Source organism: Akebia trifoliata, chromosome 14 (genome assembly GCF_017979445.1).
Source record: "Akebia trifoliata isolate Shusen 1 chromosome 14, ASM1797944v1, whole genome shotgun sequence".
Classification (NCBI taxonomy): Eukaryota; Viridiplantae; Streptophyta; class Magnoliopsida; order Ranunculales; family Lardizabalaceae; genus Akebia; species Akebia trifoliata.
Genome location: NC_141388.1, coordinates 4,924,071 through 5,066,468, shown reverse-complemented (window position 1 = coordinate 5,066,468; position 142,398 = coordinate 4,924,071). Strand labels below are relative to the sequence as shown.

At 34.6% G+C, this 142,398-nt stretch overlaps 14 protein-coding genes across 34 annotated transcripts in view; 7 read left to right on the top strand and 7 right to left on the bottom strand.

The window, feature by feature from the left end:
* Positions 1–2,645, bottom strand: part of MPK3 (mitogen-activated protein kinase 3) — a 5,719-nt gene extending 3,074 nt beyond the window's left edge. The window contains exons 1-5 of the mRNA XM_086422631.1: positions 2,217–2,645; positions 1,978–2,107; positions 979–1,116; positions 534–866; positions 230–413 (exon numbers count right to left, since the gene is read on the bottom strand). Coding sequence (XP_086278757.1) covers positions 230–413; positions 534–866; positions 979–1,116; positions 1,978–2,107; positions 2,217–2,419 — 988 coding nt within the window. The 5' untranslated portion in view covers positions 2,420–2,645. The remainder of the gene's footprint in view (positions 1–229; positions 414–533; positions 867–978; positions 1,117–1,977; positions 2,108–2,216) is intronic.
* Positions 2,646–11,090: 8,445 nt separating this feature from the next.
* Positions 11,091–15,155, bottom strand: LOC147385727 (APETALA2-like protein 3). Of its 2 annotated transcripts, XM_086424196.1 has the most exons (10): positions 14,255–15,155; positions 14,131–14,156; positions 13,997–14,027; positions 13,402–13,489; positions 13,162–13,307; positions 12,935–12,979; positions 12,718–12,821; positions 12,508–12,620; positions 12,097–12,213; positions 11,091–11,518 (listed from the first exon to the last, which is right to left on the bottom strand). In XM_086424196.1, exons 1-10 carry the CDS (start codon positions 14,770–14,772, stop codon positions 11,264–11,266), a joined length of 1,443 nt encoding a protein of 480 aa, XP_086280322.1. In that variant the 5' UTR covers positions 14,773–15,155; the 3' UTR covers positions 11,091–11,263. The 2 variants fall into 2 exon arrangements, with proteins under 2 accessions (XP_086280322.1, XP_086280323.1); XM_086424197.1 differs by lacking the exon at positions 12,935–12,979.
* A 9,426-nt stretch (positions 15,156–24,581) lies between these two features.
* RAD51B (DNA repair (Rad51) family protein) lies at positions 24,582–31,858 on the bottom strand. Of its 7 annotated transcripts, none has more exons than XM_086424038.1 (13): positions 31,633–31,792; positions 31,012–31,106; positions 30,747–30,899; positions 29,398–29,501; positions 29,223–29,286; positions 29,072–29,127; positions 27,971–28,051; positions 27,138–27,203; positions 26,915–27,003; positions 26,713–26,832; positions 26,162–26,305; positions 25,728–25,781; positions 24,584–25,185 (listed from the first exon to the last, which is right to left on the bottom strand). In XM_086424038.1, the coding sequence occupies exons 2-12, from the start codon at positions 31,093–31,095 to the stop codon at positions 25,741–25,743; spliced, it is 1,002 nt and encodes a 333-aa protein (XP_086280164.1). In that variant the 5' UTR covers positions 31,096–31,106; positions 31,633–31,792; the 3' UTR covers positions 24,584–25,185; positions 25,728–25,740. The 7 variants fall into 7 exon arrangements, with proteins under 7 accessions (XP_086280168.1, XP_086280164.1, XP_086280165.1 ...); XM_086424035.1 differs by having other exon boundaries at positions 24,585–25,185; positions 31,012–31,125; positions 31,633–31,854; XM_086424036.1 differs by having other exon boundaries at positions 24,585–25,179; positions 31,012–31,125; positions 31,633–31,854.
* Positions 31,859–36,287: 4,429 nt separating this feature from the next.
* Positions 36,288–45,957, top strand: LOC147385725 (protein REVEILLE 8-like). 12 transcript variants are annotated; one of them, XM_086423007.1, is made up of 9 exons: positions 36,443–36,943; positions 37,456–37,513; positions 39,489–39,612; positions 39,719–39,880; positions 40,030–40,161; positions 42,780–42,889; positions 44,733–44,792; positions 45,249–45,392; positions 45,749–45,957. In XM_086423007.1, the coding sequence occupies exons 1-8, from the start codon at positions 36,786–36,788 to the stop codon at positions 45,342–45,344; spliced, it is 900 nt and encodes a 299-aa protein (XP_086279133.1). In that variant the 5' UTR covers positions 36,443–36,785; the 3' UTR covers positions 45,345–45,392; positions 45,749–45,957. The 12 variants fall into 12 exon arrangements, with proteins under 12 accessions (XP_086279137.1, XP_086279135.1, XP_086279138.1 ...); XM_086423006.1 differs by having other exon boundaries at positions 36,452–36,943; positions 45,746–45,957; XM_086423011.1 differs by lacking the exon at positions 45,249–45,392 and having other exon boundaries at positions 36,288–36,943.
* A 20,883-nt stretch (positions 45,958–66,840) lies between these two features.
* Positions 66,841–67,873, top strand: LOC147385724 (uncharacterized). Its single transcript, XM_086423799.1, has one exon. The coding sequence runs from the start codon at positions 67,082–67,084 to the stop codon at positions 67,307–67,309; it is 228 nt and encodes a 75-aa protein (XP_086279925.1). The 5' UTR covers positions 66,841–67,081; the 3' UTR covers positions 67,310–67,873.
* A 10,123-nt stretch (positions 67,874–77,996) lies between these two features.
* On the top strand, positions 77,997–80,802 carry LOC147385723 (mitogen-activated protein kinase homolog NTF6-like). Of its 2 annotated transcripts, none has more exons than XM_086422915.1 (6): positions 77,997–78,320; positions 78,727–78,856; positions 78,953–79,090; positions 79,505–79,726; positions 79,999–80,182; positions 80,286–80,802. In XM_086422915.1, exons 1-6 carry the CDS (start codon positions 78,160–78,162, stop codon positions 80,453–80,455), a joined length of 1,005 nt encoding a protein of 334 aa, XP_086279041.1. In that variant the 5' UTR covers positions 77,997–78,159; the 3' UTR covers positions 80,456–80,802. The 2 variants fall into 2 exon arrangements, with proteins under 2 accessions (XP_086279041.1, XP_086279040.1); XM_086422914.1 differs by having other exon boundaries at positions 79,394–79,726.
* Positions 80,803–80,937: 135 nt separating this feature from the next.
* Positions 80,938–86,423, bottom strand: LOC147385722 (zinc finger CCCH domain-containing protein 11-like). Its single transcript, XM_086422916.1, has 8 exons — positions 85,990–86,423; positions 85,802–85,886; positions 85,554–85,694; positions 85,353–85,441; positions 83,821–84,009; positions 83,511–83,641; positions 83,296–83,398; positions 80,938–81,520 (listed from the first exon to the last, which is right to left on the bottom strand). Exons 1-8 carry the CDS (start codon positions 86,158–86,160, stop codon positions 81,359–81,361), a joined length of 1,071 nt encoding a protein of 356 aa, XP_086279042.1. The 5' UTR covers positions 86,161–86,423; the 3' UTR covers positions 80,938–81,358.
* A 3,911-nt stretch (positions 86,424–90,334) lies between these two features.
* RHL2 (Spo11/DNA topoisomerase VI, subunit A protein) lies at positions 90,335–92,001 on the bottom strand. Its single transcript, XM_086423978.1, has one exon. It carries the CDS (start codon positions 91,742–91,744, stop codon positions 90,452–90,454), a length of 1,293 nt encoding a protein of 430 aa, XP_086280104.1. The 5' UTR covers positions 91,745–92,001; the 3' UTR covers positions 90,335–90,451.
* A 294-nt stretch (positions 92,002–92,295) lies between these two features.
* LOC147385720 (Polyketide synthase, enoylreductase family protein) lies at positions 92,296–97,526 on the bottom strand. Its single transcript, XM_086423979.1, has 10 exons — positions 97,342–97,526; positions 97,062–97,159; positions 96,666–96,797; positions 96,433–96,576; positions 96,223–96,325; positions 95,252–95,351; positions 94,966–95,042; positions 94,462–94,540; positions 93,149–93,267; positions 92,296–92,657 (listed from the first exon to the last, which is right to left on the bottom strand). Exons 1-10 carry the CDS (start codon positions 97,524–97,526, stop codon positions 92,564–92,566), a joined length of 1,131 nt encoding a protein of 376 aa, XP_086280105.1. The 3' UTR covers positions 92,296–92,563.
* Positions 97,527–97,718: 192 nt separating this feature from the next.
* Positions 97,719–98,566, top strand: EMB3136 (Ribosomal protein L10 family protein). Its single transcript, XM_086423980.1, has one exon. It carries the CDS (start codon positions 97,719–97,721, stop codon positions 98,403–98,405), a length of 687 nt encoding a protein of 228 aa, XP_086280106.1. The 3' UTR covers positions 98,406–98,566.
* A 3,940-nt stretch (positions 98,567–102,506) lies between these two features.
* Positions 102,507–106,148, bottom strand: LOC147385718 (peptidase M1 family protein). Its single transcript, XM_086423977.1, has 4 exons — positions 104,923–106,148; positions 104,264–104,497; positions 103,855–104,181; positions 102,507–102,945 (listed from the first exon to the last, which is right to left on the bottom strand). Exons 1-4 carry the CDS (start codon positions 105,901–105,903, stop codon positions 102,649–102,651), a joined length of 1,839 nt encoding a protein of 612 aa, XP_086280103.1. The 5' UTR covers positions 105,904–106,148; the 3' UTR covers positions 102,507–102,648.
* Positions 106,149–111,608: 5,460 nt separating this feature from the next.
* Positions 111,609–118,086, top strand: LOC147385717 (protein TONNEAU 1a-like). The gene is made up of 8 exons (XM_086423456.1): positions 111,609–111,878; positions 113,311–113,443; positions 114,462–114,550; positions 114,668–114,790; positions 116,124–116,254; positions 116,426–116,451; positions 116,536–116,692; positions 117,885–118,086. Exons 1-8 carry the CDS (start codon positions 111,792–111,794, stop codon positions 117,934–117,936), a joined length of 798 nt encoding a protein of 265 aa, XP_086279582.1. The 5' UTR covers positions 111,609–111,791; the 3' UTR covers positions 117,937–118,086.
* A 2,416-nt stretch (positions 118,087–120,502) lies between these two features.
* LOC147385716 (putative adenylate kinase 1, chloroplastic) lies at positions 120,503–125,639 on the top strand. Its single transcript, XM_086423521.1, has 4 exons — positions 120,503–120,934; positions 122,636–122,776; positions 124,237–124,491; positions 125,218–125,639. Exons 1-4 carry the CDS (start codon positions 120,617–120,619, stop codon positions 125,359–125,361), a joined length of 858 nt encoding a protein of 285 aa, XP_086279647.1. The 5' UTR covers positions 120,503–120,616; the 3' UTR covers positions 125,362–125,639.
* Positions 125,640–133,957: 8,318 nt separating this feature from the next.
* Positions 133,958–141,590, top strand: LOC147385715 (two-component response regulator-like PRR37). Of its 2 annotated transcripts, none has more exons than XM_086421990.1 (10): positions 133,958–134,181; positions 134,529–134,594; positions 134,742–135,122; positions 137,216–137,377; positions 137,505–137,638; positions 137,986–138,132; positions 139,006–139,192; positions 139,673–139,748; positions 140,083–140,788; positions 141,187–141,590. In XM_086421990.1, exons 3-10 carry the CDS (start codon positions 134,801–134,803, stop codon positions 141,250–141,252), a joined length of 1,800 nt encoding a protein of 599 aa, XP_086278116.1. In that variant the 5' UTR covers positions 133,958–134,181; positions 134,529–134,594; positions 134,742–134,800; the 3' UTR covers positions 141,253–141,590. The 2 variants fall into 2 exon arrangements, with proteins under 2 accessions (XP_086278116.1, XP_086278114.1); XM_086421988.1 differs by having other exon boundaries at positions 139,265–139,748.
* The last annotated feature ends 808 nt before the right edge of the window (positions 141,591–142,398 follow it).

The following is a 142,398-nucleotide window of genomic DNA, read 5'->3' as shown; positions in this document are numbered from 1 at the left end:
CAAGTTTTTCAACTATACAACTAACCATAGTTTGCCCCCACTACAAGAAAATCCTGGCTCCGCCCGAGTACAGACACCTCATATCTATTCACTTAAAGCAAACAAAGAGATCATCATATAAACGATTCACTAATTAAAAAGGTAAACATTTCATAGCACTGCTCAACATCGTACCAAGAAAATAGGAACCATTATTTTAATTTCACTCATGAGAATGTAGAACAATTACCTGTAATTCTTTTCGTGGGGTCAAATGTCAGCATTCTTTCGATGAGATCAATGGCCACTGGATTGACATGTGGGAAAATACTTGCAAAAGGCTGACGAGGATGTTGTGGTAGCTGCTGAATATACCTTCTTGCATCATCACTCCGAACGAATCCAAGTTCAGCCTCATTGGGTGTACCAAGAAGCTATAATGGTGAAAACTATGTGTAAGCATCTTTCCTAAATGGAACACCACTCACAAAATAAAGCAAAATTTTATAAATCAACAAGAAAGTAATGATGAGAATTGTTAATTATGATCTTACCTCTGTCAGTAAACGCATCTGATGTACATGATCTCTACCTGCAAACAACGGTTTCCTATTCATCAGCTCCATAAAGATACAGCCCACTGACCACACGTCAATTGCAGCGGTGTAGTCTGTAGAATTCAACAGCAATTCGGGTGCTCTGTACCATCTTGTGACAACATATTCGGTCATAAATTCATTCTCTGAAGTTGGACGAGCTAGTCCGAAATCACAGATCTTCAGGTCACAGTTTGCATTTAATAACAGGTTGCTTGGTTTTAAGTCTCTATGAATAACATTCGCAGAGTGAATAAATTTCAGCCCACGAAGAATTTGATAAAGGAAATACTGCACAGTAGGCCAAGAAGGAAAAAAATATTAGCATAAGAGAACTCAACATAGCACACAAGATGGTTAATTTGTTGTCATGTATTTGGACTTTGAGAGCAAAAAAGGTTACCTGACAATGTTCCTCTGATAAATCTTGATTGGAACGAATTATTTGATGGAGATCAGTGTCCATTAGTTCCGTGGCAATATAGACGTCAGCAAACGCTCTTCGTATGGGTGGGGGGATCACATCTCTTATACCTACGACCTGTTTTAGGTACAACAAATTCAACCAAGAATAGAATTGAGCATGATGATCTGTATTCAAGATTGAAAGAAAGTTTAATTTTTCTACTCAAAAGCTTTTTGTTTTCTTTCCATCAGCAAGTTAACTTGCTTACAACCAAATAAAAACTTGTTGCCAGTTAAATCTTGAAAGCAGATTGAAAAAAAAATAAAAATATCTACCCGTACTGAAAGCTTATAATGAATATTTGCTTATTGTCGTGGAACAAAAGCGAGAGAACCTCAAACATGGAAAATATATATAAAATACAAACAATCATCAAATCTCTCTGATAGATGAAAAGGGCTAGTAATCAAGTTTATTACAAATCATTACATTTAAAATGTGCCCGGAAGCAAAAATTAAGACCTACCCTTTTGTAGAATTAGTTAACTAAGATTGGGTTTCATAGAAAAGGCTTTTAAATCTGTCCATAGAAGGCATTCATGTTTATTAATCCTATAATTTCCCCTCCACTCCTTTTCCCATTAACAATTTATTGTGGCTCATGTAAAAATCGAATCTTTGATACCAAACAAACTACAAAAACCAAAATCATTAGGCATAGAGACAGACACAGAGGTTATTTACAATCAAAACAAGATTTCTTCTAACGATTGAGAGAAGGGGTGACAAAGATATGGATAAAAAAAAAAAAACTCTCTCACAACCTCTCAACATATATTAAGTTAGATAAAATTGACGAACCAGTCTAGCCAAAATAAGCTCAATTTCAAACAGTAATAAACCCATTCATTATTCATAAATTTCTGTAGCATCGATCAACTAAAAATATAAACTTGAAACAAATAGAGCCATAAAAATCAAATTTCATCCTCTTACATTCTCATGATCTAAATGCCGAAGCAATTTAATCTCACGAAGCGTCCGTTTCGCATCCATATGATTATCAAACGCATTAGCTATCTTCTTGATCGCAACCATCTCACCTGTTTCCGAATTCAAAACCGAACTATAAAACAAAAAAGAGAACTTTTGTCAAAAGAAAGAGAGAGAGAACTTTAATCAGAAAAAAAAAAAAAAAAATCAAACAAAATAAATCAATCGAAACCCTTAATTACCAGACGATCCCATAAGCGCCTCGTCCGATGGGCATTATTGGAGGGAGATACTTAGTTGTGATCTCGAACAGATTACCGAAGATATTATACTGCACGAATCGGCCTCCATGTGTCGCAACAGCTGGAAAATCGGCAGAATGAGAGGCGTTTGTGTTCTGCGGAACATCCGCCATGGCCGAATCGGTTGTAGCTCCTCCTTGCATTTTTTTTCTTTAAAAAAAAAAAATTTATCTGTTTTTTCGATCTTATTTGCGAGAAGAACTGAGAAATCTGTATAAGAAAAGAAATGGAGGAAGCTGTTTATGTATCATAGGCAACTTCTTACAGAGTTCAGAGTAGAAAAAGATAGAGAACGCGTTGAGACGAAATGGACGGTCAAGATTCGCGCCGCCTCTGATCCGACGGATCATATTGATAAGTCGGTTCAACGGTACGTTCGTCAACTGTTTCTGTAATTGTTAGGAAACAGAGTAAATAAAATATAATAAATTATTTCAGAGAGCTTCTATTAACACACCAACTTTTATATACAAGACACCGATTTATATATCTGTACATTGATCAGGGGTGCAACTTGGTTCGGTTTGGACCCAAATCGAAACCGAACCGACCTTGGTCGATTATACTAAACAAGAACCGGAATCAAACTGAATTGCTCGTATAACCGAACCAAACAAAATCAAACTAAATTCGATTTGCTTTATTTTATGATTCCATGGAAACAATATATATGTTTTAATGAAAATAAATAATATAAAATATATTATTTATATTATTTGAGTAAAGAACGATAAATAAATAAAAACAATCAGCCTCTACCTTCCTTCACGCTCCAATTCATGATAATATAAGAGAAATTCTATTATCACTTCAACTTTTACTTATAATATCAATTCTTTTTAAATTTAATAGATCTTTAAATTTTATTTATTTCTTTTATACGAGTGCGATTCTTGATTTGATTTGATTCTGTACATGTCTTGAATCGAGAATCAAAGAAAACTGATCTATTCTACATTTTTTAATCTAAAATAAAATCGCAATTTATTCCAAGCCGACCAAACGAAGTTGCACGTCTAATATAGACAATCTTTAATTTCATGTGTTGTAAATAAAATTTGGTGTGCAAATAAAAGTAAAAGTTAGTTTGACAATGGAATTTCTCTTATTTTATAGGATAGAAGAGAAGAAATGGAGGTGGTGGTTGATCTTTGATCGGACTATACTTTCATACCAATTTGGTATGATTGTATGCCAGTAGTTCAACCGTGCTAGATGAAATTTGGTCCATCAGATTATTGAGGGAATGGCACGTTCATATGGATTAGATGTCGATTAAAAAATTGCTCTTTTAACTATTTCAATTTGTCTTATTTTATTCTTTTGAGGTCTAATATGATCGACTTTTAGATTATAATTAAGGTATTAGCTGAACTAGTGGTCCATATAGAGAAGACAAAATCCAAAAAATGATCTATTCGAAAAATTTAGAGAGATTCTATTAACGCACCAACTTTTACAAATGCCACACCATTTCATATGTAAATCACCAAAGAATTAACACACATCTTGGCGAAAAAAGTGTGTATATGACAATTGCCTTTTGTATCATGGTATTGGTCGAAAACTCAATCAACCATCAGAACCTATACGTTTGATTGCAACATGTTGCTTTCCATCATCCTTTCATATAATTTCGATGTGAAACTCACTCATTAAACCCATATTAAGATAACCTATATATCAATAATTTGTCTGATTTAACCTCGAGAAATTGGCTCAATGGTAATTTTAGATCGATAAACAATTAATGCCCGTAAGTTATGTGTTCGATACCTAGTATGAGCATTTATTCCTCAATGACCACCTTCATTTATCTGGTGCATGTGATGTGCAGGTGTTACACCTATCCTGAGACTAATCCTTGGACAAGATCATGGTCTGTGGATTGGATAAAATCCAAATATGGGTTCCGTCCGTTGTCTAGAGGGATACTCGATTATAAAAATAAAATAAAAAATAATCAGACTGATTTGTGACATGTAACCATTATATTTGAGTATTTTTCATCATGTTTGCCACGTCTAAAAGGCATTGATCCTAAAGTCCATGATGATAGCGTTTAATTAAATTCAAGGATAGAAATTAGATTGATTTTGAGTCGGTCAAAGGGCCCACCTTGAATCGAATCATAAAGTGTAACGCAGAGAGAGAAAGAGAGAGAGAGTATGCTAAGAGGATGTGAATCTGACAGCACCTGCAATATAATAATTAACTATTGAAATAATAATAATAAATGAAAACATGTTTGTGATAAAATACGACAATTACAAACATGTTGAATGGCTTGAAATTTTCGTTCATGATATTTGGAAATTTGGATGGGACGTTCTTTCATCTTTAATGGCATCACACACCTTTCCCATTAGGTATGTCGTTTTTATACATATCTATGGTGTTTATGTGCTACAATTTGATTAGAAAATTAGCACATTGGACTTCATGAACGATTTGATTAAGAGTACAAAGTGTTTTAAATACCAATTAAAAGTACGATATAGATATCTAACCTATTTTATAGGAACAGAACACCGTATTTGATCTTGAGTCTTTGTCAAAATTCAGAGCAAGAGTTGACTTTGTTGGCATAAATGTTATTGATAGAAATAAATATGTTCTCATAATAAGTGCAATAATAATATATTGAGATAAATGTGTAAAAGATTTAAATAAAAAAAAACCCTAAAATCTTTACTATTATGATGAGAATGGTGAGTTTTATCGATTATAAAAATTTATATTAGTCCGGACTTATATCCAATTAGGGGAATCATATGAGCCAAGGTCGAGATCAAGGCATATGGGACCCTCCCCTGGGCAAGTGCAATGCCCGCACGTCACACACACCAACCGAGGGAATGCCCTCATAGGTGATCCCGAAGAAATATTGCTCATATTGGGTATCGAACACACAACCTCTAGACTCTCACCGCTTATTGGATTTGAAATTACCATTGATATATATCTGTCTTAATTAAAAAATATTGCTTTTTAATCCAATAGAATGTCCTTACATCGAAGATTCTCGCACACATTATCTAAGTATTATGTTAGTAATCTAAATAAGAGATAAAATTTAAATATATATATTTAAAATTACTCAATTAATGTTTGGTAACCCTAATTTTGGGGACAATGTGTAAGATGATGATGATGTATAACGCTCGGCATATGTGAGTTCAAGCCATTAATTGATTGGTTGACTACATCAACTCATCATTATTTATTGAGTTGTGCTGGCGTGACACAGTATTTATTGCAATTTTCACAAATCTGACATGGAGATGCATACATAACCACAGATGATTTTTACTCCTATCACGAGAAAACACATCTATGGTTATGCGCACATCCCACTTCAGACTAGTGAGAATCGCAGTAAATACCGTGTCATTACAGCAATTTCCTTATTAATGAGTTAGTTGGCTATGATCCATTAATGATTATAAACCTCACCTCCACATAATGACATTATACACCTAATAGTCAAATATTTTGTAAATATTGACCAGTCAAATACAATCCGTACAGTGCTTGAAAGAAATAAGTCAAGGTCAAGAGGACAAAAAAGAGAAAAATAAATAAAAATTCTCGACCTGTAAGCTGTAACGTGGTAGCTGGGAGGTTTTGACTCCAAGAACCGCGTGCAAGAAAAGTTACTTGCAGCAATCGTCCCAAGTTCTCTCTTTTTATTTGCTACACTGAGAGGAAACACACCAAACATTTCCTTCACTACTTTTTCGTACGCATGAGTTTTTGACCCGTTCTTTGGTGGGCCTACAAATTTAAAATGGTATTTTAGAAATACCCCCTGTAAAATTTGTGATATTTGATTTACCCCCTTGCAATGGCAGTACAATATTGCAAATGTAACATTAAATAATGGTGATTTAAATCCCAAAACAACCACTTCAGCAAACAAATATAAAAGATGAATTATAGAAAAGGGTGATTTAGACATTGCCCCCTATGTGTTGTTAAATATTAGAGATACCCCCCTATATTTTGAAAATGATGGCATGAATCTCTTGACCTCACTTTTCTATGTAGACCAATGAGAAAAGACTTGAACACCCTCATCTTTAACCTCTAATTTTTTTTTTTAAATCTAGATTTTTCTTTTAAAAACTAATCATCTTTAACCGCATTGAATAAAAATTGTAATCCTCATTAATTATCTTTAAATTTTATCTACTTCAACTCTTCAGCCTTCAAATCTCAAGAAAAGATAGAATTTTTTAAGAAATATAAAATAATGAAATTTTAGATTGAAAAATCTAGAGTTTCTATAAATAAGGAAACGTTGAAAATGATGGATTAAAATAAGGTTAAATAGATTAAAGTTACCTAACAAGTTGAAGAGCTTGAAGGTAACTTATTTTTACAAGAAAAAATAAATAATATTTTTGAAAAAATTGAAAATGATGGGATTTTTGATAGAAAAATCTAAGATTTTATGTAAATGATTAGTTCTAGCTAGAAAATGATGAATTAAAAATGCTTGATTATCAGAAGAAAAACCTAGATTTTTGACTAGAGGTTGATGATGAGGGCATTTGAGTCTTTTTTTCTTAGTCTTTAGAAGACTATATCGTCAAGGGATGCATGTCATCAATTTCAAAACATAGAGTATATCTCTAATATTCAATAAAATGTAGGGGGGCATGTATAAATCAACCATTAAAAAATATTAAAATGTATAATATCATCCAGAAGAAATGAACCACACATGCTTAAATAGAAGATTGGTAGAACACATGGCTTTTGATAGAATTAAATGGAAAGAACATGAATCATTAATGAACCAATCTGAAATATATAACAAAACTGTAGAGTGTCCAATTAGTTAGTTATAATATTTGTTGGAATTTTAAAAATATAAACTCTTGTTCATTGAATTATTCCATTTTCGTACATTTTTTCCAACAATAATCTCAACCCGAAGATATGGCATATGTAAGTACAAGTCAACATTTGGCATGTATACCTTAATTATCCCAAACACTGGGGTATGGGGTTAGCAACATGAATCTTATAGATGCAAAAATTTGCTCTACCTAATGATCCTCTCTAAAAAGAATTCTCATTTTCTTATACTCCTGGGAGGGCTTGCAACAACATCACTCTGACGCCCAAGACAGAATTTTTAGCACAAGTAATGTAGAGTATTTTCAAAGAGGAAATTGCATATCTTTTTGACGTATTGCACCTTTGTATTTATAGGGATTTCTTCCCTTAGATTTTTCCAGATTTCCTCCATGATTCCCGTTTGAGCAATTATGCCCGTTTAGGAGTTCACCTTGATTTCCGTGAAAGCAGTTACACCCCATATTCCATACTTTATAGGATTTGTACCGATCTCCACACCATTGAAGCTTGATAAGTCGACTTCCTTAGTAATTCGGATGATCGGTTAGATTATCATGTAATTCGGTTCTTTGGTTAAAATTTTTTGAGATTGTCACGTGTCCCTTGTTCGAGAAATATCCTCCACAAATCTTATTTCACAATTCAACCTTATCTCGTGTCACATTGTCAATTCACACATAGACATGAAAGCAAATATGAAATTGTTGTTGCATATCATAGTAGCTAATTGTAGAAGTGAAATTTAATCAATTATAGTATATATCTTCAAGGGACAAGGATGATTCGAGAAAATAAAGTCTTCGTATATATGAATTTAGGAAATTCAAGAATGGTGGGAAGAAAGTTAGGGATAATGCTAGTTAAAGAAAGGATTGTCTTATACTAAAAATTCCTAAAAAAAATTCAATCTTGCTCGCCTACCAAAAGACCCTAAACCCAAACACCATTCACATTTTCTCCACTTATGCTGAGATATCTCTTTTAAAACCTTATTTTTTCGATTTGTGCTGGGATGACACAAAGGGGGACAAATGACGTCGTGGTCGTGGTGTGCACATAAACCTTAGATGCTTTTCCACAAGAAACGAGTAAAAAGCATGGTTATGTGCACGCCACCAAGTCATTTGTGTCACTCCAGCATTAGTGTATTTTTTTTTCAACTTGATTACTTATTTTCCCTTGATGCTGACCCGACAATACCATTTATTCTTAAGTGATCAAAATATCTCCCCTAGCAACATTTTGAGTCAAAGAAAGGAGCTATCTCTAGAATTTTTTAATTTTTAAATTTTTTAATAACCGGATATCCCTTTAGACAGTGGACCGGGCCTATATCTGGGCTTTGCCCAATCCATAGACCATGGCCTTGTCCAAGGATTAGTCTTGGGGAACATGCAACACCCGCACAACAAAAGCACTAGGTAAGTGAGGGTGCGCCCTCGCAGGTGGCCCTTGAGGAATTAATGCTCATACTGGATATCAAACTCATGACCTACAGGCATTAAATCCTACATGAATAAATCCTAAATGTTTTCATCTTTGTATTCTCCTCTTTACTCCCATTCTCCATAACGAATCTCCAACCATCAATAAATAAACACAAGTATATCCCTTTGAAATATATTTTTGAATTTTTTTGAAGTGACCTCAAGATTGTACCTCACACATCGCACATCCTGACGTGAAAGTGTGTAGGAACCATAGATGCTTTTTATCGAGATATGAGGTACAATCTCGAGATCACTTTAGCACGACTCTATATTTTTATGAGGACTTGAACGATTAATGGTGTTGGACAAAACCTCCAACACCATTGGAAACTACAACTATCTTTTCAAAATAGTTTATGGTTCGAGTAATTCTACTGAAAGTTTCAGTCAGGTGCAGTGTGGGAGGATCTACCGTCGATGCCAGATCAACGGTATGTGATAATAATTTTGTAAATTAAATTACCACCTCATGTGCTGAAGATGGGAAAATTCCAATTTCAGTAATGTTTTGGGATTTATTTTTCAGCAAGATTGTCTCTTTTATAGCCATAACTCGTTGAATTTTTAATCAGAGAGAGCGTAACTTTTACCAGTGATCTTGTCATTAAATATCAAACAATGTTTGACTTTAAAAGTTACTATACATCTGATTTATTTAAGTCACGCTATCACTACCTCATATTTTAATTTTTTTTCAGCGAGATTGTCACTTTTAAAATAAATATCGGTGATCTCGCACTTCAAATATCATATTTAAATGATATTTGACTTTATAAGTTAAAATATATCCGATTTATAGGTTAAGTTATTATGAACTGGGTGATGTAGAGGAGAGAAAGGTCCGCTCTGCTACCATGATAAGTTTGAGGGTCCAAATTAGAACTAATTGGCAATGAGTAAAGAGGCTACTCAATACGACCCAACATGTGTGGATCGGATTGGGCCAAAGCACGTGAAGATATGAATTGGGTGACATAGAGAAGAGAAAAGCCCATTAAATTTGCGGTCCTACTGAAAACCAATTGGCCATGAGTGGAGAGGCTACTAAACGAGCTTGGATTGATTAGCAGAGCGACAGAGGTGCAGGCGGTGGTGCCTGCACATTTCTCGCCATATTTATTTCTGACTGGCTTCTTCAGAACCCAAAAACTCTACCACTCCGATACCAACTTGATAAGTTGGTTCGCGAAAGGTCTTCAAAAGGGAGAAATCTCTATGAAAATTAGACACAAAAGGAAAAATGCTCGCTTGATACTATGTCACAAGCGAGCGATCATTGTTTGTGATCTCTGAGAAGTCATATGTTGGTTTCTTTGTACTTGGAAACATGCCAAATAACTTGGAGTTCTTTTGACAGTGGTGTAGATAAAACCATAGTCACAAAATTTTGTAAAATTTCCAAATAAGGCACTAGTTGATTAAATCGACGAATTTATGAATGTTATATCAATTAATCTCCGACTATGATAAGCCTTTTTTTATCCTTTCAACCTCGAAATGTTATCATCTTAAACCTTAAAATTTCATGAACAAGATCTTTAGGGAGGTTGAAGATGATGGATTTTGGGGGAAATCCAAAAAATATCATTTGTATAATCCCGAAAATTTTACTGATTTTTTAGGAAATTTTACTGAATAGAACCCCTGCTGAATGATTCTGATGCAACAAGTTATAAACTTCTTGCACTTGAGTTTTGTTGGATTTACACATCAAAATTCAGCTTGGTTTGAGATCACAGTCATTGAATTTATATATTGTTTTCTTTACTATCAAAAGGTTGTGGTGGGCTCCTAGCCCATGGTGAAAATTTTGTTTAAAAATTAATTGGTTAGAATTTACCAATCAGGTGTGATGTCCACCAAAAATGGCAAAAAAAAAAAAATCCCAGAAAGCTACATGAAAATTTCCGGAAAAAAAAACACACACACACTATTCATTTCACTTGCGAAAACGGTAAATAACTGTTTTTGAAATTAATATATTTTCGCTAAAGTGAAAAAAAAAAAAAAAAATCATATTCCCACAATCTAGAGCAGTGTCCCGTTCCTTTTTACGTGGCACATTTTAGTTGGGTTTAAAATACATTGGGCTGTGTGAATGACTTGTTTAAGAGCCCGATGTGTTTTAAACACTAAGCAAAACTTACCATGTAAGCAATGTTCCTATTCACTGTTCTGGATCTGATTCTTCTATGACGATGTAAATACTTTCCCTGTTTTAATTTCAGTACAAAAAAAGTATTTAAAATCATGTTTATTAAAATAGTGAATTTTTTCCCTGCTTTAACTTGGACGAAATTTTTTTTAAATGAACAGTATGTTGTTTTAGTTATTTTTCAATTTTCAGAGCATGTTTTGGCAAATCAGCCAAAAAATTGACATGAAATGTGAAGTATACATGTAATATGTTGATACACAATCTCACAATGTAACATTTAAGATGCTATCCTCAATATTCCCCATTTAAGGAAAAGTGGGGTTCAAACTCCAAAACATGTTATATGTTAATACACAATGTCACAAAGTATACATGTGATTAACAGATAAAATGTGCATAAATAATATGTAATGGTAGTCGCAAGTGTTGCATAACAAATAATATGTGAAGATAGATGTGTTCGGGTGGTTTCAGCTCCTGTAACGGGTAGTGTTGGTGGCGGCAGTTGGAGAGTAATGACGGTGGTGGGTCATGGTTGTATTGGGAGAGTGTGGTCGAAGAAGGGTAGATGATGAAGCAGTCATGGTAGAAGAAGAGAATCCTGATGATGCTGCAGTAGAGATCAGTGGTATTGGGGTTGCACCGCCATTTTGACCATGCATTTGCCATGGCCAATTTGAGAGTCCCGACAAACCAATTTGTACCGTCTTCTCTATTGCTCTTCCCTGTTGTAAAAATGAAAAAAGACATTATAAGTGCACTAATGTAGTAGTAAATAATCAGTGACACTGACACACCCCAAATATCTGCTCCTTAGTAAACAAAATAAACTACCAAAACCCTAATAGTCAGAAGGAAGAGATAAACATGTGAATTTCTATCTAATTTGAAAGAATTGTATACAGCTCCACAACAGCCAAAAAGGGTAAAAAGAAGGGGAAACATTTCACTCAATTATTTTACTTGAAGTTCAAGCTACTTGGTATAAATTGCGAATCTCCTCTGAGAGAAGATTGCTTACAGAGAGAGGAAGAGGAAGGTTATTATGACATACAAAGTCTACTAGTATAACAATTAGAGAAGAAACCCAACTTATAAAAATAAAAATTAAATGCAACAAAAAATATTATATTGCCCTTTAGAAAATAGAGAATCAAGGAGTTGGTTTCAGAGATATTTAGATCATATAATTGCTGAACAGTAAATTTAAAGGTGATATACTTGATTTTAAATTTTTACAAGCTATGGTTATCAGGGAAGTTGTTCTTTATTTCCTTCAAAAACTAATTAACAAATTGTATACCTCATAATTGGGAAAGAAACTGGGATGTACACCTGTCCAGATGGGACGGTGCTCGGAAACCATTGCTAAGCCAAGGGGAGATTGGCCACCCAACGTCGCTAAAGCAGGGTTCTCCATCTGATAGAGCAACGTAGAAGCATAGATTAATAACACATCAAATGAACTGTTTGGTTAAGGTTAAACATTTGTCTTCTCAACAGCTATCTATGGGTGAGGAAGACAAACAAGATTCTCACATCAGATTTCATATAGTTAAACTTTAACTAGAACCATAAATTAAGTTAAATTCTGAAGTCCTCCCCAAATAAAATAAAATAAAATAAAAAGTTATTTAAATGGGGAAATGGTCTGAAACTTGTGATATCTAAATATGAATCAATACAGAAACAATAGTAATTATTTGAATTTTACCCTCGCTTTCCTGGCATTAGGTAAGTTGAAAGGGCCACAGTCGCTGCCCTTTGGGCCACAAACAGAAGAAGGGGGAGAAATCCCCAAGTTCAGGTCGAGATTGTGGGCAATGCCTAAAATAACAGAATAAAGAAAAATATCATACATCAATTTAAAGAATATTGTCTCCTATAACACCCAAGAAAACAGGAGAATCTATAAAACTAATACCTCCATTTTCAATCTTGGGAATTATCTCCCCTTCATATGTACTCAGCTCAAAATTAGTGACCGCTTCCCTTCCATTACATTCGATAGCAGTCTTGTCATAAGCCCTGATTTCCAAAACCAAAAACCGAGAATCGTGTTGGATGGAACCCAATTAAATTCAAGAATTCAGATTAACAAATTTAGTATCAGGGAGTGTTAAATCTATGATCAATGGGACCTTGCAGCTTCTACTTCGTTGTCGAATAGTCCAAGATAAATGTACCTGCAAGCACGCACCATATACTCTATCGATGAAAAATAGGTTACCGATTATCTCTTCTTTTTAGTTAGACATCTAAGAATAATGCCCCAACGAATTTTGAACCCCAATTTATAGATCATGGATTCAGGAACTTAAACATTATAGCTACATCTGGAATGTAAATTACGTTAAGGGTTTCTTACTTCTTGCCTAGTAATTGTCCCATACGAGCTTCCCATCGACCACACTTGTGAAGAGTTACACCTCTATATTTTGAGCTCCCCCTTGAGAATCCTGTGCTATGGCGACGCAAGTTGTGTATAAATTCTTCCTTGGTGAGGTTCCTCAGCTGAAGATTTATCAAATTAGGATAAAAACCCAAGAAAACTAATTAAAAAACATGAAGATAGACATAGGTTCAAAAAACAACCACCCTAACCAACCTGTTTCATATCCTCCTCATAGTCACTCAGATTAAAATTGATGTCTGCGCCAAGTCCCCGAAACTTGATAGCGGCACGATCATACACTCTGCAATTAGGAGAACCCAAATGATGTGTAAATGTCTTGTATTCTGTTGGGGTTATGCCGGGTGCAGGGGCAGTTATGTAATATTTTCTTAAAGGTTTTCTATTTTTTGGGGAGATAGATAAGAAGATCTTTAGAGCGGTAAAACTTGTAAAGAAAATAGTGATTGTTCTTGATCTGATCCGTGGACGTAGGCACACTGTTGAACCACGTAAATCCTTGTGTTTTGTGTGTTATTTCTGTTTTTCTTTGCTGCTTATTTTTCACAAATGAAACCAAAAAAAATTCACCTCAAACAACCTTAAAAAAATTAAAGATAATGAAACACAGGTCTCAATTTACATTCTAACCACGTAAATCCTCGTGTTTTGTGTGCGATTTGTGTTTTTCTTTGCTACTTATTTTTCACAAATGAAATGAAACCAAAAAATTCACCCCAAACAACCTCCAAAAAAAAAAAATAATAATAATAATATTTAAGAGAAAATGAAACATAGATTCTCAATTTACCTGGCCGCAGCATGAGCAGTGTCAAATCCACCTAGAGAAACCAAACACCCAAAATCGACCAAAAATAAATTAAAAATCAACAAAATCATCCTTCACAATTAACAAATAAAACAGAGAGATCAAAAACACCTTACCCAAATACACTTGTTTCCCACAATCCCTGTTCAGGAGAACCAAAAAAAATAACATAAATCAAATAAAGATACAAAATTTCAACTTAATAAGTAAAATCAATTTCTTCTCAGTCAAATTACTAACCATATATGTGATTCCCATCGTCCAGTTCTTCGATAAAATGTGACTCCCCTATACTGAGAACTCCGAGACCTCGGCCCTCTTCGACTCTTCTTCACCTGTTGCTTCTGCTGCACAAGGGCATCTCCCGGGGAGAATGAGAGATCCACCCAACGTGGCCGCGACGCAGAAACTGAAGATTGGACCGACAGATCGATCCCACCATTCAAAGGAAAAAACTGCTTCGTAACGAACCCCGAATCCGATTTCAGATTTCTGCTCTCATCATTGTTGTAATTGATGGAAATGGCGTCGACGCCGATGTTCTTCTTCTTCAAGATACCGAAGTCGAAGGCGAAGTGATTGGAACAGGAATCCTCATCACCACCATTGCTGGAAGCTTCAGTATTAACAACATAGGAATTCGTAGTTCCTGAGTCGTCAATTTCTCCTCCCATGGAACCTTCTCGAAGCTTCTCCACCATCACCATCTTGTCTTCTTCGCAAGTCTTGTTTTCCGTTACAACATTAAGATCCAACATCACTCTCTTCGCTCCTTCTGTTCTTCTCAAGAAGGCGAAGATGAAGAAGAAGCTTTTAAAAGGTAAAGTTGCTGGAGTTTCTGTATTTGAGGACAAAACCCAGAGAGATTATAGGAGAGGTTTCTGTAAAGCATTTGCGTTTCGATTCGCAAAAAGATAAGAATCTCTGATCTCTCTCTGCAACAATATATTTAAGATCTGATCCGAAACTTGAAGTCTCGAAGACGATCGATCGAACTTTTGAATAAAATCAAGAGCGAATCGCTTTGAGACTTTGAGAGAAGAAGATGAGAAACTCAAGAACCATTCTCTCAGACAGAGAGAGATATATAGAGAGAGAGACAGAGAGACGGCTTTCTCCAAAAGAGGGAAAAATAAGGAAAAATTCTTATAATGATAACCAGAAGGCGGCCTATGCAAACGTACATGTACTTGTTGAAGAGTTTATTTGTAATTTAAAATTTAATTAAAGGGTAATTTTGAACTCTAAAGATTATATGAATATTTTTATAATTTAAAAAAATTACCGGCGTAATTTCAAAATTTACTATTTCAATTTTAATAACCCCCACTATATAATGGTATTTTTTTTTTTTAATATCCCCACGTTTGGTCATTGGTGAGACTAATCTCCTTAGTTGTACGTAGCTTTCCATCCAGTCACGTGTTACGAAAGATAAATAGTCACATTTTTATAAATGATCATATAAAGTTTGAAGTGATGACCTAGGAAGCAAACTCAAACACTTCTTACCATCTCATCTTACCTTCAGTGAATTATATTATGTTTCAATGTTAAGATGGGGGTAATTTTTATATTCGAATTTTGATGTCCAATCATTTCTACTCGTCCTTTTCTAATTATTATAATAAAGATAATGTACAATATATTAAAACATAAATCCTTATTTTGCCTCTTTTATTCGTGAGATATATTATAATTACCTCATTATATTATAAATAATTATACTTTACTCAAACGATTTGTTTTGTCAAATATGATTTAAAAGGATCTGGTTAACTTGTATTGTCCCAAGGGCACATGTTAAAATGCAATAAATACACTTTGGGAATAAACATCGGAGTATTAAAGTAAAAAAATATATTTTTCTTTAGGGGATTTTCTGTATAAAATTCAATTTTTTAGACGTAATTATTGCATTTTAACGGGTGTCATAACTTCAAGTAATGAAACTATCTTTTAATTTTTATTACTTATATTATGAATAAGACTTAAAATTTAAATAAATAAATAAAATTATATATTACGTAAAAAAAGATGAGTAGATATGATTGCTTGTAATAAAACAAATTGATAATATCATAAATTTAAATATTTGTTTTATCTGTAAGTTTATTTTTAATGAATTCAATAACTCAATACTTGTAGGATTTGAACTTGTCTCTGGTATCATCGTTCAAAGATTTTACCAACTAAGTTAATTGACGCCTATAAAAAATATTTTCTTTATAATTTATTTATTTTTTTCTTAATAATGATATTAGCAGTTTGTATCAATTAATTTAAAAGAAATAAAAGAAATGAAAATAATGAAACATATATATAAGAGTGATGTGATACTAAACATCCTCATTGATGAGTTGAGGTGATTGTTCATGAACAAATTGTGGTTGTCAATTATTATGAGAGCATTTATACGAAAAGTGGCAATTCAATCATGTTGGTTTCGTATCAACAATTTGAATTAAAACTCGTTTGAATGAACTTTTCAAATTGTCTCAAAAACTCGACTAAGTCATTTATCGTCAAAAAGATAAATAAAAAGAGACCCATCACATCGATAGATTATAAATGGAATTTGACTTTTAAGCAATACCAATTCTTGGCAAAAAAAAAAAAGATCAAAAAGCTATCATATCAGATTATGGAATATTTAGTATTACATTTCATGTTTTTTTTTTCCAAAAATGTATTTAAATATTTATTTATTTGAGTCGACTCGTGGCAGTCAGATACCATTTGATACATAAGGTTTCGTATTGGGGAGTCACTTCTAATATGCCCCATTTAAGAGGGGTATCTCCTAAAAGTTAAAAAAAATAACAATTGGTTAAGGAACCCAGCTAACAAAGCACGGTTTATTTTATTTTTTGAGAAAATAAAATTTTAGGTAGAAATTTATTGCATAAAACAAAACAATTGGATATCAAATCTTCTCATTTTTCATTATTTTATTTCTGCCCTTTTATATATGAGTCCCTCTGTCCTTACTATATTAGTAAGAATTTCACCATTACTAAGGGTCCTTGAACTCATTCATTGGCATCCAAAAACATGATCCCATGACGTTGAAGTTTTATAGCCGTCGATATCCCAAAAACATAGGCTCTAGTTCAAATATTTTTTTAGCTGAGTTTTTCACTGAAACTTAGAGGTTTGTAATGTTGGATTTGGTAATTATTTACGCCAAATTACCCTTAGTAAGCTCAAAATCTTAGTATGTGAGTAAGAAAAGGGTTTCACTTTATAGATATAACAGTAGAGCCAAACCATCCAATCAGTGGGCTCACATCAATAACGACGTCTTAGCCAACTTATCAATCTATCGGTCATAATGATGGTTCCATATTTGGAATTTTATAACATTTCGCTCATTACAATTGTCGGACACAACGACATTTACTCAAACCAACTTGGACCATCAAATTAATTGATCAAATAAATTAATTTTAATATTATCACATTCATAATAACATATAAATGATGATGACTTTTTTTTGGGTGTCGATGGTTACACATACAAGAAAATCATTTTAAATCATTCAAAATTAAATTTTTATCTACAATTGGGTTAGAGTTAGATCCAATTATGGTTTAATTGAAATTGGAATAAATTTGAATCCCATATAATATTGTAATGTATGGAATACGGATATTATTCAATCGGATCAGACTTAACAATCAGATTCAAATCAATTAAATAACAATCATGATTTTTGTGGAGGGATAAAATTATCTTCCATCTGAATCGTTCATTTTATGATAATCAATGAGAATCTTGAGACGGACATGTAATATTATTTGGATGGAACTCTATCTAATTAGGGAATGATCAAAATTTTGAAGGATTATTTCCTTTTACATAATTACTTTATTTTGATTGAGGTAAATATTGAAATTATAATCTAACTAAGATTAAGTTTATTTAAAAATTTGAAGTAAATCACAAAAATTCCCTCTACAATTTTAAAAACTGGCATTTAGTATCATCTTGCTTGTCCATTTAAATCGAGTTGACTTATTCTAAGTAATCTTGTGTAGTATTATTTAAAGATTTAAAATTAGTTACTAATATATATTTCTTATAAGGTGTATAAGTATAGTTGCGTAGTTACAAAATCTTATGTTTATTTATTTATGATGAGGTCTAGTGGGCCAGACTAGTAGGGGCGAGGCATCTGGCCTCTCAGAGCACCATACCTTGTCTAAATCTTCTGGGTACATACAATACCCCCACAAACCACATATACCAGGTAATCAGGGATAAATCCCTGAGGGTGGCCAACAAAGGGGTTTGAATCCTAGACTTCTACCATTTTTTGAGGGATTCCCTAGTCATTGTACCAACACTGGTTAGTTATAAAATTTTATGTTAGATAAATAATAAATTTTTAAATTTTTAAAAAATTAGTCATTTCATATCAAAAGGCACAACAACTCGATGGACTAACTTAAACTTTTATGCACTTGGGTTTTATTTGTTCAACAGTCTTAAGTTGAGCATGTAAGAATAAATGATTGGTATTCATAAACAAAATTTTCACAGGTCTAAAACGGCCCGATCCACATGTCACACATTATCTCATTAATTTTAAGTTATTTTATTTTATCACATTTTCCTTCTTGAGAGGATAATAATTAAATGGACAAAGAAAACGATGCAAAGCAAAGGACGCGAATGATAGAGTGAGGAAAACAAATACAGAACCAATTTCAATGTTGGATATTTTAACATTTAGATCAAATAAAAAAATGTAGGGTAATGTTCATATTTAGTGATCCAGAATACCAAAAAATTGATTTTTAAATAGTTCTTGCATGGTGAGTGCATAATGCAATTCTACTAAGGTAGAAAGTAGGATTGTCAATTGAGCCCATTAACCCAACCCAACTTGTTCCGAAAAATCAAGGTTTAGGATTTTGATGATCTTGAGCTCGTAGATGTAGAGTTGGACTCAAAAAAATTCTCCTCAATTAAATTCGTTGGGGCCTAACAATTACTTTTATAAAATACATAGCTAGATTGTCAACTATAATTACTAAAAATAATAAATTAAAGATATTGTATATTAACATGTTTATCCTCATCTTTAATCATTTTCCAATTAAGACAGAGTTTGGACATCTATTTTGATGAAAAACAATATCATACATAGATTTAATGGATCTATATAGTTCAAAAATCGATTGAAGTATAAATTCATTAGGATTGAATTTTACGACTTAGGCCTGATAGAGGTATAAGATCGATGTAAGGTCGAGCCCGAGTTTCTACACATGTATTTGATCTGATCTAATCCGATTAATGAAGATGTGAACCAAATCCAATCCATTTCAATTCATTTTTAATCTAAAATTGATCTGGTCCGATCCGAACACATGCCTTATTTTCAAATTATCAATGTTCAAAAAATTTAAAAAAATATATAAATTTTTTTTAAAAATCCACTTTTTCAACCACATATATTGAAAGAAACCAAAAAGACTAAAACATTTTATCTATATGTATTTATATGAAATTAAGAATAATAAATAATTATTAAAATATATTCGGATCAGATTTTTTTTTTCTCGAAATGGATTGGAATACATCTGAATCTAATCCAAAATTATATTAAATATAAGATTTTAATTCGAATGAGATCCAAAAATTCGATTTTTCATATTTTTCGGATCATATCCAATTGAACCGATTCAGAGATAAGGTACATTTCGTATCATTGCCAGTCCAACTCTTAAGTCTCAATTAATCAAACACGATTAAGACCCACCCACCAGCCCTGTCTAGTTAATAGTCAACATAATCAATTTCATCTTTATCGAATAGCATACTGACACGTACCCTGAAGCACTCGAAGTTTCTATCTTTATTTTCTTATTATATGTTTGGACCTCTTAAAGTTGTGGATGACGTTTTTTTTTGCTATATCTTCCACATGAATCCTCATTAATAAATGCTAAAAAGAGTAAGATACTAAAAATAATTTGGTGGGGCCTAGATGTCGACATCCTATATAATTAAAGTGTCGAATTAAAGCGACATATACCGTCATTTCCTTAATTACATGTACTTTTCTATCATCGATGATTGTGATGGTTTTAATCTTAAATTTTTAATTTTTTAAAATTACAATGACTTTCTAAATAATAAATAAGTATATTTTATTGTTATAAATTTAGTATAAAAATAATGATATTTTAAAACAATTATATTAGATAAAATCACATTTTTAAGACACGTAATAAAATAGATAAATATAGTTGGTTGGACCGACCTTTTAATATTTGGACTTTTGGTCATTTAGGCCTCATGACATTGTGTATATATTTAGTTATAAATAATTCTATTATTATTATTATTATATTATTTTCGTTATTTGACTTTTAAATATTAGGATTTCGTTTTTTTTTTTTTTTAAAAGTAAAATCATTGATTTTATGAGGATTTGTGTTTATCTTCAGATACAACCAACAACTTTCAAGAAATATCTTTCCATTTATGGTCAACCAACTTACTTAACTATCTTGGTGCGTGCGAAGAGAGAGAGAGACACGATTCATTTTCCTTCCATCTAAGTGTTGGTTTTATCAGACACCATACTTCACCCATGCTTACAACTTGGTCATCCTTTTGAGGGTTAAAGGATAAAAGAGAAAAAACATAAAATTTAAGAGATAATATTTAAAAAATTTATAATTAAAAGGATAAAAAAGAAAAAACATAAAATTTAAGAGATAATATTTAAAAAATTTATAATTAAAAGGATAAAATAAAAAAGATAGTGATGCTAATGGAGTATTATTGAAAAGAGAAAAGATGCTAGGGTGAGGAAGAAAGGAATAAAAAAAAATTGAGATTAAAAGTGTAAAGATAAATAATCCTACGGTAATCTAAGTCGCACACGTGTCCAAACTAATTAAGTGGTATTAGGTGCAGATCAACATACGGGCATTGTCCTTCATGCAAGACATACCAAAGTAGAGATCTCCTTAACTTGGTTTGAGGGGCATTACAATATTAAGTGAGATTAGGCTAACCAAGCATGATAGGCCAGGTCATAGAATAATCGTAAATTTAATATGCGCACGTCAATCCTAAAGATCTCAGAGGAGATCTTTGCAGTTAAGTATTATCAATCCAAAAGATTTTCGTTAGGTGAATAATTCCGTAGAGTCAGTGGATATCCCATGATTACAACTTAAAGTGCGAGAAACCTTGATTGGCGATGAGGAATTATAAAAGAGTATAATAAACACTATTGAAGAGAATTTTTTTAGAAGGATTATAAGTCTAACCAATTTTTCGATACTATTTCTTTGACTTCTCTAGCTTGAGCGTCAGAGTGATTTTGACAGGTACCACGCCATCGAGAGGAGGGAGGTGCCCGGAGTAACTTCGAATCAATGCGGGAGGGTCCATTAAAGTCGTCTACTGGATTTTGACCGCACAAAAGGGATAAAATAAGAAATTGAAAAAAGAAAATGTGTTAGGATGAGAAAAAAAAAAACCAATAGAGTTGGGGAAGGTGGACATCAATAAAGTAGGCTCACTAATTAGATGTGACATTTATCCTTACAAAACTATAATTTGAGGGTATATTTATCCCCACAAACTTGTAACGAGGCGGATCCTATTGTTGTATTTTATTATATAGACTATATAATTCACTCGTGCCATAACACAGGCATTATCTTTGGGGTTAAGGGAGTAAAAGTGGGAAAAAAAGAGTTTGAGGGATATTATTAAAAAAATAAAATAAAATTAAAGGGATAACATACGAAAAATAATAATGTAAGTTAAAAGGACAAAAGAGAAAATATAGTAAAATTATAGGGATGAAAACGAAAGACAATAAAGTGGACCTCACAAAAATTATAGTTGGATAGAAATTAGTCCTCCACACAAATAAGTCCTATAGTTATATTTTATTATATAGATATTTCAAAATAAAACAATTAGATTAATGATCATAGCAATATTTTGACATTTGTACACCAAGGTCCACATTTGGGCCACGTGGACTCCCCCATTGATCTAAATGACAACTCAACCTCTTCTTAAAAAATATATTTTTTGAAGTAAAATCTTGAGTTTAAGATGGACGATCACTGAACTCCTAGATTTAAAATTTAAATCCAACGGTGAAAAAAATCTCTTTTTTCAATTATTATATTTTGGGAGTTAATAAATTTTTTTGCTCTGCATACATGTGGTGCCCAATGGTGTATCAGGGCGCCACGTTGACACGTGGTCCATATAACCCCATCTTAATAAAGTATATAATTTATGTCTTTTGAATATAAATATATTATAAATTCAATCCTATAAAAAAAAAATACTTAAGATTTTTATAAATCTGAATGTAGAGGAGGTTTTCTTATCCTTCATGAAGAATAACTAAACTCATATTAAAAGATTATTCTTTAAATATATAAAATATCAAATGATGATTCTTGACTTTCTATTTTATATTGTATAATTTATTCTTAATTAAATAGAATCCTAAGTTACCTAATTTGCAAGTTGAAAAATATTATATAAAATTCAAGATCTAATAGAAAATTAAAAAAGAAAAAAAGAAACTGAAGACAGGCCAATGATTTTGGTCTGTTTTCGTACTTGGAAGATTGTAGAATCCCATTCTCTCCTATTCTTTTGGCAAAGAATAAGCTAACACCAATTGATTTTTGTATTTGTTTATTGTAAAAGTCCTCTCTATCACAAAGAGTAAGAAAGGTTCTCTCATGAATAATGTTTTAGGGGGACCTACTACTTGAGTTGGTGTTCAACATCTTCATCAATACCAATGGGGTGTCCATTGAAAATAAATCAATCCTAAATAAAACAATTAAATTTAATTAAATCTTTTGAAAAATAATCTCAATCATAATTTCTATACAACAAGAGTCAGTATATCAGTATATTGTAAAATGATTTATCAAAACATTCGCTGAAAATTATGAAATTCATATTTCAATGTACTATTCATTTTAATTTCGAAAATAATAAATTATTATTTTTAAAATTAATTTTTATATGAAACAAGAAAAAAAAAAAAAAAAATTAAATCACAAAAATTACCCTTATCAAAATGTGATTTTTAATAACAAACAAACACTAAGGTATGTTTTAGTAATTTTAAATAAATTTCTCTTACTAGATAATTTCCCATTATTATAATACAATAATATCAAGAGAATTACAATTCCAATTTTTTTCTTGAGTGAGTGGTTGGCAATAAATGAAAAAAATCACTCGACAATTTATTATAAAAAAATTATTTTATATAAATTTACTATAAATACAGTTACATAAAGAGGAGAAACCTTACCAAATACGGTATCCTTCTATATTACCCTAAAAAGGCGAAACTATTTCTCTAATTTTTGCAAGATCAGCTCAACTAATCCAAAACGATTGCAGCCCACCTAATTGTTAATTCGTCCTGCCTGTCAAGGTCCCAATATAACCGATAGAGTTACTGATTTTTTAACTCGACCTGACAGGGGGACCCAAAGACTAACCAACGTGGCATGGGAAAAAGATCGTAAATTCTGTACCTCGAGATACACAATTAACCTGTCGTCTGCAATTATTATATATCGTACGCATGACACGTCAGTAAGTTTTTTGAGTCCAACTGTCAGGTTGAGTTAAAAAACCATTGGTCTAACCAATAATATCATCTGCCACCACGTGGCACGTACCCCTCAACAGCTTCGAAGGTTTTTATATTTATTATTATTATTATTATTATTATTATGCTGCACATCTCCTAAAGTTGTGGATGTCGTTTCTTTGCTTTTTTTTTTTTCTTCCTCATAAATGATAAATCCTCCTTAAAAGCTATAAAAATAATGTCGTGGGGGGCCCATATCACAATAGATGTAATCCGCGATTTTTTTTTTCTTTTTTTAAACGACACAACGCCCAATTATTTGTACTTTTCCGTCCTGTTTGCTTATTTAAATGGAGAGTGGGATATTGCACAACATGAATCCAACGGTTCGGGCATGGGCATTAAGCTTTGTACCTATCTTCAGTCAATGGGTGGGATTGGTTGAACCTAAAGCCAGTCGTAAAGATGTGAGTTTTGGGCCCAAGTTGGTTATATGCCCAGGTCCAGCCCTGACAGGCCTCAGCAGTCATGATGAGCTCATGTTTGGATTCTTAAGAAAAAAAATTAAATTTAGTCATATTTTGAAGTTATTTGGATCTGTTTGATATTGTTTTACTTCAAAATTGGAGATCAATATTTATTTTAATTGAAGATGAAAGTAAATTTATAATATCTTTTAGTTTTCTTTTGTTATTAAAATCTTACATCCATCTCCATTATCAAGTTCAATTGTTTTTACTCCTATGGTCGGTGGCGATTTCCCTAATTTTTTTTTATAAAAGCTCATAGTAGATTTTTAAATAATAATTGTAGAGGGTAAAAGTTGTAATGGATCTGGGCTGAGTAGATGCCCGTATCTAGAGGTAGGGGTGTCAATGGATAGTTGAAAATTCGAATCCGTTTCAAAATAATATATATATATATATATGTTATGTTTTTGAAAAATACAAAATTGACCTTACCTCTATTTCCCATGCTAACCTCTAATATTGACCTTAGACCAACCCAATATTCCAATCATGCCTAAGTCAATTAAGCCAACCTCAACACTTAAGGGTCTAGACCACACTCAGGTCGATTTCAAGGTTGAATAATGCTCAAGATTGGACCTCACATCGCACACCCTGATGTGAAAGTGTATGGGAACCATAGACGCTTTTTCTTGAGATATGAATGAAAAAGTATCTAGGACTCCTATCCATTTTCACGTCAAGATGTGAAAGATGAGATCCAATCTTGAGGTCACTCCAGCACGACTTTGAAGGCTCAAGATCAAAACCCGAACCGTGATATTTTTGGTTGGGCCAGGTTAGTAGGTTAACAGGCCCATTTGATTAAGATCCAAAATATAGATTATTTGGATCTTGCAACCAGAACAATGCATACTGTATCGGATCGGGTCCAGACTTAAAAATGACATATCCCATTGGTCCCGGGTCTGATAAATTCGTCATTGGATTAGCATCAATTTGGTTTCAGTTCCAATACGATCCGAAGACAATCCATTGACAGCCCTAGGTAGTATGAAGCTTCTTGTTGCTGCTGCTGCAACTGCAAGTCAATAAAAAGAAGACAATACCCATTACATTTTTTAACATTATTTCAGTGTTTAAGTACAAGTAAATGTATATATAGTAGTAGTAGTAGTACATTAGAATTAGTATAATCTATATATAAGATCCTTCATTAAACCTAGTTGATCGATATAATATGAATTAATTACATTATTTTAGAAACTTTTCTACAAACATATTTGATATTCTTTTTTTACTTCATTGAAAAATGTTATAGCCATAAATTGGACAAGCACTATACTGTAGAACAATCATACTGTTGCTTTAGCTTCTAAATACGGTGGCCACTGTTCAATCTTTGTCTAGAACAATGTGAATTATTGGTTGGGGTAGAACACTAGGAATAACCCATCATATATAATGTGTAGTGGGTCAATGCTTACGGTCAAAATGTTAAAACCAATTGACTAATTTACAGCAAAATATGAATAACGTCTCCGCTAGGCTTCCTAACAGAGATGGGTATTCAAAGCGAATCATTATAGAATGAGCACATAGAATGATCGATGGAAAGCATACCTCTCTGATACCACTACAACTTTTCGTGGTTGAAATCAATAATATCACTGTGACCTGCAGTTTATCATCAAATGAATTAGTAAGTTTTTTTTTCCATGAGAGGCATTGAGAGTTATTAGTTAATATATGTGGAATGATATGAGGGAGGTCTGGTACACCATAAAAACAGTCTACAGTGGCGTAGTGAGACAAGTTGTGTACATGGACATTGGTGGAATCTAGTATTCAATCAAGGTGTGCCCCATTCTCATTAATTTTTTATAGTACAATTAGAGAATTGGAGATCTTCAAGTGTGACACATTTACTGGGGGTACCATGTCCTCCAAGTGCTCCACTAGTGCAGTTGTGTCAATAGTAGGCTGTTTTCAGGCTCCAGCACAAGAGCACCTCGTATTTTCCTCTAAAAGAGAAATCTTCAGTCTGAGACACACACCTTGCCAATGAATCGTGTTTATCTCTGGCCCTTTTACTTCTTGGCCATCGTCACTTAGAAATGAAATCCCTGATGAAGTTACAATGAAAGGAAATGCAAGAGGTGGAGATATTGGAGACTTTGCCACCTTGATAAACCTCTCGCCTGCAAAAAAACAAAGTAAAAAAGAACTTTTAACACAAATGTTGAAAACAACTATATGAGCCTATTCTTAATGTCACCATTTATCTGCACTAATAGGATTTTTTGAGCTGATGATGACGAACTAAATGATGTCAGAGACACATGTGTAGACATAATTATTCTATCCAAACCATTCAAATTCCCCACTCTTCTTCAAAAGTGGTAAAGAGTATTGTTGGGCAACTCAGAATTCTCTTAAATCAGTAGTCTATCATTCTACATCATTGTTGGGATGTCTTCAAGTACCCAGAACCCAAATGCTTTTATTAGTGTGGAAATCCAACAGACATATTTCATCTTAAGATGTCGAGTTCCTCCACAACCACTTGGGACCATTTAACTTTAATTCATGTAACTTATCTTACAACCTGAATTGGCTTCGAGTACAAGGCGGATGGTTACAGCATGAGCCCAATGAATCCCTAAAGCAGCAACAAGATGCGACTCGAGTCTCTCACGCTCTTTTACGATCTCATGCTTTTTCTGCGCTGCACACGGAATGAACTACTTTTATATTAAGGTTTTAAGCTAGCAGAAACTTGCACAAATCAATTGTGTGCAATTTATCACCTTGGAAAGAATATTGGATGGCTTCGCTGTTTTGAGATCGCACTTGATTGGTCACTACAATGGGAATTCGTGAGAATTCTGCAAGTGACCTGGAGATGTTATTAAAAAAGTCTTTAATAAGGTTTTCATTTATTTAAAAAAGTCATCATTTGAAGGGAAAAAACAAACATCTGCAGGAACCAAAATTCACAAAACAATATAATAGCCAAGACACTGTTCTTACTTAAGGAAAGAAATGTGCCAACCCAATGGATGTTGTCTACGGGCTTTCACATCTGTCTCATGTTCCCTGAATATAATGGTAGAGCATCATTTCTTGAATAAATACCATAATCAAAGCACGAGAATATTATTATGGTGACCTTCAATATATTCTATGTGATACTGAACAGGAATATAGGGGGTAAAACAGAAAGCATAGTCGTTAGTTCAATCCATTCCCTCGGAGTTTGTTACCCCATCTAAGGGTTTAATTCCCATTAGGCATTTATTCATTTTCAGATAGTAAGGCAGTCAAGGTTAGGAGCAGAAAGTAATCGAGAACGTTTATAGCTCTTGTGGAAATCAGAATGCAATTTCAGTTTTTGAAGATCCATTGTGCCTCCAGTACATCAATGTGGTCAAGTACAACGTACCAGTGATGCCAGTTCTCATAGTCAAGTACCATATCCATATAAAACTGAATATTGACTATTTACTGTGAGTGAACTCTTCACTGTTTCAGTTGATATAATAGAAACAAATCACATTACAAATTAGACAAATTCCTTTCTCAGTTGCTTCCAGAAAATGTTTAAGTAGATATGAGATCACAGTCAGGTGTGGTGGATCTTAGGTCAAGACTGCTGGATTCTAGTCCATTGAGATATGTGTCTTCTTGAAATTTGAGTCTCATCTGGCATGTACAATCCACCTGAATTGACCCAAGTTCTAAACTATCTGAGGATCTCATCAACTCAATAAAATGCAATATTTGATATGGCATTTGTAGTTCTTTGTAAAACCAGAAGTTACGTCAAAAACTAGACTGTCTGGTTTGTGAAAGATCATACATACTCTGAAACAAGGCCAGCCATACTGTCAATAATGAGCAATTTAACCTGATGTTGGAGGACTGACAGCTTTATTTGTTGCAAGCTGATAGTAAATAACAGAATGGAAAATATATTAGTTTTCTTTAACTATTTATAAATGAAAAAATAGAAAGTAACAAAGATGAATGAGGAGTGTGATGTTAGAAACTGATGAGAGTAGGGACTAGTCAGAGATGAATGATTTTATCATCCATATGGTCTTTCATAAGTTGACTCAGTTTAGCGTGATAAAAATTCTCCACGTAACAATTGGGAAATTCAAAATAGTCAAGAAATCAATATACAAATTTGTATACCACAAAAAACATGGAACCAATACACTAAATACGGGATGTCTAATGTTACAATGGCCCTGTTCTTTACAAGTAGCAGATATTAAATTAGAACTTTAACAACTCTCTGATGAATGCCAACAGCAGTGTATGAGAATATTTGATCATGTTTTTTATTTGTTTATTTTCCTTCTATTTAGGAGGCTATTTTCATGGACTCAATGATCTAACTTATGGAGTTGATATCAAGTTCAACTGTACAGGTATGGCACTTAAACTATGCTTTGGGAGGCTTCAATAGACCTTAGGTATAAAAATCAGTTTAACCGACTCCCCAAAATCACCAATATAAGCCAACAAGAGTCAATGATGCAACTTTTTGGGTTGAAGCAGGTGTTCAATTTATCCAGATTTCATGAATCCAAAAGCTAGAAAAATAAACGATTCTTGGAATATTTTCAGACAAAGAACCAGAGAAATCTTAAGATAGAAAAATGAACATATTGATCATATGCATCATTATATAACTTTTTGGTTTAAAGTTCCATTATTTCTAGGGAAAATTGTTGCTTGATTTGAACTAGCTAACACTGTTTAGATGTCCATGTGAGTTTTATACACAAACGCACGCCTTGTTATTATATTCTGACATAAGTATGTACCAGAATACTTTATTATTCTAACATACATTAGGTTAGGAGGCCTCAGTTACTTCTTTATGAAACTACTGTCCAAAGTAAATAATGAGTAATAGTTTAACAACAATAAACATAAATATCATTTCTATCCACCTCTCGGTGAATTCAGACAGCGATGTCGGACGTAAAACTAGGATCCTCCCAGCCATCTGCAAAGTAAATGAAGCATAAGTTTTTAAAGCCTTGGAAATTTCTTTTAATATATATCAAAGCGTTGAAAAGCTGAAATGCACATTTTGCATACCTCCCGAGCTATTCCTTCCAATTGAAATATCTCTGGGAAACTTTTTGCTCCAATCTCTATCATTCTGTCAAAATCAAATTCAAGAACAAAATCAAGGGGTATGTCTTCTAAAATTTTTAAATAATCATAGAACAAGCCTGATAGAACTGGTATCATATAAGCGCACTATGGATACCTTCTTGAACTAAATTTAGATTCTATGTCAATATATATAACTTGGCCATTTAGACCTCCATGACCGGCGGGCAAGGCAGCCAGTAATGCTAGCTTCAGGCAAAACTGCAATGTGATGGAACAATATATTGAGAAGTTCACTTGACAAGCTCAGATATTTAAAAACAATGCACATAAGTACCGTAGGAAAAATGGAAAAAAGAAAGGATAATACATAATAAGAGGAATAAAAAAAATTGGTGAAATAAAGAAACATTGGGAATATTTTCGAAGGAAAACTTGTCTTTTAATCACGATTTGAAGATTTGCCACTTTATGCCAAGAAAACAAATAAAAGCTATGGTTTATTTCTTGATTTCCCCATGTCAAGAAGTAAGTAGAGCATCTAGATATCTAAGCTAAAATGGTTCATTGGACAAATCATTCTACTTTCGAAATCATTTTAAGCCAGAAAATGTTATTATAATGTTATTTCTTTTTGCAAATAAAATTAAATATTGCCTAAACAAAGACGCTTTTCTCTTTCCCAACTGAAGAAACCAATGGTTTGTTCTTATGGGTTCATGTTGAGTTGGATATCTACATTTAGTTTCATTGCATACAATATGATCACAGGCATTATAGATTGCAAATTTAAAACTTTTAAAATTGCTCAGTCTAATATTTTTTATAAGTTCGTCTGATTTATTATTGTTAGATTTTATGAACAAATCTTAGTTACTAGATAGTTGCATACAGTATAATTAACGGGAATATGAAAATACATTATTTAACAAACCAACTTCAATTGAAACAATTTATTAATTATTTAACATACTATTCCACAGTTATCAAGCCTTTCACACGGGCATTATCGGCTCTCAATTCTGGAATCCTTGTCCGAACCCATATAGCTGAGACATTATTGGCTAACCATAACTAATATGCTTCTACGGTTAACCTTTCCGAAAGCTAATTTAATAATTTTAATTTATTATTTTTCACGTTTCAAAACTTCCTTCTTCTTTTTTCCTTTTCATTAGAATCACTTTGTCAAAATATTCATTATTTAGCACTTATTTATCTTTCCTTGTTCCCCTTTTGTACAGGTGATCTTCGACCTTTCGACTAAACCGTAATTCTTCCATGAAGGCAACCTAGTGATGGTGAAATCCCGGAAACCGAAAACAAGTTGCATGTAGATTAACCATAAGACTGTAAAATACTTTTCTCGTATCACATTGGTAATCTTGAGGGATGAAAGCTTAATCATTGCCTATGCATGTTAATTAACAAACAATATTATTACACAACTTCGCAGCATCAAATCTCTAAAACAAGAAAATTGAAACTAAATCAGAGTTTTCGTACTTGGGTCTTGCCAATTCCTGCCGGGCCGACCAACTCCGTCAAAGCACCAAATGGTATTCCTCCGCACAAGGCCTTGTCCAATCCTCTTAGACGCGTGGGAAGATGGCCAACCAAGTATTCATTTTGGACTCGTTCCTCCATCAAAGAAAGTGCCTAGAAACAACTAAAACTAGCAAATTTTTTACTCTCTTTCACATAGAGGTACATTACATAAGTTACCTAAATTAGTTCGTCCAAGAAAATTGAACGGTATATATAGGCTTACGGTTTGATGTGGGGGACATGCAATTTCACTGATTCGTGCAACTGCAGATGTTACTTCCGCCAGACCCACATCTAACAATTCCATCAGCTCGAATTCTGTTAAAGACAGAGCATCCTAAGCATGCCCAAGAAACAAAAACATCATTCAAACCCAAGGAAACACTTCCACATAGTCCCCAATTCAAATTTGTATAAAATTGTCAAATTTGTTGGTGATCATAAATTGCTGAATTAGCCTTGTTTGGATGCACAAAGAAGCATTTTCTCGAAAATCAAACTATTCTGAGACATGATTTTTTTTTTCCCATAGAGAGATGAAAAATGGGGATTAAATTGAATTTGACTTCACAGAATCTGCCAGACCCAACAAGAAGATTAGGTCTTTAAAATCAATTAACTTAGTGCATCCAAACAAACGGTTTGAACTTTGAACCTAATACTCAAGATCGCTTTGGTCCCTCATTGAGTTGGGAGTTCTTTTTGTAGTAAAAAAAAAAAACTAGATCTCTCAAAGTTAAATGAAACTGAAGCAAAGAAAGAGACTTGGAATCATAAAGATTCAAGTGAAAGATGAACAAAAGAAAACTAGAAAAAAAAAAAAAAGTTAGTTAGAAGTAGTAACCTTGGCAGTTAAGATGTTGCGAGCTGCAAATTTGTTGGCTATGGATTTGGTGAGACCCATCTCGCCAATAAGCTTGTTCGCCATCTCACTCTTGCTCGCTGTCGCGCGCGCGCACCACCGAATTAAGGTAGTATGGCTCGATTGTTCACTCCCTCTCGCGCCCAAACTAACGTTCAAGCCTCACTCTCGTTGCCCCCTTCCTTCCCAATTCTCAAAACGCACCCCATCAATTTCTACTAACGCCACACCAACTGTGTCCAATTCAAATCTTTGGTGATTTATATACGAATTGGCGGGGCATTAGTAAAAGTTGGTGTGGCAATAGTAGATCACAATTAAAAATTAAAACACACCCCCTCAAACTCTACAAAGGTATGACTCAAATTGTAATGTCAACATTACAAAACATAATAACACTACTTCAAACAATTTAGTATTTATTTACAAGTATCATTAGGGTGGTATCAAATCCTAAACCCAAAAATTAAAAATCCAAAAAGAGAATGGAAAGAGAGAGAGAGAGAGAACTTCTCCATTTTTTATTTTTTTTAATTGGGATGTAATAAGTAAAAGTTGGGGAGTCAATAGCGATTAACAAAAATATCAAAAGTGTCCATTCAGTAATTTCTTAATGAACCCATGTAAACACATTCGTTAACAGGTTGGGAGCAGATCCTCTAGAGTTCATTTTTCTTGTAATTCCATGAAGTGTAGTTAGACAATTTGAGTGAGAGCTACAAGGCAATAACATAAAAAATCATTTTGTTGAATTTTTTGAAATTTGTTAATTGTTTATTTTCGAAGTTCTTGATCAAACTTAAATTTTTTTTTTTTTTTTTTTAATTTGATCTAAAACTTGATCCTTATACGGATGATGTGTTAAATTTTCTTTTTAACATGACATCTCCACGATGGAAAGAGCACTTTATGCAACTATAAGAAAAACAAACTACAGAGGATTTGATTGGGGTGTGTCATGAAAAAGAGGAGTGTATTGTCATAGATTCATTGAAAATCGAACTTCAAGTGGGTTGGGATTCATTACTCATGAAAAGAGGGATTCTATTGGCACACCAACTTTTACTTATCACACACAATTCCTTTTGAAATTCAACTCTATGTGTAGGTTGGTGTGTTATAAGTAAAATTAGGTGTGTTAATAGAAGTTCTGTAAAAAAATGTACAATCTCAACCGTTAAAACAAAAGAGCATCTGATAAAACAAATACGCCGGAGATTTTACACGTATCCCTCGGATAAATCTAGGCAATTGATGATGTGTTTTAACGGTTGGGATTGCACCTTTTTTAATAGTCATTTTTCATGAATCAATGTTTTTAAATCCGTAATGCAAAACATGGAGAACTAAGGTAATCCCCGATAAATACACGATTATATATTTGTCTCTTAATCAAAAGTTAACATCATTAATGAGGAGTGAATTAACAAATTTCCCTTCCATTACCAAATCTAAGGTAAGTTATGGATTATTTATTTATTTATTTTTGTCTCCACTGTGAATAGTACATGAAAATGAATAATTTTATTGCAATACCACAACATATACCAAGTTATTAACAATGCACATAAGTTACAAATTAACAAGGAAAAACCAACCCTCTTAGTACCATGTTAATAATTCGACCACCACAAACAAATCAATAATTTAATGTAATATATCTTTCAATTGAGTCTCGGGTATTAGAATTTCCGGATTATTTCTTGATCGATAGAGAGGAACACCAACCCTAAATTCAGAACCCATCACTTTCGTCACCTCTTGAGTTTCATGGCTCGGGATAAGGGCTCATTATCCTGGCCGTCTATTTGTACAGCATTTGTCGCGTAAGCATATAGAATGAGCGAAACAACTAAGCACATAATCTTCATTGAGACCTTCATGTCTTCTTCAAGTTTAAAACCTCATAATGGTTTTGAAAACTATAAAGGATTTCTTAAGCAATTTATTAAGATTTAAGAGAAGGGGTTAGGATTTTATTGGTTAATCAAAAGTGTTAGAAAGGTTAATTAGAGAAAACCGAGAATTTTGTTGAACCGGTGACTTAGTCTGCGTAAAGTCATGGGTATTTTAATGTCAAATTACCATATATAACCGTCTTTCAAGTTGAAATGGACGGTGGGTTATTGTTAATCTTCGAGGGTATTTGGGTCCTTTATAAAGTTGATACATTGAGAGTCCATCTAATTTTAGAATTGATTTTGGTCCACGAATTTTTCTTGGTTGGTTATAATGGAGGAAATATATGGTCCAGTGGAGGTGAACCGAATTTGGTTCACATGGTTGGGTGGTTGATAGATGCCCTCACCTAGTTTTTGAGTCATTTGTGGATATCAATCCACTTCACCACCTAGTCAGTGGTCCTTGACCACTTTTTAATTGGAAATTAGGCCTCTTTTCAAAATTAGTTATTTGTGAATTACCATTGAAAGAGCCCCATTGGTCTAACTATACCCATTTTTAGATTTTGTATTATTTGGATTTTAAGTCAGTTTGTTTGTTTTGTAAAAAATGTTGGAGGTGTAATTTGATAAGTTTTATTTTGTTGTCTTACTTTTTTTTAATAAAAAAAGTCAATTTTAAGAAGTTGTGACTACCAAATAAATTTGTTATTCTAGATTGTAGAACTAATTTTTTGAAAGAGCCGTGCTGGAGTGACCTCAAGGTTGGACCTCATATCGTACATCTTAATGTGAAAGTAAATAGGAATCATATATGCCTTTTCAATTATATTTAAAGAAAATTTATCTATGATTCTTATACACTTTCACGTCAGAGTGTATAATGTGAGGTCACTTCAACATTATTCTTTAAAATAGAATTAAGAGTCCCAATCCCTAGAAAAGGAAATTTTTTTTTTATATTGGTAATTTTATATGGAGAGCATAAAAGAATTAAATAGCTCGAAATAATATTGGATCTCAGCCATGAAGTGTCCACCAACCAGAATTCTACAATCCTAACCATAGAAACAACACCCTTCATTTTCACAGGATCCTAACCACACAAAGCTAGAGCCCACTCCCACGTGTTAACTGCCTCAACCAATAGTACGTCACACGTGCTCACTTCAACTTGATGTTGCTATCGCGGTTACATAATAAAGGAGAGATTTTTTGCTCACAACTCACAGACTCTCTAACACGTGCACGTCAAGCTAACGAGGGTAATTTTGTAGATTATGGATGGATTTAATACACGCGGGCTCATGTGATTGCTGGATCTTTGATTCTGTGAGCACTATACGTAAAAATGTGTGAGCAAAACATTCCCTCGATAAACTGAGTGACCCGGATGGAGCGTGTGTCGGCCGCATGTTGTTCATGTCGACGTCATCTTTTTTGAGCTGTAAGTACGATACGACACAAGTACCTTTCAAAGAGCCAAGACGGATGTCATAATTGTTACAGGGGAGTCTCACACGTGGCATAAAATTCCAAGTACTGAGGTAGCAGCCAAAATAGATAATTTTTTATTTTTTTAAAGAACCGAACGCCAAACTGCTTCGATCTGGTAGATCGGGTGCTACAATATTTATCTAGTCCATTAAATTGCGATGCATTGTAACCTATCTCACCCAATTATGAGATTTTATTAGGTGCAGAAACCAGCGGTCACATTTAACTAAAACCGATCCGAAAACCCCACCTTTTTAATGGAATCGGTTAAAGTTGGGTCTAAAATAAAATCGAACCGATAGAAATTGAAATCGTTAGGTTTTATTCATTGGGTATTCGAAGCTAATTTATTTTTTGACATTTCTATTTATACTACAGATGATTTAAGATATTTTTTATATTTCAAAATAAATGCATGTTATGTAAAATCCTTTAATTTTTCATATAAATTATCGATTGAAACTTAACATGAGTTATTCTTTTAAAATTTATTATTTTTTAATTAAGATAAAATTTTATTTAAAAAAATCATTAATTTGTATCTTTAATTTTTTTAAAAAGGATTTTCTATTTTTATAATGATTTGAAATACTTTTTTTTTCTCATTCGATTCTTAAGAACTATAATCGATGGGTATTTGTGATTTTGGTCAATTCAGATTCTATTTAAAAGAACTAGACTCGGAACCAAAAAGAATTAGAGTCAAATTAAATATAATGGTTGAATAGAATTGAAATTCGACCCGTTGACACCCTTAATAGAAATGTGATTTATTATATATAAACAGAAAGTTAAATAATTAAATAAAATTATTCTTTAAGATTTGGGATTGTTGAAAATATATTCTTGAAGGACAATGAGGGATCATGAGTCAAATATAGGGCGATCTAACTCCTAGGGTTGGGAGATAGGATATACCTAAATGCTCAAAATAAATATAATCATGATTAGATAGAATCAAGATGTCGATAATAATTTTGAAGCAAACAATGTCCATTTTTCATAAGCAAGATGGAGGTGAGGTGCAACATTTGTGACAACATGGGTAAATTGAAGCAGGACAATTTGTGATAGAACGGATTTTTGCCTCCACAACCATGTATCGAACGATACAACCAAAAATGATTAAAAATTTATGATAAATATAAAAAAAAAAAATCATATTTTTCACAATGAAAATATTATATTTATGATTGATTTGATCATCAAAATGATCCTAAGAGAGAAATTTAAAAATCTAGAAAGAAGGCTAAGTCCATAGCATCTATTAACCATATGCTCTAGTGATACAAGTCCTATACGGTGGACCCAAGCTTGTTAACAAACCGTAAACTCATAGTGGACCCAATCGATGAAAGATCTGTCCGCATAGGAAAATAGGATCAAGAAGATGAATTATGGACTCGTGGCATGTGATTATTGGATTCTTATTAGTTTTTATTCTACACACGGGTTACACAGTAACACATCACTCACGATTAAATCGGCCTAAGACGATAATTTCATTCGATGTGGGCGAGGAATTGAACGGCTCAAATTTACTCTTCGTATATATTCGCAAGCCCGCGAAATGTGACCACTCTCTCTCTCTCCTCTGTTTCGAACTAAGCAGAAACCGACCTCACAAAATCAAAGAGTTTCGACTTCTTAAAAACAAATCTTTCTCTCTCTCTCTCTCTCTCTCTCTCATATCGATTTCTCGGCCTCAAATGTTATTCGAGTCATTGTGTTGTCGCCATGGACATGAAATCGAGCTCTTCGAACACTCAGTCGATGGCATCATCTACTCCTAAAGGTAGATCAAGTAAGAAGGTACGGAAACCCTACACCATTACCAAGTCCAGGGAGAATTGGACTGAAGAACAGCACGATAAGTTCCTCGAAGCTTTGCAATTGTAAGTTCTTTCGATCTCTCACAAGAAATTACCTTTTTAGTTGAATTTTGGTCTTCTATAGTTCGATTGTGAGTCTTGTTTTTTTATCATTGTTATTGAATTTGTAAGAATCTTGATTAGTCATTTCGCATTGTTGATTGCTTTCTCAAATGGAGTCGATGAACTGTTTTGGGAATGATTTTGGGTTTGGATGGTGAAATGGAGAGATTTTAAGAGTCCATATGGATCTCTTCTACCATTAATATGACTTGGACCATTGCAAGGCTTGAATTCTCAATGTTTGAAATTGATTCAATCATCCCAGAATCGTGAAAGAGTAATCCATGATTTACATGAGTTTTTATGATTTGGCTATCGGATGTTAGCTGTCCAAATCAGCGAGTATTGAGCATTGATCATTAGTGCTAATTTGGAGGGAGTAAGTTTTTTTTGGAGCACTTCTCTTGCGTGGAATTCATACCCAACTCTGGAACTTAGCATCTTGGTTTGTTTTCATTTTCTGGATAATTTAGGTTTGATCGTGATTGGAAGAAAATTGAGGATTATGTTGGTTCAAAGACAGTAATCCAGGTACTTGTGCCGCAATCTCTTAACAAATCACATTCTCTCAGCTTACCGATATATTCCATCTTAAGGAAATGTCTTTTTGTACTGGATGAAAAATGGCAACTAATATAAATATCAGTGTTATTCGAATGGTTTGTTGGTAGCTAGAGCTAGAGTTAGCTTCATGATTCCTAGAATTTTTTTTTGGGATTTTTCTGAAAATTTAAGAGTGACCTTAGACTTATCATCCATGTAAATTTTTGATGTATTCTGACCTTTATTTGGATTCATAATTTTTTGAGTAAAGCTTGATTTTACCAAGGTTTGGCAGTGGAAGTCAAAATGGGAAGTAATGCTAGAGTGGTTCTATCCATGGTTTGAAGTAAAGCTAAGAGAATGAAATAACAGTAATGCTTGGGATCCTCCATATTTTGGAAAATAATGGTGATCCATTACGGGCCCAACTTACTATTTATAATGTCCATTATTTGTGGTTTGTGGGGTATCGCATGTACTCGGGGGATTTGGGCGAGATATGGTGCTCTAAGAGGCCAGTTGCCTCACCCCTGCTAGTCGGGTCCTGACATCCCCGCCACAAAAAAATAAAATGATGTCCATTATTTACGTTTATTACAGTGAATAACATCTGTTATAGCAATACATAACTACTTTTCTTTGCCTTTTTTTTTGGGGGGGTGGGGGGGGGGGGGGGGTGGGGGATTACTAAAAGTGGGTTAAATATTTTAATATTTACAAAAAAGAATCTAGTTTTTCAAAAAAAAAAATTAAGTCGCTGGACAGTCCAGCGTTTTAGTAACTCACTGGACTGTCCAACGTTTTAAATGAAGGCTAAATTGCTGGGGTGTTAAAACAGGCTATTAAAACACTGGACAGTGCAGCGTTTTACGCTTTCAAAGGGCATTTTAGGTAAAGCAATGTATTTTAACACATTAAAACACTGAACAGTCCAGTGAGTTACTAAAACGCTGGACTATCCTGCAACTTAATTCGTTTTTGGTAATTTTTGAAAAAATAGATTCTTTTTTGTAAATATTAAGATATTTAACCCTTTTTAGTAATTTTCCCTTAGTTCTCCAATTTTAGTAAATTAATGGCTGTTTGTGTTTGTCTGTTATTTCCATTACTTCGTCCAAATTTCAAACAAGATTTCAAAATATTTCATTTTGAAACATGTTATTTCAAAATGTTTTAAATAAAAAGTTTGAGCCCCATAATTCTATGTTACCATTACCACTTACCATAGGTGATGGAAGATCAGAGGAGAGATTGTCATCCTCATCTTCCAAGCTTTATCCCACAGATTTGGGGTCTTGGCTTAATCAATTTTGTTCCTCCATTCCACTCAGTCTAGAGCCCCACCCTTTCCATGCCCATAGGTAATAATGTAAATTCTCTTATATTCTGAAATTCTCGTACACTTAAACATTGCGAGGCTTTATGTTTCGTATCATAGAAGAATGTTTGACTCTTCTTTGCGTTGCACATGTCATTTTGTTTATTGTAAGTGCTTCGAAATTTGGCTGTCACCATGGAGATTAAATAAGCATTATTTTCAAGATATCCATACCAATAATTGCAAATCTAGCTATATTTATATAGAGGTCATTTGTGATAATACGTGGTTTTTCTAATGCTTCATTGTTGTTGTTTTTTTTTTTTTTTTGGATAGATACATCTCTCCAGGTTGGTATTTCATATTTCTATTAATGGAGAATGGTGAAGAAATCGCTAAACATTTTATTGCTTCTTAGATACAAATTCTGTACCTAATGCTTTTATTTATTTTTATACTAGAGCTTTATTGACTTTCCCACTTTATGCCTTCCATTTCGAATTGTTATTCTCCAGCACTGCTGCACATAAAGTTCATGCATCATGTATGAACATAGTGTTAACTTGTTTTTTGTTTCCTACATTTTACAGTTTATTAAGACATTAGTACTGTCTGCTTGCATTTCCTTGTTTATGTTTCCCGCAGATAAGGAGTCATGCACAGAAATACTTTTTGAAGGTTCAAAAGAACGGTGCAATAGCACATGTCCCTCCTCCTCGCCCCAAATGCAAAGCTTCTCATTCTTATCCACCGAAGGCAACTAAAAATGGTTAGTTAGTTTTAATCGCTAGGCTAATATAATTATGTTGTGGAACTTGAAGTGAATGAGATCGTTTTCTGACATCCTCACGTGTTACTTTTGGACTAATTGGCAGCTTTAATGCCACTGCAAGCACCCTTGGCTGCTTCTCCGTCTACACTGAGTTGCCTTTTTCCTGGAGATTCCTCGTGGGATGGCATATCTATGATTATGAATACTGCATCAAATGGAAACATGCTCTCCCAAGAGGAATACACCAATCTTCAAACAGTTAAAGGCATCCATATCTTATATGCATTTTTTTGAATATGTTGATCCTGATGATAAAGTTGTTCTTTTAAAATTTAGATTAGATGGGATTCACAAAATAAATTTCCAGATTTATGGGAACTGCCCTTATTATGTTTTACAACGCCACTGATTCAGCTGATATTGCACTGGAAGGAGTAGCAAGGACTGGTAACATCTTTAATGGAACTGGAAGCTCGAGTAAAACATTACGGACTTGTGACGTACCAAAGCAAGGTTCTTTGCTTCATGGTACTCGTCTTAATGACTGTAAATTCTCTCATTCTCAAATATTGCCAAATGCGAAATATATGGCATAGTCTTTATGGTTGTATCTTGCACTTTAATTACTCATTTGCATGCTAATACATCTGTTTCATATGCATTTTCCTATGGGTCTTGTTTGAAAATGCGTTTCACTGTGGAACTCACTATTCAACAACAAAAACAACACACACACACACACAAAACATAGAATGTCCACATTTTATTCTTTAGCTGTTGTCTTTTTGTAATTTATTGAAGGTAATATCGATGTCAGAAAAATGTGGGGTACACAAACCAGGCTCAGCAGCTTGGTCACCTTGAGATGTGCACCCATATTGATTACAATTAGAACACATGTCAAAAAATGAGTTGGATCTATCATTAGTAAATAATCAAATAAAAAAAAATTACAGAAAATAAAAGGAAAGGAAAGAGAGCATCTATTCATTGTTCACCGCTGGATTCACTCAAATAGTTGTCTATGAAGGTCTATCGATCAGACTGATCTACTATCATGAAGGTAAAAATTATAGCATGGACTCTCTCTCTCTCTCATTCTTTATCCGCTTATCAACTTTACTTTGTTCTTCTCTTTTCCCACAAGGAAACAGCTCAAGAGAAGTTTCCCTACATCAGGTTGCTTCCCTTTATATAATCATATTTTTATGTGTTTAGGTGTCTCTTGTGTAACTTGAAGTGTTCTAACTAATTGACATTTGTTTAATGTGAAAGCCATGTGTGTTTTGTACAAGTCCTTGCTAGAGTGTAGTAACCTAAATGGAAGTACTCCATTTGAGAGTCAATTTATAATGTTTATGGTGCATGGGAGGTTTATTGGATGGTTTGGACACTAGCGAGTCCAAAAAAGGTTTTTTTGTTATTTATAGAGAATGTGAATGAATTTTATTCATTACCATGAAAGCCTTATCTAAAAAATTTGAGGTCAGTTGAACAAATGTTCTTCTAGTCAATTCGTTCTAAAAACATGTCCTTTTGTTAATTCAATTGTGTTCATATCCTTTCACCATGTCAATCCAGGTTCTTTTTTGCCGTCTTCTTACTCTTTTAGAATCTTCTACTTGGGCTTTCATTTTAACCATATTTATAATCAACCATCATTGCACATAACCAAACCGTTTCTATTGACTTCCATTTAGTTTATCCCTTGTTGGGACAATTACATTTTCATGAATGTGTTCACTTTTAATTATACTTAGATTTTCTCCCCATCCATCTTAGCATCTCATTTCTACTATGCTCTCAATCTATGAATATGTTGTTTCTTGATTGCCCAACATTCATAATCATATCAGTCGTATAATTATTATTTTTTAGTTTGGTTGGGATGCAACTATCATATATGACTATAGACTGAAGCCTCCATTCTTATGGATAAGGAACCTGATTGAAAAAATGGTCACTTCAGATAATAAGTTTGATGCTCTGATAGTTCATGCAGTTGCATACTCATTTTTCTCTGATATATGGGTACTATGCAAAATTCTTCTCCATCCTCCGACATTTTTTAGTCTTCATAATATTATCTATAACTTTGTTAAGTAATGTAGTCAAATACATCGCATGCCATTTCCATACTTCTATTGGAGTGTCATTTGGTCCTAAATTCACACTTGTCTCCATCTTTGTTAGTGTTCACATTTGATAACTCTAATTATACATGAGTGCTTGTGTTCTCTAGTCTCCCATATTTCTCCTCCTGGTCCGAAGTTTCTCGTGTGGTCTGCATTTAATGATTTTTGAAAATATCCACCTCTGAATTTCTTTAATCTCTCACTTTTTACCAAGACACTTATACCTGCTTTTAATGCATCTAACATGGTTTAAGTCTTGTATTTTTCTTTCTCTAATTCATTCCAGCTTGTATACATCTTTCTCAATCTCTTAATTTCCCAACTTGTTAGTTAGAATTTTAGATGACACATACTTGTATTCATCTTTAGTAGTGTTGTTTCACTTCTAATATGCTAATTGTACAGAAGTATTTGTGCTGTATGGTCTCCCATATGTCTCCTCTTAGTCCAAAGGTCCCTCGTTGTTGGTCATTATTTAATGATTTTCTGAAATAACTCCCTCCACATTTCTTCAATCTCTTCATTTTTCTTACCAAGGTTCTTTTCTCTGCCTTTAATACATTAAACATGATCTAAGTTTTTTCTTTCTTTAATTCATTCCAGCAGCAGCATGCATACATCTTTCTCATCCTCTTAATTTTTCAACTTGTTATAAAGATAGATCGTCATCATATTCTTTATATTTAGCTTCACTTACTATTTTTTTTTTTTTTTAGCATTTTATATCTTGTTTGGTTTTCTTTGTTCCTTGTCATTTTTCAAGTCATTATATATGCTTTTTTCTCTAAGGAGCTTTTGAACATCATTATTCCACCACCAAGTGTCCTTATCTGTGTGATTTTCTCATAGATTCTCGAAGATTTATTTGTTGAGCAAGTAATTAATAATTTTTGGAAATAACAAATTCTCCTCAAATGCATTTCTCTCCTGCTTTCCTTTTGCATACCTGTTTATCATGAATAGACTATAAAATCTTCCATTTTCTCTTGTCAAAATTGGTTGGCTGCCCCATTGTGTCTATACTTCTAGGTATACCAGACTTTGCTCAAGTATATAGCTTCATTGGGAGTGTCTTCGATCCAGACACAAAAGGTCATTTGCAGAAGCTGAAGGAGATGGAACCCATCAATATTGAAACTGTGAGTTTTTCATAACTTATTTCGATTGTTATGATTTAATATGTTTCATAGCTTTGGGGGGATAATGTCAATGGTGAATAATTCAAACTTGAATGACAAAGGAATCACTAGATATGTGGATGTAACTGCCTTTTGTGGTCGAATTGACAAAAGGAGTTCATATGACCTAGTCTTTTTGTGGCCAATGTTTATAATTTAATCTACTTGAAATTGAAAGAATTGACTGGACTTTGACCTCATAGTATGCCAGTACTTTCTAGAGTTGCCTAGCTAGAAATTAAAAGGATTTGCAAATTATGATTTCTTTCTGAGAACATTGTAGGCAAGCATTTGGAGGACATGCCTACCTACAACATAAAAGGGTTCCAACTTATCTCTCTCTCATTTGCACTTCTTTTACATTTTTCCCAATATAACTGCACTTCCAACTTAAAACATCTATATAATAAAACACAACAGTGGACCCCCACTCCTTTGTCTCAAGATTTATACCCCATAAAAAACTTATCTCGAGGACGGCTGTCCCTCCTCCTTTGTCTTCTCTCTTCTTCCCATTCCCAAATATACCCCCAACTTCATAATCTTTTCTCTTCTACCCCTTTCCAAAATTGCTTTTCCTTTTTTCCCCCTTTTCCAATAATACCCTTCCAAATTTATTGTTTTTCCTCTTTTACCCCCTAAACCCCAAAGAGGATGCTAGTGCCGTAGGAACAGGCAAACTCTAGTTATATCCTAGTATAGAAAAAAAAGAAGCAAATTGTCTTTATTTGAATCGTGTTGGAAATTAAATCCTTTATTTGTTACGTGATTCACACTGAAACAGAAAATAGTGATGCAGATTTATTTTACATTTGAACTTGGTCATGGCAAGTCTTGGTAATGATGTGAATGATTGAAGTTCAAATCGACTTTCTTTAGGATTTCGACTCTTCTGCGAGGACACTTAATAATTTTAACGTGATTTGCTCCTGAGTCCAAATTGTATAAAACGAAATGGCATATCGAATTTCAATCAATCTAACGGGATTTACTTCCTGAGTCAAAACTGTGCAAGGGAAAAGGTACATCAAATGTCTTCAAAGGCAGCTCTTATGATTAAAGGCTAAAGGTGGTTTATGATTACAGTTTGAGAGCTCACAGTTGCTATGTTCAGAATATGCTGGCTGTGGGTTTTTATCACATCAAAGGTATAAAATCTCATGGCAATGTTTTGGTCAGCAGAGAAACTGAGGCTATCTCGAACAAAACATTGTGAGACAATCTGAAACAATGATTCAGGTCAATTTTTCTCGCCGGTCTCAACTGAAATCAAACTATTCCACTGAAACATACCAGAACTTTGAACCATGATTACATGACGTGTTATTTCTGTTATGAAACTAGTGAAGGCAACACCTCAACCAAAACCCTGTAAAATTACTGATTTCCATGAAGATGTCCTTGAGAATATCTATATTATTTTGGATTGGTAACAGTTGTTGCCATTCAATTTCCATTTCTCCAAAATCCATGGAGTAATCAAAATTTTTTTATATCAAGAGAATTGCTTGGACAAGGTTCCAAAGGATTTTCGACTTTTGGCACTTCTGAACAGCGATGGCTTGAAAAGCTTCATGAATCTGTCTATGGCCTGAACCATTGAGCTTCTTGTTTGTTGAGAAACTATGAGATTGTGCAGATGAGATTATGTTCTAATGTTAATGATCTCTTCTTAATATATTTTGTTCTCATATGATCGGTATGGAATCACTTTATGATCCACCACACATCACATGACGGATGTTTATGACTGAATTTTGTTGGTTTTTCAGCTGTAGATTTTCAACTATTCTTTGGCGTGCAGGTAATGTTAATGATGAGAAACCTCACCATCAATTTGTCGAACCCTGGTTTTGAGCCAGTTGTAAGTATCATTCCCTTGCAAGTTGTATATTGTTCCTAATGTTATATGAACGTTTCCTTCCAATATTATATAAGAACTTGAGCAGCTAGAATTAGATGCTCAAGTTCTACCTTACATGATCATCAGAGCCTTATCATCAAAATTTATTCAGCCAACCCCAAATTCTTTGGAATAATACATTGATGATAACCAAAAATATAATATTGTGTGATTACAATCATCTATTGCAATATTTGGTTCTGAGTATCTCTATTTTCTTACATCTTGCTTACCATCCAGGATTTTCAATACAACTTTATTTCCCAGAGAACTAAAGATTTTAAGATAGCCAAAATATATTGGGGATGGGGATTTTGACTATATTCCTTATTTTATCGGTATTCCAACTTCCAAGAATGCGAAAAGCCCCTATCCATGATTCTTATGGTAAATTTACGGTTCTTTTTGTGGGTACAGAAAAAGATTTTAGCATCATATGACGTTAATGCCAAAACAGAAGGCGCAGTAGGAGCTGTTGCTACAAACCAGAATGAAGATCTTCTAAAACAATAAACTGACTTGTACATTATCTCGTGACAAATCCCACTTGAACACTGAACAGTGAGTTTGGTTTTATATGGAATTCTAATCCTTGTTATTGCAAGACTATGTGATCTTACAAGGGGCATGCTTGGGTTTGTATCTTGTTTCCCACCTGGCACTTTTCATGGACTAACCAAGGCTCGCTAGACAGCATATGTTGAAGCTTGCAAAGCAAAACTAAACTGAATGAAGGGTGCCATAGCCCGACAGTGGATCTTGTATTGTAACAAAGCACAGTTCAGGGTGGAAACTTGGTTCCACTTTGAATTTCTGTTACTGACTGACCCCTACCAAACAGCCCCCTCATTGTTATTTTAAGTTTTAACTGAATTCATGAATTAACTCAATTTTTCTATGTTTTTTGATCCAAGGAGGCAAAGATTCGATGAGCTGAAGCTATTTGAAGTTTGAAACTGGTCATAGAAGATCACTGAACAGGGTATATGTCTCGGCCTTCTGTTGTTGATAAAGGATGCCAGTCTATAAATATGTTTCGTCGTATATGAATTTGATTTCCACTATATGAACAACTATTTGTAGTTTGTTAGAAAAGTGATGATTGATCTTCTTCTTCTTTTTTTTTTTTTTTTTTTTCTCTTTTAATATTGTAGTTTGATGAGTTAAAATGATAAAACTATAATTATTAAAAATTTGTATCATTTTCAGGGGAAGTTGCAATTAAGGGCAAAATTACATCGTTTAGGGAACATGGATGTTTCTGACCCATTGGACTTTTATATTTAATTTAAATCTTCTTATGTTTGATCATAAAAAATCAATAGTTATGATCAAAAGCATTGGATGGACTATAGTATCAACCATCCAATCTTGTGATCAAAATCAATAATCCTTGAATGGGTTTTAATCTTAATTGTTTGATTTTGATTAAATGATTGTAGAGGTCGATTTTGTGATTTTTTCTAGATTGCTCATCTTCGTATGATGCTTAATATTCCCAAAAAACTCTTCTATTCTTTATTACACAGAGTTCCGATGCCTAAGTTAGATTTAGTGTAAATTTTTAGAAAAGTGGGGTGGTTTGCAGAAAGATTGCGTATCTTTTTTATGAAGATTCATTCCGCTTATAGAGAAAGGATTCTAACCATATCTCCTTTTTCAAGGGATTCGAATCGTATTAGATCTTTTTTCTAGGAGTTTCTTTGACTCTAACCCGTAAATCCTGTAATCTCGAGGATTAGATCATTTTCATTTGTGAATTTTCGAACTCCCGATCCCCATATTATCGCTAAAATTCTGACCCACTACTCATGTATTGTCGAAAGAGAATGACCAGCGAGTTGTATTATTTTAGGGTGACACGTGGCGTTTTCTTACAGATCGGAGAATTTAGCCCTCCACAATGATCATTTCACATGATGGTGTATAATGATCAGATCAGTGTATCTAATACAATATAATATTTTTTAAGAAAATGGTCTTGATTAAGGAGTATGATTTGTATAATGGGCAACCCACACTAGGTGATAGTGCAATTGGTAGTGGATGGTGTGCAACTAGTTGGTCCCATTTTCAAATGCACCCCAAGGTTTTGGGTGGTATCTAAATATCTAATCCATTTCTTAATGCCCCTCACCCCAATCACAAGAAGAACTCACCTTGTGATTCAAATTGTTGTTGGTGAGACAATTAATTTTGAGAGATTCTAACGCCACGCTTTTGCTAAAGCCACCCTAATTCATATGTAAATTATCAACCCCTTTAGCATATTTATAGGACCTAGACTTTCAATTATGAAGTGTTAACTAAAGTTTTTTTCTTTTTTATCTGTTAGTGGACTTCTTCGTTGGAAAATTCTCCATGCCTATCTTTTAGTAACATATAGTTCAGTCGTTAAGCGTAACGAGACTACTGAGTAGAAGATTGACGAACTACCATAATCCACATTATTTTGATATATGTCAATAATGTGGTGACTATTTTTTCCAATAGAACAACAACAACAACATAGCCTTATCTCAAAGATTTGGGGTTGGTTAAGTTAATCTTATTCCTCTTTTTCATTATGTCCAAAGCTAAGTCATCTGTTATTTAGGGTGAGTTCATGTCTCAGCATTCACTCTTCATCCACGTTCTTTTTGATCTTCCTCTTTCTCTTTTAGAATCTTCAATTTGAATATGTTTTCTAACTGGGATTGTAATTGACCTTCATCAAACATGCCCAAACCATTTGAGTTGACCTTGCGATTATTATTATTATTTTTCCAATATTCGATAGAAATTAGATTTGCATACATTTTGGGGTTTGCGAACTTTAAAATGTTCCTCTTTGTTTGCAAGGAATTTTGTTCATTATATGTCCCACATTGTTTGTTCAGGATTTTGTTCATTATATGTCACCATGTGATTCCCTGTGACTCATTTGGACCAGTCCATGTCAATCCTTTGGCCTCTCCATGGGCATTTGGAAACCCTTGTCCATCATCTGCTCCCAAATATCCTTTCATGTTCTTGATGTTTGAATGTTGAAGGGAGATAGAATTGTAGGTTGAAGATGTTTCCATTTTTATTGCAAACCTATTTATGAATTAAAAGCTTAGTTTATTGGAATGTGATTTTTGTAGATTTAATTTGATTCATGTATATATTATAATACTCATAATTAAGAAAGTAAGTTTTACAAATACTAATGTTTTTTCTTTAAAAATTTAATCAAAATTCTAAAGGTGCAACTTCTAGTTTGATCCAGTTTACTCATAAAAGTTCTTATATATTAAAATGTGTTCAAAATAACTGTAGCAGATGATAGACATCATCCATGCAGATTGATGACTTAAATGCTGATCAAGTTTTGTGTTGCTGAATCCATATAGCAAAGTATTAGTGTGGCTAACCCAAGATAATACTTTAAAGGGGAAATTACTATAAAAAAAAAACGGTTAAATATTTTTACAAAAATTATAAAAAAAAGGAATTAAGTCCAGTCCAGTGTTTTAATGTGTTAAAAATTAAAATACATTGTTTTGCAAAAATGCCCTCCAAATGATTAAAATACTCGGCTGTCGAATGTTTAGCCTCCATTGAAAATGTGGGACAGTCGAGTGAGTTACTAAGTTGCTAGGGACTTAATTTGTTTTTGTCAAGTTTTGAAAAAATATAATCTTTTTTGTGAATATTAAAATATTTAACTCTTTTTTAAATATTTATATAATTCTTCAAATAATTATATGATAATTCATGTGCAAGTCGGTTTAAGGTTGAAGGTAGTTGCCATTAGGGTATGGAAATTGATTTTTAGAATCCAGAAATTCATTTGGCTATATTAATATTAGATAATGATTTCGCAATCACCTTTTGTCTACTATGGTTTGTGTTTTTTTATTTTCTTTTACTCAAATGACTCCAATTATATTAAGTTTAAATATTAAGGTGGGGGCATTTTTGAAATCTAAATTTTTGGTGTTGAACCACTTTCTACTTTGCCTTCTCTTATTACAATAGTAAAGATATTTAAGCTTAAAATGTCATTTTAATGAGGGAAGAGAAAGAAAGAAAATAGATGGGTTATTATTATTTTTAGTTTATTTTTATTGAAATGGTAGGAGAATCAATTTTGTAATCTTAGTTTTGATAATTGAGAAGTGGCACTATAACAATAATAAATAAAAGAAAATTACTTAATACACCCTAATATAAGGTATTTTTTGTTAAATGCCCTCCTAAACTTTATGAGGAAATTAGTCACTTTTAAATAAAAATACAGTGAATTAGTTTTGCAAAGGTTACTTAACCGAAATAAGAAGGGCATATCTCTAAGTAGGGAAGCTTTTTTTCTAGATAATCGAGTATCCTTGTAGCCAACGGACGGGGTGTGTCTGGGCTTTTGCAAAGTCCATAGACTATGATCTTGTCCAAGGACTAGTCCCGGGGCACGTGCAATGCCCACACCAGGTAAGGGAGGGAGTGCCCTCTGGGGTGACCCCTGAGGAATTAATGCTCATAGTGGGTATCGGGCTCACGACCTATGGGCGTTATAAGTAGAGAAGTATAAAGATCAACTCCATGTAAGCCTTTTTGGAATTTGCAAGTAATTACCAATTGGTTGCTCTTTTATTAGTGAGTTGTGATTTTCTGACGCCCTCTCTGACATATGCCCCCATAAGCTTCCTAATGTGGCATGGTTAGAACCACATATTTTCTCGGGATACACAATTGCACATCTTCGTAATATATGTGCAATTTTGTATCCTGAGGAAAAAGATCTATGGTTCTGGCATATGCCACGTCAAAGGGTGTATGTTAGAGAGGGACGTCGAAAAATCATTATTCTTTTTTTTTAAAATTAATTATTTATTTATTTAAACCTTGGACTTTTAGAATTTATGGTCTAGATTAGATTTTTTTTACACAGTCGTGATTATCTAACTAAATTTTTTTTCACTCAGTTTGTATTTGACTGATGTGGCAAGGGCACAAAATCATAAATCTTTTTCTTCGAGATACACAAGGACAACGATCAATGATTTTGTACCTTTGCCACCTCAACTGAGCATAGACTGAGTGAAAATTTTCGAGTCAAAAAATCATTAACATTTTTTTATTTTTTTATCTTATGAATTGTGATAATCTGACCATCTCACGTGGCAAACTCAATCGACTACTATGATGTGACAAGTTCGAAAACTGTAGATCCGTTCTTCTCCGGATACACTGTAGCACTTCCCCATAACAATGTGTATCTCCAGGGAAGTGTGTATCCCAAGGAGAGCAGATCTACAATTCCCGAACTTATCACATCAGGTAGTTGATTGAGTATGCCACGTGGGGTAGTCAGATTATCACGACTCTTTTTTCATACAAATCGAAAAAATCTTTTTTAGTCTAGTCAAATGACGTAGAAAAGGGATAACAAATTTCCAAATTTAAATCTAAATACAAATCCAACGGTCAAAGTATATGTTTCATGGAATTTTCCAGAAAGAATTCTTCCCCCAATGAAATAGGTGAGATATGAAAATTAAGAGGATGAAGCTCTAAGATGCCAAAAGTAGTTGTGCTTGTCCCACTGCGGGTATTTAAGTGTTTGACTCTCTTTCTATTTGACACATGGCTTCAAAATTAGTCCATACCCATCCGCCAAGTCATCTTTATATAAGGATGGATGAGATGGATGGACAAATCAATTTTTTTGGATCAGATTTAAAATTTCATGTTCATTTTTCAAAATTTTAATCAAAATATCTCAAATGTATTAAAAAAAACTCATCCGAGACAACTTGGTATGTGACATGGATAAGGCAAGACAAGACAAGCAGATGCAAAACCCAATTTTAAAACCATGATTTGACCTCATCTTTCAAAGACATTTAGTATTTTTTCTTAATTTTGTAGTTATTATCCTATCTATGCATGAGACCTAGACAACAACTGAACCCACCCAAAGGAATTTCTTTTTGAGTATTTTCAACACCCATCACAAGAATCATATGTAATATTTGATCTAGAACTCTTAAAATTAAACTTAGAGAAAAAAAAAATAATAATCATAAGTTATATGTCTAATTAGTTGGTTTGAACCGATTGATTTGGCGTTCATATTCTGATAACTTTAATAAGATCTAACTTTAACGCGTAAGAGTGAGAAGAAGGATGCCCTCAGCCTTCTCATTTATAGATTCTCTTAGGGTCTGTAAGATTACATGTATAATATGAATTCCTCCGAAAAATGACCTTTCATGAAAAAATGATTTCTAACGTTTGATTGCACCTTAAAAAATGTTACAAAGTTGGCCTTTTGTTCTTGAAGTGGGATTTTTTTTTTTAATTTTTACCTTCATATAGTGAAAAATTGGATTAAGAAGTAAAATGAATTCAAATGAAAATGCCAATCATTCATTTGAAAATCGTTTTATTTTTTTAGAAACAGTCGTGATAATTTGATTTAAGCACATGGCAAGCTAAAAAACCATAGATGTATTCTCCTCGAGATACAAAATTACAATTTTTTTTATGAGGAATCGTAATTCTATATCCGGGGAGAGCACAATTACGATTCGCAAGCCTATCATGTCAGATAAGTCAATTAAATTGCCACATGGCTAAGTTAGATTATCAGAATCCTTTGAGAAATCATTTTAGGGCAATCCAATGTAAGAGAGCAAGATTTAATAGTGGGACACAATTCACTACATGTGAACACATTTCTTTGATTTGGTCAAAATCCGAATTCACACTGACACATGTTTTGAAAATTCATCGGTGACATAACTCCTAAGAGACATAAATGATCTAAATGGACTTGTCTTCAACTTCAAGTCAAAAAAAAAAAAAAAAAATTTAAAAAGAAAAAAGTATTTTGGTCATTTTTATTAGTGAACATGTGGAGTGTGGACTGGAGAAGTCATGCATTTTATATAAAAAATTATAATATAAAATAGAGTTGTGATAATCTGATGCTCCAAATACGCCCCCATCTTAGAATCATAGATCCTTTGCTTCAAGATGCATAAGAAAAAAAATTTATGGTTCTGTAACTGCTATGTCAAGCAACGTATTGGGCGTGTCTACAAAAGGAGCGTCATATCATCATTAGTCTATTAAATACGATAACATCATTGTCATTTATCTCAATTATTAGATGGGATTTTAATTTAGTTGTTAGGATAAATTCTTTTCTTTTTTTAATCTTATAAATAAGAGTTGTACTGGAATAACGTTGTGGGGGATATTTCTGATGTGGAAGTGTGTAGGAAACATAAATACTTTTCATTGAGATCTCACATTAGAAATGTATCCTATAAATAATATGGACGATTTTCATTATTAGGTAATTTTCTTCTATATTTTAAGTGAGTCAAGTAGAGAGATGTACAATAATTTTAGAGAGCTACTATCATCACACCAACTTTTACTAATGCCACATCAATTCATATATAAATCATTAAAGAATTGCACATAATTGGTGTGGTGTTAGTAAAAAAAAATGGGCGTGGCAATAGCAACACTCTAATTTTAAGAATAATGTTAAAGTGGCCTCAAGATTGGACCTTGCATCTCACACCCTGATGTCAAAGCGTATAGGAACCATAGATGCTTTCCTCGAGATATGAGTGAAAAAGCTTCTATGGTTCATATTGACTTTCACGTCAAGATGTGCGATATGAGGTCCAATCTTGAGGTCACTTATGCACGACTCTAATTTTAATTTGAAAATAAAATCTAAGTATTTATTTATTTTGTCTTATTCTATTTTAATCTCTTAGCGAGGTGTACATAAATTTTACATCTTGATTTTGGAAATAAAATTCAAATGTTTCTTCTTGTATTACTCTTTATTAATCTCATAATAAAGACCATTTGATCCATCAGTGAATGTAAGTATTTTTATTGAATCACGTAAATCTAAGTATTTCTAAAATCATAATCGTAACATCTATTAACTCCGTTTCTAACAGAGAATAAAATAATTACATTAAAATTTAAGTGTATTTTTGTCAAATAATTTTGAACAATTCTTCAACTTTCAACTATTTTACCCATAGAGAGATAATAAAAAAATAAAAAAAATTCAAATTTTGAAAGGGAATGATTCGACCCAGTTCAAACCAGACTCAACTCCTACCGATTCGACTCTTGAAAGATGCGTGAGACTTAAGCCTTGGGAGTTAAGCAATCTCTCGTATATGGATGGGTCCCAGCTAAAACTACATAACCAACCACTCGAGTCTCCCCTCTCCACAATTTCTCCTTCAATTAAAAAACACCACTCTCAGTCTCCTCTCTTCACCATTTCTCCTTCGATCTTCTTCTTCTTCTGCATAGAAATGGAAAGTGGAGGCAAAACCCAGTCCCCAAAGAAAGCTAAAGAAGCAAGGCTTCCACCAAGGAGGGGAAAGGTTAAAGCTAGAGCAGTTGTGAAACTTGTGAAATCAGTGGTCATGGTAGCTTCAAAGGCAGGGGAAGGATTGGGAATGATAAAGAATGGGCTGAGTGGGAGTGAAAAAAGCTCCACTTCTACAAGTGCCTACACTTCTGAAGCCCATTCAGAATCCTAAGCAAAATCTACTCGATTTTTTTAAAACCTTCTTTCAATGATGCTTCAACTCACTCTCCCACTCTGTACATCTGTGAATTCTTTTAGTTTCAGATTCTAATCTGATCTAATCTTATTTAGTTGTTCAGATTCTTGACAATTTTTTTTTTTCCTTTCTTATTGTTATTGATGGAGAGTGGAGATTGAGTAAGTTAAAGAAGGGCTTTTAAGTTGTGTGGATTGTAAGGTTGGGTTGCAAATCCCTATATTTCTACTTTATTTTCGGAGAAAAGAAGCTTACTTGGAGGAGATGATGTAGTTCAAATTTTGGATTGTTATCTTCTTCTTCAACTCCTCTGTTTCTCTTTTTTTTTTTTGTTTTTTTAATTAAGATTTCTGTCTCTGTTCTTCTTTAGAGGGGACTAAAGGGAATCAGTAGATTGTTGTTGGTGTACAAATTTCTGCTTTTACATTTGTTTTATTATATAAATTTTATTTTTTATTTCTAACATTTTGCTCTGTTACTGACTTTGTTGGACACTGTTCTGAATTCTATGAAAGCAATCCATGGTTCTCTCTACACTGCCAAGTCAGCGCAGTGTTGAGTGTAATTTTAATAAAGTCAATTCATAACATGGTTTTTAAACTCGGTATTTCGTCTCATCCCGTTCAGCTTCGATATCGAGTCATCTTGATAAATTTTTCGATACGTTTGAGACATCTTGTGAGACAAATCAATAAATTACACTGTGACTGACAAATCTCGATCAAAAAATGACTTTATGAGTTGGTCTCGTTCAACTCTGATATCGAGTTAACTCTGGCGATACGTCTCGATTTCGGACGAGTTTAAAAATCATGATTCATAATTATAGATTTTTTTTTTTAAGAATTGCAATAAATACCCTGTGTTATTCCAGCATTTTTGATAGATAATTTTTACTCGTATCACAAGAAAACACATCTATGATTATGTACACATCCTACGTCAAACTTGTGAGAATCGCAATAAATACCCTGTGTTATTCCAGTAGTCAATTCTGACGTGGAGATGATGGTTTTTACACGTATCACAAGAAAAAACATCTATGATTATGTACACATCCCACGTCAGATTTGTGAGAATCGCAGTAAATTTCCTGTGTCATTCCAGTATTTTTTTATTTTTTTTCTTCTCAAATACAAGGGAAAAAAAAATCTAGGAAAATCTATGTTGATATGCATACTGACACGTCAGCACAGTGTATTAGTAAGTCAATGTAGCATTTTCCATTTATTTCATTTTTAATATGTACTTATTTATATAAATAATAAATTTATTAAATAAAAATAGAGGGAAGTAAATGTGGTGTTTGTAGTTATCTTCAGAATTGCTATCTACGCGTGTGAGTGTGTGACAGGTGGAATGCCATTCACATTGATTTGATAGTTGGGATATTCTCTATAAGTCATAGCGTCCACTAAAGGGCAATCTCTTTTAAATTGTACTTTCTTGGTTTATTTATTTATAGAGCAAACAAGATTACTTACTGGTCACGCCTCTTTCGGATCTAATTTTAACCAACCTCATGATCTAGTACGCTGCCCTTTTTCTATAAAATAGAAAATGTGTCTACGTGGCATGCTTTAGTTGGTGTTTAAAATTCCTCTTGTCTCCTCATCAAGCCGTTCACCCAATCTAATATTCTAATGTATTTATTTACCAATAAACGGGTTTGAACTTTATAGGATTTGAACTTTTAATATTATCATCAAAATGTTCAAATTGATAAACATCATATAAGGTATTAATTTTCTTGATTTAATGCCTAATTTCTCATGAAAAAATCATGATAGAGTGTAATCTTGGCTTATTTTGTTAGATTCATTCCTAATAGATAGAATCACAAGTTGATATGAAGTCAATTCGTTTGTGATACAATTCATATTGAGATTTTAGAATAAGTGAATTTGTTCAAATTAATTTAATTACTAATCCAATCATTTTGGTTCATTTTTTTTTCCACTTCGGGTGAGATTAATCCTACAGCCACCCACACTATCCCCTCAAAAAGTGTTACATGCAACTGGTTGAATCAAGGGTCAAATAGACCTGTAACATGGCCCTAAGGAATTTGAAATCATTCTGATTCATTCAATTATGTCACTTAATGTTTTTTCTTCTTCATTTGCATATATTAAAGTAAGGAAAGTCTAAATTTTTTTGTTACACTACGTTAAGATTTTAAGAGTAGTGGAGAGAAGGAAAACTCATTAAGAGAAGATAAAAGAAAAGAAGAGAAACTTAATTTCTCTCCATCATGTTCCGATTAGTAAGAGAGAAATTTAGATTATTTTAAAATTTAAAACTATCTTAAAAGAGATTTAGGAGTTAAGATTCAAATGTATTTTAGAGTCTCGAACCACCGAAACAAAACTCTTATTAACTAGGTACCATAGATCTAGACAGACTATAAATTATGATATAATTTGACTGTAGCCGGCCTTGAGACTTTTGCTTATGTATGTTAGACTAAGAAGAACTAATAAATATAATTCTTTAAAGAACACTTCCTAAAAAAGTTTTCATTTGTCTTTTGAGGAAATGCCTTACTAATGGGTTGATTATAATACTATTAGTAAATAAATTAGTGAGGGGTCTTTGGGGGTATGTTTTATTGGTTTTTTATTATATAAAGAAATCCCAAAGTTTAAGGATTTAATTAATCAATCTCACTTTGACTTATTATAATTAAATCAATGAAGATAAGAGTAGAAAAACACAGGATGGTTTACGATGGGATGGGACCTACGCCTTGAAAACAGCTTTGTATTTTTGTGGGCACTCTTAATTTGACCTATAACGTGACTTAAGTATGTATGTCATGTGATAGCTCATAATACTCTTAGGTGGTTGGGTGTGCCTAAATCGTAAGACCAACAATTAGAGTTTGTTCTTCTAATTTTGTGAGTTTGAAATTGAAGATTATTTTTTGAATAACCTGTTACATATGTTGTGTGGGTCGGTGCATGTGATGATAGATTAGTCCTGTCGCGTATGATTGAGAAATTTGAAGTGTGGGAGAAAGGTTTCAATCCTTCACCTTGTTGAGTACATAGGATCCAAACTCTTTAGACATACCTCTCCACAATTTAATATCTAAAAAAGGAGATCAATATTTATTTTCAAACTCTAATCAAAGCCTTCGATTTTTCTCCCAAATCCTATCTTATTGTAAATTTGGAAGTTTAAATTTGTGGAGGGTGACATTTTTCACGCTAGGAGGTTAAAGCCGAGGGCATTTAGGTCATTATCAGACGTTGGGGTATAGTAATCGGTATGAAACCGTTTTTTGGGTTTTTCAAAGAGTCACGATAGACTTTGGACTTAGAGTAGTCAATCTATCTCGCCTCTAGGACACAGCTGGCGCAGGCTGTAAACGTTCTAGAGGTTTCGAAGCTTACGTGATAAAAACACACGTGTTAATATTAGGTTTCTTCGGTATCACGAAAGAATATTGCCACGTGGAATCTAAGATTATTTTTTTCTTTAAAATATAAATATTGTATAATTTATTACGTCATGAGCTTGGGCCCACCAGTTGACGAACTACTACTGGTCAACTATTTTTACTGTTCAAGCTAAGCCAGATCGCTCCAAGCTTTTAGCTGTCTCAATCGTTATACAACTCGGTAGACTGAGATGACTCGATTGAGTCAGCTCGATTTTGAAGGCAACAGGGCGAGATATCTCTATGAAACAACGTATAGTAACTTGTTACCTTTATTTCTATAATATAAAAATAATTGGTTTGAAACAGGTTGGCTGTTCTAGATACCACACATAGGCCATGGATCATCCATGGCATTGACTTGTCAAAGGTCAACATTACTTATCTAATAATTTAAAAATCTCAATTGAACTTGTTAAAATTTGGTTGAGTTAGTCTATGTTTGGTATTTTTTTTTTTTTTTTTTTGTGTTTTTGATAAAGAGTAATTAATTTTAATCTTTAATAAGATTTGGTGTTTAAAAAGAAAAAAAAGATTTGGTAACCGATCATCTAATAGTCTGCCTTACATTAATAAAGCTAATAATAATCATTTAAAGTGGTTTAATGATTGACTCAGGATAAGATGTGAAGACTCGGATGAATCAACTCAGTGACACTGAGTTTGAAAACCATGCTCAGGTCCATTTTGTCATTAAAAGAACAATCACAAAAACAAATTTATTAAAAGATAAAAGATATTTTTTTATATTTTGCATAAAAATAAAGTAACAAATTGTTGACCCTAAATATAGCAACAAATCGTTTTAGTTCACCATGTATAATCACACATTTTTGAAGTAAAATTAGATATACTTTATTTTTTTTTTTAAGTGAAATAATTTTTTTTTTTTTGAGAACTAGCCTTAACGACTAAATCTTCAAAATAATGAATACATCATCAACCGTTCACCATTACAAAATTTCAATTTGCATAGCAATAATCATTGAAAAATACTAGATTAGATATTAAAGGAAAGAAAAAAAAAACGATCTTATATGTTTACATACAAGTGATACTTTCGATATTTTAATTTTTTTATTCTAAGCCATAAGGTGTTTAGTTGAAAAGCTTCAATTACTAGGTTATTTTGTTATCCCCGAATTTTTATTTTCATTATTAGGAAAAGAACCTAACATTAAAGTCAGGCTGACCATCTCGGGTTAGTTGAGATGATTAGCGCGATTGGATTTTCACACCTTCAAATCTCCATATGCCCTCTCCACATAAAAGTGGTTACGTTTAAATGTTGAACATGTACTGAGATGGTTGGTATGTGCAATCCGCGAAAAGAAAAAACAAAAAAAAAAAAAACAAAATTTAAATCCTGGTCAAGTAATGAGATAGAATATTAATTTTATTTTTATTGGTATTGCCAAGACTTTAGTGTAAACAAGAATTACGCTGGCTTTGTCATCCCCATTCAATTCCCTCACTCAATCATCAAAGGGTTTACCTAACCTTTCTCAAACATTGAAACTTGCTAACATTCTTCCTCTTTTGTTGTTTGCTGGCTTTGTCAACCCCATTCAATTCCCTCACTCAACCATCAAAGGGTTTACCTAACCTTTCTCAAACATTGAAACTTGCTAACATTCTTCCTCTTTTGTTGTTTGCTTGACTATCATAAGGAAAAGAAGTCCAAGGAAGCTTCTATGTTATTTAAACTATGAATCCATATTACATGTGTGACCTAGAGAAAAGTATAATTAATTTTTAAATTAATTTCGAAATAGACATGAGATCATATGAAAGAAAATTGACTAGAATTAGAATTCCTACTTTTGATAGTAAATGTAATTAATGTCAAAGTTTTGAAAATAAGTATGACTTGTGAGGGATCTCTAGCACTGTGTTATCCTGAGAAAATACTCGACAATGATTTTGATGATTGCAAGATTTGTATTGGAGTACTCCTAGGCCTGAATTGAGCATAGAAAAAAAAAAGAAAAAAGAAAAAAAACCTCTACGATAACGAGTTAAAGATTTAAATCTATTTTGCTTAGTTCAAATCTCTGACTTGAGTGTCAAAATGTCTTTGCAGTTACTCTCCATACTCTAATCGAAGAAGGCAAGACGTTGATACTTGATCCAAATAAAGTTGGTCGAGGAACTAATTAACCATTTGTGCAAGTTTATTGCATCAACATTTTCCATGAATATAATTGTGTACTCATTTGAGTGGCATATATTATATATTTATTTAAATATAAACAATGAAAATTAATCTTTTCCTAGACAAAAAAAAATATCATCATCACCACCACCACCAAGGACAGCAACAAAACCTTATCCCAAAAATTTGGAGTTAGTTAAACGGATTCTTATCTTTTAGTCCCCTTTAACCAAGACCAAGTCTTTTGTTAGTGAGAGTAATTTCGTATATATTTTTGCTTTCTCCCTTCAAGTTCTTTTGGGTTTTCCTCTCGTTCTTTTAGGCTTTTCAATTTGAATATTTCTTCTAAATAATTTGAACATATTTCCCTAATAAATTTTGTTATATGTTGACATTATTATTTTAATCGAAGTGAGAGGATTGATGCACAAACAAATCAGTTAGGGTGTCGAATTAAACATTCTTGAATCTATCAACTAAATTACACACGGAGATATATTTCATTCAAATTTCTGAAAGTAAATATATATATATATATATATTGATCCATGCATTTGGGCTTATCCAATAATATATTAAATCCTTGTCAACACGAGGATTATCGTCACCAAAAATCAGTACATGTAACATTACTAATTATATTAGAAAGTTTTCTTAAAAATTAATGATTTAAATTAAAAAAAAAAAATAGATCATTAAAATTCAAACCAAGTTTTAATGAAATTTTATGAGGTGTGGATTATTCAAACAATAAGTTTGACATCCACCTTCATGTGTACTTTAATGCCTCAGGTTTGACAATCTTATCAGTGTGAAATATTGTGACCCAATCTCTTAAGGTACCAACATTATATAAACCCCACCTCCATGATCCGTCTTTCAATTTATTTGCTTCTTCAAGGACTTTGAATTCTTTGTCTTTCTTTCTAACTTTTTTTCTTCTTTCTATTCTTTTGTTAGAACTAGAGACTCTTAAGTTTCAATTATACAAGAACAAGTCACACATATGGAAAATAAAGCAACCCAATCCCCACAGGAAGGAAAAATAATTCTCCCACCAAAGAGAGGCCAAATCAAGGCAAAAATTATGGGGGGCGTTGTGAGATCACTCATCACAGTAGTCTCAAAGGCAAAGAAATGGTTGGACAAGAGAGAGGAAGGCGATGGCGGTGGCCGAAGCTCGACCTCCTCAAGTGCATTTCCAAGTAATTATACCTCGGAAGGAAATTCAGATGTGTAATTTGGATTAAAATTAAGGTGATCATTAACAATTTCCTATTATTGATCTCTCCATTTATGGGGGAATCTATGCTGGTTTAGTACTGTTGGATAGATTCTTGGATAGTTTTGTCTAATTTTTTGGATTTTTTTGGTTGTTCTGTTGTTTATGTCAGTGTTGGAGAGGAGAAGCATGTTTGGAGGAGATGGGGATCTAGTTTTGGGGTGTGAGATTAGTATCTTCTCATGTATTTTTCTTTATTTGGTGTCAGAATCTTCCCTTTGTATCTGAAATAAATGGGTTGATTTGTTGTATAATTATAATATTAAGGACCTTTTGCTACTCTACTTTATAGTTCTTGATGGTTGGTGGAAGGATTGGGGGATTTGGCAGAGTCAGTTTTATCAATGGTATGTGCTTTATGGGACCATAAATGCTGAAATAGAAAAGCCTAAAGGAACTTGTGGGACTCTTTTCTTTCTCTCTTTCCATATTTATTTATAAATTTTTCTACTTTTTTGGATTATCTGTTCTTTAATTTGGTTAGCAAATCCATGTTTCATGTGAAAATCGGCCGGGGAGTTAATTAATCACATCTTATGATCTTAATTCATTATGATATTGCACATGTTGCATGGTCTCATTTCATGTCTCTATTCCAATTTTCTAGTTGCTTTCCCTTTTTTAGCCCTCTTAGTTTATGTAGGTTAGTAATGTTGAAAGACTTTTGTATTCGACAAAAATGAGCATTCAATATAGGAGATTACGATTAGTATTTTGGGCTTTTTAATTGATTTTTGGTGCAAGTTATTTCAGTTGAATGTATTTCTTTCAAGATTTTCTTTTTTGATGAGATATAATTTGTGAGCTTGAGGTCTAACTTATTGTTATTGTGTTGCAATGGTTACCTCAAAGTGATTCATACGAAATTACTTTTATTTTATTAATAAAATCACCTTATCATACTTTAAAAAAAAAATGACGTGAGATAAAGATACTTGTAGATCACCTCATGACTTTCAAATATTAAGATTGTGAACAAATCAAAATAGTAAAGATAATACAATCGCACAAAACACAAGGATTTACGTGGTTCGACAATATGCTTACGTCCATGGAATAAAGCAAAAATAATCATTATTTTCTCATAAATTTTACAGTCCCAAAGATCTTTATTTATAATAACTAGAATTATCAAAACATGTAAAACTCCCTAAAATATAAATCCCCTAAAAATAAAAAAATCTTAAGAAAAATATTACATGATCATCATTTTTCGTACTCGTTAAAAAATTCGGGATGAGAGTAGTGGGACTCCGGACAGGGGTGTTGCCTCTTGCACCTTTACAATTATGTGTAGCGCAATAGAATACAAAACATATACACAGCAAATGTCTGGTTTATTTCTGGTGTTCATGAATTTTAAACCATTAAACAAGTTCTGTTTGAAAGAATTGAGGAAAATATATTGGTTTATGTTAGGATTTAAATAAAAGGCTGATTTTCATGAATTTAATACAAAGAGAGATGATGTTATTTATGGTGGTGGTGGTGACTTTCCCAGCCAAAGATAGAAAACTTTGGCTTAATTGACCATTTATGTCAAATTCCATTTACAAAGTACAATTATTCTTTGGTGGCGTAGACTTCTTTTCATTTTTTATTAATATCTCCTTCTAGATTTCCTTTGAATCAGTCCAAGCTTCAAAGTGACTAAGATTTAAGTACTATTTGCAAAGATAAGTATGAAAATGTAGATGTTAGATCAAATCAATAAAACAATAAAAGATAAAAGAAAATAATACAAAACCCAAGATTTATATTTTATGTGGCTAGGTAATGTCCACTAATAAGATGAGACAAATTCCAACCTACCACACACTAAATTCCAGTTTCCCTGTTTGATTTCACTCCCCCTTAATCATGTTTTTACCCCCCAAAAGAGTTGCAGTATCAAAAATCAAAACCCTAATCATGCCACTCATTCTATTTTTATTTATTTATTTAAGTTGTCTAAAGAAAAAAAGATCATTTTTTTTTATTAATACAATGTCTAAAGTACCTCTCTCAAGGATATTCCAACACTTTAAGACTTTTATTTTATGTATAATATAGTAAATCGATGATTACAAGTCCTTGCATGATCCCCATATTTAAAAAAAAAGGGTTATCCTTGATGATCAATCTCCAATTTGATTCTAGATGTCTACTCATGATTGGTATCTTCGTACTATGTGGCGAACAAACACAGGGGTCAAGTTGCCAGGTTAGCTCGCAGGGGTGTAGGGGGAAGCGTCCCGTGCTACAGGTGTGGGGGCAACACCCCCGGGCCAAAATATAATGGACGATTTTCCATTATAGGTCTTTGTCAATTTTACCCTCGGGAGTGATGTATATATATATATGTATGGGTAGTCTTCAATGGCAAACTTTTTGGCAAAACATTTTTCAAAACATGAGTTAGAAGTTTTGGAATAGGCTGATTTTTGGTGAGGATGATCTCTACGGTGAGGAGATCATCCTTACCAAAAATCAGCCCATTCCAAAACTTCTAACCCATGTTTACAAGTTGAAAAATCGTGGACCGTCCATTTTTTGTAAACTATTTTTGATGGAGTTAGAAGTTTTGGAATGGGCTGATTTTTGGTGAGGATGATCTCTACGGTGAGGAGATCATCCTCACCAAAAATCAGCCCATTCCAAAATCTGTAACCCATGTTTTGAAAAATGTTTTGCCAAAAAGTTTGCCATTGAACGGGACCCTCTATATATATATATATATATATAGGGTGGCGTTCAAGGGCCAACTTTTTAGCAAACTTTTTGGCAAAACATTTTTCAAAACATGGGTTAGAGGTTTTGGAATGGGCTGATTTTTGGTGAGGATGATCTCTACGGTGAAGAGATCATCCTCACCAAAAATCAGCCCATTCCAAAACTTCTAACCCATGTTTACAAGTTGAAAAATCGTGGACCGTCCATTTTTTATAAACTGTTTTTGATGGGGTTAGAAGTTTGGGAATGGGCTGATTTTTGGTGATGATGATCTCCTCACCGTAGAGATCATCCTCACCAAAAATCAGCCTATTCCAAAATCTCTAACCCATATTTTGAAAAATGTTTTGCCAAAAAGTTGGCCCTTGAACGCCCCCCATATATATATATATATATATATATATATATATATATATAGATAGGGAAATTCTCAGCAACAAACATTTTGGCAAAACATTTTTCAAAACATGGGTTACAGGTTTTGGAATGGGTTGATTTTTGGTGAAGATGATCTTTACGGTGAGGAGATCATCATCACCAAAAATCAGCCCATTCCAAAACTTCTAACCCCATCAAAAATGGTTTACAAAAAGTGGACGATCCACGATTTTTCATCTTGTAAACTGGGGCTAGAAGTTTTGGAATGGGCTGATTTTTGGTGAGGATGATCTCCTCACCGTAGAGATCATCCTCACCAAAAATCAGCCCATTCCAAGACCTCTAACCCATGTTTTGAAAAATGTTTGTCAAAATGTTTATTGCTGAACAGGACTCATATATATATATAGAAGGTCTCGTTCAACACCCTACACTTTACCCTACGCTTTACCAAACCTGTTTTGTCCTACGTGGTTAGAAGTTTTGGAATAGGCTGACTTTTGGTGAGGATGATCTCTATGGTGAGGAGATCATCCTCACCAAAAATCAGCCCATTCCAAAACTTCTAATCCCATAAAAAATTGTTTACAAAAAATAGATGGTGCACAATTTTTCAACTTGAAAACATAGGGTTAGAAATTTCGGAATGGGCTGATTTTTGGTGAGGAGGATCTTCTAACCATAGAGATCATCCTCACAAAAAATCAGTCTATTCCAAAACTTCTAACCCATGTAGGACAAAACACGTTTAGTAAAGCGTAGGGTGTTGAACATTTCCTATATGTATATATATATAATTAATTAATTAATTATTTATTTATTTATTCGTGTTGCACTTACGAAAAGAAACCCTAGCTGCATTGTTAGAGAGATACAGGAGGTAGAGAGGAAGATTGTAATTTTGTTTTTCGATTGATTAATATAGTGAAACTACCGCATTCACCCGTGGACGTAGGTTAATTCTGATCGAACCATGTATATCTTGTGTATTGTGTGATTGTTTTTGTGTTCTTTTTCTTTTTAAACTTCAATCTATGGTTTTGCTCTAACAACAACACGTCCATCAAATGGATGGTTCACATTAATTCATTTATAAATATAATTTGATGGAACCCATCATATGGTGAGTCCTATTTGTCTCCATATGTGAATAGCACTTATGGGTATCTTAACTACCAATGAATTTAAATAAAAAAATTAGTAAATATGGGATCAAAATTCCATATGAATATTTTGAAGGTTTCAAATTCAAGCCTACGCAGATTAAGTTGCAGTTGTTCTTTTTAGTTTGATTTTGAGGACAAACTTCTAATGAATTTGTTGCTTGGCTTGGTTCGGATTTGAACACATTTTTTTTTAATGATTTCGTGTTTCGACCTTGCTCTAAAAATTGGTCGAGATCAAGATGACTCGGGTAAATGATCTCAACTTGGGAGGCAATCCCTCCAGATATCATAGTGAGCCATAGTGACTTGTTTGAGATACAAATCATCACAGCGGAGAGTTTACAAGAGGAATCGAGTGACTTTGATCTTACAGACACGTAAATCGCTCATCACATTGACTTGTTTGAGATTCAAGTCATCTTGGTTTAGATTTTGAAAATCTTGGGTTGGGTTTAATATTTTGCATATAAATTTAATTAATTTCCAAAATTTTAAATATTTATAAATTCTATAAATAAGATTTGTGATTGAACATCTATTAACACAAAAAATTGTGATATTATCTCCATATAAATATTTATTTGTAAATTTTGTTTCAATAGGTTTGAAACAAGTTGGATGGTCTGGTTGCCACCCAACATTCTTCTCATGGTCATTGTTTTAGGATTCGTTTGAAATCTCTCAGATAACTATATAATTCTCAAGTAACTTGATTATCAGAGTGTTTTCTTAAACATTACCGATTGATCAAGAACTCTAGCATCATTTTTAAAAAAGAGGATCAGAGAATAAATAGTGTGTGATAAACAAAATTAATGACCCACGATGTCTTAGGAGCTCTAACACCATCTTCGAAAGGAGGATCAGAGAAAACTTAGATAGTTGATGTGAATCATCCATTACACTAACTTATCTCGCTATTGATCTTGAAAATCATACTTGAGGTCCATTTTGTTAGAAAAGTCAGGTACGGCAATGGTTGGCAATATGGCCACGTTGGGTTGCCTTGAAAACAAAATAACCTCCGTTACATATTCATTTCTTCGAGGGTCATGTTGAGGTCTATGAGATAGAATTGTTGTTTATTTTTATATATTTTTTTGATCTTATCTAGACTTTCTGGTAAACGTGTTAGGTAGGCTTGGTCAACACTATTCCCTCCTCCCACTCAACCATCAAAGGGTTTACCATTTACCTTTACTGTTCTCAGACATTGGCACTTAGTATTATTTTTCTTCCACTTTTAACTTGTTTATTGTGTATCTATTAAATAATAAAATTTTCTAATTTGGGAACTAAACAACTACAATAAATGAAACCTAAGGTCCCAAAGGAGAGAGATCTAAAAAGATCATCCATCCTTAATAGGACTGAAATTAAGTCTGTTGAAAGATTCAAAATAATTTTCAACTCTAGATGAAAATCCAATAATGAAATGGATATTAATTATGACTAATGAGGGATCTCCATCACATTGTAATTCAGAGAAAATATTGGAAGGTGGTTTGGAGATTGTAATGGTTATATTGGGCTCCTAGGTTTGAATTGGGTATATAAAAACTATAGGCAAATTTATCAAAACATGCATAAAAAATTGAATAATTCCAAAAACGAAGTACTTTTGAACTTATTTTTGAAATTAGTACAAAAAGTGATTTTTAGAATTTTAGTATTGAAAATACCCATTTTTTTTTTTATAAAAGAAAGTTTAGTATCAATTAGATCTTTTTGACACTATAAAAAAATAAATTTGGATCTCATGTTAAAAGGATATTTTCGACATTATACAAAAATAAATTTTGATTTCATGTAAAAATGAATATGTTAACATTAAGTATTTTTTTTTTTTTTTTATAAAAAAAAAAAAGGTTATTTGTCAATGAGATCTTTTTAACACTGTACAAAAATAGATTTTGATGTTACGTCAAAAATATTTTTTATTTTTTAAAAGACTTAATGTCAATAAGATCATTTTAAAATGAGATCAGAATTTATTTTTTTACAATGTCAAAATGATCATATTGACAAAAAATATTAAAAAAAAAAAAAATTCAATATCAATAAGATCCTTTTGACATGAAATCAAAATTTATTTGTGTAACATTGAACTTTAAAAAAAGAAAAAAATATATTTTTAATATTAATATTCTAAAAATATTATTCACATGGGCCAATTAGTAAGGAAGAGCGTATCTCTATTCCAATTCATTTTAAAATTTAATAAAAAGAGATAGTATTTCTTATGAGCAATTTTTTTAACAATTTCACAAAAGCTGGCATCCACATTCATTTGAACTTAATGACTTGTGAACTCTGCTCAATGTGAAACCTTGAGACCCAATATCTTGACTTTTCGAACAACGCTATATAAACCCACACCAGTAATCTCTACCCTCCCCCAATCTCTCTTCTTTCAAACTTTTTTTCTTCTTCTTCTTCTTCAAGGGCTTTGAATTGTTTGTCTTTCTTTCTATTTTTTGTTAGAAACAAAGACTCTTATTAAGCTTCAATTTTACCTGAAGAAGTCACAGAAATGGAAAATGAATCCCCAAAAAAGGGAAAAGTTGATCTCCCCCCAAAGAGGGGACAAATCAAAGCTAAAATCATTGGGGACTTAGTGAAATCAATCATCACAGTAGTCTCAAAGGCAAGGGAAGGGATGGGAAGATGGAGGGAGGAAGGCGGTAGCAGCAATGGAAGCTCGGCATCATCGAGTGCACTTCCAAGTAATTATACCTCAGAAGGAAATTCTGATACGTAATTGGGATTAAAAATAAGGTGATCATTAACAATTTCCTATTGTTGATCTCACAATTTATTGGGGAATCTATGCTGGTTTAGTATTGTTGGATGGATTCTTGGATACTTTTATATAGTTTTCTGTTTGGGTGGTTCTGTTGTTTATGTCAGTGTTGGAGAGGAGAAGCATATTGGGAGGAGATGGGGATGTTGGGTTGGGGGTATCTTCTCATGTATTTATCTTTATTTGGTGTCAGGGTCTTCCCCTTGTATCTGAAATAAATGGGTTCATTTGTTTCTCTACTTTTAGTGGGTACTGAGGGGATCTAATAGATTGTTGATGGACGGTTTGTAAATCTTATGTAGATTTGATTAATAGATATAACTGTAAGGACCTTCTGTTGCTCTACTTTTAGTGGGTACTGAGGGGATCCAATAGATTGTCGATGGTTTGTAAATCTTGTGTTGATTTGTTATATAGATATAATTATAAGTATCTTCTGTTCCTCTACTTTTAGTGTGTATTGTGGGGGATCCAATTGATTGTTAATGGTTTATAAATCTTAATTGTTTATGTTGCGTTCAAGATTTCTCCTTTCTCCTTCTTTAGTGTATGAGAGAGAGAGAGATTGAGATTGATGGATTGATTGAAGTTTGATAATTTTGGCTTCTATTAGTAGTTATTGATGGGCGGATTGGGGGATTTGGGTTGGGCCAGGCTTAGTAATGGTATGTAATTTATGGGGCCATATTAGCTGGAATAAAAGAGCAGAATGGAATCTATGGGTCTCTTAACTTTCTCCTCCCTACCCTTATTTATGAACTTTGAGGTTTTTTTTTTTTTTTTTTTTTTTTTAATTCTCTGTACTATACTTTTAGTGAACTAGTGTTTTATGAGCAAATTATTTGAAAAATCTGTTATCTTTTTCAGATTTTTGTAATCGAGTGGGTCTATTTGAATTACGATTTAAGTAGGTCCCACAATTTATTTGAGACAAGACCACTTGAAAACTTATTTTTTTCATTGAAGAGAATAATTTCATGTATTTAATTATCAAAAATATATTTTGGATGAATGAAAAATCGACTTCAAACAATCCCTACTAGCCATGATTTATTACATATGGTTTGTAGAACTATTGAGTTACAAACTATTGAGTTTATTAGTGAAATTTTTTAGTCTCACATCGAATAGGAATAAGAAATTTGTTTAGTTCTTATATAGAACTTTTCATATCACTTAAGTGAATATGAGAGAAAGAGAGAGACTTAGATAAGTCCACGCATATGCACAAGGGGCTCATGGGCTCAAGAAGGATTTGAACCTTTGGTCCAAAAAATTCTTAATGCATGTGCACCTAGGAGATAATTGTTCATGAGTATCAAGTTGCGAGAACAAAATTGTCTTAAGTTTATTTTGTTCAATTCTCGGGTATCTACCGGATAACAAAAATGTGTCAGGAAGTGACCTAGGAGACAATTGTTCATGGGCATCAAGTTGCGAGAACAAAATTGTCTTAAGTTTATTTTGTTCAATTCTCGGATATCTACCAAATGACAAAAATGTGTCAGGAAGTGAGGGGCACACCTCTTGATTTTCATGGGTGCATATTCGTCCAGTGAGGACACCTCCTTTGGTTTTGAGTTGTCACCTTGTCTCTTAGCGTTTGATTCGTTAAACATGTAAATTGTAGTGCTGCCTCTGCATGTGTGATCGTTGTATCTTAGGAAGCAATTATTCATTGATCCGTGAGCATCAAATTGCGAGAATAAAATTGTCTTGAGGACATTGTGTTCAACACAAGCCTCGGTCAAATTTCATTTTGTTCAATTCTCGAATGTCTACCGGATAACACAAATGTGTTGTGAAGTCGGTTAATCACATTTTTATCCATTGTGATATAGTTGTGCATGCTTTGTTGGATCTTATTTCATTTTTGATATTCCAATTCTTCAGTTTGTTTGCAGTTGTTTGCCTTTTTCGATCCTCCCAATTTCCGTGAGTTGGCAATGTGCTGGGCCTTTCAAGTAAGAGAAGGGGAGGTACTTTTCATATTTTGTGCAAGTTGTTTGCGGAGTGTAAAGCTGTCTTCAAGAACTTTCTTTTTCAAACATGACTTAATTTGTAAGACCAAGGCCAAAACTTATTGTTGGTGCTAATAAAGGTCATCTCGAACGTTATAATCACCCTTTTTTTACTAATTAAACAATCTTATTATACTTTTCCAAAAGAAAAAAAAATACTAATGTCTGATGAAGATAAAGATTGTTGATCATAGCTCATGGTCTTGAAATAGTAAGGTTTCTACCGCATTTCTGTCTTTCATGAATTTTAAAACACTAAAAAAATCAAATTCTATTAAGAAAAAGTTTTTGAGAGGGTTTCATTGTTTTTGAAGGATTGAGGAAATACAATTGCTTTATGTTGGAATTAATTAGATAAAAGAGTTTGTGTTTCATGAATTTAAACAAAGAGAGATGATAATGTTGGTGGTAGTGGTTGCTTGCCTACCAATGAAAGAAGGAAATAAAGAAAATTAAAATTAAGGGCTTTTGCTTGATTGACCATTTATGCTGTATTCCATTTACTAAGCACAATGATTCTTGTGGTCACATGGAAACCTTTTTTCTCCTTTTTTTATTTTAATTTTTATTTTTATTTTATACATCACTTTCTAGACTTCCTTTGAATCAGTCCAAGTTTAAAAGTGTGAGATTTGAGTGCTATTGCAAATGATATCTAAAGAGAGCTTCTACAACCACATCAAAGTTTACTTTGAGTGCCTTAAGATGCATGTGAATTATATATTGAGATATTTCCTAAAATGTGTGCAAATTTATAGCAAAATTTCGATTTTGGTATACTATTCATTTTAATTCTCAAAACACGTTTTTCCTATGAATTCATCACTTTGATAATCAACAAATTCGTTGACAAATTACCAACGAGATTGCTGATATGGTAAAGTCATTAGTATTTTATTAGCGAATTTGTTGATTATAAAAATGACGAATTCACTAAATCATGTTTTGAGAATTAAAACGAACAATGTACCGAACTTGAAAGTTCGTCATGATCACCGCACAAAATGGAGATTCTCCCTTCTATATTTGTGGCATAGAATTAGGGCACTTTTAGTAAAAGTTGGTGTGGAAATAGAAGGTCTCTGCCTTAATTGTGCTGAACTTTCAACATTCAACAAGTCCACCGACCATCTAAGCTTATTGATAAAAGAAGATAAGAATGAACCGGGACACATTACATAAAATCAAGAAAGCGATACATTAAAGAAAATAATACAAAACATAATAAGATTTATATACATATGGTGCGCCACTATCTACACCCAAGGGTGTGATAAGCACGATTCACACGTGCAAAGTGTTGAAATCCTAATTATTTTTCTGTTTGGTTTCACTCTCCATTTATGATGTATTTTTAGTGAAAATAATTATCTGAAGTACGATTTGTTGTTCAAACAATTACACCTCCGCCCCCCCCCCCCCCCCCTCTATTTGAATGTAGGTACACCATAAATGTAATTAAGTAAATAGCAAATGTGACCATTCAATGTATCGATATTTCAATAAATATAGATAATTCGGAATTGGATATATAATTATTTTAATAAATATTAAAAATTATAGTCTGTGTTAGGTCATAAGATGCATCTTTCTTAAGGTGCATGAGACATACTGTATCATTGTTAGTGTATTTCATCACAAATAGAAGATTGTGATGGACGATGATATATTTTGAATATATCAATTAGGATTATTCTAGACATTTTGTATTGGGTTAGTTTTCATATATCTTGGTTGATGTAATGCTTTTGAATACTCTATTGGGGTTTATGTAATATGGAAGTGGATCCTCTATAGCACACTTTCAATGATTAAAAGAGTTTTATCAGTGATGCAATTAAATCTCAAAATTAAAAATATTGGGAGTTTAGTAGCCGTTCATTTGTAAAGACATGGATCTGAAGAAAAAAACTATTTAAAAAAAATCATATCTAAATCATGATTACTATAGGACTGAAGTGTTATTTTTTTTCTAGTATGACGCTCGCTTATCGACTGAAAGTGTGCTATATAGAGGATCCGCTTCCTATGTAATATTCATTCAAGAAATCTCAATAAAATTCTTCTTCTTTAGTTTGTTAAGTAAAATTTTCAAAATATTCGATCATCTTTATAAAACACACCTTTTTAGAATTTCATTTTTTAAAGGATGTGTCTCAAATACTTCTGACGACGACATACCAACACTTAAGAGTTCATATTTTAAGTATGCAATATAAATTATGCAATGATTAGAAATTTTATATGGATAATTATTATTATTATTTTGACAATGGAGGTTTCGGACCCTTAGACCCAACTAACAGGGTGAAACAATTAGCCTATTAGAACATCATATCTAATCCAAATCCATCAGATACATGTGATACCCTACAAATCACACATACTAGGTAAATAGAGATACATCCCTCTAAGTGACCAACAAGTGGGCTTGAATTCAAGACCTCTCCTTTTTTCGGAGGGATGTCTTGACCACTGTGCTTAATGTGTGTTGATTTAGATGAATACTAATTTGGATGCCATATTTCAAAAGAATCGTATTGGAGTGACATCAAGTTTGTGCCTCATATCTCAATTTCCCAACTTTGAAGTATGTAGAAATCATAAATGCATTTTCACTCGTATCTTGATGAAAAACATTATAGTTCCTACTTCTTATACACTTCCACATTAAGAAAGTGAGAGATGAGGTACAATTTTGAAGTCACTTCAGCATTATTCATTTTGAAAAGAACTTTCCCCAACCATCTGTCACCAACTGGATTTCAAATATACATCCATCACAACAAATGAAAGGTTTCCATCAATCCATCACTAAATATAAAATTGATGGAACCCATCAAACAGTGAATCCAATTTGTCTTGTATATTTAACAGTGCTCATGAGTATCTTAACTATTTATCAAATTGTTTAAATAACAAAATTATTAAATGTGAGGTCAAAATTCCAACTGTTAAGTTTGAAATTCAAGCTTATGTGGGTTCCGTTAAAGTAGTTGTCTTCAAGGCCATGGTCATCCTTATTATTATTATTATTTAATTACAAGTAGTTTAGGGCGGGACCCACTCCCGTATTATTGAAATCTTCCTGTGACTGTTATATGATGTAATCCTGTAGGTAACGAACCGACTAGTTACACACAACTCATTACCAATTGCACTCCATTACTTAAAAATCTCCATTTGCACTTCATTTGGATGATTACACTCCAAAAATAATTAAAAAATATTGAACTTTTTTTTTTCTTTTCTTCTTTACACTTGTCCATAGAAATTATTATTAGTTCAATAATTTTTGCAATGAATACTTGATTGTTTCTAAATCACATTTACAAAATTGCACGTTTCGAAATCATTTTGCAAGAAAAATTTTGATTCTAAAGAGAACACGAAAAAAATCAATTACAAGAAAAATAGAGCACGAGTAGGCATCACAAGCAAGGTAAAGTGCCAACAGAGAATAGAAAGAGGCAAGAAGATAAATATGTTTTAAACCCAAAAGTTAAGTATTGAAGTGCAATCAATAGGTTAAAAAGTGGTTATAAAAAATAAATAAATAAATAAAAAATACGATTGGTGTGCAACTAGTCGGTCCTTTTAGGTAAACTTCTATGTCAATTAAGAGAAGTATTAACCCCTTTGGAATCAAACCATAAATGATTCTAACGAGAACACGAGCAAAATCAATTACGAAAATAATAGAGCACGAGTAGGCATCACAAGCAAAATAAAGTGCGAACACAGAATAAAAAGCCGTAGGAAGATAAATAAGCTTAAAACCCAAAAGTTAAGTATTAGTGCAATCAATAAGTTAAAAAGCGGTTATAAGAAATCTAAAAATAAATAGGATTGGTGTGCAACTAGTTGGTCCCTTTAGGTAAACTTCTATGTCAATTAAGAGAAGTATTAACCCCTTTGGAATCGAACCATAAATGAAATCATCTCTAAAAAATGTGTGTATATATATAAATCGAATTTTTTTAGTTAAACTTCTATGTCAATTAAGAGAAGTAATAACCCCATTGGATTCAAACCATAAATGAAATCATCTCTAAAAATGTGTGTATATATAAATCAAAATTTTTTTTTAAATTGAGACATCATAATCGAATCCTTAGTTTTTGGAATCAAGTTGTTTGACAATGAGATCAAATCTTAAAATATATAAATTTCAATGGAACACGTTATAATAGTGAACTCTTATTCAAAGATTCCATAATAAGGCAATTTAATTACTATGTAGAAGCTACATCACCTTTGGCGTTCTGTAACCATCTCCAACTTGTCTTGCAGCAGTGGTGTCGCTTGACTAGCTAGATCTGCACGGCACCATGACTTTCCTCTCTCAGTTCACACAAATGTGGGGGACCAAAATCTTCAGGTCCTATGGTAATACGTGTCGTTGGGTCCACTCCTCCCACCTATGTCAGGACCGAATCTTGTCAAATATCGATCCATTACATGGTCTTCTCGGTCAATAGGCCCATCCCTTTTTCCAGCCTATGTCGGGAAGAATCGTAGTAAACATCAATCAATCACTGTTATGTTTGTGCTTTGTGTTCTATCGGTGGTATCTTATCCATAGAATGGATTATACACCAAGAGCATCTCCGAGTTCTAGTTTGGGATGACTTTGATCTCAATTTCCTAAATTTTTTGAGTCGTGGTCGAGTGATCCCAAGATTGTACCTCATATCATGCATCCTGATGCACACCCTGACGTAAAAGTGTGTAATAACTCAAAATACTTTTGACTTGTATCTCAATGAAAAGCAATTATGGTTCTGTACCCACTTTCACGTCAGGATATGCCACATTAGCTACAATCTTGAGGTCACTTCAGCATTAGTCAATTTTTCTTCTTTATAATCAATAACAACTTTGTGTGGATTATATATATATATATATATATAAGTCCCTTTCAGCAACAAACATTTTGGCAAAACATTTTTCAAAACATGGGTTATAGGTTTTGGAATGGGCTGATTTTTGGTGAGGATGATCTCTACGGTGAGGAGATCATCCTCATCAAAAATCAGCCCATTCCAAAACTTCTAGCCCCATGTTAACAGGTTGAAAAATTGTGAACCGTCCATTTTTTGTAAACCATTTTTGATGGGTTAGAAGTTTTGGAATGGGCTGATTTTTGGTGATGATGATCTATTCCCTGTAGAGATCATCCTCACCAAAATCAGCCCATTCCAAAACCTGTAACCCATATTTTCAAAAATGTTTTGCCAAAATGTTTGTCAAAATGTTTGTTGCTGAACATTTCCCATATATATATACCCATATATATATATATATATAGGGTCCCGTTCGGCACCCTAAGTTTTACCACACACTTTAACAAATGCGTTTTGTCCTACATGGGTTAGAAGTTTCGGAATGGGCTGATTTTTGGTGAGGATGATCTTTATGGTGAGGAGATCATCCTCACCAAAAATCAGTTCATTCCAAAACTTCTAACCCCATAAAAAATGATTTACAAAAAATGGACGGTCCACGATTTTTCAACTTGTAAACATGGGGCTAAACATTTCGGAATGGGCTGATTTTTGGGGAGGATGATCTTCTAATCATAGAGATCATCCTCACCAAAAATCAGCCCATTCCAAAACTTCTAACCCATGTAGGACAAAAAACGTTTGTTAAAATGTGTGGTAAAACTTAGGGTGCTGAACATTTCCCATATATATATATATATATATGGGTCCCTTTCAGCAACAAACATTTTGGCAAACATTTTGGCAAAACATTTTTCAAAACATGGGTTAGAGGTTTTGGATTGGGCTGATTTTTGGTGAGGATGATCTCTATGGTGAGGAGATCATCCTCATCAAAAATCAGCCCATTCCAAAACTTCTAGCCCCATGTTTACAAGTTGAAAAATTGTGGACCGTCCATTTTTTGTAAATCATTTTTGATGGGTTAGAGGTTTTGGAATGGGCTGATTTTTGGTGATGATGATCTCCTCACCGTAGAGATCATCCTCACCAAAAATCAGCCCATTCCAAAACCTCTAACCCTTATTTTGAAAAATGTTTTGCCAAAATGTTTGTCAAAATGTTTGTTGCTGAACATTTCCCTATATATATATATATGGGTCACGTTCCTAAGACTCATATTGAGACTCACATTGCGACATACCGTTTTGTCTTATATGGCAAAAAATGTTTAGAATGAGCTGATTTTTTGTGAGGATGATCTCTGTGATGAGGGGATCATCCTGGCAAAAAATCATCCCATTCCAAAACTTGTAACCCCATCAAAATTGATTTACAAAAATTGGACGGTCTATAATTTTTCAACAAAAATTGGACGGTCTAGAAGTTTCATAATGAGCTGATTTTTTTCCAGGATGATCTCCTCACCACAGAGATCATCCTCACAAAAAATCAGCCCATTCCAAACATTTTTTCCCATATAAGACAAAACACGTTGTCTATATGTGTGTTGAAATGGTTGTCATTTGAACCTGACCCTATCTATATATATATATATATATATATATATATATATATATATATATTCATTCATAATAAAGTCATTTTAGAGTTTTTAGATTTTGGAGTTTTAATGAGACTTAGAAAAAGTGAGATTGTAAGCCCTTTTTCCATTGAAATAGCGAAAGAATCTTGTCATCACTTGTGAACGTAAAAAAATTAAAAAAAACATTGTTGAATCACATGAATTTTGTGTCGTGCTTTTAAATTTTTTTTTTTTTATATAATTGCTTATCTTTATTTATTGTGCTCAATTTTCTACGATTCAAAAACAAACACAAACCTCTAAAACTCCACAGTTTAGTCAGAACTGAGGCATGTAATAGAACTATAGAAGTTCCTTTACCCCCACAACTTTTGATGATACACAACTCAAACCTCGAGATTTTTTTTTCCTAGTTAGACAAGCAAAGAAATTGGGTTCTAAAGAAGCTAATTAATCAGATTGAAAGTAGATGTGAACACACTTTTAATAATAAAAGATGAAACAAAATAGAGGAACATGATTTGCTCCCCAAGTCATGATTTCGAATCTCTATATGCCCCTTTACAAAAAAGATGACTATTTATCTGTTGTACACATGCTGGGTGGGATGGAATGTGCGGCCTGTCAAAACAAAAAAATAAAAATCTCAAATATACAGGATAAGACGTCGATGATAATGATGATTATTTGATAGGTAAAAAGATAGTTTTAAAATACGTTACACAATATTATGTAATTAACATCCAAATTTGATTTGAAAAATGATTTTCTAAGTATTATTTGTGAGTATTGTCTTTGATGTGATCGACCATTACAATGTCATTTTATTACCTATATTTTGAGAACCATGATAATCTGACTACCCCACGTGGTAAACTCAATCGACTCTCCTGGCGTGATAAGTTTGGGAACCGTAGATCTATGTGTTTCAGGATACAAAATTGCACTTCCCCATAAAATAGTGCATCCCGAGGGAATTGTATACCCCAAGGCCCAAAGATCTACAGTCCCAAAATTATCACATCAAGAGAGTCGGATAAGCGTGCCACGTGGGGTAGTTAGATTATCACAACTCATATTTTGATACACATTCGTATGCAATTTTCGAGCCTTGTCAAAAGAGAAGAATATTTTGATTACACTAAAGAAAAAAAAATTCAAATTAGGCCAAGTGGACTAAAGGACCATTGGGTTAAATAGACCAAAGCACCATTTCGAACCTAGATAGAGATCCTCATTTGGGTCATGTGGACTGCCATATTGGCCCAAATGACAACGTAGCCGTCTAGTGTGACGGTTTAGAACTTTTGACTAGGTTCCTATATAACCTTGGTAGTGTTAATGGTCTATTAGATTTAAAAAGAGTCCAACAACTCCCATTAAGTTAGTAAGGATTTTGCCCTCACAAGAGTCCTTAGGCTCACCTTGTGGCATCTGAAAACATGACCAGATGATTCAGGGTTGTAGAGGACCAAATTCTTTGACCTTTAAAAAAAAAAGTATATATTTTGCCTTTGAATTTCAATTTTAAGTTTGAGAATTATGTGGAAGTTCGATAGCCGTCAATTTGTAAAACCTTGGATCAAACTCAAAAGCATTGAAGAATCTTAGAAGGCTCTGGTATTGGATTGTTAATGCGATAATTCATTAGAGCAAAACAACCTTTAGTAAGACGTAAAATCTTACAAAGTTAATAAGGAAAATGTTACTCATTTAAAAAAAGAAATAACAAAAAAAATATATATGAACTTTTTTAGCCATGCCCACGTAGACAGTTCAGAATTAGATGTAGAGTCTGAATTTTGCAATATCAGCATCCTTCTAGGCAAGGAAACCTCGTCTTTGCAGGGTGTGAATTCTGGGGTGGCACATCTGATTTGTAATGGACAAATATAGTAGGGTTTAAGAAAGTATACAATCTACACTGCCGGTTTGGACACAGGTTTCAACATTGAGTTGACCTGACAGTGCACAGATAATCATAGATTTATTTCCTCGAGATATAAGTTAGAAAATCAACGATTCTCTGTGCACTGGCAGGCCAACTCAGTCTCCAAAGGAAGCAGTAAAACAGAGAGACTCTCTGGAGAGTGGAGAGGCGCTTATGCACTTTATTCAAATTTCAAACAGAGTGAAGTGGGAAGGCCCTTGTGGCCCTCCAACCTTTTCTTTCCCAATTAAACATACAAACTAAAACCCTCTTCTAAGCTTCACTCATAAAACCCTAACAGAGAGAGAGAGAGAGACTTTAAATACATCCTACATTTCCTCTGTAATTCCCCCAAAAATTTCTAAATGGAGGAAGAATCTCCAATGGTGATAGAGGAGGTGAAGGGGGTTACAACCCATGGTGGGCTGTACGTGCAATACAACGTACTAGGCAACTCATTCGAGGTCTCCTCCAAATACGTCCCTCCCATCCAACCCGTCGGCCGTGGGGCTTACGGCATCGTTTGGTAATTTTAATTCTTTATCTTTATCTGTTCTTCAATCTCAATTCTTTGCTTCATTGTATAACTTTGATAGAACAATCACTAGGATCCCAATGTAAAAATTGATTTGATCTTCCTAACCATCACCACCGAAAAATTCGATTACTTAGGTGGTAATGTAGGATCATCAATGGTTACAGATCTAGGTCTTTAGCTTTTTTATTTTGATTTTGATGGAATGATGGTTACATAATTCGGAGCTATTTAGTGAGTTAAGTAGCTGAATTATATTATTTCTTGATTAGTTCATCAAGCAAGATGCGTCCAATTGAGAACAAAATTAGCTCAAAACAATTAACTTTGTTTTTTTCCCCATTTATATATTTGTCTACTCTTTATGATTTGAGGTGGTTATGATGTTCTATTACAGTTGTGCGAAAAATTCTGAGACAAATGAAGAAGTTGCAATCAAGAAAATTGGTAACGCCTTTGACAATAGGATCGATGCAAAGAGGACACTTCGCGAGATCAAACTCCTTTGCCATATGGATCATGAAAATGTACACTTAATAGAAATATAAAATGTATTTGTGTTGTGAGTTGATATGCTACAGATCATGGATGAACTTACACATTGGGGTATTGTACTACTACAGGTTATCAAAATTAAGGATATTATACGGCCACCGAAAAAGGAAAACTTTGACGATGTATATATCGTGTATGAGTTGATGGATACTGATTTGCATCAAGTAATACGATCTACCCAGACATTGACCGACGATCACTGTCAGGTAAATTAGCTAACTTACGAGATGAATGACCCAATTTTATGCTCTTGCATTAGTTGCTATTTCAAGTGAGAAATCTTAAAGAAATGAGATTTTCAATGGTTGAATGAGTCAGATTGTCTAAAATCATGAACAACACTTTTTAGGTTAGGGAAAGAAAATCCAACTATGCTTTTTCTTGTAAATTTCCAATTTTATCTTTCTTAATTTTTTTTACTCATCTATCTGAGATTGATTTCCCAATCAATTGCACCATATATTTTTCATTGACAATGAAAAGTAATTCTTTCTATTCGCTGTTGGTAGTATTTTCTGTATCAGTTATTGCGAGGGCTGAAGTACATACACTCTGCAAATGTTTTGCATCGAGATCTGAAACCAAGCAACTTACTTCTTGACTCGAACTGTGACCTCAAGATTTGCGACTTTGGGCTTGCAAGAACCACCTCAGAGACGGATTTCATGACAGAGTACGTTGTGACACGTTGGTACAGAGCCCCCGAACTGCTTCTCAACTGTTCGGAATATACTACCGCCATTGATATTTGGTCGGTTGGTTGCATTTTCATGGAGATTATCAAACGGGAGCCGCTTTTTCCTGGTAAAGACTACGTTCAACAGTTGAGACTTATAACCGAGGTTTTGATCCATCCATCCATACTCTTTTAAACATGTTTGAGAACAGGAAAAATCTATAGAATCAGGCATTATTTAGACTAATTTTCATATATAAATGGAACATCAGGGCATGTGGTGCTAGTGTAGAGGGTTTGCGAACCACCATATGGTGGACCCAATATTCCATTTATTGATGATAGTTAGCATAGACAAGTACTCAGCTTGTAGATTTTCCTGTTGTGAATATTAAGCTCCTAATTGCTGAAACTTATTATTATTGTTGTCCAAAACAGCTATTAGGATCGCCAGAAGACTTGGACCTTGGGTTCCTCAGGAGTGATAATGCTCGAAAGTATGTTAAGCAGCTTCCACAAGTACCAAAGCAACCATTCGGTCATCAGTTTCCGAATGTTTCCCCCATAGCCATCGATCTTGCTGAGAGAATGCTTGTTTTTGATCCATGCAAACGGATAACAGGTATATCTCTTAATAATAATGCAATTTTTTTATACTGTTGGTTTTTTACAATTAGTCGACCTTCTTTCTGACAAATATACATTCTTTGCATGAGTGTGTGAAGTTGATGAAGCTTTGAGTCACCCATATTTATTGAGTCTTCATGAGATCAATGAGGAACCCACTTGCCCGTCTCCCTTCAACTTTGATTTTGAGCAGACATCTCTAAGTGAAGAAGAAATAAAGGAGCTTATATGGAGGGAGACTCTGAAATTCAACCCAGATAAGATGTAGTCCATGATTCCGATGTGCTCCTTGCTTTGCTTCTGTCGTTCAATTTTTCTGAAGACCCGATTGATATCTTGTTTTGGTTAAAATGTGAGTGTATAGTCTGTAGTGGATTTTTGTACAAGCAGAGTGGATTTGGGAGATTGGTTCTCCTCTTAGTAGTCATGTGAGGTTGTACTGAGTGGGTAAAGTGTCTAAACACCACTTCTATGTTGGTATAATATTTGGGCAGTTGTTGGGTTCAGTCCCTTTGTGAATCCAAAGGCCTGTTGGAGGAGTAACATTAAGTTCTCTGAGCGGCCTCGCACTTTTTCTCTGTACATTCTGGACATGATTACAAGAATCAGAGAGATTGTCACTGTTTGCAGATTGCTACTTCTATGTGCAATTAGTTAGTATCGTTGTCTTGTAGTGACTTGTTAAGGAGCTAAAGAAATGCTTGATGAATGGCCATCCATCCATATCTGGATACAAAAACTAGATAGTAGTACATAGAGCAATGGACACAATACTTGATCATTGTCGTTATGGTCTAGATAACTGTTAATGATATAATATAGTTCTCGGAAATTAACAGTCAATGGAAAAACATCTGCTAATTTATACAGACAGTCAAGAGCCGACTGACCCATAACCATGCTCTCACACTCACCTCTAATATCAATGGATAGAGAAACCCTTCTGTCAAAACTCACATTTTTATCCACTTATTACTACCTCATACAGTCATCAAAAGATGAATTTGAGAACCCAGACATATCTTCAGCTGAATTGGTGACAAGAGTTAATAGGATCAATGAGTCAGAACTAACACAGGCAAGGAGGCCATCAAGGACTGTCGTATGCATGCAGCATGAGTATATAATATAGCCACCACTAACAATGTGCTCAAAATGATGCTCCAATGCCTTATTCGTGGATCTGAAGTGATGTTCTTGATAGGCTTGCTTCCAGTTCGTTTAATTCATCCATGTCTAGTTCGTCATCCTCATCATCAAGCAGCAATTCTTCAGCTTCAGAAACTGCTGATGTCGAGGTACTTGGCCCCTCTGCAGCAGTGTAGGTCTTGACCTGAAGAGTTGATTCAATTAAAATGTGAACATAACTATGGGTGGGAATGCAAGAGTAACTTCGTAAATGTTAACAAATTTTATTGCAAGTAATATTGCAAATTTAGAAGTTTCAGGCATCCCCATCGACAGCTTGTCTCAAATATTACAAATGATGCTTAGCTTGCAAAAGAAAAATTAAAACATGATACCAACATAATGGATGGGATACCCATACCAGTATCAATGTCAGGAAATGTGAAATTACATGCTTGATTCCCATTCTAGTGTCTTTACGCTCATTTATGTCCATATCAATTGATTTTTTTCATTGTTGTTCAAGCCCAAACAACCCCAAAATAAGGACCCTAAAGCCCTAAATTGACTCTCGTAAAAGCCTCAAACCCTTAAATTTATCAATCCACATCAAACTTTCTTGTCCAGCCTCATTGTTAACTCAATCCAAAGCTCAAACTAGGGGCAGATTTGGTTCGATTGATGGGATAAGGTTGAATGTAGGGTTTTGATCTGAGGTACGTGGTTTTACGAAAGCAGACTTTACCAACTTACGATGCTAGCACCTTCTAGATCATAGTGACTTCCACAAGGAGACTATAACAGAAGATGCAGCTCTGGACAGTGTGGAATGAAGGAAGAAGATTCGTTTAGCTGACCCCAAATCTAAGTCTCTAATGTATCAGATATAACTCCACAATAACTTAACAGCGAAGTCACAATGGCTGTGGGGAAAAGTAGATCTATATGTTACATAAAGAATGACTCAGTGGTGCTGTATTCTTGTAAGTTGTATCAAGCTGACAAGTTTTAATCATTTCAGGAAATCAGGAAATCAAAGAAACCTGCTGGCTGAAAAAGTTTTTTCCAGTAATATTATAAGGTATGCGATTTGGTACACTTCCTAGACGCTCTCTGCAATGCCAAACTGCTTGCCAAGTCATCAGCTAAGTAAGATGGCTGTATAGACAACTTTGGTGTTCAAGAACCCTCTTAAAAATTGTAATGTAAGGCACATATGGATGTTATTAACCCATAAACACTACTAGATACTAGAATATAATAAGGTAAAGGTGTATTTCTATTTTTTTTATTTTATAAATACACGATTTTATTCGTAAAAAGTAAAGCTACCAAGCACTCAAGCATCACGTAATAGATCCCACTTGAACAAGAAATCCTCAAAATAATACTCCCCTAAATTCTTAAAGATCCTGCTCCAAGAGAAGATTAACCTCAGCATGGCCATGAGAACCTAACACCTCTAATTAGAAGAAACGTGCAAGGTGAAGGTTCTAAAGCAGAAGACCAAAATGAAAGTGAATCGAGGTAGTGAGAGTGTGTATGAACACATTAAAATTATGGAAGACAAATTTAAACGAAGTTGAATGGAGGAATAATATGTGTTCAACCGGCCCCAATTTTTTAGGACAAGACTTAGTTGCTGCTGCTGTTGTTGATGATGATTTCAAACACACACCCACAATACATACAGAACACGAATAATGAAACCTTTAAGTTATGGATCCTAGGATATCGGCATTCCCCAAAAGTGCAAGAAAATAATATGGAGCTCAGTTTTTCACATGAAAATGTTTCCATCCAAATATAAGAATATATTTCATTTTCACATATATCAGCATTGAAGCAAATCTCTTTTGAGTGTCAGTGCAGTGCACACCATTTCAATATTTGAACTCTGAAGCATATTAATAAGCCTATTAAATCATGTTACTTTATCCACCTTGAAATTCAGAAACATAAATTGGTTTGTCAGATTACCTTCTGCTCAGTCTCATTAGGTACTTCTTCTCTTTGGTACTTTTCATATGCCTCAGCATCATCCACAAACAAGCTAGCATCGGACAGAAACAGCTCACGACCACTGCCATGGATGGAAAGCTTTTTTCCTTTAGTAAGTAATTGAAAGCTAAACTTAACCAATAATGTGTTAAGTAAGACAAGAATGAAGTATGATAAATATGATAACAAAATACCTCATGCGGTCATTTTTAGCCCTGTCCGCTCGCAACGCAGCAAGGCCAGCTTCTGCTTCTTCCATCCTTTTCTTCTTCCATTGCATGAACAATTCTGGAGTCATTGGGGTTGAAGTTGCTACTTTTGAACGCTAAGGAAACAAAAAGCAATACATCTAGTTGTAAGAACTAATATAGTACAAATCTAGATAAAAAATATACATATTTAATAAGCTAAGACCATAGACATAGAAGAACATGGGATGTAATAACAATATTCCTACTGCGATATGAAAGCCATGGAAAATAAAGAAGTAAATTCAATGATCACCTGATTCTCAATATCTTCCTCAATAGATATTTTTTCTGTCTCTTCCTCTAATAAAGCCTTCATCTGGGATTTTAACATGTATCCTGGAGGAAGAGCATGTCTGTAGTGGCATTCTTTACCACCATTTGGGCAAACCCAAAACCAACCATATTGTTTCTTCTCCACTGCTTCCAGAAAGTATTTGCAAACCTGCTCATATATCCAGAATCAGTCATGAATAAGGTCAGTGTTTTCTCCAAAAGAGCCAATGCTGCAAAAGGAATCACAGGTTCTACAAAACACAAGAACCCCTAAATTCCAGAACTATTTCCACATGAAGCATGTTCCACAGTGAAATGGTGCTTATGATCAATCTAGATCAACCAAATTTTTTAGTATGCAACATAGCAATAAATTTAGATAGGCTGTTGGATATCACAAAAGTCTGCATGCCAACAGCAAAACTCAAACACAAATCATCAAGGGTCCAGAAGTCAAAAAAGATACCCAAAAAAAAAAAAAAAGTCGCAAAAATAATTATAATTATAATTTTACAAGCCTGTCCCATCTAGATATAAACCAGTGACTCCAGCATCAAGTTAGCACATCAATACATATTCGTTCACGTTCTTAAGCAAAACCAACCATAGAACCATCCCCAAAATATGAATAGGCACTAACCACTGAACATCACAGACATCATGTACTACTGAGAGTTGCCATTGCTTGCAGCTAGCAAGGCATTTCTGAAACCACTGGTCAATGAAGAATCCAATGGATGTTCAACCCCTATTGCATTAACGTCATATAATTTGCAAAGCTTTTCAAGGGTCTCATCATCATTATCATCTACACCTTAATCCAAATATATATATTTTTTTTGATAGGCACGCCTTAATCCAAATATTGCGGTCAGCAACATGAATCCCATTTATTCATTCCACTAATCAATAGCAGTATCTTTGGTCAAGAGACCAGCTAAAAGAATGCAGACAACCTCGTAGATGTACAATAGTAATCTAATTAAAGGCAAGAAGGGAGTCTTGATCCAACTCCAAAATCAAACCAAAACATAGTAAACTCTACTAACAGTTTTGGAGTAAACTGCCAATTTTCTAGCTCAATTTGTTTATGTGGCAATTGTTATCTTATGATGTATCTAAATATCTAACAACCAGACTCGTTCAAATAAAACACAAAATAAATAAATAATCCAAGAAAATATGTGTTTTTAAACTTTCTAACTTCCTAATTCATAGGAGGCCAGCTTACCGCACATTTTGTTTGCATTGGTAGGCCAGAAATGCGGATTGAACAAACAAATAAAAAACAAGTGAATAAATAAACTGATAAAAAAAAAGTGAATAAATAAAATAATGTATCTTCATTTATAACCAATTTTATGAGTAAAATACTTTATTTAAAGAAGAAAAAGGCGCAAAAATTACAAAGAAGACGTGTGTTTGAGATTCTCAGCCTTCCATAAACATATGTCAAGGAAACTACAAACTACACTAACATTCGGCAGATGAGATAGAGGACAAAAAACATACAATCTCAGTAGGTTTATTCTGGTTATACTCTGCCTTCTTCGATTCTATGACCTTCTCCAGCATCTCTTGATCCCAATCCTCCATAGTTTCTTAACAAAACAGAATTAAAAAAACACCAGACAGACCACACATACATCAAAATCACATCAAAACAACAAAAACCCATTAAATGGGCAACAAATAAAGTGCAAACATAATCACCTTCATCGCGCTTATCGCTATAGATATCGATCTTTTCGCCCTTCCTCTGAACATTCAAATCGTGTGAGAATTTGCACTTAAAACCCTTGGTACATTGCCCCGCTTTGAAAAATTCGCATAATATCGACTTGGGATCAACACCTGAGCACCCATCCCAATATCGACATTATACATAGAAATTCAAAGACAAAATAACACAAATGATCAAACAAAGACCCAAATTTTATTACAGTAATCGACAAACTTACCAACTGGAACTTTGGGTTGACTAACAGCTATCTTGAACAAATCATTCAACTCCTTCTCTCTTGCCTTCTCTTCCTCCTTCTTTTTCTGTTAATCGAATAAATTTACAGTTTTTATGGTTACAAACTCACAATTACACTAAGCACGAAAAAGGGTTTGTTTGAAAGATTATTAAAAGAAAAAAACTGACCTTGGCGGCGATCTTGGAGGAGTCAGGCTTTGGTTGTACGGATTGGTGGAGACTCTGAACGTATTTCTGGACATTTTTGCTCTTATTCTTGTTTTTTAGTCCGAAGGTCTTATCTTCGACTACCTTCTGCTTCTTCGCTACATCGGATTTCGATTGTTGCTTTGGAGGCATCTTCGATCAGCATCAAAAGAAAACCAACAACAGCTTTACCTTTGGCTTCAGCTATAACAGCTTTCTCTTCTTGTTGTTTGTTCTTCTGGATCTCTGTGAAACCAAACAGAGGAGATTGATCGACCAGTGTTTGTTTCAGAGAAATTTTTTTTCCTTATAATCTCGAAAAGGGGTTAGGGTTTTTCGTTGGTTCTTCTTCATAGAGATTAAGAATTAAGACCTCCTCCATCTTCTTCGGAGATGGAGATGATTTATTAAGGTGTGGACTGGAGAATTCGAGTTTTATATTTTGTGGAAAATCGCCGAAATAATCCCTCGCAATATCAGAATTTACGTCTATGTCCATGTTAGTCAAAAGGGCATTTCGTTTGATTCGGATTATGGATAAGAAATTTTTCATAATCAAGAATCAAAATCATGAAGAATTGGAAATAGTTCTCAAACAGTTTCTCTTGATTCTCACCGACTACTCGTTTATAACGATCTTGAAATACATTTTATAATAATAATAATATAATAATTAATTAATTAATTAAAAACAATAGTAATAATAATAATGATAGGGACTTGATATATTCCCTAGATCCAACTTGAATTTTTATATGTCCCTCCATAACAATGTGGTTACGTAAATAGTATCACATGAAAGAGTATTGGATAGGGTGTGACGCTCATCAATTAATTTTGATGAACAAAGTCCAATGGACCATGGTCAACTCAATAGAGTTAGATATAATCTACTCCTAAAAAAAAATAATAATAATAAAATAAATAATAATAATAATAATAGCTTTTTAATACAAATAAAAAATTATCATAATTTTTTTTTTGATAATATTAAGCTTAATGTATAATTCACTTGAAAACTAATAGAAAGTAATCTAATATCCATTTTTTTTCAATTCTTTTCAAGCATTCAGGGTAAAATTGTCGTTTTAATGTATAACATATCAATCCATGTTGGGTGTTGTATAAATTAACTACCACTGCAACTCCAACACATTACTCTTTCCTTTACCCATTTGCTCCCAACTACCAATATGGGTAATGGAGTCCGAAAATTTCCAACTTCAATGCATTACCCATCCCTCACCAATTTTTTAGATCCAGACATTTTCGATATCAAAAAAAGGTATTCCCACTTGATTACCTATCTTTTTTGGAGGAAAAAAATTCAGGTATTTATGTTGAAAAAAAGTTAATTTCAGAAAGTTTTAAATCTGAATTGAATAAAAAAATTTATTAAACAATTCTAGGATAGTACTTATGGGTAACACATCGTTACCCATAATTGCTACCCACAATACCTAAAAGACTGATTTATGGATATAAGTGCTACGTTGGAGATGCTCTAAAAACTACATTGCTAAGCTTGCTGGAACTGTATGCTCAATCGAATCCAATCACGCATAGACGAATCAGCAGATAACACATCTGAATTTTCTTTTTGAATATTAACACATCTCAATTTCTTTGATTGAGATAGCCCACCTAAATTTTTTATAATAACTTGTACACTTATTTTTATAAATAATTTTATTTGATTGGTAATTGGATTTTTGAAAGAAAAATAAAATTTGATCGGTTGATTTTTTAAAAATTAGGCCATATATAGGGATGTACGTCTTAAGTTAGGACTTTAGCAGTCCAAGCACTTATTTGTTGAAGAGAAAATGATCAAATTCTACGTTTTTGACATTTATGCCACACGATCATAGAAGAAAAACTCTGATTCACTCCAATCAAGCTTCCTTCTCATTAATCTAGAAGTTCTTATCAGATACTAGGAAATGATCGACTAAACAATGACATTGCTTAGCTTCTTAATTAATAAAAACTAATTTTTTTGGGTGTCAAAAATACTAGAAAATCTCTACAATAAATAGCAAACAAAACTTTTCTTTCTTCCTAGTGTTTTATAGCCACTTCCATAAAATTAAAAGAAAAACACAATTGTTTACCAATTGTCTTCTTTAAAAGTACTATGCTGAAGTGACCTCAAGCTGGAACCTTGTATCACACATCTTGACGTGAAAGTGTATGGGAACTGCAGATGCTTTTCATTGACATATGAATCTATGGCTCCTATCCACTTTCATGTGAAGAAGTGCGATATGAGGTTTCAGCTTGAGGTCACTTTAGCACGATTCATTTATTAATAAAAGAGAAAGTAACTAGGGGTGTGCTTGTTGAACCAATGTGAATGTCACAATTTTCATCTTGTTTATCAAACGATCCATATGGGTAAAAATCATCAACTTATGTATATGAATTAACGACATAAGTCGAAAAAAATTCATTCACACTATGGGCACATTTGTTGATGAATAAGAATCTTGAGAAGAACTCAAAAATGTTTTCAGCTCGAAAGCTAAGAGTCAATTGGTTATGACCAAATCTTTTGCCTGTAAACAGATCATTCCTTCCCATCATCATTTTTAGGCATTGGGTTAGAGCATAGTAAGGTCATAGGTTCACTGAGCCAAAGTTGTTCCATCCCCTCCAACCGAAACCATTCTGAGAGAGAGAGAGAGAGACGATGAGAAGAATATCTGTATCGCATTGCATGGGGATCGTATGAACAGGTTTTGAGGGAATTAATGGAATAAATAATGAACAATTAAGATATAAAAATAAAAAAAAAAAATTTAAAGGATAAAAGAATGATTAGCATCAATTTAATCAGAAATCAATAACAGTTAATAGTCAAATACTGATCAAAGATTGATCAGCAAGAATTGAACCTAATTTGCGATAATTCAATATTTATAACCAAGCAGCTAAGTTGTAATGGGTTTTTGTCTTTTCAACTGCAAAATCACCCAATTGAAAATTAGGATCGACTTCCAAGTCTTCTCCATAAAGTATGCAAGACTAATGTGAGGATGAAATATCAAGAACAGCTGCACTTGAATAGATTATTTTGTATGAGAGTGAAACTGGAGTTAGTTGTGGTGTTCAAATATAAAACATGCTTACTCTCAGATATCACTCTCTGTAATCAAATTGACAGGAACAGATAAACACACACACACAAAAAAAACATTTTCAGTTATCTGATTTTTATCATTAAAACAAACCGTCGAAGATGTTCTAAAATAACTCAAGGTGATCATCTATTTTTTTATCAGAAACCCAAAGTGATCATCTTTGCTATCTAATTTAATCATCCACAAAGAGGAGAGGATGCTACCCATAAAAGTAATATTAAGTGGCTAAAGTCAAGATGTGATTTTGGAGTGTTTTGTTGTAACAATGGAACCTGAGAAAATTTTACAATGAAGTAACAAAAGACAAACTCTGCCTCACAGAACTTAATGTCAATCAACCAGTAAACAATATGTTCATAGAATTAAAGTCTGTAAGTGTTGATATCACAACCTGGGTTCAAAACCCACCTTCACGTTCTAATTACTAACCTCTAATCTCGCATTATCACTTTCCTAACAAAAAAAAAACATCTTCAATGGATAAGTACACAAGTGATCAAGATATTGAGATCGGTAAACCGAAACATTAGAAAAGACAAAATCATAGACAAGTACAACAGGGAGAATGGAATAACCTCAATGGGCGATAAAATAAATGAAAGTCAATTAAGATGATTGGGGTTAATGACAACCCCGATTAAGAGTGCGTTAGCACAAATTGAGGGCTTTAAAGAGAAGACAAAAGCTCTAGATAGAAATGTGTGGCCAAAGTAATAATAGTAAAGGGCAGACCTTACGCCTCTATTAGTCAAACAAGCTGTGAGGTTAGGGTTTAGACCCTTGACTCAGTTGGTTTGACAAATTGCAAACAACTTTGAGGTCGTGGGTTCAAGTCTAGTTACCCATAAATAAAAAAAGGTTGTAAGGCTCTATTAGATATACCCCGAAGACCCTCTCAAAGGCCCTTACAATGTCGCTCTAAAAGGCCCCTCTCACAAGACCCGGCTATGAGATAGCTAACCCACCCCACCCTCTCTTCCTACGGGTTGGATTGCTCATGGTATGCTATGGAACGAATCCCATTTAAGATATTGTGTCAGTTTGTGGATTTGTTGTTGCCAACCCAAAATAATTGGGATAAGGCATGTATGATGACCATGACTAAAATGAACCAAACAAGACAATAATTCACTTCCCATTCTCCCCTACTCTTCCAACTAAAATATTAAGAAACACCACCACAATAAACCTCACGACAATTACATTGACAAAGGAAGCAAAAATACATGAAAAATCAAGCTTAAGCCACAACAGAATTACATGCATAAAGGAGATCAGCTAATACATTACAGTCACTGTGATCACAACCAGTCCTGCTGCTGAAGCTTAAGCGGCAAATAAACCTCCGACAAGTACTGGAAACCAAACGAACTCAACGCCTGAATCTCAGCCTTTTGTTTCGTCTTCACCATCAGAGTCAACTCCTCGACCCAACCCGGATTCTTCTTTACAAAATCTTCCTCCAACAAATCCTTCCCAGTCTTTATATCCTGCTCCGTCATGGGCAACCTACATTGCTCTGGTATCTTATACTTATCCAAATCACTAGGCCTAATTCCCAACCACTTAATATCGGGTGTCGTCAAATTTGCACTATCGTAAGACATGTTCTTTGATCCACAACCATAGACCGATAAAATCTTCAACCCATATGGATCACTATCCACCAGTGCAAGTACTGGTAACTTCAATTCCATCTTCATCTTCCTCAAGAACAACCTCGTCGCCACATCAGGCTGACCTTTCGCCGTAACTATAATACATGGAAACCGATTATAAAACCGATCTTCCGCCAATCTAATATAAGCTGCGTCCTTCTCAACAAGAAGAATGAACAATGCATCACTCTGCATATCCCCAACTCGATCGATATTCGGAGGAATCGCTTTTCCACCCATACCCATTTTAGTACAATCAATCATATCTCCATTATCGCTAAAAATTAGCCTTCCAACAACAACCCCTTTCTCGGCAGCAATCACATTGAGACTCGATCGAGTACAACCAAGCATACAAGAGACATCATCGAGGACAGAATCAGATTGGGTTTGGTCTTGGAAGAGTTTGACATCTGTGTAGAAGAGATCTCTCTTAGTGACGTGGATGTTCTTCATGCAGAGTTGGTGAACGAGTTGGATAATTCGAGCTGTAATGGTGGTTTTACGGACTGTGGAGACGTTGGCGTAAGGGCGGAGAGAGGTCTTGTCTTTGAGGACAATGCGGTCGAGTTCAGGTACGTAGAGTTGGTTTGCGTTGCCACGTGCGGGGACGTCGAAGGCGAAGCCTGAACCAGAGAGAATGGATTGGGTGATACGGAGGATGAGACGTTCGATTGCGTCTTGTACGGATGAGAGATCGAGGTCCGAGACTTCTCGACAAGTGGAGGAGAGATCGAGATCGGATAGGGTTAGGGTTTTGTGAGTGTTGGAGTTGGTGGTGATGGAGGATTGGAGAGACTCTGTGAGGTTTTTGATGATGGAGAGGATCTGTGAGTCTGGTTTCAAACGTTTCTTGAAGGGTATGTGGTTGTCATCATCGTCTCCTTCGTTATCAGAGGTGGGATCAGCTCTTCTGCGTTTCTTCTTATCCGCCATTAGAGAGTAAGAGAGAGAGAGAGAGAGGCGGGAAATGAGAGTTGATCAATGGAGCTTGAGTTTGTATGTAATTAGGGCTATCGAATGGTGAGGTTACTAACATGCGTTGTGGGAGTCAATGCTAACATAAGCTCTTGGTTTGCTAACATGCGCTGTGGAAGTCAATTGTGAGTGTTGCTAACATGCGCTGTGTTGTCTTATTGTGGTTGTGAATCTGTGAGTAAAGTTAATCTAACAACACACAGTACTCATAAAAATGACTCTTCATGCATAATTTTGCTTTAACCATCATTTAGAAGAAAAAAAAGAAGTACAATATTTTTTAATATTTTCATTTTTCACTATAATTAGATTATTTCCACATCATCAAAATTAATACCTAGGTCATAAGAGTTTTTTTTTTTTTTTTTTTTTTAAAGGAGATCAATTGTCATGAACCTTGTTCAAATGTTTCTACCATTCTTGAATCCAACGGCTAAAAATCAATATTCTAGCTGATTTCGTGAATGGAGATCCATCAATCATCAAGGGATGAGCCAAACATCCAAAAGTTAGTGGAACAAATGAAAAATAGTGTGATTTTAGAAATTTGTTTTAGAAGATGACAGCGAAGTTTCGGAAGAGGTTGCATGGATGGATTCCACCTTTAAATCCATTCTAAGTTCCAAGAACTACATCTCTCTATAATAAACAACAAGGAAGAAAACTTTGATCCAGGCAAGATTTAAAAAAAAGGATGCATCATCCTATACTTATTGATATAAAATCCAACAAACTCTAGGAAACTGTGACCGACGGGAAAAGATTTACACTATTTTCTTAAAATTTAAGAATTTGTTTTGGATGGCTTCCTATTTTTCCCAGCGCCTTATCCAGTGCCACGGAGAACTCGTCAAAAGGAACTAACTCCATCCTGCAAATAAATTGCACAACAGCGAATCAATCACTTGCAAATGAAATAGCAATAAAGCTTTAACTGTCTGAACAAGCAAACTCGAATGGCTCTAAAGTACCATATCAGCATGGTTCAAGGCTATGGCTCATCCAAGATGCAACCAACCAAATTAACAGAAGCAATGAGTCAGTGGGTTTCAAGTAAAGTTGGTATCACCAACCGTACTTTTTTTTTTCTTATCGTGGGTATCCCCACCCTTCGGCTAAGACTAATCCCACAGCCATACATACCGCCCCCTTGGAATGTCCTACGTGCAGCTGATTGAGTCAAGGGTCAACCGGACCCTGCAGAATGGCCCCAAGGAATTCATTGCTTCGTGGGGTTTTGAACACTTGACCTACCCTTCCTGAGGAGCTTATCAAGGCCCAGCTTGCCAGTAGACAAACCCCTTGGGGTTCACCAACCTTAGTAAAAACAATCCTATAGGTTTTTCAGTGAAGGAAACCTACTCATATTTGAAGCTCCCATCCCGCACAAGGCCCAATAGATAATCTATCATTACTCTGCAATCATTTGCCTTTTCTGAGTTCATCCATTTCTGCAACCAGAACCCTCGCAAAGCAAGATCCTGCACGAAAAAAAATATTTAAGCACACATCAAAGAGTAACCAATGCAACAGGCAAGCAGACGTTTAACAAGCATTATTGATAATGCACATTTGCTTTGGAGTGTTTTCAGAAGAATCGTTGATCTTTTAAATTACTTAGGATTAAATCACAAACTTAAGCCAGACACTTAAGAATTTCGAGTACTTCGGAGGGTTTTTTTTTTTTTCTTTTTCTTTTGATAGGTTTAAGTGGGAAGGTAGAATTTTGATCACAGGTCTGCAGTATAACCACAGACTTCATTATAACCAGTCTTTGCCCCTCTCTTTGTATCAATGATGTATTGTTCAAGTGTGCTAACTGTTCACCTCTAGTATTTAAGCATTCAATACTAAAGGTTATTGTTTTTTAAATGTATACCTTCTTGCTATTATCCAATTTGGACTTTAAGCGATGTTTCTCTGAATAGGGTACTGGTTACACATTCGTTGACCACTATAACAGAGATTTTCTAAAGAAAAAGTGTGAAGGAAGCATACCAATAAATAAATAAAAGCATAACCCATTAGGTTGCATATTAAAGGTTATCTCAAGGAGATGCATTTGAGATTGTTATGCTGACAAGCAAGAATAGTCTGATACGGAGGATCAATTAACACCAAGCGGTAGTCTACGATCAACGTAAGGAGTTGCACAGGTTTGAAAGGTCGCTAAATATTAAAAGGAAAGAAAAAAAAAAAAAGAACCAGACCTCAAGCTTAGTATATTTGTCTGTTCAAGGGTTTGATCTCTACAGAAGAGAGTAAAATGGGATTATAAGAGCATACATGCCCCAGAAAATTAAAGCTACAAACTTGTTGAGGTAGCTTAACCTTCTTTTGTTATGGATTATCATGGTTGTAGGGGAAGTGAAGATGCCAGTGTTAAGAAGCAAACCAGAATAGATACCTAATATCACTCATGTTTTTATGGAATATGAATGTTTGGAATATTGGAAAAAGATTGAAAGTTCTGATTATTTGGCCTGTACAGCCACTGGCCATGTTGGTCCTATAATGAATCATGCGAGTTGTTACTCAAATAAAAGGTGAGTAGATTAACTTATCAAAACAAAAACAAACAAACAAAAAAAGGTGAGCAGATTAGAGGTGTCATGCTCCAATCATAGCGGAGAGCACTACAATGTGTTGTAAAATATCAAATTTCAAGGCATTACCTTAAAAATGAAAGATGAAGTAGATACTGTGACAGGTTTCTTTGCCATACCACCGTAAGTTACCATGGTCCCTCCCTGCCTGCAGATAAGATTCCATTGGCTTGCTTAGAGCAAGCTTGAATTAAGAGCAAAATGTTCAATTTTATTAATTGAATGAAGGAATGGGATTTGTTCAGCTGATCCCCAAAATTTTAGCATGAGGCTTTGATAATGATGATGATGATGATGTTTAATTTTATTAATGAACTAGAGTTTAGGCACAGGCATCCTCTTTGGGGTTAAAAAGGTAAAAGAGAAAAGATAGTAAAGTTAGAGGGATATTATTGAGGAGGGGAGGAAAAAAGACAATAAAGTTGAAGGGGTGAAGAGGAAAAGCAATAAGGTGAGAATAGTGTGGAACCCACACCACTATAGTTGGAGTGGGACGTTTATACCCCACAAATTTAGCTTGAGTGAAACTCACCGTCCTATTTTATTATATAGATTTCAGAAAGCAAGCTTCACCTTAAGAATTTGAGGACTAAAGAAGCAGGGTTTCCACCAACACAATTGAATCCCAAGGCAGGTTCAGGTAAAGCACCCTACGCATGTCGGTAAACAGTTAATGGCCAAAAGAAACTTCAGAGAATAAAGGCAGCTGTGGACTATTTGATAAAAAGAATCTAACAAGAAAATCAAAAACAGTAAAACATAATCTGAATCAAGTCTGTCAAAAACTAGTCAGTCAGAATAAAGATCTCCTAATAATGGTCAGTATCTGCAATGATGAATAAAAAAATAATAATGATACCAGGAGACCCTTGACATTCTTCACTTCCAATTGGCTCTCCGTGTACACTTCATCAGCACCAAGTTTTTTGAGTCTTTCTTTCACTTCTTCTGATCCAGCCCTGTAGCAATCAGAAGATGATAGCTGAAGGTCTGAGTTCTCGTAGAAATAATCTTTTGTTGAAATGGCACTCTACTATATAATAAAAGGTACTTCAACTTTTTCCCAACGAAAAGGGCACTTCAATTTGTAATAAATATTGAACATCAAGTTTCCATGCCAAGACTCCTCCATAGTGGACAAGTTCCATATGAAAACACAAAGGGAGCTCCCTTTCCTCTAGTTAAATGTTTTAGTATTATTCTTTGAATTTTATTCAGCATAAATCACGTTTTTAATGCCTAAGGTTATAATACATCTTATGCTTGTGCATATCCATGTCAGATTTTTTGTTTTTTTGTTGTTTTGTTTTTGATAAGTCTCTGTATCATATTTTCTCCACATCGCGTCCAACAGCAGCCAATAGTTCTCAATATTTCACTTCATCTGCACCACTGCCACTGATCTTGAGTTTTACTAAGAGGGATTTCATCAGGAGAAGTTAAGAGTAGTTTCTACCGTGGTTTTAAATCTCGTCCAAGTTGTCTCAATATTGCCCACCAACGAGACAAGTTGACAAGTCATCTCAAAGACATGGTTTGTTCTAATTCTAAGGCATTTTTTTAAATCTTGGCTGAGATGACTCAAGTAAATCAGATGTTTCATCCAAGACAACTCGGTCTCGTTCATGGACAAGACGAAACATCAAAACGAGTTTTAAAACCATGGTTTCTACAAAGGCCTACCGTAGGAGTGGGAAAATGTATGATTTTTTTTTTTTTTTTTTGCAGGAGGAAAAAGAATGATTTGGCATAACAACCAAAATAAGATGCAACTGCATATTCATTATAACAAGAAGAAACTAAGATTCGATTTAAAATGCCAATTCACACCTGTCTCTGATGATATTAATGCTATGGATGCCTCGGATTCGTGCAAGCTGAATAATGCATTGTCCCACAATACTCGTAGCCCCATTTTGCACAACAGCATCCCCTAATCATGTACAAATCAATCAAAGGAAAATAGGTAAATGGAAATATAGAAAGCAACGGAGATGATAAGCCCACATGGCTAATGAAAACAAGGTAATTTTCCAATACCCGAATTCAAAGTAACGAAGTCTTCCAGCATTCGTAAAGCTGTCAAAGGATTTACAGTAACTGTAGCAGCATACTCAATAGGAACATCTTTATTAATTTTGTGCCAAACACTCCCGTCTTTTACAAGGAAAGTCTGCCATGTCCCTAAGCAGCAAATACTTCATCATTGTCTGTGAAAATAAAGCAGAAACATAAACCTACTCAAAAGATTAAGAACACGGTAAAGAATATACCAAAAGAAGGAGGCGATGGAATGACCCAATCACCAGGCGAGAGACCCCTCACTGCGGATCCCACAGATTGAACTTCCCCAACTCCTTCATATCCTCCAATTGCAGGGACTGGAGGCCTCACAGGATACACACCTATAATACAAATTCACCAACCTTAAATAACAAATAAGAACATCCCTTATCCGGGCTTGGGATAGGCAATGCAAGAATAAAACTCAACAAAGGATACTTCATCTTAAACCAACCATTTTTCAGTTTTAAGATTGTTTAGGGCAAAAAAAAAACCTTGAGCCATTACTTGATTTGATTTTTTAAATGATTTGGGGCAACCAACCAACCAATAACAATGACCACATTTTTTGATCGAAAATTATAAAAAAGTATTCCAAATCCAACCTTCAATTCTATTGATATCTGAAGGATTGATTGGAGCAGCTAGCATCTTGACACATACATCATTTTCTTTAATTTCAACTGGAGGAAAGTCAATTACTCTGCAAATCAAGCAACCAAGCACTAAATTATACAAGAATACTTTTTTTTTTGTAGATTTCGTAACGATTAACATAGACGGGAGTTTAATGCGGGAATAAAGTTATCCTAGGAACCAAACAGGTACATAATGTTATTTTGCATAAATCACAGAAAAAACATAATGAGAGAGATAGAGTTCAACCTGATCACTTGATCGGGCGGTCCATGCTGCTCGTAGACCACTGCCTTGGACGGTGGAGACAAGTTAGCCGAGAAAGCTCGAATGTCGACCGTTGGATTACGAGGGCAAACTCGTAATAAGTCACTGTAGAGTGATGATCTTCCATGGAGAGCTCTTAGGACTCCAACCCTCACAGAACCCATCATCGTCTCTCTCTCTCTTTCTCTCTCGCTCGCTCGCTGAGCTCTGTTTATTTCACTTCAATTAGTGATACTATACTCCCAACTGTAACATATTAATATGCTACCAAATTCTAAAATAACGAAAATACCCTTTTAGAACCCATCAATAGATAAGGTTTCTCTCAGTCTCTTGTACTCTCAATCTCCAACCCTACAATGGAGGCCTCTCTCTGCACATTTCCCTCCTCAAAACCACCTTCCTCACAAACCCTAACTCTATCCGGTTTCACAAAACCGGCTTTTTTCCTACCCAAAACCACCTTCCAATCTCCTCACAAAACCACTCGTCTCCCTTCAATCCGATCCGCAATTAGCCGAACCAAGAAGGAAGAAACAGTTGAAACCGTTAAACAACAGTTAGAAAACTGTTACCTTGTCGCAGGAATCAAATACAAAGGTCTTACAGTGAAACAATTTCAAGAACTCAGACAAGCTTTACCAGAATCTGTAAAACTTGTTGTAGCGAAGAACACTCTTGTTGGAAAAGCTATCGAGGGGACGCCATGGGAGGCTCTGAAACCTTGCATGAAGGGTATGAACGCTTGGCTCTTCGTTCACACTGAAGAGATTCCAGGAGCTCTAAAACCTTATAGAAATTTCCAGAAAGAGAAGAAGCTTGAAGACAACGATTTCACTGGAGCGGTGTTTGAGGGGAAATTTTACGGACCTTCAGATTTCAAGGCCTTGGAAACAATGCCAACGAGAGCGGAAATTTATGCGAAATTGCTGGGATTGCTTCAGGGCCCAGCGTCTTCGTTGGTTAGTACGCTTCAGGCTCCAGCGAGGGATTTGGTTTTGGTTTTAAAGGCGTATGTGAAGAAATTGGAGGAGAGTGGAGAGTAGTAGATGCTGCAGAGTTGTAAGTTTTTTTTTTTTTTCCTAATTGTAATTTCTTGGGTTTATTTCATTTGACGCTAATTTGCAGTGTTTTTTTCTGTATCTTTGAATTGGCATTATGCTTGTAATCTTCTTGTAGTAATTATCATCTTCATAGTTTTTTTCAATTCTTTGGGAAAGATTCATAAAAAAAAAATTGGAAAATTTTCGGGATAAAAATGATGTTTTTTGGTTTCAACCCAAAACCCAATATCTTCAGCCTCCCTAAAAACCTTATTATATTATGTTGTAAGGTTATAGGGTAAAATTGTTAGCTTATTGGGCAAATTTTATGAATTTTTGGAAAAATTCGGAGGATTTTGTGACTATGCTGTTAATTTTGTCGTTCACGTGCTTCCCTATTCTTTGATCATCAATAATATTGTCTTTGATGATATTCTTATGGAGAAAAATATATAATGGGTCTAGTCTGCATCATCGCAGATGAATGCAATAGTAATCGGAAAGATTACATTGTTTTTACAATTCTACCTTCCTGATTCTTAACTTTTGTCCTACCGAAATCATTTTTCTCTAATTAGAATATTAAGATTCTCCTTCAAGTTGAACGATCTTGATCTGTTGAGTTCACATGTTCACTTGTCAAAAACAAAATCCCCTCATTTATGCCACCTCTTTTTTGCGGAATCATACCATGCTAAGCAGTGAGGAGCACAAAGAACTGTTAAAGATCTCATTTTCTGTTTGTGCTGATAAATTGATAATGTTGTTTCAAGTTCCCACTCACTTGAGGGAAAAAGGGAGATTTGGTCAAATTTTAATCACTCCTGTTGGACAACCTATTTTCCACTGATCATTATTTTGTATCTGTTATGTATCCACAATGGTGTCATTTGGGATAAGGTATAGATCATCTTAAGCTACCTGGTCTTTTTGTCCGTCTCCTGGCTCATCTCTTGCAGCTCCTGAACTTTCCTCCCTAACCGGAGGCCTTGCAACTTGACCCTGACCTTCGTTCTTTTCCTTGGCACCATAGTAACCAAATGGCCATCCATCTGGTTTATAAGTGGGGACCAGAATATTCCATGTAAAACCATCACTCCACGTGAGCAAAAACCTTGTTACACTTCATTAAAACCCCTTGTAACATAAACTAGAGGAGAAGGTCATCTTGCCTGTTGTATGATAGTAGTATTAGGACACAAACCAACCTTGTATTTCGGTTTCAAACTAACCTGTAAAAGGGTTTATTTTTTATTGGTGTAAAGCTTTTGAGGAATTCAAGGGAGTCTTCTTTGAGGACTTCATGGGTAGATGGAAATGGGTTTGTAATTTAAGCTGATTAGTGTGGGTCTGTAATTTGCTCCTTGTTTTGTGTTTGGGTGCCTCTGTTTGTTTTCTGCTGGTCATCTCTACCACTCTAAATAAATTTTGCATTTACGTATCTCAAAAAATGAGATGTAAAATCCAGAGCTGGTAGATAATTCATAAGGATTTATGCTGGAGAGGAGATTGGTAAGTTGAAGGATGGAGAATCTTAAGGAAATAGCTAAAAGGTTTTGTTTCAAGGTGGGACTTCATGATCAATCTTAAGGTTTAGGTATCATGGTCGTCAGAGGTTTAGGGTTAAGATATTCCCCATCTATTGCAAGCTTCGGGTCACCTATTATGTACGTATGTGATTCCAAATTTGTCGGTTGATTTACTATAGCAGAATTATGCTTCTGATTTATGAAAGGTGTGATCTTTTTCTTCCTCTATGTCTACTTTTTGGATCATAAGGTGACATATGTAGTTCTTCTGTGGGCAAGATATAACACTGACTAAAGTGAATTTGGAAGTTATGGATTTTCAAACTCATGTGGCCGCCCTGTTTGCTTTTGGGCTCAAATTGATAATTTCTGCTTATTTGCTCTCTTTGAGAGGGATCGTATCGTCATCCAGTGTTGCTTCATCGCCATTATTCTGGAATTACTTGAGAGGGATCATAGGGTCATCCAGTCTTGCTTCTTGACTCACTCCTGTATAAGGAGGGCATGGATGGCCTTCTTATTTCCATATTGTTTCTCTTGCATGTTAGGGTGTTGTGATTGTCTTCAAGATTCAATTGGGAAAAAGAGCAACTCCAGCGCACTCTGCATCGCATTCGCCGTCCTTACTCAACTACCGTTTTGAAGAGTCAAATCCAAAATTCAAAATGCATCTCCGATGCACTTTCCATCCCACTCTCCGATTTTGGAGATGGGATTTTCACTATCCATCTTGGCTAGCAAGTTTGGAATCTACATCCAACCAATTACTAATTTGGAGTCATTTTAGATTTTAGGGGTTTTCGACCCACTAGCCATCTCCATGTTAATTAAAAAAAATATTAAAATATTTATAGATAGTCATTTAGAGTGCATACCCCTGAAATATCCAAAATGATTAATCATTATAACTATCCATAATAAAATGGCTAGTCATTTTGGATATTCCCTTTAGAGTTGTTCTAATTCTTACAAGTCAAAGATTGAATAGCTGAAACCCTGGATCAATAACCTATCTAGTGGAGTATAGAACTATTAGTCATAATTTTTTTTTTTTATCAATATTAGTCATAATATTATCAAATTATAAGTGTTGCTCCATCCCCGTTATTCAATCAGTGAGGGTTGTCTATTGGATGAATGATCTAAGTTAGTCACGGCACCCCCACGATTAAAAGGACCTTGCGCTTCAGGCGAGTGAGACTGAAGAATCGCCCAAGAAAGAGAATTAAACAAATGGAAAAAAAAAAAAAAGCACCTAGAAATATAAGTATAACAAAAATGGTCAAAAAGGTTTGGCCTAAGTGAGCGGAGAATATCAAACCTATCAATTGTCCACCTTAGGGAAAAATTGATTCCATGAGGGGGGTTTGGGAGTGGAAAGTGAGGCTAACGTTGAAGCCTAAGCTTAAGTAGAAGCAATGAATTTATTGAGTAAGCACAAGTGAACCTTCACTGAAGGGAAAAGTTGTTTTTTGAGAGCTTTCCTCGTCTGCAACTGACTGAACAAGCTTGCGCTAACTGGAGCTAATCAATTCAAAAGCAAGTTTGCTAAACCAATGCCCAACCTCAATTTTAGCACTTCTTGCTGACAACTTGCATTAGAATTGTCCCAAACCTCTTCAGCTGAAATCAATCTCATTGACTCAACTCATGCCCAAACAAGTTTTTTATGAGACCCAGTAATTTAGTACCTGTATAATCGAAGGTTCTTCATTTTAAATATTCAAACAAAACAAACTTCGCCAAATTAACCCAAGCTGGTTTGGTTTGTGGAATACAGTGGACCTAGTAATGGAAGGCATAATGTAATATAATATAATCCATGTTATAATAGAATAAATATTATAATTGAATCATGATAATCTGATGCTCTTTGTATGTTCCCTTCTCAAAATCGTAGATCCGTTGTTTCGGGATACACATGGACAAAGATCCATAGTTTTTATGAACTACCAACGGCAGTTTCTCACAATTCATTATAATATAACTATAAACCAGCATGTACAAACGCATATGTATCATATATATCAAAAGGGTAACGTGATTATTCAGGCATGAGTTGCAATTTTCTTGGGTTTTTACCCAAATGACCCTGATTATGTTAAATTTAAATATAAAGAGGGAGCATTTATGACCACATGCCAAAACACTTCTACCTCTCATTATAATAGCAAAGACGTTAGATGATATCATATGTCATCTCTACTTGCATATTAGCAAACAAGGTTATACTCAAAGGGTTGCTCTAGCAAGGTTCTTGTTATCACAAAACTATCATCAACAATCATCGCTCTGAAGATACTTACGAGCTACAATAAAAATGATCATGAAGCAGCCATACCACTGGGTTTTGTACCCAAAGAGCCAATTTTCTTTGATCCAACCCACGGATTTGGATCTTAAATTGGCAAAGACTTACAGTTGAAGCAAAATACCCTTGAACCATCATAGATAAAAATGAGGTAAAATCAGAGTAACTTGTTTAAATGCGTAGATCCAGCTCCTGGAGCATCTTCAGAGACCCTGCAAGGGCAAGGTTTATCGATCCAAAAACTAAGGACAGAAAAGATACAAATGCGAAAAAACATAGTTCAGTGGCAATTGCAGCCCCTCTAATATTTTAGGTAGTAACAGTTGTAGTTGGCATTGTTATAAAAGTGGTAACAGAAACGAGTATAATTAGATTCCATGAGTAGACTTTTTAAATACACATCATCCTACAGGTACTTGGAGAGGATGCCTTCAACAACACCTTGAGCTATAGGGTGATAAAAGTCATGAGCCTCTCCAAACACTCTTTTAGCCAGTATCTTCGCTTCTTCGTTTCCAGTAGCTTGCACCAGGGAAGTATAGAGTGGGCGAAGGTACTTCATCCTTCCAACTTCCTTCAAAGTTTTCTCCACCTCACCATAGTAATCCCTGCATCCAGACGAAATGGCCAGTTGGAGAAATGCCACCTTCACCTCATAATCCTTGGATTCAGCTAGCCTGTAACGTGCATCCAATGCCACAACCTGCATCACCAACCAATTTAGTAATGAGCTACCATTTTACTCAATAATTCCAATCTTTGTCTCATTTGGGTAAAACTCGAAATAGATTTTTGCTCAGTTTTTTTTTATGTTCAAATGCGTTCTTGTCAGTGTTCAATACGACACAAGGATGTGGATCGAGTGGAAAGGAAGTAATGGATAAAAAAAAATACTGAGCAGAAATAAGTACACCCGGGCATAGAAACCATATGGATAGCAAATATAATATGAAAATATTTTGTTCATTTGAACCTATTTCACCCCTGAGAAAATTTCTCAACTTTCTTAAAATCGTGACAAGATTCTAGAGTCCAGACACTTGTCTCAAAAAGTCGACTGGAACTCCACCAATAATCAGTTAAATTCAAGTCCTCACTAAAGAAAAAGAGGGGAAACTTCATCAAGGGCCGGTTAAATTCTCATCAAAACAGGGGAAAAGTGTTGGAGATAAGTCATGCCCACCAAATGAACCTTTTAGACCATGCTTCCATCTTATTCATCTTTATGCTTTATTTTTTTTATTTGGTAGTCCAAACTCTCAAACACCAAGAACATTTTCTTGTATCACTCAATTTTCAAAAAAAAAATTTGAAACATGACAACCGAAATCAAAGCTCAAGTAAAATGAACTCCCCCCATGCCCTAATATCTGGATTTCTTGCAGTCTACACATATTAATCTAAATCTGTAATACGTACAAAACAAATCTCCAAGGGTAGAATTTAGATGAAGACACGGATGAAATACAATAAACTCAATGATGGAGTACAGAAGAAATCCAATTTCAGCTATATAGATAAAATACACAAAGCATGCACACATGTACACCAGTAAAACTGCTCGATCCAAACAAAAAAAAAAAAAAAAAGCTGCAAATGAGGAGACACATACCTGTGATGCTTCAACGGATTTTGGCAGATTCTCCAAGTAAAGCTCCCATTCCTGTCCTTGCCAATCTGCCACCTCATCCTCCCTTGGCATCCTCCCAAGCTTAAACTCTGTAGCCAGAGATACAATTCTGGTATAGATATTGGATACTGGTTCCAAAGCATCTGGAGGGATACCAGTTCCCTCAGTCCATACATCCAAGTCAATATCTTTTTCTATTCCCGGAACATTAACTTTTAGGAAATTAAGAAATGTTTCTGTATCAATGGATTGGAACTTAAATGTGTCAATATATTTCTTAAGGAAATCATCAAATGCAGGCCGTCCAATCTGAGAGGTAACAAAAGAATAAAAACATATCAGACACTACCCCTTCTAAAGGATTAATGAACTGCAAGAACTTTATTGTTACCTGACGCTCAATGCGCCAAAGAAACTGGAAACCTTTCTCGTAAGGCACTTGAGAGTAGACATCATCTGGATCAACACCTTCCTGCTTTGTCTTCAGCTTTGTGAACTCCATGTTGTCCTTGAATCTTTCCATTTCCTCATTTAAACCCCTCCAACCAATTCCGATATTAAGAACTGCTCTCTCTTCCCCCTGCACGGCCTCAACTATTCTCCGCTCTGCATATGTCGTAAAACCCTGGAATCATAGAAAAAAAAAAGTATAAAAGAAATAGAAATGACCACATATTTTAGTAGGAAAATCTTCTCCACTACAGCCCCCTTCACTCAAATGTTCTACAGCTTCATTGACAACAGGCGATTATTCACACTAATATTTTGCACTAAATATTCTACTCTAAAAGTTAAGAAAATAAAGAAAAACCATTTTTTTCTAATATTTCTCCAACTTCAACAATAACAGGCGATAATTCACACAAGATTCTTATTTGCACCAAGTATTCTCCTCTAGAAGTTACTTAAGAAAATAAAGAAAACCCAAAATAGAAACAGTTTTTTTCTAATATGCCTTGTTCTTCAAACGTTCATAAATCCAGAAAATAAATCATGATGAGCAAATTCAATGTAGACTTAAAACAATTAAAGAAGAAAGAAACCCGATACCTCGTTCAACCAAAAGTCCTCATTGGTCTTGTTGGTGATCAAGTTCCCAGTCCAGCTATGGGCAAGCTCATGTGCGACCACCTGCGCACCACTAGCATCACCCTTGATCACTGTAGGTGTCAAGAACACCATCCTAGGATTCTCCATTCCTCCATAAGGAAAGCTGGGCGGCAACACAAGAAGGTCGAACCTTTCCCATTCATACAAACCAAACAGCCTCTCTCCTTGCCTAATCATCTCCTCTGTCCCTGCAAATTCCCTTGCAGCGGCATCCAAGACACCCGGAACCATCTCTGAGTAAACCCTAGTCCTCGGCCCCACCTCCCTATACCCAATCTCCCCCACAGCAAATGCAAACAAGTATGGTGGAATTGGTTGCTCCATCGCGAATTCCTCCACTACTCTCTCTTCAGCACACCATAATGCTTCATCACAAGCCATTGCTGCCTCACCCGAGACCGGTGTACGACGTTCCACATGCCGTGCACCCATCACAGCCGATAATTGCCTGGGCACATTGAGCCGAGCCGAGTAACAAATACGAGCGGCCGGGGTGTCTTGGCAGGGGAAGATAGAACGAGCGTGAATCGATTGGCACTGTGTGTAAACAAAAGGTAGGATTTTGTTGAAGGTTTGGGGAGGAGAAAGCCATTGAAGGGCTGATGAAGATGGACTTGTAGAGAAAGCGATGAGGAATGAAGATTGGTTTGAGAGGGAAACAGTGAGGCTCTGACCCTTGATTGGGTCTGGAACTGGGGAGATAGAGAAGGGGAGAGGGGTTAGGGTTTTGGGGTCGACAACAGAGGAGATCGAGAGTGATCGAATGTCTAGAGAAATCTGACCAGTGTGAGGGGTTGAGAGTGTGAGAAGAGCGGATGCGTGAATGGTTGAAGATGAGAAGTCGAAGTAGAGAGAGAGGGAGATATGTGTGGTGAAAGGGTGAGAGGAATCTGTGAAGGAATGAGGATCGACAGGACCCATTAGAGAGAGAAGTTAAAAAAAAAAAAAAAAACTAGGGTTAGGGTTAGGGTATTGGATTGCAGAGACAGAGACGGAGAGGAGAAGAATTCGAAATGTTGTGCTGATGAGGTGATCGGAGTGGAGTGTTAAACGCGTGTTTACAGTTCGCTTTTAAAATTGCATTTGGTGAGGGAGAGAAAAAGCGAGGGAATAAAATGGATGTACCGTACTCAGTACTGGCGAGTGTCGCTTCGCCTTGAAGGCAAAACATTGGAAGGGAAGTATGATACAGTACAATAAAAATAAATCAATTCGGTCCACTGCTCATGATCTGTCGTTAAGCATGAAATTGGTTAAAACGTATCCCAGGGATACGTGGTAAATATATATATAAGCCATGGACTGATTTTTTGTGACCCTCATAAAAAATCTGCCCATTCCCAAACTTTTAATCCTAATTGGCAAGTTGAAGAATTGTGGACCATCCGATCTTGTCACATCAATCAGTATAGAAAACTTTGTTCAAAGCTAAGTTCTCTTTAGGCCCTCTAAATGACTCCATATATATAGGGCCTCTGAATGACTCCCTATATATATATATATATGATCAAGATCCGTATGCACACATAACGACTCATATATCTATAATGTGTTTTGTCCTATGTGAGTTAAAAATTTTGGATTGAACTGATTTTTGGTGATGATGATCTCTATGATAAGGATATCATCCTCGTTAAAAATCAATTAATTCTAAAACTTCTAACCCTGTATTTATAAGTTGAAGAATCATGGATTGTCCATTTTTCGTAAATTACTTTTGACGAGGTTAAAATTTTCAGATTTAACTGATTTTTGGTGAGGATGACCTCCATGATGAGGAGATCATCCTCACCAAAAATCAGCTCAATTCAAAAAATTTAATCACATAGGACAAAACACGTTGTAAATATATGTGTACACGGAACCTGACCCATATATATATTCTCTAATGAGGAGATCATCCTCACCAAAAATCAATCCATTCCGAATTTTTTAACCCAATCAAAAGTGGTTTACAAAAATTAAACGGTCCATAATTCTTCAACTGTAAACTAGGATTAGAAGTTTGAGAATGAGCTGATTTTTTGTTTGGCGCACTGTTTGAAAAATGTTTGGCACATTGTTTGCCTCTCTTAAGGGCCTCCGAACGCTTCCCTATATGAGCCAAACATTTTTTCAATGTATGGGTTAGAAGTTTCAGAATTGACTGGTTTTTGTGTACAATGATCGTGATTTTGTAGTTATATATGAATCATTTTACATGACTCCATGGATCTCAACCCTTTTGTCCTCTGTTTGGTGGAGACAAAATAGAAGAACCCGAAGTAGGGATGCAACCTGGGCGAGCTAGCCCGAACTCAACCCAATTGATGATCGAACCTAAGCCTAGTTACGTAGAAGATTAATTGAGCCTGATTATAATATATCAACTCGACCTCAATTTGAGTCTATTTGTTATATATTTTTATATATGGTATACATAGATTTCTTGAAGATGAAGAGTCATTTCATTAATAATATTGACATTAAGGACTAAGGAGTAAAAGGTAGTATCATTGAATTTTATTTTATTTTATTGTTGTGGCTTGTGGACAATTGGGTATTATTAATATGAGCTTTGGTTTAGTATGATTTGTCAAGATATTCTTTCAATGATGGACTTGGAGATTGTATGTGATTTTAATTACTAATGTGTTTTGTATTTTTTATTTAAAATATGCAATTTATTTATTGATCAAATTGAATTTAGGGTTGTTCAATGAGCCCGCTCAATCCAAAATTACCTAACTTTGATTAATCCGAGCTTAATCCAATTTTAAAATGCTTAAGTTCAGATTGAGCTTGGGTTAATGAACTTAGGCCTGGTGGTGGGGTTGAGTTGAGCTCAAGTTGAGGGTTATGCAACTTGGGTTGAGCCTAGGTTTACCCTCCAACCGGACCAGGTTACAATCCAAACCCAAAGGATGGTTTTCAAGTTTTATAATTCAGATTGTTTCAACTTATTTTAAAATTATTTATGAACGACAAGGTGGCATGTGCAAATACACAGTATCAAAAGGACTTATTTGTAATTTAAAACATTGATTATTGGATTATTGAATATTAAGAACTTATATTGCCACATCAACTTTTGCTAATGCCACTCCAAATGTGTGTTAATTCTTTGGTGAGTCGCATACGAATTGGGGTACATTACCAAAAGTCTAAGAAAATAATTAGAGAGCTTCATACCCACACATTAAAAAAAGAATTGTGAAGGGATCGATGCTAACTATGATTTATGAAATAAATATGATATTCTCTGATGTCTATCCCAGCATCTAATCTAATCAAATCTAAACTAAATTCAAAGAGATCTTTTAAAAGAAGAACAAAATTAAGATAAAAAAGTTGGTTATTTATTCCAAAGCTAGAGTACTAATAGGTGTCTTTCTTGGAGCTTATTCAAGGAATCACAAACAAAGCTTATGGTTCCATGGTGTCTTTAAAATTACTTAAAATTCTAGTGTGTTTTCCTCCTTCAAGGATACGAGAATCCTTCCAAATTCAAATTTTGATTAAAAAGGAATTTATATTCTAAAGCCTTCTAAGAAATCTACAATCAACCACAAAAAAACTTGATAAAAAAAAAAAAAACTTCTATAATTGGTGGAAGCCCTTCTAGCATGATTTTAAAACTTGTTCGGGGTTGGAATGACTTGGGCAAATCATCACGATTTTAGACGTGGGAAGGTCAATATTAATTGTCTATTACATTGACTCATCGGAGACGACAATCCATATTTTGAAAATATTAGTTGAGACTCAATTGAGTCAATTGGACTTTATATGTTTTATGTAAAATAGTTAATTAATAGTTTTAATGTTTGTTACCTTTATAAAACAAGATTTAGTTGGCACCCACTAGTAAATAAGGAAAAATTAATTTTTTTTTTTAATATTCATATGAGTGATTTTTTTGCTCACGTAATTTTTTCGTCATAGTCCTACGTCAAGTCCAACAAGGGTAGTTTTGTAAATTAAGGATGGAAATAAAAACAGGTGAGCTCAAGAGATTGATGGATCTCGGATTCTGTGAGCAAAAAAAATATTTCATATACATATATCCTTATCTTCACTGTTATAATTAGAGAATGCGGAGTAGAAGTGGTTTGACACCAAAATTTGAGTGATCATGGATGCCCCCCACTTTTAAATTTAATATAATCATGATCATTTTGATAAAATAAATAAATAAAATACACGACCTAAAATCACATTAGTTAGTTTCAAGATTACAAATATATATTATTTTCTTAGACTTTTCGGAAGATGCCTATCTTTGGATGGTCTAGGATGAACATGAAGAAAAGCTAAGACAATGGTGAGATGAGAACCCATTTTCGATTCAATAGCTGAGAACCCAATTATAGAAGAAAACTAGTTTGGGGGTATAGATTGTACTCTTTTTTCTCTTGGCATTGAACAATGAGATCTAATGTGATTTTTTTTTCCTTCTACCTCCAATACATCAAGACCACCAATATGGGAGTCCATGCTCGTTGTAGTCACGATCTCCTCTTCACTTGATATTGCCTTAGAGCACCATTGTGATACCCACTAAAAAAAATAATGAAGCTTAAGTAAATACTTGGAGATCGATAGTGCCACTTTCCTTGAAAGTGCCAACTTAGCTCATATGGTAAATGCGTATGGAGTGTTGATCACAAGATTTAAGTTCAAATCCTTTTATTTATGGGTAAGCTGAGTTTGCACTCACGATCTCAAAGTTGTTTTATAATGTGTCAAACCAGCTAAGATATGGGTCCAAGCCCAGGCCCAATGTAGGTTCAAATCTCATTGAACCCACTTTCACATTGACGTCAACCTTCTTGTTTGCGAGGCAAAAACAATAAAAAAATGAATCACTTCTCTCAAACTCTTTATTTAGTAGTTTTCATTCTTATGACCCAAGAGATTTGTTCCTATTCATATTCGAGATATTCCCCATTAGTTACACTACAAGACTATTTCAAGAGGTGTTGAGAACCACGAAAGCAATCACCATGGAAATAAACAAGAAAAAAAAAAAAAACAAGAACACAAGATTTACGTGGCTCGACAAGATTACTTACAACAACAGTTGTAGAGAGATTCCTTCATTAATTGTGAAAAAACGGGTTACAATCTCTCTTTATCCCTTAGAAAAAATTGTGCCATACTCATTCTTAACCTTAACTCAAGCTTTAAAATATATATATATATATGGGAAATGTTCAGCACCCTAAGTTTTACCACACACTTTAACAAACGTTTTTTGTCTTACATGGGTTAGAAGTTTTGGAATGGGCTGATTTTTGGTGAGATGATCTCTATGATTAGAAGATCATCCTCCCCAAAAATCAGCCCATTCCGAAATGTTAGCCTCATGTTTACAAGTTGAAAAATCGTGGACCGTCCATTTTTTGTAAATCATTTTCGATGGGGTTAGAAGTTTTGGAATGAGCTGATTTTTGGTGAGGATGATCTCTATGGTGTAGAGATCATCCTCACCAAAAATCAGCTCATTCCGAAACTTCTAACCCATATAGGACAAAACGCGTTTGTTAAAGTGTGTGGTAAAACTTAGGGTGCTGAACGGGACCCTATATATATATATATATAGAGGGTCAGGTTCAAGGGCCATATGAGAAAACATATGACAAAACTTTCGTTTTTCAAAATAAGGGTTAGAGTTTTTTAATTGAGCTGATTTTTTGCAAGGATGGTCACTATGATGAGAAGATCATCCTCACAAAAAATCAGCTCAATTAAATGATGTGAGTACTCTCAACATACAAATGATGTGAGTACCATCAAGAAAAACATCACGTATGTGCCATTTTCGTAATCCTAAAAAAATTATGTGTGGAAGTCCCAATAGGGAGCGTTGCTTTCTACACCCCCGGTTCAGTTCGACAGGCTCGACATCCTTGTCGTACTCTCAACATAAGACAAGACACACACACAACAAGAGGTCTTATAATCGAATACTCATTACCTCAACAAGGTTACATGGTGTTTTTTTTTTTTTTCCGAGTCATGATAATCTGACGCCCCCTACGCTCCCATCATAGAAACTTAGATCATTTGCCTCGGGATACACAACTGAGTATTAGCTTGGAAGGGGATATAATATAAGAAAAAAGATGGTCAAATTTCTTATTTAATATTTAAATTAAAACATGCCCTTAAGTTTCCGCACTCAAAGGGATGCGATACTCACAGGAGAGTACTCAGTTGTTATTTCTAGAATCCAGTTCATCCAAAGGTACCAAACCAAACACCCAATGAACACTGAGACTTTCCTTACTAACCTAGTAAGATTTTAAGCCTTACTAAAGGTTTTTACACGTTTTACTTGACATTTGGCAATCCAACAGCATAACCCTATAGATTTCATTGAAAAAGTCAGACCCAAAAAATCTAAAAAGAAAAGTTCTTCTAGACTTTGATCCAAGGTTTTGAAAATGAACAACTATCAAACTCACACTTAACTCTTAAATTTAAAATTAAAATTAAGTGGTCAAAAAAAACTTTTTTTTGATTTTTTTTTTTCAAATTTCATAGAATTTTGTCTTTTACAATTTTGAAGTATCGGATCATGATTTTGGATGACACAGGTTGAGCTCAAGGACCTTAATATGAGTGAAATCCTTACTAACTTAGGGGGCACACTCAATTTGAATCTTTTTGGCTGGCAACTGGCACGGGCTTAAGGGACATAATTTCTCTCTCACTTCAAGTGCCATTCCTCTTATCTCACACACTCACACCTGAAGCTGAAGGAGAGAGATTAAGAAGAGAAAAATAGGTTTTTGATCTTTGTCTGAAACCCTAAGCAAGAAAGGATGGACGATTACACGAGGGAGATGATGGATCTCAAAACCCTCGTCACTCGGACTCTTGAAAAGAAGGGTGTTCTTGCTAAGATCAGGGTAACCCCTCTTAAAACTCGTAAAATTTTGTTTATCTGATGTTATTCTTTTGCCCCTTTTATGTTTAAATTCTAAATTGTTTGTTCGAATTTCGGGAAAAAGGTTGAAAACATGTAAGAATGGGTTTCTTTTGGACGAGATTAAGGGATCATGGTTTGTTTGAAGGGATCGAATGGATTCGAGTTAGGGTTTGTGTTCTAGGAGTGTGACCGTGTGGGTATCGTTGGAAAGGTGAAACCTTTGAGTGTTTTTGGAATGCTAGTTGGAAATATGGGTGATGGGTTGTGATGCCTTTTGAAATTTAAGGATTAAAAAAATAAAATAAAAATAAATCTTGATTCATGCATAAGCATCTCTATAGAGTTCATTAGTTGAGAGGAATTATATTTGTGCTTACTGAGTACGGTATAGATATTTCTAACTCGCAGATGGCACCAGAACAAAAGGTGCAAGCACACAAAGGGTGTTAAATTTATTTTCGATTCCATCCTAGCTATTATATTACGAGAACTTGAAGTTATGTGTGTTACTTATAGTCAAGGAATTTGTACCCAAACCCGTGCCATGTTTTTTTTTTTTTGGATGATTATAATTTACAATGCGATTTACGCTCATATTTAATGAAGTATAGGAAAATGTAAAAGATATGATTTCATATTTTTATTTGATTTAGTGACAACTTTGAAGGGATTTTTGTAGTCAAGGTAAAGTCTACAAATAGCATCAGAGGGATTGTTGGAAATAGGTAAACACCATGGATAGTATGTGATAGGGCGTATTAGGAATTTGACAAGAGAATGAACATTTATTCTCTCCACACTACATGCTGCTATGCATTGTTGATTCCCTAGCTAAAAGTGGTTGAATGGTGAATAGAAACTTATTGTAGACAGAGTCTTCTTTTACAATCCCTTGTGTTCCTTCTCTCTCTCTCTATATATATATTTTAATGCATATTCAGTTGATATTTATGAAAATGGGTTTTCCTTATTTTATGTTCAGACGATAGAGTTTTCCCATTCATGGTGAGAGGCACATGAATTGATAATCCAGATTCCCATTTCATTTTCTTTTAAATAAAATGTATGCCATGTCATAAAATTTTAAGAAATTCTCTTTTTTTTTTCTTCCTTATAGAGAAACTTAGAATATTTGGATTTGAAAATGACATCAACCAAAAATAATACGCTAACTGATCAAGTTGAGAGTGGTCTTTGATGGAATCATTGTAGTGATAGTCGATGGTAAAAGAAGAGGATGTTAGATATTTTATATTAAGTGTGATTTCTTAGTTTGGAATCTAGCCATTGTATTGGTTTCTTATGAATGGGTTTTGTGGTTTTTGTTTTTTCTAGAATGCTTTATATCACGATTTGTTGATGAATTAGAGATCCCTACCCATCCTCTATACTAGCATTGACTTCCTTGCCAGGCTGAGCTTAGGTCAAGCGTATTTGAGGCCATCGAAGAAGAGGATCGAGCGACAGTAGAAGAAGATGGTGTAGCTCCTGCATTACTTGGTAGTTGCAATGATCGAGCAAAGCAACTTCATGCCTCTCCTTCAGGTTAGCAAATACTTTATGACCTGTCACTATTAATATTTTTAAACAATTGGGTGGTATTGCCATAAAGTCGAATAAAGTTGATGCTCTCTTTGTCTCTATTGTCGGTGCTCCTTAGTGACCCTTTCTATTTATTTATGTTTCCTTTCAATTGAATTTCCTTTCACTGAAAAAAGATGAAAAACTTCCTAAAAAAATATGACAGTCAATTTAAATTCTTTGAGATGGGGAGGCTAAAATTATTGAGAGAAAGGATTCTTTTGATAAAGTCTAGAAAATCAGAATGCATAAAGTACTAGAGGAATGCTGGCCGATCCTCATGCTGGTAGAAAAACTTATCCCACTTGCCCTTTTTATTTTGACACCTGCCCATGTGGGGTTGTTTTTTCATAAGGTTACACAATTACCTAGGTACCCTACTGCCCTGTCTAAAATACCAAAAATACTTACATGGATATGAAACAAAGTGGGTAAATGCCATACAATTTTCTACTTGCTTGAGTAGGGCTAGCTTCACTCAGTCTGAGCAGTTCAAGAAAGTGGCATACAAGGTGCTTAGATATATGGAGGGTTTGTGAAGATGAGATTGGGCATCGTTCTCCAGCCCCAAGGGAGAAGTACATGACCAGGTTTTTATAAGGCGGCATAGACACTTGAGGCCTTTATCTATGGGTTTTAAGGAGTGTGAAAGAATGAGTAGGGATGCCTTTGCTAGAAGCTGTAAATAAAGACTCTTTAAGTAGGGACTGTCACCTAATCCTTTTGTCTTCTTTAAACAGTCAATATAATGGATATTTGTTACTAAACAGAAAGAAAAACCGATTCACGTGGCTTCAAATAATTTTTATAATATACATTATTTTTTCATAAGTGTATATGTATACAGTATCATTTGTGTGCCTATGAAAAGAAGTTCAGGTTCCTGTGTTTGATTATCTATGTTATTTATAATTTTTTTGAGTTTGGATCACCTATTCTTCTTTATAATTCGTTTGTTTTTTCCTTGGTGTGCTACACACAGGAAGGCTACTAACAGCCCTAATATGTGAATACTTGGACTGGGCACAACTGGGCCACACCCTAAAAGTTTATCTGCCCGAGTGTAATTTGGTAATTATGTAATTCTATCTGCTTAATATAATACTGCTAATTTTAGGGATTGTCTTCGTTAATAATTTTGTTTTGTGCATCTTGTTCTCCTTTATTGTGAGTGGTTTTCTTTTGCAGCAAAAGGACTTTTGGAAAGCCGAGTTGAAGGATTTTAGCAGCAAGAATGGCTATGATCTAAACAGAAATGGGGAAAGTGGTCCTTTGCTTTTAGATGTTCTTGAAGGATTTTTGAAGTTTGAGGTTTAATTCTTCTCATTTCATTAGATATCTATTTTTCTATGATTTTGTTTGGAACTACATGCAAAAAGAGAGGAAAAGGTTTGACATGATTCTGGTATCTTCTTTCCTGAGACATAGATGCATATAGTTTGTTTTTCAACCTCAGGTTATGAAATTGGCTAATAAGCCGCTTTTTGGGATCAGCAAAAATCAATACACCATTTCAATTGTATTGTAACTTACACTAGTAACAACAATCAATAAGCCATATTAAATGTAGTATGGCACACAGTAATATTTGACACTAATTACATTAAATTTGTGGAGAATTTGTAAGAAGAGTGTTTACAAGGGTCAAACCATGCGAATGCTTTTTGGTTGTACAGTAAAATGTTGGCAACTGTAGTTTAGGTTTTGATGATGATGATGATGATAGTTTCACACCTACCAGGTAATTTGATGTTAAAAAATCCTATCAAGTAAGAACCTGCACATCTAATTCAATATATATTCCATAAAATTGCCCTATTTTAATAAAAATAGAGGATTGTTATATAAAGCAAATACGTCTCAGCTAATCATGAATTGTCCTCAAATCACCTTATAATTGCTTAAGGTTGTAGTGTATCGAGAGGTATTTCTAATCTAAGAAAATTTATTTATGGGTTGTATTGGCTTCAAGGCAACTCATGGCGATTCTTTGAGATCCTGGGAAGACCTTTGGTATGGAGACTCATGGCGATTCTTTGAGATCCTGGGAAGACCCTTGGATAAGTTTCCACCAGTGGATCCTCTCATTCGTAAAGGTGCCCAATTCCCAATAGGTGTTCTTTATATGGAGGAACTGAGGAAACAATGGGCCACCTTCACTTCCCTTCTCTGGAGCCATGTAGACATACTTTTTTTTTCAGTGCTTTGGTATGTTTTGGGGTTTTGGGTGATGACAAGTAAAATTATGGAGCTTTCTAATTGTCACGGGTAAGAAGTATCTGAATGATTTTATAGTTTTTCTTTTAATATTTTCCTCGTTTTTTAAATGGAGGAGAGGGGAAGATGTGTGATATCTTTTTCTGTCCTCGCAAAAATGCTGGTCAATTCACGTGTCAGATGCCAACATTTGTGTATGAAACAGAATTTTCAAACAATGAAGTGGTTTCATTGGTTTGTTTGTATTTACTCATCCTTATAGTGGGTTACTTCGTCAAAATTGTGATGTTTGGTATTTGTGGATGTATATATATCGTCTGTTGGATTGTTTAGCATTGTTAAACAGATTTCTATACACGAGGTTTGGTATTCATGATGAAAGAATTCTATGGGTATGCGTGCTTAGTCCTGAATTATATTCTCACAGAACTTGTCTCAAGCAAGGGTAACTGGAAGGAGACTGATTACTCCTGAAACTGAGTCATCCAGTTTAGAGTTGAGGAACATCCGAAGACCCTCTTCATCATCTGTTGCTGGAGGTTTACCACCGTTGGGAAGGTATATTAGTAACTTTACTTGGCCTAACAATCCAATTGCTTTTAATTTTCTCTTTCTTCACTCTTAATTAATGTGTTTCATTATATGGATCTGACACGCTTAATAATCCTATTGTTTCTGGATTTTGTTCTTCGCTCCTAATACATGTGTCCCATTCTATGGATGTGATAGGACCATTCCTGTTTCCCAAGCTTCTGGTAAGTAATGAAACTTTGCTTCTTTCTTGCATCTGTTTATCTACTTTGCTGCTATTTCTTTCATGAGGCTTTGCGGCATTCCAGATAGGAGAATGGGCTCCTCCATGCCTGGTTATAGGAAAGATGAATATGCTTGGAGATATGATAGTGATGAGCTCTCGGAGGAAGTAATTCGAGCTGCAAGTGCCTTGGAAAACCTCCAGTTGGACAGAAAAACACGAAATCTAACATCATCTTGGCGGTATGTCCTGGTTATTTGTTTTTGTCCTATTAATCCCTTCTTCCAAGTAGATCTCTTTATTTCTCGCACACTCTCCCAGGAAGCCAGGATTAGTTAGAAGCCATAATGAGCTTAGAGGCCAAGATACATTGATCGTAGAAATTATGGCTCAAACCCAAAATTAAAGAAATGGAAGTATCCATTATGACCTCTCTCAATTTATTTTTCCTTTGAAGGAGACTTGAAACCAGGATCTTGGCAGTGTTTACCCACTCTCATTTTCCTCAGATACATAAAAAAATGTTCAGGATCAGTTGGGTCAACTCTTAATGTTCATTTAGTGGGATGGTTTTTAATCCTTTAATTGATAATGATGCATTATTCTACTTATTCTATTTCTGTTTCTCCTTGATTAAACAATTCCTACTCAATCAGAAACTCTAGGACTGTTAATCTTGCATATGCTCATGCACGAGATCTTAACTTCCAAATGCTTCTTGTACCCTCAATTTCTCCAATGACATTTTGAGGTTCTTCTAATCGAAATATTTTCATTTATTTACCTCTTTATAATTTTAGAACCTTTAGCACGATCTACCAAAACTATGTTGTTATATATGCTGTGCACATCGGGCTATGAAACACTTATCATTTGATAATTCTCTCTGAAATCTCCAACAGTGTCTGTGAGTTAAACATGTATCACTTTTGGTTCTAAAAGAAGATGGAAACTAGTGCACCCTGGAATGGATGGTACAAAGAATTGCACCACCCACCCTTGTTTGGAAAAAAACTTTGAAGCGGCCATCCCGCTTCAAAATTTTGACGGATCCCTCCTTTTATTACACGTGGCATTTCTAAGGAGGAATTCTAAATATATTGACAAAAATGTAGGGGCGTAAAATAAATACAAAATGTCACGTGTCTTATAACGAGGAGGGTCCCTTCAAAATTTTGAAGCAGGCTGTCTGCTTCAAAGTCAGACTCCCCTTGGTGCAAATACACCATTATCTTTAGACAAAGTTGGACACCCCTTTTTTACGTTAAATTTGTAGCGTAAAAAAGGGGATTTATTCCCTGTTTTGAACCTATTGTATCGCTCTCATTGTTGTCGAACTTGTTCAAGTTGCTCCATCGATGTTTGTGTTATGGAGGAAAGAAATGGAAAAATAATAATTCTCTTTGCTGAGACCTCTGGTTGTTTCAAATGCAGGCATTCCGAGAATGAAACTTCGGACGATGATGGCAAAGCAGATCATATCTAGCTTGGGCATTTACCTGTCTGTACTGCTACTGTTTTTGTGTTATTCAATTGATGCTTTATAAACATCAAATGATCAAATCAGGTCTTTGTAAGATCATATATATTTTGTGATGTGAGTCTCATAATCTGCTCTGGCTATGTTTCTAACCAACGACTTTTACTAGGGCTATCAATTGATTGGGTCTGAATTTTGGATCAGGATCGAATTGGGACCAATCCGATAAGAGTATCAAATCAGACCTAAAATCGATCTGATAAGAATTAAGTTTGGAGCAGAGTATGATTAATCTAGAATTGGTTCCATAAGTTATCAAATTTGATCTTTGCTTGAATCCAAATCCTTGATCCATAGCCAAAGTTTCTGGATAAGAGCAAATTGGATATTGGGATCTGATCTGAACCGATCCATTGACAACACTTTACCACACCTACGAGACGAGTTGACAAGTTGTCTCAAAGACATTAGTTGTTCTAATTTTAAGGTATTTTTTTTTAATCTCATCGGAGATGATTTAAATAAATCGAATATCTCGTCCAAGATGACTCGGCATGGATGAGACTTCAAAATGAGCTTTAAAACCATGGTCATAATTAAACGATTCAATATCTTTTACAAAGTTATTTTCTTTTTATTAGGATTTTTTTGTAACTGTCTTAGTTTCCAGTCCATAAGTTGGCTTATGATAGTGGAGTTCTATTACAAAATACTCATTGATATAACTTTATCATTATATAGAATAATAAGAAAAGAGTCAGGATTCCTTCACTCCTTAGAATGATTAGAGGAAAAAAACATATGAACCCAATCCCTTAAATGCAAAATCCAGTGATTGAGATTTATCTTTGGGATAAGTATTCCCGAGATTTTATGTTATAAAAATACTTATAAATCTCAATCTCAACCATTAGATTTTGTGTTTAAAAGCTTGGGATAATGTGTTTTTTTTCATGAGTCATTTTTAGAAGTCAACGGATCCCAACTTATAAGAAACCGTGAGTAATGTTTATAGTTCATCATCACGAGAAGGCAAATTTAGAGATAGCCATGATTCTTGAAGTTATCAATTAGCTTAGTTAGTAAAGTCGGAATGTTTATCAATAAAAAAATGAACATTTTCCATGGTGACACCATATTTACATTTTAAATAAGGGAAGTTATATTGACACACCACTAAAATCAAAGAGCATACCAATTTCGAAAAAGAAAAGAAAAAGGGCACCACACTCTTTGACACCTATGTGTCTTCTCCAGTGAACCAACATGCCTACCACCCTTTTTGACATCTCTGTATCTTCTCCAGTGAAACAACACACCGACCATTCTCTCTCTCTCTCTCGTCTTTTCCTCATCCTTCTTCTGCACCACAAATGTAACCTTCCTCTCCGACACTTCTGCATCTTCTCCGATGAACAAACACATCGATCATTCTCCAATTTCTCTCTCTCTCCTTCATTTTCTTCCTCCTCCTCCAATCTTTATCTTTCTTCTATCTCTCTTCGATCACTGAATTCAATAGAATTGTCAAAAGTCACAAGGAGTGTCCTTTGAAATAGGGTGCCCAAAATGTTTTTTCATTTAAAAAAAAAAATTGATCCTTTATTAGGGATTGTTGACGTGTCAATAAAATTTTCCTTTAGGGTATGTTTGATTGCACATGGAAAATAAGGTGGAAAATCAATTTCCATGGAAAATGACATTTTTCGAGTGTTTGATTGCACATGGAAATGGAATTCATTTTCCACCCTATTCAAAAAGTCCACTAAATCATGGATTTCACTTTCCCACCCATATGGGTGGGAAAATGAAATCCACCCATATTTTCCATCATCAATTCTTCCCTACCACCACCACCACCACTACCACCACCACCACCATCACCATTACACTAACCTCGTCGTCGTCGTCACCATCGCCGTCGCCATCGGCTCCGTCTCCGACCACCTTCTATCTCTTTTCTTCTTTCTTTTCTTCTCCTTCTTCTCCATCCATCACCTCATCCGCCACCACTACCACCACGTTCTCCCCCCATCTTCCTCACTTACCTCCGTCGTCACCGTCGTCATCGTCGTGGCCGCCACCTTCGTCGTCGCCATCGTGGCCGCCACCGTCGTCGTTGTCGCCATCGCCGTCGTGGCAGCCACCGTCGCTGCCGTTGTCGTCGTTGTGGCCGCCACCGTTGTCGCCACATCCTCTCCCCTCCCTCTTCCTCGTCATCTTCTTCTTCCTCTCCCCCTCCTATCATCTTCTTCCTCCTTCTCCTCTTCTTCTTTTTTCTCATATTTTTCCATGATTTTATCCATGTGAAATCAAACAATGGAATTTGATTTTCCAACCCTACCTATTTTCCACAACTAATTTTCCATGGATTTCAAATTTCATGGAAAGTGACTTTCCATGCAATCAAATATACCCTAAATATAGTATGTAATACATTCATGGGAGAAAAAAATTTGTTATTAAAAAAAATAGAAAAAAAAGGTAATACTTTGAGCACCGACATCAGCATGTGGATGCACGTGCATCTCCCTTAAAAAGTTAAAAAGCCATGAAAGTCGGGTTCCATGCTTTTTGGGGTGAACCCAACTCCAACATCCCTACACCCAAACAGTGGTTAGGTTACTTCCAAGTTCCAACATCCTCTCTCTAAACGCAACAAGAGCAGCTCCTCCAAGTTCCTTTCATGGCGGTCTTAAATCGCTTCTTAAGAGCGAAAGGCTTGTCCTTCTCATCAACATCTTCTAATCTAATAAAGAGGAGCTTATCTTCAACTGTTTCTTCCGAAACTGACCTTCGCATCCCTTCATCTCTCCCTCACAAACCTCTCCTTCCACGTAGAGATCCCAACGACAGAGATGTCCAATGGGTTTTCCTTGGATCCCCTGGTGTTGGGAAGGGCACCTACGCCAGTCGCCTCTCTAATCTCCTTGGCGTTCCTCACATCGCTACTGGTGATCTTGTTCGTGAAGAGCTCTCCTCCTCTGGTCCCCTTTCCCAACAGGTCTGTTAGGATTTCGTTTTCATTTAGTTGTTATTCTTTGTTTGAATTGATGTTAGTGTTCATTTCTAGCAGAACACAAATGAGATCTAGTTGCATAGATCGATTATCACAAATTATCTTCAGAGCCAAACTGCTCTAAAAATGCTTTCTGACACCAAAAGAAAATTTAGGTTTTTCTAATCGGTCGAAGGATTTAAACTTAAAACCCCCTTTTTGGATCTTCGGCATTTTTTCAATAAGCCTAGAGATTGATCGATATCATTTGGTTAATAAGATTGGTGAAACCTATAGAGCTCAAACCAACTGAACCATTCATAAATGACCAACCCCTATAAAATTGGACAATTCGCACGTTTTCCACCTGTAATTAGCTTTTCCCTTTTGATCTTTATGCTGTTTGATACTCATTTCAATTTGGATGCTTGGTTATGTCGTGTTCCTTTGGATTGCATCATAATCAATTTTTTTTAATGAAACACAATTTAAACTTTGAATGTGATTACCCTTAAGAGTTAGCTTTGGATTTGAATCTCAAGCAACCCATTCAGAAGCATTGCACATTTTTCAACCTCCCTATCTAGTAAGAACCTAAGGTTTAGTGCTTTGTCTCTAGAAGCATTCTGATAAATGATGGTATCTCAGCAAATTGAAGGTGGGAAACAATTAGCCCACCCACCCAACCTTTTTTTATATTTTAATTATAGAAAAATTCAATTTATTAATAAGAGGTCGAGGAAACCCTCGAAAGAAGTAAAACAAGATTAATTCCCTTCTCTACAAACAAAGTCCCATCTAAACTCCTCGAAAAAGATGCCTCTAAAATCATTATACGTAATAGCCTCCTACATGGGATGCTCCTTTCCTTCAAAGATCCTTTTGTTCCTCTCCTTCCATAGACCCCCCAACAAATAGCAAATGACATAAGCTTCCAAAGAACCCTCCTCTACCATATTCTTTTGCTAAGCACGAGAGCTTACAAAGTGCTATAATAAAGAAAATAGGTTAAAGAGAGTCACCTTGTCTAGGCCTCTAAAAATGCCAAAGAAACCTTTTGGAGCCCCATTAATCAAAATGGTGAAAGATGCCAAAAGAAACACACTCCAATAGATAGTATCTCCCATATCCCCGAAGTCCATTTTCCCCATAGGGTAACCAACAAAGCACCACTCTACAATCATAAGTTGTCTCCATGTCGATTTTGCGTACTTCCTCCCTCAACCCGAAATCTGCCTTTTACAAATGTCCCTTGGTACGGCCTCTTCTTTATCAATTATTGATCTTGGAGAAATTGCAAGAGTTTTTGCCACAAACTTATCAACACTAGTTACCAAGCTGATTGGTTTATGATAGATAGGATGATTATTATCTTCAATTTGCCTTGATTCCAACCTTTTATGGCATATAGGTGTGACTTCTCATATGCAACCTGTGTTTGATGCACAACCCTCTATAAAGGTAATATAGATTAGCTATGTAAACAAGTCAATGTTGGAAAGGCTTTGAGTGGTTAACTTTCTATCACATGAGCCTTTTAAATATTTTTGAGATCCAAATACAGTTATGGAAGCAAAGTAAGAACATATGACATTGCTGTTTAAGTAAACTACTCTCTTACACCCAATGAAAAAAGAAAACCAATAAGCTACTGTTCTACTGCCTTTTCTTTCTTCATTTACTTATTTTCTTTTTTGCCTTTTGCAGCTTGCAGAGATTGTAAACCAAGGGAAGTTGGTTTCTGATGAAATTATAATAAGTTTGTTGTCTAAGCGGCTTGAAGCTGGAGAAGCTAAGGGTGAATCAGGATTCATTCTTGATGGTTTCCCACGTACAGTAAGACAAGCGGTAAGAACCTTTGTTACGATAAAGTGTAGGCATATCAAAATTTAAAGCTGGTTTCATATATCCATTTGGAATTCATGTTCAAAGCAAAGTTGGTGTAATCGTCCACCCTGAGCATGGCTTCTCTTTTGGGGGTACTGAGGTACTTATATTTGGATGGGAGAATGGGTCGAAGTGATTCTCCCTGCCTTGTCATTAACATGCCGTACATGAAAGGGTTTGGGATCTGCTATGTGATGGATCCCACCTAGGAGACCTTTTAGACCAAAATCAACCCAATCGAGTGATTCTTACCTACAGATCCGTTTTATTTTTTGGTCAGTAAAAAAAACCATGGGGAGAACTTCAGAAACTGGTCTCTTTATCTGATGGTTGTGCATCAGATCTGGTCAAGAAACCTCCTCGGCGGGATCCATCACTGGGCTTTGTTTTCTCCCCAGCCACCTACGCTGTTTTTTTTCCTCGATGAATATATCACACAAAGATAAAAATTGGACTGCAGACTAATCAATCTGGAAAGTGCAAAATCACTAAGCTACCTCAACGGAGTTATGTAGCCAAACTAAATCAATCTCAGGATCTTAAAATTGCAATATTGTGGTCCTAGGAGCACTTCTATTTACTGGACTCCTAGGTGAATAGTTATAAAAAATAGAAATGCTATGTATCTTGTATAATGTTAGAGGACCTGCAGATTATCTACCTAGTTAAGTCACCATAATCTTAAGCCATGTGGCGTGAGAATACCTATTTTTTATGATTCCTCCTTTAATTTGCTTTCTTCGAAAAAAATTATTGGGCATTTGGAGAAACAGTAAAGGAAGTATACTTGTTTTTGATGAATGGGGGATTCCCCCCTTCACTATGTGGCATAACCTTCTTATTGACTGGCTAGGTAGCTGACCCGATGAGTTTCTTACCATTTCCCTTGGCAATTCCTTTCCCTAATCCAAGTATCCCATCAATTATCAAAAAATAAAAATAAAAAATGGAAGAAGTAAAGTAAAATATTTCCTAGGTAGTTTAGATATCTTTGTCATCGTTTAATTCCCATTGATTTGCCACTATAATCCCAGGGTAAGAGGTGACTATCTGATTGTAGATCAAATTTCAAAGGTCAAAACCAAATCCATGTACACTGCCATATCATTTGCTACATTCGCTTTGCTTCCACAAGACTTAGTCGGGACTGAATTTTCTGTGAAAAATTGCCAGATAAATTCTAACTGATATGACATTTTTGGACATATGAGTGGTGTTTCCGAATTTAAAGAGTGGTTACTTATTCATTGGGCTGTCTGATTATTAAGCATGTGCATCTTGTATGACGAACTCCAGAGACTATTATAGGAAATATTCTTGAACCTATCACATTGTAAAACCTCTATTGTTACTATGTAGATTCCGTTCATGCCTGTTTTTCTGTCATCTATTATATTTGCTTTTCCTCTCTTTTTCTAAAGGAAATATTGGAGGGAGTAACCGACATAGACTTGGTAGTCAACTTAAAGCTTCGAGAAGATGTACTACTTGAGAAATGCCTGGGAAGAAGAATTTGCAGCCAGTGTGGGGGCAACTTTAATGTTGCCTCCATTAAAGCTGAAGGGATATACATGGCTCCACTTCTGCCCCCTCCAGGTTGTGCTTCAAAGCTCATCACTCGATCTGACGATACAGAAGAAGTTGTGAAAGAACGGCTTCGTATATACAATGACATGGTATTGCTTTATCATCTCAAATGGTTTTCTTTATAATGAAGTTGTCGTTAGTTTTGGCTCTGGAAGTGAAGTATACCCAGGACTTTTTGGGGCGCTTAAAAAAGGAGCAAAAGTCTCTACACTGGCATAAGAGAAGATATAAACTGCTAAAATGTATAAAAAGGCAGTGTGGTGTGTGTCATCTGTTCATTAATCATACATCCCTAGAGCAATATATAAAGGTGCTGAAAATTTAGGAAATCATGAAAAACCCTTACCCAATTCTTTCTTGTTTGCACTGGTCACTGTCACCCCTGAGAGCTCCATAGTGTTCTGCAGCTCACTGCCAATTTCTAGAACCTTTACTAGGGGTCTTTAATCACATTTCTCTTTGTAGAGAGTGCTTGGTTACAAGCTGCTTGTCCACCGTATGTAGAATCCTTGACATACTTGGTTGCTTCTGACCTGAAAATGCTGATGATGGTCTCACTCATTATGATTATTATTGTTGCAAATCAGATCTGAAGAAAGAAGAGAAAGGAGAAGAAATTAGAGAGAAAAGAGAGGAAAGATTAGGGCTAATCAGTCCCTCTCTCATTATTTGTTTATTAACTATTCAGAATTACAAGATACTCTCCATACTTCTAAATATTTAGTTAGAACTCCTCTAACATTAGTATAATATCTAACTCGGTATTTCTACAAATTATCTTTGCTAGCTCATCAGAAATTGTGTTGGCCCTGCAGAGCCAGCCTGTGGAGGAGTTCTACCGAGGCAGAGGGAAATTGTTGGAGTTTGAACTACCTGGTGGAATCCCAGAAACCTGGCCAAAGCTACTGCAAGCTCTGAATCTTGACGATCATGAGGACAAGCAGTCTGCAGTGGCATGAATTTTTACAAAATAGTTGGTAGATTCTCAAGGTGAGTCTCCATCATTATTCGCATGGAAAATGTACATGCATAGTAATTTTGACAAGTAAAAGACATTATTTTTCCTGAAATAAAAGCTGGCAATCCAGTTAACCATTTATTGAGAGAAGCCGTGAGTTGGGCTTATGGAGTTTGGCATACAAAAGATGAAGGATGTTGAATTATTTCTTGCTGTTGTTATTTGTTTGGATGATTTATCTTATAAAGAGATTTTGTGGCATTAAGTTTTGATTTTGCAGATGGGTTCTCGCTTTTTTTTATTTCCCCCCTCTAATATTACAAGCATTTGGTGATGTGTATTCTACTCTTTAATTTGTAGATGATATTTGCCCCAACACCATTCCATGCCATTGCATCTTTATCTCATCTTTCTTTCACAACGATTTGTCTATAAAGAATCATTGATATTGGTTCATCCAGGGTATATCTGTTGACCTAGGTAGCTTAGATGTGTCTAGTTTTGAATGAGTCACCTCCTTTGAACTTCTATGTTATAATTAACAACTCTGACATTCTTTAAACTCGTCCGAGATAAAGAATATTAACCTTGAGTCTTTTGGTTCACAAAAACATCTGAAGAGACCTCGTATTAGTAGAGTTAACGAGATGATTCGTCCAAGTCTTGTGGGTGTCATTTGTGAATGAAATGAGACAAGAAACCAAGATTGAAAACCATGATCCCAACGTGGGGTCAGGGGGGCCACAGGCTACTAGGATCCGCTACCCATGAGTGTGAGCGAGATGGATCATCGCCAACTAAGGAACATACTCATTTCAGTTGCCGTTAGTTTGCTACATTTACTTTATTAACATGATGCTCTTCCATCAGCATCACTAAATTGTGATCCTGTAAATTTATGCCTCCACGTGTGGCATTTGTGATTGAAGTTACAACAACCACCAATGACAACCTTAAAATAGAGAACAATGTCGAAGTGTGGCTTTTGTGATTGAAGTTGCAATAACCACCCATGACAACCTTAAAATAAAGAATAATGTTGAAGTGACCTCAAGATGTACCGTGGTATTTGTGATTGAAGTTCCAACAACCACCCATGACAACCTTAAAATAAAGATTAATGCTGAAGAGACCTTAAGATTATACCCCACATGGCACATGCTGATGTGATTGTGTATAAGGTGAAAACACATCTATGGCTCTTGTACACTTTCACATCAGGACGTCTGATATGAGGTACAATCTTGAGGTCACTCCAGCACTTCTCTAAAATAAAATCATGTGCTATGGATTGCATAAAATAATTGCGACAGTATCATTTTTAAAGCAATGTTTTAAAACAAACTATAATTGATCCAAAAAGTTATCCAATTAATTGGGTGATAGTTCAATTTATTAGGATAAGTACTTTACATTAATTAAAAAAGATTTAAAATATATATATATATATACCTCATCCTTGAATTATCTCCATTTATATTCATAGAAAAAAATATAAGTAAAATATATTTTTTAAATTATCTCGAAAAGAGGAAAAGTGTAGCTTATAGCATCTAAAAGAAAGTTAAAAAAGACAAAAAAGGGGGAAAGAAAGTATTTCAAACCTTAACCATGATAATAAAACTTAGAAGAGAAATTGATTATCTCACTGCCCATTCCGGATATACTTGAAACAATCGATAAAGGCATCTACCTTATCATCCACATATTTTGTGAATCTCAATGACCATCAGATGGTCTAGGTCTTGGGGACGATAGTCTACCGAGTAATGATAAGGTAAAGTCACAAGGAATGCCGGTTTTTGGTACGTGGTTGACATGGTAAGGACACATAATCATAAATCTTTTTCTTCAGGATACACAAGAAAAAGATTTGTGGTTCTGTGCTCTTTCCCCATCAGTCGTGTACCAAAAACTGCGTGAATTCATAAATATTAAAAAAGAAAGGAAAAATTACTTAAAAGACCCTCGCGAAAGGGTTTCTTTGTGAAGTTTTAGAGTCTGGAAACATCTGAAGTCTGAAACTAAAAATCAGACTTCAAAAGTTTCATCCAACATCCCTCTATCGTTGGTTCAAAACTTCTGAATTTTAATTCTGAAATTTTAAATATGAATGAAAATAAAGCTTATGAAGTTTGAATTTTAAAGGCGGACCACCTCCATTCAACTTTAGAAGTGTTACCAAACACACACTAAATAAAAAGTGGTGAACTTAAAACCCATCCATTTTTAAGTTTTAAGTTTTTTTGATTAAAATACATAGAAAGGTTGACTAAAAACTTGAGATAAGGGCTTGTTTAGATAATTTCAATACAAAAAAAGCATTCTTGATTGACTTTCATCTAAAAACTAAGAAAAAAAGTAAAAAAATCCTAATTATTTTACATACATCTTTAAAATGTTTGAAAATAACGTCTTCTTCTTTCTTAAATCATTTTTGATGAAATGGAGTCTTGAAAACTCAATTGAGATGTTAAAAATCCATTTTTTGAATGAAAACAATGAATTCGAATAGGTAGGACATTCAATAATGAGAAATGTAGGAGATGAGATCCAAGGATCATTTAGAAAGAAAAAATTTACTAAGGGTCTGTTCTTTACAGAAGCCAGCTCCAGCTCCAGAAGCTGGCTTCTGGGAGAAGCAGAAGCGTAGAGCCTGAAAAGCCATATTCAGCAGAAGCCTGTTCGTTACAGAAACACAGAAGTCAAAAAAGCATGTTCGTTTTATAGCTTTTTATTGCTGGATTCTGGTAAAATGACCAGAATACCCTTAATGTTGATAATACATCCAGAATGCACAAAAAATGATCAGAAGAATACAATAAATATATAATTACACTAATATATATATAATTTCTATTAAAAAATTATTAAAATAATTATTTTCAATTTAAATCAATGTATAAATTTTATGATTTTATCGAAATTTCGGCAGCACTTCCTCTTAAAAATGGACATATGAAATTTTCCTGATAAAGAAAATACCTGTATAATACACAATTTAATATCAACATAACATCCCATATATAATCCGACATTCACATAACATCTTATATACAATCCGACATCCACATAACATCCCATACACAATATTCAAACAAATACATACTATACGGAAATCAAAAGTGTTACAATGTCATACAAAAATATATATAATTTTCATTAATAACAAACTCAAAATATATCAAAGTTCTTAAACTCTATCATAAGCAGCATATAATGCATTAGTTATTCCAGTCCTTGTCCTCTCCATGGTAACACGAGATCGACGATCTACATGCTCATTATTATTATCATGTTCAGATGCACCCCCTTCATCTTCCACAATTTGTTCTTGCTCGAAACGTAAAAATTCTTCGTCTGCAATTGCATGCTTCCTTATGAAGTTATGGAGTGCCATACAAGCCAATGTAATATCTCGTTGTGTTTGAAATTTGTAACGTGGCATTTGCTTTAAAATTGTCCATTTGGCTTTTAAAACCCCAAAACATCGTTCAATGACATTCCTAAGAGAAGAATGCATATAGTTAAATAATTCTTTATCTGTTCTTGACCTTGACTCTCTTCTAAAATCTTGTAAATGATATGTTGTACCCCGATAAGGTGCGAGGTAGCCTTCCATCAATGGATATCCAGAGTCGACCAAATAATATTTACCTTGAAAAAAAAACGACAACTTATTAATAATGACATTTTCAATATTTTATTTTATCTTTACTTAAAAAAACTAACCTTGAGGAGGATGTGGAAATTGTAATGATGGCTTCGCAATAGTATCAAGGAACACACGAGAATCATTAGCAGATCCTTCCCATCCAGCTACGACATGTGTAAATGTCATATCAAACGCACAAGTGGCCATAACATTTTGTGTTATGCCTTTGTGTCCTCGAAATCTATTTTGATGCACGAACGGGATATGTGCACTGATGTGAGTCCCATCGATCGTCCCAACACAGTCCTTATATTTACATAATTCAAATATAATTAATTATATTTGACGTTATTTATAAATAATGATAAATAAAGAAAATCATTGAGAAAATACCTTGAAATATGGCCAATATCTTTCATTGGTTCGTATATGCATAGGGACTTCGTTGAGATTAGGAGGAACGATCAAAAACTTTGATATTTCAAGTAAAGCTCTAAGAACTACATGAAAATATTTGTTAATAGTATCCAATGAATGCTTAAAAGTAGCCCTAAGTACCCTATGCCTTTCATTGTGACCCACGGTGTAGACAAACATTGCAACTTGTTCTTGGATCGATATCTTCTTTTCATCTTTTATCAGACCCCTTCCTTCTAATATGTCACACAAACTTAAGAAAACATGTCGTTCCATCCTAAATAAATCATTGCATGTGTTACCAAGTCCATCAATGACATCACGAACATAATCTGCTCCAGTATAACAAGAATTCCTATGTGGTTCTCTATAAATAAATGTGTCCACGTATTGATGCATTGCAACAATGGTACCTGTTACCAAAATATCTAACGACAAATCATCATCTACAGCATTCACGTCATGAACTTCATCATTACTGGATATATCATCGTCGGTAGACGTACCATCATGGGTGGAAATATCATCATTGGAATCCATAAGTCTGTATAAATACATAACTACAAATTATTCATTTAAAACTATAACATTCAAATAATATAGATAATAAGATAAATATGTTTAACATTCACTATATAATAAACATTGTCAATAGCATTCACCACGTAACGGACATATTACACAATCCAAGGAAAACATAAAATAATAAACAGGAATTGTCATACCACCATAGGGGTGGCATATAGTTATAACCATCAATGAAAGATGGTAATACAAAAAACACATTAAAACCACACAAACATATTAAAATCACACACTATTTGGAATGATGAACTCGAGCATCCTCCATTTCGCCATCCAACCACCCAATACGGAGTTCATTTGTTTTCAGCATACACCAAATTTGCCTGTACTCCTTCTTCATACTGAATAATTTCAGTGCAAATCGATACCGCTCACTATTAGGAATGATTTCTGTTGTTGCATCCAACAAATCAATACATTCCTTAATGCTACCGGGTTGTGTAGGTGGTGGTGGGGGTGTTGCACTACTTGCACTCGTCCTCGTTGACACTGCTTCAACTAAGCGTTCAATTTGTCGTCCTAACATAGCTGCACTCGTCATTTTTTGTCGTTTGGAGTGTTGAAAATCTAGGTTACTTCTAGATTTCATGCGAGATGGTGCAACAAATGGAGGGATACCATCACCATCACCATCACCATCAAAATCAGGACTAATATCGATAGGTGGTTGGGACCTTGATGGCTGGGACTCTGGTGGTTGCGTTTCTTGAACAAACGCAGCATCATCATCATCATCATCATCATCCCGAAGCTCGTGCTCAACTGCTCTAGATGATTCAGTGGATGGACGCACACCAGGATTACAAGAGCTTGCAACATACTCTCCGGTAGCATAAGTCCCTCCAAATAGTATGTCCAACTCTTCAACATGTTCCAGTCCGTCATAACGCCATTGTGTATCAGTTTTATTTTTCTACAAAATAAATAAACTTGTTTTATAAGTTTGAATTGATAAACGTAATATTCCTATTTGGTAATCTAATCGAAAATTACCTCCAACCAAGAATTCCACCATTCATCGCTCGCCAATATCTTATTGTTAACAGCATCGTAACCCACTCCAGTACATGCTTTTAATTTAATCCATCTAGCCCAAATACCTTTCGTTTTATCCCAATGATTCTTATGTTGTTTCTTTGTGTAACTAAGCCCGGTCGTTGTCTGAAATTGCTTCATTAGAGATGAATACCCTGATACATTCAATGAAGTACCGGGTCTCTTTCCCTTCTTAACCAATTCACACAGATATCAACCCAAATCTTATGAAGATAGGGTGTCCATCTTGCGGAATCAATTTTTGACTCTATTTCTTTTGGTTCTGTTACTTTTTGTCTCGGCATCTGACAATTTGATTATTCATTTAAAAAAAAATGAAAAGTAATGGATAAGAATAAGGAATAAAAAACGTTCTGAAATATAAGTAACAACAACAAGAATAATGAGCAAACAAATAATTATCATAAACAAATATCACTGTAAATAAATGTTAAAAATATCAAACAATACACTAAACCCATCGGTCAACCGTTGCGTGTGCAGACACATACTACATAAGATCTTATTTGTCGTTAAATGAACACTTTAATGGAATAAATACATCAGAGATTCAACTAACAGGCTTATTGGATTAAGAGAAGAGAAAAGTAAAAGTTGGTGCCAATAGTATCTTTCATAAATATTGAGAGATGCTATTGTCACTCCAACTTTTACTCATTTAATCATATAAACTTTAAGTCATACAAATCTAAAGAGAGTTTATATTAAAAATAGAGAATGAAAACCACATGATTACAAGAAAGTAAAACAACATACTAGCATGATTACAATATAGATGTCATAAAATTAATGCCCATGTTTAGGAGTAAATTAGTTCAATCCAAAGACCCAACGGTGGTCCCATGATTAGGAGTAAATGGTTTCATATGACATCTAAATCCTTAAAAATAATTAATTATTTCCTCTTTCAGCATCAAAATTCATGTTCAAGAAGATAACAAACACAGTCAAAGCTCTTATGGTTTCAATTGGAGAGTAGGTTTGGAAAAAATTTCAGCGAATTCTAGAAATTTGTCATAAAAACTCTTATGGGGAATGAACAAAATATTTGGTGAGTTGAACTTAGGAATCCTAGAAAATGAGATCAATAATGGATGTGGTTGGAAAATTATGAAATCCAATTTACCTTAAATTAGATCAATTTTCTCATCTGCTTTCATCTATAAATTGGAGCAAAAGGAGGGATGTCCCTACCAATCATTTTTCTCATCTGCTCTCATAATGTTTCTGTACAAAATTTTGGTAAAAAATCATCCAATCATTTTTGTAAAAAACTGGTTGCATCATAGTTCCTTCACAAACAACTAAACAATGAGCTCCATAAAACACAACTGGTTTTATTGTTGTGTTGCAAAATCACTCTTTTATTTCAATGGATACCGAGCTCGCCTATTATTCTAATACCATTGAACAATCAGATTCTACCAAAAAGATGGAAGAGAGATTTTGACAGAGAAGTGTGTGTCACTTGAAGAGGTGCTGAATATAAGTCGATTGCAAGGTTCGAGATCAGTCATATGTTGAACCATAGTACATTCACAGATCAAGTCGATTTACAATAAAATCCATAATAAAAAGAACTCCCCAATTTGATTTACAGTAAAATCAGTAATAAAAATAAATAAATTAAAAAGCAATACCTTAATTGATCGTTAATGGAGGAAAGCTAGGGACGAGAGCTGCTGTTACAGAAGAGATCGTTAATGGCAGCCTGTAATGAGATGAGACGAGATCTGCCGTCACCGTTGGGGCTTTTTACTCGGTTAGTTATGAGGAAAAGATGAGAGAGAGGGAGGAAATGATCTCTGCAACAAGGATCGATGAGAGATTCGATCGGTTTGAAGGAGACGAAGTTGAGTTCGACAGTCGACAGTCGATTGGGCGAACTTGTTGGAGAAGATGAGAAACGTAAAACGTTTCTCGTTTCTTGTAACGTGAGGGACAATCGATCGATTAGGTTGAAGGCGATGAAGTTGAGAGAGGAGAAAGGGTTGATAATCGATCGGCTCGAAGAAGACGAAGAGGATCAGTTCGATTCTCTTTCGATTTAGGTTAAAATCAGTTCGAAAATTTTATTAAAGGTCAGGGGTATTTCGGTATTTTCACTTAAATTATATTTCGGTAATTAGCTCCGCGCGAGAGCCCAACTTAGAAGCGAGCACGGGACGACTCTTAAAATGAGCCATTTTTTGGCTTTTTTTTTAATCGGTTAGCGTTAAAAAAGCTTAAACGAACGTTGATCAACTGGCTTCTTCGGCTTAAAAGTCAAAAAAGTTCAAAAAGCCGGCTTTTGAAGCCCAAACGAACAGGGCCTAAATGTCCTGCCAAGCAATCATTGAAAACTTATGAATTACTTACAAAAATACCCTTCCACGATGGCCCTTTAAATAATTTTTCAAAAAAAATAAAATACTATAATGACAAAATCCCATTGTGTGATTTTATAACAAAATCATTGGTGGGGTTTATTCATAATTTTTTTAGTTCAAAATTTATTGTGGAAACAAAAGAGCTACAAAGGGGTAATTATGTCTTTGAAAAAAAATATCTCCGTTAATACCGCTGTTAGTTTCTTCTGCATTTACATCAGCTGACGTAAGAAAGTGCGATATTTTCCTGTATTAGATTTGATATATAACTGAGCATGCGTTTAGTCACGTGGTGAAGTCGTGATTTGAGGATCAATTTAGATGTGGTTAGAAGTCGCGATCTTCGAGCTTTAGATTTTGTCCAGCTCAGACTACTTATTGTTCCTAAGACGTCCACGTGGGACAACAATAATCCTACGTGGCTCTGTTACGACGCTACAGGCTACGCACAGCCATTAGTTCCACGTCAGACAAGTTTGGTTGATTAAATATCTTGAATTTGATATCTTCGATATCTTTATCTCACTTCAGCTTTGCTTTCGCAGTCTCTCTTCAACTCATCTCTCAACATTAAAATGAGACTAAAAACCTAGAAAATTTTAGAACTCGATCCGGAAATAAAGCTTTGAAGTTCTCGAATTTCGCCATTTTGGCCCTAATCTGGATTCTTTCTGCATTTTTTTCAGCTCGATCGAGTTCGACGATGGATGCTTAGCCCTCCATGAATGGAGCTTTGATGGTATTTATATCATTCCAATGTTTCTCTTTCTCTGTTTGAAAATTTTATAGAAAATTGGGATGATCTTTTTCCATCTAGATTTTTTTAGGATGATTAGTGAAGGTTCTTAGTAATTTTGGATTTTTTTTTCTTCTAAGTGAAATTGCAATTTTGTTGTGAGTTGAGGATTTCGATTTTTTTTTCTCTGTTGAAGATTCTGCAGAGAATATGGTTTTCCTATGTAAAATATTCTAGATCCTGTGTTCGAATTTTTGGGTTCCTAATTGCAAACCAATTTTATTTGTTTGAGTAGATTTTGGGGTTTAAATTTTGTTAGTTTTATCTGATATCTTGCTATGGTCGGACAGGTATATCGATTTATAGGACTTTGAGTTGTTTCTGTGCAGATTAAGATCGTTGGAGTCTAACTCAAGGTGATCTGTATTCGTCTTACCCTGGATCTGCTGTCTGTGAATTTTTGTTGTTGTTGTTGAATCCGGTATTAGTTTGAAGAGTTTATGTTCATTGAAGATAATTTCCTGAAGACATACTGAATGTGCAAGTTTTCTTGTGTGAAGCAGAGTTTGATACCGATTCAATCGAGATCCTTCATCATCATTGGTCTTTTTGAATCTAGTTGATGAGGAGTGTTCCAGAGAACACCATTGGTACCATGGCTAAAGGGTTGGCCGAACTAAATTACGACGTGAGATATGAGCACAAGGAAGTTAGGAATGGAGTTGTTGGTGAGGTACAGGATCTTTTTGAAGAAGATGAGTCAATAAATGTAAATGAGGAACGAGAAGGGACCCAGGTTGGTCTGCCACAACAGCAGTCTCAAGGGCCATTGATCCATTGGGAGAGGTTTCTCCCTCTTACGTCATTAAAGGTTCTATTGGTCGAAAGTGATGACTCAACACGCCACGTAGTCAGTGCATTGCTTCGGAATTGTAGTTATGAAGGTTTGTTGCTAACCCTTCAAGATGAATATTGCTTGTAAATGATTATGAACTTGAGGAAGACATATACTTATTTATAGCAAATAAAAAAGAGGATATTTATATGGTACTCCTGCTAGGACTAGATATTCTTTGATTTCCATAAACCATATGATCTCCTAGTTTGAAAATAACATTCTTTGTGTTAGATGTTGTGTGAAGTTTTTCTTGCTTTTATTTCTACTCACTATTTTGATGGAATTATTTGTGTGATCCTATTGCTCTGTCTATATGGTACTGATTGTTACTTGTGTGTATTGAACTCATGTTCTTATGAGGTAGAAGATGAAGTGGATGTAATGTCAATTTTCTTAATGCATTCTTTAGTGTTTCTATATTCAATATACTACTTCCAAAAATTCTGTGTAAGTTATGCTTATTCTAATTCTCGTATTGTTACATTTCTTTAATGACCATATGTTCAATCCACCATACTGACAAGAGGAGGAAATAAATAAAAAAATCAGAATAATAATATGCATATCTATATAAGAAAACACAACGGTGGACCCCACTCCTGAGATTATAAGTCTGATCCAATCTAGATAAACGGGAACAAAAGAATTTAACAGTAATGTCATGATTATTAAATTCTATGCTACCTGAGATTATAAGGGTGTTCATTTTCCTGAAGATTTCTAAGGAGATATGGGACTTCTACCATGCAAACTTACTCTCAGGCATTGGTGATTAGACCATGTGAAGTGAGATCCATTCATTGGAAGGAAGGTCCAGTGGCCATAACTATCAACAAATCAGCAAAGCCTTTCATACTGGTATTCACTCTACCGCTGCCCTTCTGTTTATAATACAAGTGTATGGCATTGGAATTGACTCCCAGATCCAAGGATGATTCCCTCAATCTCTCACCAATTATAATTTTCTCCAAAAAATAAGTTATTATTACTTCATTTGGTCCATACACAATCAGATTTGGGATAATCCTTAGAAGCTGATCTCCTTCATTCTTAAGAGAATAGATAGTTAGTATAAAGTAACATTCCCATCCATTTTATCTATGATTCTCGAATCCCATAAAACCATGATCCCCACCTACTGATCCAATAGTTGGGATATCAATTCACTCCACTTATCCACAATGCAAATATAAATGTTTGGAAAAGTTGGTACATTTAAGCAATTACTTATTCTTGTTTTTTTTTGTCTAATAAGCTCAGTGCCTATTATTCACATAGCTAATATTAGGAGGAAAGTACTAGATAAAATCTTGATAGATTTCACTCTCTATGTTATAATTAAAGAACCTTGATAGGGAACATGTAAAAACCTTGAAAGTTTTGTTGATAACAGGGAATGGCGATCCATGAATATATTCTGGTTCTCAGTACTGTATTTTTGTCCCCTTTCTTTTGACATTTTGAGGTATCTCGAGAAATCTCATCCCTCTCTACCTGCTGTTTTGTTTTATTTTTTAACCACCAATACATTTCCAGCTATTCATATTAAAATAATATAAAGAAGATACTTGAATTTGGAAGTAAGTTATCAAACAACAAAACTAAGGAAGCTTCTCAAAATAAAGTTATAATCACTATGTAAATGCTCAAATCTTGGCATGAATAGTTTTGAGGAGTTGATGATTTCTTGAGGTGCTTTATTCCATCCGTGAAATTTCTTTAACACCATGGTATGGATGCAATAAAATGATCATATGAGAGTTGGGAAGACAACTTGAAGTTAGTTATTGTTTTTAGAAATTCCATTTGTTGGAATTAATAATAGATCTTTCTATCTTTCTTCCTGATTCATTTGAGAGATTTTTAATAATATTATATTATTGCTAAGTTTTGATGACCAACATTTTCTGGAATGAGATATCTTTAATGATGGATACCTTTGTAAAAATGGATAAGTTTAGATGTAGCATTTTTGAACTGTTTGCTGCTCTATTGTGCTTTCTCAGAGCTAAAAAATATCTCCGTATTTTACAATATATTCTTGTTACTTGTTTCTTCTACAACTAAAAAGTCTTTATCCATTGAATGCATGTACTTTATTGATTCTCCTACTCTTAGTTTTTAATTGGGCCTTGGCAGTTACTGCTGTTGCAAATGGTCTACAAGCTTGGACAATCTTACATGATTGGACCAGTCATATTGATCTTGTCTTAACTGAGATAGTCACGCCTAGTTTATCCGGCATTGGTCTTCTAGGCAAGATTATGAACCACAAAACTTACAAGAATATTCCCGTGATTAGTAAGTATTTTTTCTTTTACCTCTTTCATTACTTTTCCTGCCGTGGAAGTGAGGCCAAAGACTATTGCTGTTTTTTACAAAGTTGATACTTTTAACTGCTACACCTGATGAGTTTTTTTGTGTTCAGTGATGTCATCCCATAATTCTATGGGTACTGTCTTTAAGTGTTTGTCAAATGGTGCCGTTGACTTTCTATTGAAGCCTATTCGAAAGAATGAGCTTAAAAACCTTTGGCAGCATGTTTGGAAGAGATGTCACAGTGTGAGTTGCTATGTTTTGTCCACTTCAGATATGAGATAATATATCATGAATCAATTGTGGACCTCAACCTCGGGTAAATACACAGCTATAGGCATAGAGATGCTAATGGGCACACTTCGTTTAACTATTCCCTTCTTCAGATGTACTAATATAATGGTCTTCACTTGTAAAATTTATAACAGTCTATAGTACCAGGTTGCAGTTAAGGAGACTTGTCTAGTTTCTTTTTACATTTTTATTTATCTAAATCATACTGTCATTTGTTCACTATTTACTTATTTTGGGATCACAACTGATGTTGGTTTCTGCTCTTCCAAGCTTGCATTGACATCTCATCATTTTCTCAGTCTAGTGCTAGCCGCTGTGGAAGTGGTATACAGACCCCAAAATCTGCAAAATCCAAGTGTGCTGAAACTGGCAGCAATGATGAGGATTATAATGGTAGAATTGGTTTGAATGTCACGGATGGAAGTGACGATGGAAGTGGCACTCAGGTATGAGATATGAATTCTTTTTGAATGACTGATTTTATTTGATATACCCATGGTTTAAAGTTTTGTACCGTTTCAGACTGTTTCATCTGAGACATTCCTGTTTTGGCTGAGACCGGAACGAGACATTAATCCTGAAACATTCAATGTTTCGGGGAGTTTCAAATTGTCTTGGAATGATTTGGTCGAGACTGTCTCAGCAATTTCCTCGAGATGAGATTTTAAACCTTGGATGTTCCTTCAGCTAATCTCTTCCATGCTTAAATGGTACTATGGTTTGACCAGAATGGTGCATGATCCAGCAAACTTTTATTTATTTATTTATAGAAATATAAAATTTTATTAGAATGAAAGAGATAAAAAGGATGCTGAGATAGCCACTATCCAGCAAAATTTCTCTTGTTCATTTGTTGTTCTCAGTTTTCCAGTTTTAATATGACTTACCTATAGTTAAACTAAAAATTGTCTTCGTTATGCACCTTGCACACCTTCTGGGGATTCATGCCAGGAGGTTTAGCACCTTTAACGCCCAAAGGGAAAGGTCAGACCACTAACCTCCTGGAGATGAAGGTTTAAGCTTACATAGGCGATCCATTTAGTTGTTCATTGGTTGCTATAGGTTTGCTAGCTTTAGTATGCATTTCTTATTTATTAAACTAAACATGTTGTGATTTTAATTTACTTGTGTTTTCTGTTATTTTGCTCATCACTTGCTCACAGCTTTCAAGTGTTGAAACCAACTATGATTTTACAATCCAATTTGATTCTTACACACGAGTCATATCCTTCTCAGAATATTTTGGGTATTAGAAACAAATGAAACTATGATTCCTGAATGTTGATAGATATCGAGTATATTTGTATTCTTGTTTTCAGGGATCCAGGACAAAACATTCAGTAGAAGTTGACAGCCCCCAACCAAGGTCGCCATGGGATCAATCAGCCGATCCCCCAGATGGAACCTGTGCCCTGGCTATCCATCCAAAACCTGAAACGTTCGACATTAAGTGGGCACCTATCACTGCAAAGAAACAGTGCAAGAAACAGGATAAAAACCTTCTTGGTATGCCTTAAAAGTACTCCTGTGCATTGCCCTGTTTACTGTAACTTTTGGTTTGATCTTTCACCATTCTAGCATCTTTCTGTTTTGTATTGCATTCTTCAGAAAATGTCGCCATGAGCAAGGACTTGGAGATAGGAATACCTAGAAATCCAGGTTTACAATATGAATATCTGAGCCAAAATGTTTGTGCTGACCTAATGGGCACAAAGAGAGAGAAATTGCCTGAATCAAACCCTAATAAAGACAATGAGCTATCATATAAAGAATTTCTGGAACTCAACAATGGGAAACCTAGTGGTGAGCTGAGGGTTCAAGCTGCTGACCACAAAGGGTTGCTCACCAATATAACCAACCCTCATGTAGAAAGCAGAATCTCTAAGGCTCCCAATGGCCTCTCCAAGATGTCAGAGATTATAGATAAGGCCAATTCTGATGCTAAAGAATTACCATCTCTCGAGCTTACTTTAAATAGGTTGACAGGAATTGGAGATGTTGGCACCACCACACATGATGTCCGCAATGTTTTGAAACTTTCACACCTTTCAGCCTTCTCAAGGTAGCAAGTTCAAATTGAAGACCTCATTTATTTTAATTTTTGTAAACAAATTCTCGGGTGTGCTTAGACATTCAAAATGTTTTAAATAGTCATGATAATATGACTCCCCCCTCTGACATACTCCCCCATACTCTCCTGGTGTGGCATGTGCAGAGAACTTAGATTTCCCCAGGATGCACAATTGCACATACCCATAAATATGTGCAGTTGTGTATCCCGAGAAAAAAACTACGATTCAATGCACATGCCACATCAGGAGGGTATGGGGGAGTATGTCAAGAGGGCCGAGAGTCAGAAATCATGATTCTTTTAAATATTGTCCTTTATCGTGCAGGTACAGCGCTGCCTCTACTACTAACCAGGCTCCTATGGGAAATGTTGGAAGTTGTTCACTACTTAATAATAGCTCAGAAGCAAATAAAACAGAATCAATGTTCAATCAGCAGTCCAATGAGAGTAGCACCAACAATGACAAGGTCTCCACCACCAAAAATGTTTTTAACAAGCCAGCATCTTTCAATGAGAAATTGGCATCCACATTGACAGCAAGATTTCTGCACCCCTCCACCTTTCAACCTATGCAGAATGGCCATACATGTCTACCTCTGCAAGTCATGCCTCTGAAAGCTGATGACGCGGTAGTTAATGCAGTGGTGGTACAACCAAGAGCCGTGCATCAGCAGGTCCAAGTCCAGTGGCACCATCACCGCCACCTCCGCAACATGCAGAAACAGAAGCCACCACCAGACCATGATGACTTATCATTGAACATGGCAGGAACCGCTCTGCAATGTGGGTCGTCCAAAATGTTTAGCAGGGCCATTGAAGGTAATGCTGGGAACTACATCCTGAATGGAAATGGAAGCAGCATAGACTTGAATGGCGGAAGTATGAGAATTGAAAGCAGTAATGGGGTGACTGGAAAAAGCGGAATTGAAGGCGGTAGTGGGAGTGGAGTGGATCAAAACCGGTTCATACAGAGAGTGGCTGCCTTGACTAAATTCCGTCAGAAAAGGAAAGATCGGTGCTTTGAGAAAAAGGTAACTCGCCTTAGCTTGTGCATTTACATTTATTCTAGTGGCGAAATCATGGTTGTCGTAACGGATAATGTTCTTTATCAAGCCAGTCATCTTCCGTGTGTAAACCTGGAGGAAAAAAAAAAGTACTCTGCCTTGGATTTTGAATAGGTTGAATTGACTCTCTGCTGTATTGAGTAGTGGGAAGGGGGACATTTTGGCCATCATGTTGCGTTGGCCGAAGTATGCTAAATCATTTGAAAAAAATGTGGAGATCTGGTCTATGTTTTTGTAGTTCTCCTGTGAAAGCTAGTTACTATTGTTTTTACGCGTTTTTTTCTTCTTCTTCTTCTTATCCATGAAATTTATTCTGGAAGAACAGAATTGGACGGAAATGGGTCTTAACTGTGTCTTGTTTTCAGGTGCGATACCAAAGTAGGAAGAAGCTGGCAGAACAACGAGCTCGAGTTCATGGGCAATTTGTGTGACAGAGTGTACGGAAACACAAGCAGGGAAGCAAATTCCTAATCCTAACCTTGTGCCTGGACGTGCATGCGGATTTGGTTAGAGGAGCCTAGCAATAGCTGTGATTGTAGGGTCGGAATTTTTCAGATTTTGTGATGGTGGTGTATGATTTGTAGGTTTAATCCTACCCTTAACTCTTTTAAGGATAAAAAAAATAAGTCATCTTTGACACTGTTTTGTATGATTGTGGAACTTAGACGACTACTGCTACTATTACTACCACAAGGAAAAGGTGGGTCACTCTTGGAAAGGGTGTCTTTATCTTTCCTAATTAAATAAAGTTGGTGTGTTGTTCCTCGAACCTTCTTTATCGAGTTTTTCTTTTGATTTGGACTACTTTATTTTATTTTATTCTTAAACGACTATAAAAGAAGGAAATTAATTTAAAAAACACCTAATCCTGCCTATGGTTGGGTTAGGATTAGGTGGGTTAGGATTAGGTGCCCTGTCAACACCAAAAGGTGTTTGATGTTAATTTAAAAGCACCTAATCCTGCCTAGAGTTGGATTGGGTGCCTGTCAACACCAAAAGATGTTTGATTGAGTCGTGTTGCCCCTCCTCCTCCTCCTCCTTTGGTAGGGCTTGTTGTCGGCCTTATAATATGTAATCTCTCTTCAGACGTCAGAGGTACTGGGGTTGGCAATATAGCCTTTATTCACCATATAACATATGAGTTTGGAACTATTTTAGCTGGACAGCCTTCTTCTCCAGGCTGCCCAATGGTCTGCTCGCAATTCATCCAACTTTTTTATTTTATTTTTGAAAAATTATTGGCAAGCTTGCTTTTAATGATTTCTATTTTTAAAACTATAGTTGAGCCTATTTTTAATGAGATCGGTGGTGGTAACTCGGTCTGCCGATCCAGTTGCTTATAATTAAAATTGTCATGCCAATATTGCTACCAACTAAATCTATGGACACTCCCAGATTTTTTATTTTTTTTTTTTTGAATTTCTTAAATGCCATTACTTCTAATAATTAATTGATTTGCTATAAGAATGAGTATAATTTACAAATAATATACATTAGTAAATATTTTAATAAATGTGACATTATATATATTTAAATTCCTCCACCCCCCACCACAAAACTTTATCTTTCCCCAAGTA

Excerpts from the sequence above, each read along its gene's own strand:
- LOC147385727 (XM_086424196.1), bottom strand. The coding sequence starts at position 14,772 with ATGTTGGATCTTAATGTTGTAACGGAAAACAAGACTTGCGAAGAAGAC. Across the intron at positions 14,157-14,254 it reads CGATGGGAATCACATATATG|GGATTGTGGGAAACAAGTGT; the intron begins GTTAGTAATTTG and ends TCTCCTGAACAG. Across the intron at positions 12,822-12,934 it reads AACGAAGTAGAAGCTGCAAG|GGCTTATGACAAGACTGCTA; the intron begins GTCCCATTGATC and ends TTTGGAAATCAG.
- RAD51B (XM_086424035.1), bottom strand. The coding sequence starts at position 31,716 with ATGGCGAACAAGCTTATTGGCGAGATGGGTCTCACCAAATCCATAGCC. Across the intron at positions 29,287-29,397 it reads TCTAAATTTAGTTCAAGAAG|AATGATAGAGATTGGAGCAA; the intron begins GTATCCATAGTG and ends TGATTTTGACAG. Across the intron at positions 27,004-27,137 it reads TGGCACATTTCTTTCCTTAA|GTCACTTGCAGAATTCTCAC; the intron begins GTAAGAACAGTG and ends TAACATCTCCAG.
- LOC147385725 (XM_086423007.1), top strand. The coding sequence starts at position 36,786 with ATGGACATGAAATCGAGCTCTTCGAACACTCAGTCGATGGCATCATCT. Across the intron at positions 39,613-39,718 it reads ACCGAAGGCAACTAAAAATG|CTTTAATGCCACTGCAAGCA; the intron begins GTTAGTTAGTTT and ends ACTAATTGGCAG. Across the intron at positions 40,162-42,779 it reads TGGTACTCGTCTTAATGACT|GTATACCAGACTTTGCTCAA; the intron begins GTAAATTCTCTC and ends CTATACTTCTAG.
- LOC147385724 (XM_086423799.1), top strand. The coding sequence starts at position 67,082 with ATGGAAAATGAATCCCCAAAAAAGGGAAAAGTTGATCTCCCCCCAAAG.
- LOC147385723 (XM_086422914.1), top strand. The coding sequence starts at position 78,160 with ATGGAGGAAGAATCTCCAATGGTGATAGAGGAGGTGAAGGGGGTTACA. Across the intron at positions 78,857-78,952 it reads GCCATATGGATCATGAAAAT|GTTATCAAAATTAAGGATAT; the intron begins GTACACTTAATA and ends GTACTACTACAG. Across the intron at positions 80,183-80,285 it reads TCCATGCAAACGGATAACAG|TTGATGAAGCTTTGAGTCAC; the intron begins GTATATCTCTTA and ends GAGTGTGTGAAG.
- LOC147385722 (XM_086422916.1), bottom strand. The coding sequence starts at position 86,160 with ATGCCTCCAAAGCAACAATCGAAATCCGATGTAGCGAAGAAGCAGAAG. Across the intron at positions 85,887-85,989 it reads CCTCCAAGATCGCCGCCAAG|AAAAAGAAGGAGGAAGAGAA; the intron begins GTCAGTTTTTTT and ends TTCGATTAACAG. Across the intron at positions 83,399-83,510 it reads GCTAAAAATGACCGCATGAG|TGGTCGTGAGCTGTTTCTGT; the intron begins GTATTTTGTTAT and ends CATCCATGGCAG.
- RHL2 (XM_086423978.1), bottom strand. The coding sequence starts at position 91,744 with ATGGCGGATAAGAAGAAACGCAGAAGAGCTGATCCCACCTCTGATAAC.
- LOC147385720 (XM_086423979.1), bottom strand. The coding sequence starts at position 97,526 with ATGATGGGTTCTGTGAGGGTTGGAGTCCTAAGAGCTCTCCATGGAAGA. Across the intron at positions 96,798-97,061 it reads AGATATCAATAGAATTGAAG|GTGTGTATCCTGTGAGGCCT; the intron begins GTTGGATTTGGA and ends TTTGTATTATAG. Across the intron at positions 96,577-96,665 it reads TCCATCGCCTCCTTCTTTTG|GGACATGGCAGACTTTCCTT; the intron begins GTATATTCTTTA and ends TTTGCTGCTTAG.
- EMB3136 (XM_086423980.1), top strand. The coding sequence starts at position 97,719 with ATGGAGGCCTCTCTCTGCACATTTCCCTCCTCAAAACCACCTTCCTCA.
- LOC147385718 (XM_086423977.1), bottom strand. The coding sequence starts at position 105,903 with ATGGGTCCTGTCGATCCTCATTCCTTCACAGATTCCTCTCACCCTTTC. Across the intron at positions 104,182-104,263 it reads TTTGGCGCATTGAGCGTCAG|ATTGGACGGCCTGCATTTGA; the intron begins GTAACAATAAAG and ends GTTACCTCTCAG. Across the intron at positions 102,946-103,854 it reads AATCCGTTGAAGCATCACAG|GTTGTGGCATTGGATGCACG; the intron begins GTATGTGTCTCC and ends TTGGTGATGCAG.
- LOC147385717 (XM_086423456.1), top strand. The coding sequence starts at position 111,792 with ATGGACGATTACACGAGGGAGATGATGGATCTCAAAACCCTCGTCACT. Across the intron at positions 116,255-116,425 it reads GGTTTACCACCGTTGGGAAG|GACCATTCCTGTTTCCCAAG; the intron begins GTATATTAGTAA and ends TGGATGTGATAG. Across the intron at positions 116,452-116,535 it reads TCCTGTTTCCCAAGCTTCTG|ATAGGAGAATGGGCTCCTCC; the intron begins GTAAGTAATGAA and ends GCGGCATTCCAG.
- LOC147385716 (XM_086423521.1), top strand. The coding sequence starts at position 120,617 with ATGGCGGTCTTAAATCGCTTCTTAAGAGCGAAAGGCTTGTCCTTCTCA. Across the intron at positions 120,935-122,635 it reads CTGGTCCCCTTTCCCAACAG|CTTGCAGAGATTGTAAACCA; the intron begins GTCTGTTAGGAT and ends TGCCTTTTGCAG. Across the intron at positions 124,492-125,217 it reads TTCGTATATACAATGACATG|AGCCAGCCTGTGGAGGAGTT; the intron begins GTATTGCTTTAT and ends TTGGCCCTGCAG.
- LOC147385715 (XM_086421988.1), top strand. The coding sequence starts at position 134,801 with ATGAGGAGTGTTCCAGAGAACACCATTGGTACCATGGCTAAAGGGTTG. Across the intron at positions 137,639-137,985 it reads TTTGGAAGAGATGTCACAGT|TCTAGTGCTAGCCGCTGTGG; the intron begins GTGAGTTGCTAT and ends TCATTTTCTCAG. Across the intron at positions 140,789-141,186 it reads ATCGGTGCTTTGAGAAAAAG|GTGCGATACCAAAGTAGGAA; the intron begins GTAACTCGCCTT and ends TCTTGTTTTCAG.